General features: G+C 47.8%; 1 protein-coding gene across 8 annotated transcripts; it reads right to left on the bottom strand.

Annotated features, from left to right (window-relative positions):
• Nucleotides 1-9,658: 9,658 nt before the first annotated feature.
• Nucleotides 9,659-106,310, bottom strand: NWD1 (NACHT and WD repeat domain containing 1). 8 transcript variants are annotated; one of them, XM_008966082.5, is made up of 20 exons: nt 105,864-106,303; nt 104,557-104,779; nt 101,729-101,826; nt 91,376-91,492; nt 83,309-83,606; nt 77,649-78,921; nt 68,371-68,574; nt 65,616-65,775; nt 63,808-63,925; nt 62,511-62,669; nt 54,377-54,574; nt 48,177-48,299; nt 38,459-38,667; nt 36,037-36,309; nt 33,096-33,186; nt 29,757-29,911; nt 27,477-27,753; nt 19,500-20,050; nt 14,790-14,895; nt 9,659-12,592 (listed from the first exon to the last, which is right to left on the bottom strand). In XM_008966082.5, the coding sequence occupies exons 3-20, from the start codon at nt 101,738-101,740 to the stop codon at nt 12,291-12,293; spliced, it is 4,626 nt and encodes a 1,541-aa protein (XP_008964330.4). In that variant the 5' UTR covers nt 101,741-101,826; nt 104,557-104,779; nt 105,864-106,303; the 3' UTR covers nt 9,659-12,290. The 8 variants fall into 8 exon arrangements, with proteins under 8 accessions (XP_008964330.4, XP_034802481.1, XP_014198018.4 ...); XM_034946590.3 differs by lacking the exon at nt 68,371-68,574 and having other exon boundaries at nt 105,864-106,304; XM_014342532.4 differs by lacking the exon at nt 54,377-54,574.
• Nucleotides 106,311-109,023: the final 2,713 nt, after the last annotated feature.

Here is a 109,023-nt window from a genome sequence, read left to right as displayed (position 1 = left end):
ATTTCCTTTGCCAGAAGTACTGTCATGCCTCTTTGTTATTCAGAAAACACCTATACATCCTTCTAAATGCAGCCCAAATATCCCTTTCCCTCAGGAAGTGTTCCCAGTCCCCTTCTATATCTCCCCTCAGTCCCTTGTATTTCATATTTGTTTTGTGTCCGTCTCTAATACAAATCCCTGACAGTCTCTCAGTCAGCATTCATCAAATAAGTGAACGTTCAATTAATGACCAAGTGCTTTCTCTTTTTATAAGTGAAGAGGTGCAGGAAAGTTGAGAGTAAATTGGCATCGAGTGCATCATTTACCAGGCACCTTGCTAAGTGTCAGGAATAGAATGGTAAAAAGGAACGCAAATTTGGCCGTTAAGAGCTTTTAGTCTTTCAGGATAGACAGGAATCTAGTAATCACACAAATGTAAAGTTTCACATGTAACAAATACTTTAAAGAGAAGGTATACATGTAACAGTTCCTAAATTTCTGTTGCTATGGCTGTGTAACAAATGAGCCCTTGACAATCCCAGCACTTTGGGAGGCCAAGGTGGGGGCATGCATTGAGGACAGGAGTTTGAGACCAGCCCAGGCAACATAGCAAGATCCCATCTCTACAAAAACATTAAAAAGAAAGAAAAATGGAGAGAAAAAATAAAAACATTGTAAGGTCTGGGCTTTCTGTAAAAGAAAATAAAAAGCAGCTCAAGACTTAGAAGCTTCAAATGACAACAACATTCACGGGGCAAGTGGCTCACGGCTATAATCCCAACACTTTGGGAGGCAGAGGTGGGTGGATCACATGAGGCCAGGAGTTCAAGACCAGCCTGGACAAGATGGTGAAATCCCATCTCTACTAAAAATACAATAATTAGCCAGGTGTGGTGGCACACACCTGTAATCCCAGCTACTTGGGAGGTTGAGGCATGAGTATCGCTTGAACCCAGAAGGCGGAGGTTGCAATGAGCTGAGATTGCGCCACTGCACTCCAGCCTGGGGAACAGAGCAAGAGCAAGACGCTGTCTTGGAAAAAAAAAAAAAAGAAAGAAAAGAAGACATTCATTTTAGTCTTCAATCTGCAATTTGGGCAGGCTTGGGAGGAGTAACTCAACCTTGGCATCAGCTGGGTGGCTCAAAGTCTGGGGCTGGAATCACCTGAATGTTTGCTCACACATATATATGTCAGTTGCTACAGGCTACAGGCCGAGACCCTCGCTGGGGCTGTTGCTTGGAACACCTACATGTGGTCTCCTTGCAGCCTGAGCTTCTTCACAACTACCGTTCTAAGAACAAGTGAGCGTGAGAGCCAGGTGGGAATCATATCATCTTTTCTTTTTCTTCTTCCTCTTCCTCTTCTTCTTCCTCTTCTCCTTCTCCTTCTTGTTCTTCCGGAGATGGCAGGGGTTGGGGTGGGACTCAGGGTCTCAGGCTGGCCCAGGCTGGCCTCAAACTCCTGGACTCAAAGAATCCTCCCACGTCAATCTGTTGAGTAGCTGGGACTACAGGCATGCATCACTGCACCCAGCTCCCATATTACCTTTTCTCACCCAGACTCGGAAGTCACGCAGAATCATTTCCATTGCATTCTTTCCATAGAGGCTGTTACAAAGTTTTTCCTAAATTCAAGAGGAGGGCAAATGGCCAAGAGTATCATGTGGGACAGGAAATATGTTGTGGCTGTTTTTGGAAAATACCACCTGTTACCTAGGGAAACTTAACCCAGTCTTGCAGGAGATGAGGGAGGCTTCCCAGAGGAGGTGGCATTCTAGCTGAGATCTGAAGAATGCGTAGGCCTTCCTCATGAGAAAAATCACGAACAGCTGTGATTTTTGAGGTGGGAGACAGCATGGTACATTTCAAGAGTTTTTTTTTTTTTAAGACGAGTTTCCCAGGCTGCAGAGAGGGAGGGGAAGAAAGAGAGTACAAGATAATCCCGGAGCAGCCAGAGGAGCGGAACACACAGCACCTTATGCACTGAGTTCAGGCTTTAGCATTCACGCTGGTGGAAACCATCCAAGGGCTTTGAGCGGAGGAGCTGCAAGTTCAGGTTTGCATTTGAAAGTGATCACTCTGGCTGCTCTGCAGGAAAGTGATTGGAGCGGAGCCAGTGAGGGTGGAGGGAGGCTGTTTCATCATTTAGGCAAAGGACGATGGTGGCTTAGACCAGGATGGGAGCAGTGGAAGTAGAGAGCGGTGGGTGGAAGGGAGTGGTATTTAGAAAGTAAAGCATGGAAGATTTGTGGCTCCCAGCCAGGAAGAGCAGCGAAGGCAGACTGAACACTCTGTGGCCACCAGATGTCTGGACAGTCCGTTTCTTACCAAAGCCTCCCAGTGTTACAGGAAATGGGTCCCGATCCAGACCCCCCAGAGAGGGTTTTTGGATTTCACGCAAGAAAGAATTCAGGGAGAGTCTGTAAAGTGAAAGCAAGTTTATAAGGAAAATAAAGGAACAAAGAATGGCTACTCCACAGACAAAGCAGCCCCGAGGGCCGCTTATTCCCCATTTTTATGATTTATTTCTTGATGATATGCTAAACAAGGGGTGGATTATTCATGCCTCCTCCTTTTAGACCATAGAGGGTAACTTCCTGACGTTGCCATGGCATTTCTAAACTGTCTTGGCGCTGGTGGGAGTGTAGCAGTGAGGACCACCAGAGGTCATTTTGATTTGGGTAGATTTTGGCCGGCTTCTTTACTGCAACCTGTTTCATCAGCAGGGTCTTTATGACCCGTATGTTGTGCTGACCTCCTATCTCATCCTGTGACTAAGAATGCTTTAACCATCTGGGAATGCAGTGCAGTAGGTCTTAGTCTTATTTTACCCAGCCCCTATTCAAGTCGGGGTTCCTCTGGTTCAAACACCTCTGACACTGTTACGGGAAAGGGGTCCCAGTCCAGACCCCAAGAGAGGGTTCTTGGATCTCACGCAAGAAAGAATTCAGGGCCAGTCCATACAGTAAACTGAAAGTAAGTTTATTAGGAAAGTAAAGGACTAAAGAATGGCTACTCCATAGACAGAGCAGCCCCCAGGGCTGCTGGTTGCCCTTTTTTTTAGACAGAGTCTCGTTCTGTCGCCCAGGCTGGAGTGCAGTGGCGCTATCGTGGCTCACTGCAAGCTCCGCCTCCCAGGTTCATGCCATTCTCCTGCCTCAGCCTCCCGAGTAGCTGGGACTACAGGCGCCTGCCACCACACCCGGCTAATTTTTTTGTACTTTTAGTAGAGACGGGGTTTCACCATGTTAGCCAGGATGGTCTTGATCTCCTGACCTCATGATCCGCCCACCTTGGCCTCCCAAAATGCTGGGATTACAGGTGTGAGCCACAGCGCCTGGCCGCCCATTTTAATGGTTATTTCCTTTTGAGACGAAGTCTTACTCTGTCGCCCAGGCTAGAGTGCAGTGGCGCGATTGCAGCTCACTGCAACCTCTGCCTTCCAGGTTCAAGCGATTCTCCTACCTCAGCCTCCCAAGTAGCTGGGATTACAGGTGCGTGCCACCACGCCTGGCTAATTTTTGTATTTTTAGTATTAGAGATGGGGGTCTTATCATGTTGGCCAGGCTGGTCTCAAACTCCTGACCTCAAATGATCTATCCACCAAAGCCTCCCAAACTATTGGGATTACAGGCATGAGCCACCGCACCTGGCCAGTTATTTCTTGATGATACGCTAATCAAGGGGTGGATTATTTATGCCTCCCCTTTTTAGACCATATAGGGTAACTTCCTGATGTTGCCATGGCATTTGTAAACCGTCATGGCACCGGTAGGAGTACAGCAGTGAGGACAACCAGAGGCCACTCTCGTCTCCATCTTGGTTTTGGCTGGCTTCTTTACTGCAGGCTATTTTATCAGCAAGGTTTTGTTTGTTTGTTTGTTTTTGTTTGTTTGTTTGTTTTTGTTTGTTTTAGACGAAGTTTCACTCTTGTTATTCAGGCTGGAGTGCAATGGCGCAATCTTGGCTCACTGTAACCTCCACCTCCCAGTTCAAGCGATTCTCCTGCCTCAGCCTCCCGAATAGCTGGGATTACAGGTGCGCACCACCAGGCCCGGCTAATTTTGCATTTTTAGTAGAGACGAGGTTTCTCCATGTTGGTCAGGCTGGTTTCAAACTCCCGACCTCAGGTGATCCACCCACCTCAGCCTCCCAAAGTGCTGGGATTACAGGCGTGAGCCACCGTACCAGGCCAGTAAGGTCTTTATGACCCGTATCTTGTGCTGACCTCCTAACTCATCCTGTGACTTAGAATGACCTAACCATCTGGAAATGCAGCCCCGTAGGTCTCAGCCTTATTTTACCCAGCCCCTATTCAAGATGTTGTTGCTCTGGTTCAAATGCCTCTGACATCAGCAACCTATTAGTCATCGTCCTTGAGGGCCAACAGAGTTGTTCCACAGTGTGCCCCTCCCCACAGGGAGTGTGGCTTCTACTCAAATTTGTTTTCTCTCAAATGATCAGCAAAGGCCCTCTTTCATTTGGGGAAGAGGAAACTGTTACCGAAAAGGGGTCTTCATCCAGACCCCAAGAGAGAGTTCTTGGATCTCGTGCAAGAAAGAATTCTGGACAAGTCCATAAAGTGAAAGCAAGTTTAAGAAAGTAAAGGAGGCCAGGTGGCTCACGCCTGTAATCCCAGCACTTTGGGAGACGAAGGCAGACAGATCGCTTTTTCTCTACAAAAAACAAACAAACAAACAAAACAAAACAAAAAATTAGCCTGGCGTGGTGGTGCACGTCTGCAGTCCCAGCTACTTGGGAGGCTGAGGCAGGAGAATTGCTTGAGTCCAAGAAGTCAAGGCTGCAGTGAGCCATGGTCGTGTCACTGCTCTCCAGCCTGGGAAACAGAGCAAGATCCTGTCTCAAAAAAAAGAAAAAAGGCTAGGTGCAGTGGCTCATGCCTGTAATTCCAACACTTTGGGAGACCGAGGAAGGCAGATCACCTGAGTTCAGGAGTTCGAGACCAGCCTGGTCAAGATGGTGAAACCCTGTCTCAACTAAAAATACAAAAATTAGCTGGGCATGGTGGTGGACGCCTGTAATCCCAGCTACTCGGGAGGCTGAGGCAGGAGAATCACTTGAACCTGGGAGGCGGAGGTTGCAGTGAGCCGAGATCGCACCATTGCTCTCTAGCCTGGGTGACCAGAGCAAAACTGCATCTCAAAAAATAAAAATAAATTTTAAAAATGAAGAAAAAGAAAGTAAAGGAATAAAAGAATGGCTACTCCACAGGCAGAGCAGTGATATGGGCTGCTCGATTGCATATACTTACAGTTATTTCTTGATTATAGGTTAAACAAGGGATGGATTACTCATGAGTTTTCTGAGAAAAGGGGCGAAGATTTCCCAGAACTTAGGGGTCCCTACCCTTTTAGACCCTATAGGGTAACTTCTGGAAGTTGCCATGGCATTTGTAACTGTCATGGCGCTGGTGGGAGTGTCTCTTAGCATGCTAATGTATTATAATTAGTGTATAATGAGCAGTGAGGACAACCAGAGGTCACTTTCACGCCATGCTGATAAAACCCTGCATCCTGGCCAGGCACGGTGGCTCACGCCTGTAATCCCAGCCCTTTGGGAGGCCAAGGCGGGTGGATCACCTGAGGTCAGGAGTTCGAGGCCAGCCTGGCCAACATGGTGAAACCCCCATCTTTACTCAAAAAAAAAAAAAAAATTAGCCAGGCGTGGTGGCGGGTGCCTGTAATCCCAGCTACTCAGGAGGCTGAGGCAGGAGAATCGCTTGAACCCAGGAGGTGGAGGTTTCAGTGAGCCAAGACCATGCCACTGCACTCCAGCCTGGGTGACAAAGCAAGACTCTGTCTCAAAAACAACAACAACAACAACAACAACAACAACAAAAACCCTGCATGGGCCGGGCGCAGTGGCTCACGCCTGTAATCCCAGCACTTTGGGAGGCTGAGGCAGGTGGATCACCCGAGGTCAGGAGTTCGAGACCAGCCTGATAAATATGATGAAACTCCGTCTCTACTAAAAATACAAAAATTAGCCAGGCATGGTAGCATGTGCCTATAATACCAGCTACTCAGGAGGCTGAGACAGGGGAATCTCTTGAACCCAGGAGGCAGAGTTTGCAGTGAGCCAAGATCGCGCCATTCATTGCACTCTAGCCTGGGCAACAAGAGCGAAACTCTGTCTCAAACAAAAACAAAAACAAACAAACAAACAATGCCCCCTGACCCCCACCCCGCCCCAGCATCCTGTTTTATCAGCAGGGTCTTTGTGACCTGGGTCTTCTGTCCACCTCCTACCTCACCCTGTGGCTTAGAATGCCTAACCTCCTGGGAATGCAGCCCTGCAGGTCTCAGCCTCATTTTACCCAGCCCCTATTCTAGATGGAGTAAGCTTGTTTCAAATGCCTCTGACAAAACCACAAGCCAATTCCATCTGGGGCATGTGTATACATGTATGTGTGTGAACACGTGTATATTTATCATGAGGACAATAGTACAAAGACATCTTTTAATTTTATTTCCATTTATTTATTTTCTGAAACAGGTACTCGCTCTGTCGCCCAGGCTGGAGTGCAATGGTGCAATCACAGCTCACTGCAGCCTTGACCTCCTGAGTAGCCAGGACTACAGGTACGTGCCACCATGCCTGGCTAATTTTTTATTTTTATTTTTTTTACAGACAGGGTCTCACTAAGTTGCCTAGGCTGGATATTCTTATTTTTATCAAACATAAAAAGGTGCTACTGGGCCACGTGCAGTGGCTCAAACCTGTAATCCCAGCACTTTGGGAGGCAGGCGGATCACTTGAGGCCAGGAGTTTGAGAGCAGCCTGGGCAACACAGCAAGACCTCATCTCTAAAAAAATTTTTTTTTGTTTTTTGAGACAGAGTCTCGCTCTGTCACCAGGCTAGAGTGCAGTGGCATGATGTTGGCTCACAGCAACCTCTATCTCCTGGGTTCAACTGATTCTCCTGCCTCAGCCTCCTGAGTAGCTGAGACTACAGGTGCGCACCACCATGCCCAGCTAATTTTTTGCATTTTTAGTAGAGACAGGGTTTCACCATGTTGGCCAGGATGGTCTCTATCTCTTGACCTCGTGATCTGCCAGCCTGGGCCTCCCAAAGTGCTGGGATTACAGGTGTGAACCACTGCGCCTGGCCAAAAAAAAAATTTTTTTAAAGACAGTCTGAGTCTGAGTCTGAGTCTGAGTTTGAGGTCAGAGATGAAGCATCAGAGAAATACAATGCTGCTGGCCTTGAAGAAGGAAGCAGCTGTTTTGCAAACTGCCTATGGAGAGGGGCAGCTGAGGTCTCCACTCCTATAGCTTTGAAGGGCTTAATTCTGCCAAGAATCTGAAGGAGCTTGGATGAAGACCCTGAGGCTCTCAATGAGAGCCCAGTCCGGCTGACACCTTGTGAGATCCTGAACAAAGTATCCAGTCATGCCATGCCCAGACTCCTGACTTGCAGAAATTATAAGATAAGAAGTGGACGTTATTTTAAGCTTCTAACTTTGCAATAATTTACTAAGTAGTGATGGAGAATGGACACACCTATGAAGTATACTTGTCAAAAATGTCTATCCTGGGCCAGGTGCAGTGGCTCATGCCTGTCATCCCAGCACTTTGGGAGGCCGAGGTGGGCAGATCACTTGAGGCCAGCAGTTTCAGACCAGCCTGGCCAAAATGGCAAAACCCTGTCTCTACTAAAAATACAAAAATTAGCCTGGTGTGGTGGTGTACACCTGTAATTCCAGCTACTTGGGAGGCTGAGGCAGGAGAACGGCTTGAACCCGGGAGGTGGAGGTTGCAGTGAGCTGAGATCGCACCATTGCACTCCAGCCTGGGCAACAAGAGCAAAACTCCGTCTCAAAAAAAAAAAAATTGTCTCTCCTGTGGTAAGGAAGTGTCAATGCGAGTTCATCCATTGTAACAAATGCACCGCTCTGCGTTTGTTAGAGTGAGGGATGTTGATGGAGGAGGCTGTGCATGAGGGGGGCATGGGGTAGATGGGAAATCTCTGCACCTTCCACTTAATTTTGCTGTGAACCTAAAACTACTCTAAAAAAAGAAAGCCTATATAAAAGATGTTTACCCTAAATTTAATCAAGCTTTAAGACCAAGGGTAGGCATATATACATAAGTATATGTGTGTGTGTGTATGTATATATGTGCATATACACATATGTATATACATATGTATATGTGTATATATACATATATACATATGTATGTGTGCATATATACATATATACATATGTATGTGTGTATATACACACATATACATATGTATGTGTGTATATATACACATATATACATATATACATATATGTGTGTGTATATACATGTACATATGTGTGTGTATATATGTGCATGTATATATAGACACGTATATATTTGGTAAATATATATATATATTTTGGTAAAGGGCCAGATTAGAAATATTTCTGATGGCCAGGCGCCATGTAATCCCAGCACACTGGGGGGATCGCTTGAGCCCAAGAGTTGGAGACCAGCCTGGGCAATATAGTGAGACCCCCTCTCTACAATAAATTTAAAAATTAACCAGGTATGGTTGTGCACACCTGTAGTTTCAGCTACTTGGGAGGCTGAGGCAGGAGGATCACTTGAGCTCATAAGTTCAAGGCTGCAGTGACCCATGATCATACCACTGCACTCCAGCCTGGGCGACAGAGAGAGACCCTGTCTGAAAAATAAAAAAGATATTAACTAACAATTAGTAATTCTCACAGGTGTGTGTGCTTATATAGGAATATGACCTTCCTAAGACACTTGTCTGATGTATGTAGGGGTGAGGTGTCTTGATGTCCCCAGGGCCAGGAAGAGGGTGAGGTCAGTTCCTGTAAATGCAGGGTCAGATACCAATTTTATATAGAATGTTGATGTTTTGTTCATCATTCATTTTTAAATTCATTTTGATTTTTAAAAATATGATAATAGGCCACACACGGTGGCTCATGCCTGTAATCCCAGCACTTTGGGAGGCCAAGGGAGCACAGATCACTTGAGGTCAGGAGTTCAGGGCCAGCTTGGCCAACATGGCAAAACCTCGTCTTTACAAAAAATACAAAAATTAGCTGGGCGTGGTGGCCTGTAGTCCCAGCTACTCAGGAGGCTGAGTCAGGAGAATCGCTTGAATCCAGGAGTCAGAAGTGCAATGAGCCGAGGTCGCACCATTGCACTCTAGTCTGGCAACAGAGCAAGACCTTGACAAAAAAAAAAAAAAAAAAAAAAAAAAGATAACAAAATATTATTTGTCTTCCAAAAGAAAAGAAAACAAGAAAAAAAAGAGAGAGAAAACATTATTTGTCATGATTGCTGAGCTTTTTGGCATCCCTTAATTTTATTTTATTTTTTTCTGAGACATGGTCTCACTCTCTTGCCCAGGCTAGAGTGCAGTGGTGCGATCATAGCTAACTACAGCCTTGATCTCCTGGGCTCAAGTGATCCTCCCACCTTGGCCCCCTGAGTAGCTAGGACTGCAGGTGTGCACCACCATGCCCAGCTAATTAAAAAAAAATTTTTTTTTTTTTTGGAGAGACAGGGTCTCAAACTCCTGGGCTCAAGTGATCCTCCTGCCTTGGCCTTTCAAAGTGCTGGGATTACAAGCATTGACCAGCCAACTGTCAAACTTTCTTAGCAACCAAACTCTTTTTCAAATGAATAAACACTGCAAAAACTCCCAATATAAGCAATAATTTGTTGTAGCATTTTATTAGTAAAACGGTATTTCCAATGTTTAAATTAGGATTTATCTACAAAACAATCAGTTCTCACTGAGGCTGTGGAGATGGACACAGGCATTAAAAATCAGAATTTGTAGATGAAATCTTAATTGGTCTCAACATCTACTTTATTTCTGCATTGGGTAAGCCCTTGATTCACAGAGAAGCAGTGGCAAAGAGTAGCTAATTTTTTCAGGGCTCCCTTCACAATTTAATTGGGCTCTTCAGTTAAATCAGTTAAATGAAAATGGCAGAAGAATCCTAAATTATTAGGTTGATGCAAAATTAATTGTGGTTTTTGCCATTACTTTTTTTTTTTTTTTTTTTGGAGACAGAGTCTCTGTCACTCATGCTGGAGTGCAGTGGTGCGATCTCGGCTCACTGCAACCTCCGCCTCCTGGGTTCAAGCCATTCTCCTGCCTCAGCCTCCCAAGTAGCTGGAATTACAGGTGTACATCACCACACCAGGCTAATTTTTGTATTTTTAGTAGAGACAGGGTTTCACCATGTTGACCAGGCTGCTCTTGAACACCTGGCCTCAAGTGATCCACCCACCTCAGCCTCCCAAAGTGCTGGGATTACAGGCGTGAGCCACCGAGGCTTTTGCCATTATTATTATTATTATGAGATGGAGTCTTGCTCTGTCACCCAGGCTGGAGTGCAGTGGCACAATCTCAGCTCACTGCAACCTCCACCTCCCGGGTTCAAGTGATTCTCCTGACTCAGCCTCCTGAGTAACTGAGATTACAGGCACTCACCACCATGCCTGGCTGATTTTTGTATTTTTAGTAGAGAAGGGTTTCACCATGTTGTCCAGGCTGGTCTCAAACTCCTGACCTCAGGTGATCCACCTACCTCGGCCTTCCAAAGAGCTGGGACCACAGGTGTGAGCCACCATGCCCAGCCAGTTTTTGCCATTATTTTTAATATTTTTAATGGCAAAAACCACAGTTACTTTTTGCACCAACCTTAGTAATCTTCAACACCTTAGAAGCTGCTGCCCAATACATCCAAGCATACATCTTAAAATTACAGTTTAAAATATTTTTAAATGAAATTTGACACTAACATTTGCAGAACTACCAAAACCTGCCTTGGAAAACTGGTTTGGAAAATGGATGAATAAGACAGCAGTAGGGTCTTGTTCAGCTCAAAAGCCTCTGTTTCTAAGGTTGCTTTTATTGAGACTCTATCAGGAATTCCACGGAGGGGAGAAGGGATAGCCACCTTGAAGATTTAGACTCTCCTAGCATTAAAGTAAAAGCCTGAGAAGACTGAGAAGGGCTTTTAGAAGGCTGTGGGCAAAAAAGAAAGATCCACTTAAGTGGAATGAAAACAGTTTGACTGTTGAACTTGCACAAGGCAGATGGTTCAAAAGCAAAGCAGGGAGAGATCAGCAGGTCTTTCTACTTCCAAGAGCCTCCAGTTTTTAAGATTAAAAACCCACATCTTTATCCCAAAAGTTTGGAAGCCAAGGAATAGAGAGGGATGAACTATAACATGTTGATTGTTTTACTGCCAGTGTGAGTCCTGAAGTCAGCTCATTAACCAAAGACGCACATGCCAAATGCACTATAGATACAAATTCAACCAATCGCCAACTTTAAAAGTCAGAACATTTTTGCATAAAAGTCTGAATTTCTGGCTTTGCTTATTACAACTGGAAGCACTGACAGCAGTGGGCTGGTTTGGCCATGGTGAGTCTGGGCTACAGTCAGGCTGCTCATATCCACCCTAGACACAATCTCTGCCTTCCACATGTCCAGTCTCTGTCTCTCCCTGCTGCTCACCCAGGTGCATGGAAGTATCTAGATTAGTCACTAGCTCCTGTGAGCATTTGAGTGTGGTGCCTGTGGAAGAGATGGTTGTGCTCTGCAGACTGAAATTGTAGTGAGGTCTAACAGGAATGGGACAGAAGGCTCACTCTCAGAGCTCTTGCACCTTGGACTTGTGACCTGAATCAAATCATAACTACTTCTGCAAGGCTCAGTTTCCTCATCTGTAAAATAGATACAGAAACTCCTGCCCTCCCTAAAGTATGAGTTGTGATGAGGATCAGATGACAGCATCTACAGCTTTATAAACTGTGAAGTTCTGTGGTCCACATCAGTGATTTGCTGTATCTCACATTCATCCGTTCCCCCTTCATCTGGTACCAGAACTCCAGTTTGCATCTCAGGAATAATCTCTTCTATTCTCAGTCCCAGTGGTGGACATTGGATCATTCTAGCCGATTAGAGCTCTGCATTCTCCCAGATATAATAATTGGTTTAGGGCTAGGCGTATGGGCCAATTGGGACCAGTAGAGTTGAGGCTAAGACTGTTGGGAAAGGGAAGCTCTCTTTTCTATTGAAATTGGAGACAGCAGCATATTGGCCACCATGTTGCTAACCTGGGGGTGGCAAGTCTGAGAAAGAAAATGAAAAAGAGGAAAGAATAATGGAAAGATGAGACGAGACAAGGTCTGAAGCCGTAATCTGAAGCCATAGGTCCAGATATACACCAGCAAACGTATTCTTTTTGCTTTAACTAGATTAAATGGGGCTAACTCATTGGAGCCCCATACCCCCACAGGGTTGTTTTTTTTTTTTTTTTTTACACTATCAGGCAGACTTGTGAGCATTTGTTTGATTTGGTTTCATTTCCCTGGGCACTTTCTGACTCCAAGTCCTGGGGAGCTCCTGCAGCTGCAACTAGCTCCTCTCTCTGCCTGGATTTGACCATCCACACTGCCTTCTTGAAGTTCTTAAGAGGGTCCTGCGGTGAGGCTTTTGCTGAAAGGCACTGGAAACGCTCTCGGATCAGATAACCATGCCTGGTGGGGGCAATGAAGCCACTGGTGGTTGGGATGATTCTGTTTACCACAGCATGGACAAACTGGACCGTCAGCAGGGTGCCTGTAAGGGTGAAGAGAAGGACACAAATGAGAAAAATGGGGTGTAGAGGTCCAATCCTACACATTCCAGAGTTGGCTGCATGGAATAAAATTCCTGCTATGCCCTCTACTAATTTTGGCATGACATTTATTATGCCAAAGAGTCCCTCTTCCTTTATCTGCACAATGGGAATGATAACAGAACCTACACCTGCTCAGGGCGATTTTTAAGATTGAAAGGCATCATGCAGGTCATGTGCTTAGTGTAGGTTTTTGGCCCAGAGTGAGCTCAGTAAATATTATTGTTGAAGGAGGAGAAGGAAGAGAGGTTGTGAACTGGCCCAGGATGGGCTTTTAAGGCCACAATCCTCAACCTTCATCTTCTGAGCCATCTGTAACTTTATACCAGTTATATATATCTTTGCTACAGCATATTATACTACAATGTATAATAGTGTTACAGTTTACTATGTATCAGATTACAGTATATTCAACTACAATGTAGTAGGCTCCACCTGATATTTATTCAGCCACTTACTCGTTTTGTGACCTTGGGCAAGTCTCCTAACCTCTCTGATCCTCAGCTTCTTCATTGTCAAACAAGGATAGCAATGATACTTATCTTCTGCCAGTGTCATAAGGGTTCAAAGAGATAATACACAATGAGCGCCTTTTCTATAGGAGACAGTGTAAGAAAGTGACAAAGGCGTACTGAAATCAGGAAGGTCAGCCTCAAACCCAAGCCTACTAGTTACTCACTGTGTGACCTTAGGCAAGTCTGCCAGCCTCTCAGAGCCTCAGTTTTTGCTCTGTAAATGGGAATGAGTGTTGAGAGAGTTAAATGACTTAAGGACAGTACCCAGTATACAATAAATGTTAACTCATTTTTTTTGACAGGGTCTCACTCTGTTGCCCAGGCTGGAGTGCAGTGGTGCTATTATGGCTCACTGCAGCCTCAATCTCCCACACCTCGACCTCCCATGATCACTTTATTCTCCTGAGTAGCTGGGACTACAAGCATGTACCACCATGCCTGGATAATTTTTAATTTTTTTTTTTTTTTTTTTTGTAGAGACAGAGTCTCGCTATGTTGTCCAGACTAGTCTTGAACTCCTGGCCTCAAGCAATCCTCCTACATTGGCCTCCCAAAGTGCTGGGATTGCAAGCTTGAGCCACTGCACCCAGCCAATGTTAACTCTTGCTAAGACCTTAGCATAATACTGAACAGACCAAGAGACATGGTGTTTTCAAAGTGGTTGGTCTTAAAACAGGCTACTTCTGGCCAGGCATGGTGGCTCACATCTCTAATCCCAGCACTTTGGGAGGCCAAGGTGGGTGGATCACCCAAGGTCAGGAGTTCAAGACCAGCCTCGCCAACATGGTGAAACCCTACCTCTACTCAAAATACAAAAATTAGCTGAGTGTGGTGGTGGGTGCCTGTAATCCCAGCTACTTGGGAGGCTGAGGCAGGAGAATCACTTGAACCTGGGAGGCAGAGACTGCAGTGAGCTGAGATTGCACCACTGCACTCCAGCCTGGGTGACAGAGCTAGACTCCATCTCAAAAACAAAAAACAAAAAACAAAAACAGGCTGCTTCTAACATCTATAAGGCGGGGGCAAAGAATGAAATAAGACCCACATCCAAGAAGACACCATATATAAACTTTGCAATTCTAGGGAATAAACTATTAAATAGAATAGGCTGTGTCCTCTTATATTGATGAAGGAACCTTCACAAACACCTGGAAGACTGGGAACAGATTGAGAATTCTTGGGCTCCTCAGGGTTCTATGCTGGAATGTAGTGATGTAACCAGCCCCCCACTACTAGTGACTTGACCCTCTTCTCTTCTCACTCTTCTCAGCTCCATCTCACAACCAGCTCAGACACCCAAACTCCATCCATACCACCCCATGGCTACTCCTGAGCCCAGAAGTGCACACACCAGGAGCACAGTCTATCCTCGGAAGGATGGCTGTATGCAGGAAGCCTGTGCATGCCCTAATGAAAACTCAAGGGAGGGAGTTCTCGAACTCCAGAGCATGGGTCTAGAAGAGGGACTGTGGGCCCTTTGCCTTTGCCTGCAGACACCTTCCTAAAAGCTAAGGGATGCAGCTAGAGGTGGCCAGAGCAGGGCCCTCTAATGCCCAGGACCCAGGTCAGAGCCTTTTCTCTCCAGATCGAAGCTCAATCCTGCCCTAAAAGCAAAATGACTCACCATCCAGCACACTCCAAACAAGTATAGAGCGATCCTTTAAGCCCACGTACACGTACTTGTCATCCTTGGAGAAGCAAGCACATTGGACCCCTCTGCAGTAAGAACTCTGTTGAAAACAGACAATATGATCTCTCTTTTTCTTGGGTTTTTTGTTTGTTTGTTTCTTTGTTTGTTTTTGAGATGGAGTTTCACTCTTGTTGCCCAGGCTGGAGTGCAGTGGTGTGATCTCAGCTCACTGCAACCTCCACCTCCCAGGTTCAAGCAGTTCTCCTGCCTCAGCCTCCCAAGTAGCCAGGATTACAGGCATGAGCCACCATGCCTGGCTAATTTTTGTATTTTGAGTAGAGATGGGGTTTCACCATGTTGGCCAGGCTGGTCTCCAACTCCTCACCTCAGGTGATCCACTAGCCTTGGTCTCGCAAAGTGCTGGGATTACAGGTGTGAGCCCACATGCCCGACCCAGACAATATGATCTTGATTCCAAACTGAAAGACACCCAGGAAACCAGCCCCAAGGGACCAGGCCTTTTTTTTGTTTTTTTTTTTAACAGGTCTGACCCAGGCTGGAGTGCAGTGATGCCATCTCGGCTTGACTGCAACCTCCACCTCCTGGGTTCAAGCTATCCTCCTGCCTCAACCTCTCAAGTAGCAGGGATTACAAGTGTGTGCCACCACACCTGGCTAATTTTTGTATTTTTAGTAGAGACAGGGTTTCACCATATTGCCCAGGCTGGTGTTGAACTGACCTCAAGTGGTCTGCCTGCCTCGGCTTCCCAAAGTGCTGAGATTACAGGCATGAGCCACTATGCCTGTTTTTTGTTTTTGTTTTTGATGGAATCTCGCTCTGTTCCTGAGGCTGAGGTGCAGTAGCCTGATCTCGGCTCACTGCAACCTCCGTCTCCTAGGTTTAAGCGATTCCTCTGCCTCAGCCTTCCAGGTAGCTGGGACTACAGGCTCCTGCCACCATGCCCAACTAATTTTTGTACTTTCAGTAGAGATGGGGTTTCATCATGTTGGCCAGGCTGGTCCCAAACTCCTGACCTCAGAACCAGGCTTTGAAGCACCCCACAGGGGGATGGATCCAATGAAAACCTGGAGAGATGAGCAGCACAGATACTACCCCAACCCAGGCACACCTCCATAGAGATTGGATAGAAAGGTTTAGAGACATTTTGCATTGAAAGGAACAATTGTAGGACTCAATTTCTTTTTTCTTTTCTTTTCTTTTTTCTTTCTTTCTTTCTTTTTTTTTTTTTCTGAGACAGAGTCTCACTCTTGTTGCCCTGGCTGAAGTGCAATATCACGATCTTGGCTCAGTGCAACCTCCAGCTCCTGGGTTCAAGCGATTCTCTTGCCTCAACCTCCCAAGTAGCTGGGATTACAGGCATGCACCACCATGCCTGGCTAATTTTTGTATTTTTATGAGAGATGAGGTTTCACCATGTTGGTCAGGCTGGTCTCGAACTCCTGACCTCAAGTGATCCACCTGCCTCAGCCTCCCAAAGTGCTGGGATTACAGGCATGAGCCACTGTGCCTGGCCATAGGATTCAATTTCTTTTTTCAATGGGGATTCAATTTCTTAAATTACTTTGGTTATACGGATGTTAGCTATGATTGTATTTAATTAAAAGCTATGTGCTAATCTCACATGGAATCCTGGATTGGATTCTAGAATGGAAAAAAGGAATGAATTGAAAAGCTAGTAAGATTCCAATAAAGGCTGGATGTGATAGCTCACACCTGTAATCCCAGCACTTTGGGAAGCCAAGATGGGTGGGTGAAACCCTGTCTCTACAAAAAATTAAAAAATTAGCCAGGTGCAGTGGCACATGCCTGTAGTCTCAGCTACTTAGGAGGCTGAGGTGGAAGAATCACCTGAACCCAGGAGGCGGAGGCTACGGTGAACTATGATTGCACCACTGCACTACAGCCTGGCTCACAGAGTAAGACTCTGCCTCAAAAATAAATAAATAAATAAATAAATAAATAAATAAATAAATAACAAAAAATAAAAAATTCCCATAAGGTCGACAGTTTAATTAATAGTACTGTTCACATGTTAATTTCTTCATTTTTGTTTATTAGTTAGTTTTGCTCGAGAGACAGAATCTTGTATTGTAATCCAGGGTGGAGTGCAGTGGCGAGATCATAGCTCACTACAGCCTCGAACTCCAGGGCTCAATCGATCCTCCCGCCTCAGCCTCCTAACTAGCTGGGACTACAGGCACACGCCTCCACACCTGGCTAATTTTTTTTTCTAGAGATGGGATCTTGCTATGTTGCTGAGGCTGGTCTTGAAATCCTGAGCTCAAGCAATCCCCCTGCCTCGGCCTCCCAAAGTGCTGGGATTACAGGCGTGAGTTGCTGTGCCTAATCTAGACTTACAAGGCCTTCTTTTTCTTTCTTTCTTTTTTTTTTTTTTGAGACAGAGTCTCACTCTGTCGCCCAGGCTGGAGTGCAGTGGCGTATTCTCGGCTCACTGCAGCCTCTGCCTTCCAGGTTCCAGTGATTCTCCTGCCTCGGCCTCCCGGGTAGCCGGGATTACAGGCACATGCCACCATGCAGGGCTAATTTTTGTATTTTTAGTAGAGACAGGGTTTCACCATGTTGGCTAGGCTGGTCTCGAACCCCTAACCTCAGGTGATCCACCCGCCTCAGCCTCCCAAAGTGCTGGGATTACAGGTGTGAGCTATGGTGCCCAGCCTTACATGGCTTTCTTAAGCAGCAGCCCTTGCCATTTATTGAGCATCAAGGAAATGTCAGGAGTTCTCCTAGGAACAAGGGAAACTTCAGTGAGCAAAACACACACAAAAAAAATCCTTTTGCCCAGACAGAGCTCACTGTGTCTTCCCAACTACAAAGTGGCTCCAAGACATGGGATAGTGTCTCCCTGTGACCAGGCAGATAGAAAGGGGTGATAGAAAAGCAACCCTTGTGATAGAAAGTGGTCCTGGCAGAGGTTTTTCAGTAAGTATCAGTTGGATAAAGAAATAGCACGGAGCAGCCAGGCACGGTGGCTCACGACTGTAATCCCAGCACTTTGTGAGGCCGAGGTGGGCGGATCACGAGGTCAGGAGATTGAGACCATCCTGGCTAACACGGTGAAACCCCATCTCTACCAAAAAAATACAAAAAAATTAGCCAGGCGTGGTGGCGGGCACCTGTAGTCCCAGCTACTCGGGAGGCTGAGGCAGGAGAATGGCATAAACCCGGGAGGCAGAGCTTGTAGTGAGCCGAGATCGCACCACTGCACTCCAGCTTGGGCAACAGAGCGAGATTCCATCTCAAAAAAAGAAAAAAAGAAAAAGAAAAAAAAAAGAAATAGCACAGAGCCAGGATTAGGGTGAAGAGAGTGAAGCAGCACTAAGCCAGTGCAGGATTTGATCCAGTTTTTACCTATAATGTTGAGATTTTGTTCTTCATGGAATTTTGGTATTCATTTTAGATTTTTAAAAATATTGCATTAAAATATTACTTCTTGGCCAGGTGCAGTGGCTCAAACCTGTAATCCCAGCACTTTGGGAGGCCAAGGCGGGTCACTTGAGGCCAGGAGTTCAGCCTGGACAACATGGCAAAACCCCTTCTCTATTAAAAACACAAAAATTAGCTGGGCATGGTGGTGCTTGTCTGTAATCCCAGCTACTTGGGAGGCCGAGGCAGGAGAGTTGCTTGAACCCGGGAGGCTGCAGTGAGCTGAGATGGCGCCACTGCATTCCAGCCTGGGTGACAGCGCAAGACTCCATCTCAAAAAAAAAAATTATTTATCTTCATTGCTGAGTTTTTGTTTTTGTTTTCTTGAGACAGGCCTTGCTCTATCACCCAGGCTAGAGAGCAGTGGCATCCGGGCTCAATCAATCCTTCCGCCTCAGCCCTCCAAGTAGCTGGATCACAGGTGCACATCACCATGCCCAGCTAATTTTTGTATTTGTTTGTAGAGATAAGGTCTCCCTATGTTGCCCAGACTGGTCTCCAGCTCCTGGCCTCAAGTGATCCTCCTTCCTGGGCCTCCCAAAGTGCCGGGTGAGCCACTGCACCTGGCCTACCATTGCTGAGCTTTTTGGTACCCCTTTGAAGTTTGTAGCCAGGTCCGGTGGGTCATGCCTGAAATCCCAGTGCTTTGGGAGGCTGAGGCGGGAGGATCACTTGAGCCCAGGAGATTGAGGCTGCAATGAGCTATGATTGTGCCACTGTACTACAGCCTCGTGACAGTGGGGTCCCTGTCTCTTTAAAAAAACAATGAAAACAAAAAAAACTTTGCTTCTGAGACAAATGCCTCACTTTTCTTTTCTTTTCTTTTTTTTTTAAACAGAGTGTCTGTAGTCAGGCTGGAGTGCAGTGGCGTGATCTTGGCTCACTGCAACCTCTGCCTCCCAATTTCAAGCGATTCTCCTGCCTCAGCCCCCCAAGTAGCTGAGATTACAAGCATGCAACACCACGCCTGGCTAATTTTTGTATTTTTAGTAGAGAGGGGGTTTCACCATGTTGGCCAGGCTGGTCTCGAACTCCCGATCTCAGGTGATCCACCCACCTCAGCCTCCAAAAGTACTGGAATTACAGGCGTGAGCCACTGCGCCTGACCAAGTGCCTCATTTTCATCACCCCAGTCCCATTCTGGTCGATGGCCCATGGTGTGTGCTTAGTAAATGATGGCTATCTATCAGTTTTCCAATGCCTGGGTCTAGCATGAACATGGGGAGGTGGGCCACGCACCGTGTAGCTCATCTCGAATTTCCGCTTGCGTGCCTGCAGGTCCCAGAGACACAGCAGGGCATCCTCAGACCCGCTGACCACCAGCTGCTCCTTGTGGCTGACCTCCACACAGGCAACTCGGCTCCTGTGGGCCTCCAAGGGAAACGCTTTGGAATTTGCACACTCATAAAGAAAGAGGTCCCCATTGGTCATGCTGTAGACCACGCAGTAGTCCGTCAGAATGGCCACGCTGGAGAGGGTCTCGGGCAGCTGAGTATAAAAGGTGTACCTTGGCCCATCGATGACCGGGCAGGGGTCCCCAGGGGTGATGTCCAGCACCAGGACGATGTTGTCATAGGCGATGGCCAGGCGGTCCTCGCACTTGCTCAGGGACATGCAGTTGATTGCTTTCCGGGCCTCGGGAGGGGGAATGCATATCACGTCCTGCCTGGAATTCAGGGGGAACACAAGGACGACCCCCGACACGAGGCCCGTAAATAGGAGCTTGCGCTGCTCAGCAACCTCCAGACACCTGATCTCACTGGAGGTGTCCAGGGAATCTTGTTCCTCGCCTGCCAGGGAAGAAAAATGAGAATGACTTACACTGAGAGTGAATCACAGCAGCCCTGCTTCCCTGGTGGTTTTTTTTGTTTCGTTTTGTTTTTGAGATGGAGTCTCACTCTGTTGCCCAGGCTGTAGTGCAATAGCATGATCTCGGGTCACCGTAACCTCCGCCTCCTGGATTCAAGCAATCCTCCTGCCGCAGCCTCCCGAGTAGCTGGGATTACAAGTGTGTGCCACCACGCCCGGCTAATTTTGTATTTTCAGTAAAGGTGGGGTTTCTCCATGTTGGCCAGGCTGGTCTCTAACTCCCAACCTCAGGTGATCCACCCACCTTGGCCTCCCAAAGTGCTGGGATTACAGGCGTGAGCCACCACACCCGGCCTGGTGTTCATATTTTTTTTCTTTCTTTTTTTTTTTTTTTTTGAGACAGTATTCTGGAGTGCAGTGGCGAGACTGAAGCTCACTGCAGCCTCCAACTTTTGGACTCAAGTGATTCTCCTGCCTCAGCCTCCTGAGTAGCTGAGACTACAGGCGCCTGCCACTGTGCCCTACTAATTTTTTTATTTTTTGTTTTTTTTAGACAGAGTCTGGCTTCGTTGTCCAGGCTGGAGCGCAGTGGCACAATCTCGGCTCACTGTAACCTCTGCCTCCCAGATTCCAGCAATTCTCCCACCTCAGTCTCCCAGGTAGCTGGGACTAGAGGTGCGCACCATCACGCCCAGCTAATTTTTTTGTATTTTTAGTAGAGACGGGGTTTCGCTATATTGGCCAGGCTGGTCTTGAACTCCTGACCTCAAGTGATCCGCCCGCCTCGGCCTCCCAAAATGCTGGGATTACAGGCATGAGCCATCGCGCCCAGCCTATTTATGTATTTATTTATTAAGAGACGGAGTCTCGCTCTGTTGCCCGGGCTGGAGTGCAGTGGCACGAACATGGCTCACTGCAGCCTTAACCTCCCAGGCTCTAGTGATTTTCCCACCTCAGCCCCCCAAGTAACTGGGACTACAGGCTCGGGCCACCACGCCCAGCTAATTTTTGTAGAGATGGGATTTTACCATGTTGCCCAGGCTATTCTTGAACTCCAGGGCTCAAACGATCCTCCCACCTTTGCCTCCCAAAGTAGTGGGATTACAGGCATGAGCCACCATGAATTGTCCCATCTTGAAGCAAGGGGGCCAGACTTTTGTATTCCCACATCAGGCAGTCATTGACTGGGGCCATTTCAGGAGCGGTGGCCACATCCCCCTGCCATTTCCAGTTGAGAGGCTTCTTTCATCAGTGGGCAATTCCCAGGAGTAAAATGAAGGTGGAGGCACTGCTGGGTCTTCGAGAATTGGATAGTGAGGGATTTCTGAGTTTCTCACCAACAGTACTTGGCACAGTCCTGCTGGGAGGATAGAGGTATAGAAACTCCTGTTAATGGCAGGGCGTGGTGACTCACGTCTGTAATCCAAGCGCTTTGGGAGGCCGAGGTGGATGGATCACCTGAGGTCAGGAGTTTGAGACCAGCCTGGCCAACATGGCAAAACCCTGTCTCTACCAAAAATACAAAAATTAACCAGGCATGGTGGCAGGCACCTGTAATCCCAGCTACTTGGAAGGGAGGCTGAGGCAGGAGAATCGCTTGAACCCAGGAGGTGGAGGTTGCAGTGCGTCAAGATTACGCCACTGCACTCCAGCCCGGGCAACAGATGGAGACTCCCTCTCAAAAAAAAAAAAAAAAAAAAAAGAAAAAAAGAAAGAAAAAGAAAAAAGAAACTCCTTGTTAATGATGAAATAATAGGAGAAAGGAATCCTGATTTTCAAGCTGATTCTCAACTTCATTCAGTCGTTAATTTGGCAAACATTTTTAGAGTAACAGCCCACTAGGCAAAGCTCTGGGGGTTGGCAGGGAGCAAATCAAGTGAGGTTACAATTCTCGAGGTGCTTGTTTGCTGGTTGCAGGGTGAACCAGGGCCCAAGGAAATGGAGAGATGCCAGGTGCAGTGGCTCATGCCTGTAATCCCATCTATTCAGGAGGCTGAAGTGAGAGGATGGCTTGAGACCAGGAGTTCAAGACCAGTCTGGGCAAAAGAGTGAGACCCCTGCCTCTGCAAAAACATTAAAAAATTAACCAGGTATGGTGGTGTGCGCCTCTAATCCCAGCACTTTGGGAGGCTGAGGCAGGCAGATTGCTTGAGCCCAGGAGGTCAAGACCACCCTGGGCAACATAGAGAGACCTTATCTCTACAAAACACACAAAATTTGGCTGGGCGCAGTGGTGCACACCTGTAATCCTAGCACTTTGGGAGGCCGAGGCAGGTGGATCACTTGAGGTCAGGAGTTCGAGACTAGCCTGGCCAACACGGTGAAACCCCATCTCTACTAAAAATACAAAAATAAGCCAGGCATTGTGCTGTGCACCTGTAATCTCAGCTACTCGGGAGGCTGAGGCAGGAGAATTGCTTGAACCCGGGAGGCGGAGGTTGCAGTGAACTGAGATCACGCCACTGCACTCCAGCCTGGGTGACAGAGCGAGACTCCATCTCAAACAAAAGAACAACAACAAAAATAAAATAAAATAAAAATAAAAATAAATAAATATTTTTAAAAATTTTAAAGTCTCCAGGAGACAGGCATGGTGGTGCACCTGTGGTTCCAGCTACTCAGGAGGCTGAGGCAGGAAGATCGCTTGAGCCCAGGAGTTCGAGGCTGCACTGAGCCGTCATTGTACCTCTTCACTCCAGCCTAGACAGTAGAGTGAGCCCTGCCTCTTAAATAAGACAGAACAACAAAAAAAGAGGTCCCAGGGAGCTTCTTTGCCCCTTTCTACCATGTGAGGACAAAGAAAATCTGGCCATCCATGACCCAGAAAGAGGACACTCACCAGATACCAAATTTAAAAAAAAATTAATTTAACCCAAGACAACAAAGTTGCTGGCACCTTGATCTTGGACTCCCCAGCCTCCTCCAGAAATATGATAAACAAATTTCTATTCTTTCTTTAAATTAAAAAAAAAAACCAGAGAGACAGGGTCTCTGTTGCCCAGGCTGGAGTGCAGTGGCATTATCATAGCTCACTGCAGCCTTGAACTCCACAGCTCAAGCAATCCTCCTGCCTCAGACTCTGGAGTAACTAGGACTACAGGCATGTACCACCAAGCCTGATACCTTTTACATTTTTTTGTAGAGGTGGGGTCTCACTATGTTGCCCAGGCTGGTCTCAAACTTCTGGTCTCGAACTTCTGGCCTCAAGTGATCCTCTCTCCTCAGCCTCCCAAAGTGCTGGGATTACAGGCATGAGCCACCACACCTGGCCCCATTTGCTGTTCTTTCTAAGCCACCCAATCCATGGCATTCTGTTATAGTGGCCGGAATTGACTAAGACTGGTGCTGTACCTCTTCCAGGGCTCCCCATGGAATGATGCTGAGAGGGACTTTAGCTGAGCCTGCGTTCTTGCCCAACCCTTTCCTCCACCAGCCCCATTTTCTCATCCCCCTCTGGGGTTCTCCTGGAAACACCCCTCAATACATCACTTGTGCAAATATCCTCATCACAGACCCAGCTTCTAGGTAACCTGACTTAAAACAGGCCAAACAGAAACAACCAGATTGCCAACTACCTCATGCAGAAAATGTATAAAATGAAATCCTGTTTTTGACCAGCTACTTTCTTTTTTTTTTTTTTTTTTCAGGTGGTGGAGTCTCACTCTGTTGCCAAAGCTGGAGTGCAGTGGCATGGTCTTGGCTCACTGCAGCCTCCACCTCCCAGGTTCAAGCAATTATCCTGCCTCAGCCTCCCCAGTAGCTGGGATTACAGGCACACACCACCACGCCCAGATAATTTTTTTTTTTTTTTTTTTTTAGTAGAGTTGGGGTTTCGCCATGTTGGCCAGGCTGGTCTCCAACTCCTGACCTCAAATGATCCGCCCACCTCAGCCTCCCAAAGTTCTGGGATTACAGGTGTGAGCCACCACACCCGGCCATGACTAGCTACTTTCCACCTGATTGAAGTTATAGGCGTGTTATGGACTGAAGATTTGTGTCCCCCTGACAAATTCCTATGTTAAAATCATCACCCTCTATGGAATGGTATCAGGAGCTTGGGCCTGTCTTAGTTCATTGGTGTTGCTAATGAAAGCCTGTTTTTGACTAGCTACTTTCTACCTGATTGAAGTTATAGGAATGTTATGGACTGAAGATTTGTGTCCCCACCCCCCCACCAAATTCCTATGTCAAAATCCTCACTCCCCATAGGATGGTATTAGGAGCTGGGGCCTGTCTAAGTCTGTCGGTGTTGCTATGAAGGACTACCTGAGGCTGGGTAACTGAGATGGTTTGGCTGTGTCCCCACCCAAATCTCATTCTGAATTGCAATAATTCCCACAGGTCAAGGCCGAGGCCAGGTGGAGATAATTGAATCATGGAGGCAGTCTCCCCCATACTGTTCTTGTGGTAGCGAATAAGTCTCATGAGATCTGATGGTTTTGTAAAGGGCAATTCCCCTGCACACACTCTCTTGCCTGCCACCATGTAAGACGTGACTTTGCTCCTCATTTGCCTTCTGCCATGATTGTGAGGCCTTCCCAGCCATGTGCAAATGTGAGTCCATTAAACCTCTTTCCTTTACAAATTACCCAGTCTCAGGTATGTCTTTTTTTTTTTTTTTTTTTGAGACAGAGTCTGACTCTTGCCCAGGCTGGAGTGCAGTAGCAAGATCTTGGCTCACTGCAATTGCCACCTCCTGGGTTCAAGCGATTTCCGGCTAAGTTTTGGAATTTTAGTAGAGACAGGGTTTCACCATGTTGGCCAGGCTAGTCTTGAACACCTGACCTCAAATGATGCGCCTGCCTTGGCCTCCCAAAGTGCTGGGATTACAGGTGTGAGCCAGCATGCCCGGCCTCAGGTATGTCTTTATTAGCAGTGTGAGAACAGACTAATACAGTAATGCACAATTATGAATAAGAGGTTTATGTGGCTCATTGTTCTGCAGGCTGTACAGGAAGCATGGTGCCAGCCTCTGCTTCTGGTGAGGGCCCCAGGCTGCTGCTTCTTAATACAAAAGGTGAAGGGGGTTGGGGTGTGCAGAGGTCATAGGCCAGAGGAAGCAAGAGAGAGGGAAGTGCTAGCTTCCTTTTTTTTTTTTTTTTAATTGAGATAGGGTCTTGCTCTGTCACCTAGGCTGGAGTGCAGTGGTGCAATCACAGTTCACTGCAGCCTCAAATTCCTGGGCTCAAGCGATCATCCTGCCTCCATCTCTCAAGTAGCTGAGACTACAGGTGAATATCACCATGCCCAGCTAATTATTTTTATTTTTATTTATTTATTTATTTTTGAGACAGAGTCTTGCTCTGTCACCCAGGCTGGAGTGCAATGGTGCTCAATGCAACCTCTGCCTGCCGGGCTCAAGCGATTCTCCTGCCTCAGCCTCCTGAACAGCTGGGATTACAGGTGCCCGCCACCACGTCCGGCTAATTTTTGTATTTTTAGTAGAGATGGGGTTTCACCATGTTGGCCAGTCTAGTCTTGAGCTCCTGACCTCGTGATCCACCCACCTCAGCCTCCCAAAGTGCTGGGACTACAGGCGTGAGCCACCATGCCCGGCCATTATTTTTATTTTTATTGCGACAAGGTCCATGTTGCCCAGGCTGGTCTTGAACTCCCGGCCTCAAGCAATCTTCCTGTTTCTGCCTCCTGAGTAGCTGGGGTCAGGTTCTTTTTAACAACCTCGCGAGAACTAACAGAGTAAGAACTTACTCACCACCACAACTGCCTTGCCAGGAGAGGGCATTAATCTATCCACGAGGGATGTGTCCTTATGACTTAAACACCTCCCGTGAGGCCTCCCTCCAACACTGGGGATTAAATTTCTTTTTTTATTGTTGTTTTGTTTTCAAACAGGGTCTTGTTCTGTCGTCCAGGCTGGAGTGCAGTGGCACAATCTCAGCTCATTGCAACTTCTGCCTCCTGGGCTCAAGTGATCCTACCACCACAGCCTCCCAAGTAGCTTGGACTACAGACGTAAGCCACTACACCGAGCTAATTTTTGTCTTTTATGTAGAGATGTCTGGTCTCAAACTCCTGAGCTCAAGTGATCCACCCACCTCAGCCACCCAAAGTGCTGGGATCACAGGTGTGAGCCATCACGCCTGGCTTTTTTGTTTGTTTGTTTTTAGAGACAGGGTCTCACTCTGTCACCCAGGCTGGAGTGCAGTAGTGCGATCATGACTCACTGTAGCCTCAACTTCCCAGGCTCAAGCGATCCTCCCACCTTAGCCCCCAAAATAGCTAGAACAACAAGCACATGCCACCATATCCAGCTAATTTTTTTTTTTGAGACAGAGTTTTGCTCTTGTTGCCCAGGCTGGAGTGCAATGGCGTGATCTCGGCTCACTGCAACCTCCACCTCCCAGGTTCAAGCTATTCTTCTGCCTCAGCCTCCTGAGTAGCTGGGATTACAGGCATGCACCACCACGCCCAGCTAATTTTGTATTGCTTTAGTGGAGGTGGGGTTTTTCCATGCTGGTCAGGCTGGTCTCGAACTCCCGACCTCAAGTGATCTGCCTGCCTTGGCCTCCCAAAGTGCTGGTATTAGAGGTGTGACCCACCATGACTGGCCACATCCAGCTATTTTTTAAATTTTTAGTAGAAATGGCATCCTCTCATCTTGCCCAGGTGTTCTTGAACCCTAAGCTCAAACAATCCTACTGCCTCGGCCTCCCAGAGTGCTGTGATTATAGGTTTAAGCCACCATGGCCAGCCGGATATTAAATACCAACATCTGGTTTGTAGGGCCCAACCTCCAAACTGTAGCAGAGTGACAGGGAAGTGATTAGATCATGAATGTGGGGCGTTCCTGAATAGGATTAGTGCCCTTATAAGAAGAGACACAAGAGATTTCTCTCTCTCTCCGGGGACACATCAAGAAGATGGCCATCTGTGAACCAGGAAACGGGTCCTCACCAGACACGAGATCTGCTCGCACTTTGATCTGGAACTTCCCAGCCTCCAGAATGTTGAGGAATAATGTTTCTTGCTTATGCCACCCAGTCTATGGGGATACTTTATTTTATTTTATTTTTCTGGGACAGAGTCTCACTCTGCCGCCCAGGCCGGAGTGCAGAGGCAGGATCCCGGCTCACTGCAGTCTTCGCCTCCCAGGTTCAAACAATTCTCCTGCCTCAGCCTCACAAGTAGCTGGGGATACAGGCATGTGCCACCATGCCCGGCTAACTTTTGTATTTTTAGTAGAGACAGGGTTTTGCCATGTTGGCCAGGCTGGTCTTGAACTCCTGACCTCAGGTGATCCACCCGCCTAGGCCTCCCAAAGTCCTGGGATTACAGGCGTGAGCCATGGGGCCCAGCCTGTGGGGATGATTTGTTACAGCAACCTAAACTAAGACAGATGGCTCCAAGCCTTACCCACAAAAATGACCATACTTATACCTTACCAACCTTCTGCCAAGTCCCAAATAGTGACTTTGTTTTTGTCCCCAATTTTGGGGAAGTAGACGTAGCTTCCATTGTGGGACACTGCGGTGAGGCCGGTGCGGTCCAGAAATGGTGCAGGCACCTGGGACCTATGAGCATCGCTGAGATCCCAGACCTTGAAAGATGAGGACTGTGGGGAAGCAGATGCCACCAAAGCCCCGCCGCGGGCCAGCAGGCTCACGGGGGCCCCGACGCCTTCCAGGATGTCCAGAAGGGTCCCCTGTTCTGACAGACTCCACACCTGAGGAAGCAGAACAGGAGGGCAGATCTGACATCGTCTGTGGACAACTATAGTTCAGAAATACGCTTCAGCCCATTGGGCCAGGCGCGGTGGCTCACGCCTGTAATCCCAACACTTTGGGAGGCTGAGGCAGGTGGATCACCTGAGGTCGGGAGTTCGAGACCAGCCTGACCAACATGGAGAAACCCCATCTCTAATAAAAATACAAAAAATTAGCCAGGCATGGTGGTGCATGCCTGTAATCCCAGCTACTCAGGAGGCTGAGGCAGGAGAATCGCTTGAACCCGGGAGGTGGAGTTTGCAATGAGCCAAGATCATGCCATTGCACTCAAGCCTGGGCAACAAGAATGAAACTCCGTCTCAAAAAAAATAAAAATAAAAATAAAAATAAATAAATAGGCCAGGTGCAGTGGCTCACACCTGTAATCCCAGCACTTTGGAAGGCCGAGGCGCGTGGATCATGAGGTCAGGAGATCGAGACCATCCTGGCCAACATGGTGAAACCCCATCTCTACTAAAAATACAAAAATCAGCCAAGCATGGTGGTGCACACCTGTAATCCCAGTTACTCGGGAGGCTGAGGCAGGAGACTCGCTTGAACCCGGGAGGCAGAGATTGCAGTGAGCTGAGATTGCGCCACTGCACTTCAGCCTGGCAACAGAGTGAGACTCCGTCAAAATAAAAATAAAAATAAATAAATAAGAAAATAAGAAATACACTTCAGCCCATTCATAAACCTAAGGTGAATTTTCAGGCTGTAAGTTCAAGGGCCTTCACATCTTCCCATTCCTTTAACTTACTCAGGCTTGAACCCATCAGCTTCCAGAGCAGTTCCCAAAGTGTGTTCCAGGGAACTCCTGGAGGGTGCCCTGTAAACCTTTTTTAGAGGGTGCCCTGTAAACCTTTTTTAGAGGGTCTGGAAGCTCAAAACTTTTAATGTTTTTTTTTTAAATTATTTTATTCTAGCCAGACATGGTGGCTCACGCCTGTAATCCCAGCACTTTGGGAGGCCAAGGCGGCTGATCACCTGAGGTCAGGAGTTTGAGACCAGCCTGGCCAACATGGCGGAACCCCGTCTCTACTAAAAATACAAAAATTAACTAGGCATGGTGGTGGGTGCCTGAAATCCCAGCTACTTGCGAGGCTGAGGCAGGAGAATTGCTTGAACCCAGGAGGTCGAGGTTGCAGTGAGCTGAGATCATGCCACACTGCCCTCCAGCCTGGGCAACTGAGTGAGACTTGGTCTCAAAAAATAAAGAAAATTATTCTTATTTTTTTGGAGACAGGTTCTTGTTTTGTCACCCAGGCTGAAGTGCAGTGGCGTAATCACAGCTCACTGCAGCCTCTACCTCCCAGGCTCACGTGATCCTCCCACCTCAGATTCCTGAGTAGCTAGGACTACAGGCACATGCCATGACGCCCGGCTAATTTTTGTGTTTTTTTGTAGAGATTGGGTCTCGCTATGTTGCCCAGGCTGGTCTCGAACTCCTGGGCCCAAGTGATCCACCTGCCTTGGCCTTCCAAAGTTCTGGGATTACAGGCATGAGCCACTGTGCACAGTCTATTTATCAATTTCTTTAAAACTGGAAAAAATAGCTCATAAGAAGGAGGGGGAGAAAAAGAGAACTTCAAGAGGCCTGAGACTAAAACACTGAAGATCTGCTATTTCACCATCTACTTTTCTCTCCAGCTTGGACAACTTTGAACTTAAATTGAGAATTTTCCTCCCCCACAACCCTGCTCCACTCTGAAGGCACAAATCTGCCCCCAAGGTTTGAGGATCAGTTTGGGAATGCTACCTCCTTTGTTGAACATTTCAGTAATTCTCACCCAGGTCTGCCACTGGGGCGGAGGATACACCCCCATATCCTCCCAATGAACTCACCTATTTTGCCTGCACTCATTTTTGTGGGTGTCTGTATTTTACAGCCAAAAATCCCCAAAGAATCAGTGTCTGTTCCCGAGGTGGAGGTGAAGATGAAGGGTCCCAGATCTCCCCTCACCTGAATGAGCGCATCAAGGGACCCCGTGATGATCAGGTTGTTCTCAGTACCAAAAACAGCCGTCTCCACCATGTCTTCATGTTCCAGATCCATGGCCATGAATCGGCGAAAGCCCCTCGAGTCCGCCAAGAATATCCGCACCAATCTTCCAAAGCCTGAAACGGCAGGAACTGGGGTTACACCTCTCATGCCCAGAGGAGATTGAGGGTCATTCCTTCCAACAACAGAGGTGTTTTGGAGGCCGGATGTGGTGGTTCATGCCTGTAATCCCAGCACTTTGGGACGCCAAGGCGGGCAGATCACTCGAGGTCAGGAGTTCGAGATCAGCCTGGCCAACATGGTGAACCCCGATGTTTCATGTATTTTATTCTCTACTAAAAATACAAAAATTAGCCAGGTGTGGTGGCACATGCATGTAATCCCAGCTACTCAGGAGGCCGAGGCAGGAGAATTGCTTGAGCCCAGGAGGCAGAGACTGCAGTAAGCTGAGATTGCACCACTACACTCCAGCCTGGGCAACAGAGCCAGACTCTGTCTCAAAAAAAAAAAAAAAAAAAAAAAAGTTGTTTTGGAACCCCTGCTAGGTGCCAGGAGAAGGGATCCAGGACGGGGAAGGTGGATTCAGTCCTGTCCCCATCTGCACATAGCCCACAGCTGGTTGAGGGTGGGCCTGACTTCTGTAATCACTCATCTTTTTTTTTTTTTTTTTGAGATGGAGTCTCTCTCTGTCACTGAGGCTGGAGTGCAGTGGCATGATCTTGGCTCACTGCAACCTCTGCCTCCTGGGTTCAAACGATTCTCCTGCCTCAGCTTCCTGAGTAGCTGGGATTATAGGTGCTGACCACCATGCCTGGCTAAATTTTGTATTTTTTAGTAGATACCAGGTTTCACCATGTTGGCCAAGCTGGTCTCAAACTCCTGATCTCAAGTGATCCACCCACCTCGGACTTCCAATGTGCTGAGATTACAGGTGTGAGCCACCATACCCAGCCAGTAATCACTCATCTTAAGGAAACTTGTAAAGTTATTATAATGAAACTGTAAGTTCCTGGAGGGCAGGGACTGCCTATTTGGCTCATCATGGTATCTCAGAAACTAGCACAAAGCTGGGCACACAGCAGGCCTTTGATAACTATGATGGAAGGAAGGGAGGAAGGAGAGAGGAGAGTCAAGGAGGTAGAGAGGAAGAAAAAAAGTAAAGAGGAAGGGAGGAAGGAGAGAAATGAGAAGGGGAAGAAGGAAGGAAGAAGAGGAAAGAAAGTAAGAAGGGAGAAAGGAAGGGATAGTGGCAGGAGGCAGGCAAATGCCTAGGCAGATAGGAATGGGTCCCCGGTGAAACTGTACCTTTGAACCAAAAACAGCCTGGGCTGCTGGTTCCAAATGAAATCCACAACCCAGAGTGAGAACTCCTGTTCCTGTTTGCCCACCCTTTCCTGATTGATTCTTTCTGAATAAGACTTTTGTGGCAGTGGCATGATCTTGGCTCACTGCAATCTTCACCTCCTGGGTTTAAGCAATTCTCCCACCTCATCCTCCCGAGTAGCTGGGATTACAGGCGCCTGCCACCATGCCCAGTTAATTTTTGTATTTTTAGTAGAGACAGGGTTTCACCATGATCATCAGAAGTTCAGATCAGAAGTTCACTGATCTGAACTTCTGATCTCAGGTGATGGCCCACCTTGGCCTCCCAAAGTGCTGGAATTACAGGCGTGAGCCACTGCACCTGGCCTGAATAATGCTTTTTAACCAATTGAATGTTACGTTTTCCAATACTACCTACCACCTGCCCCTCCCCCATCCTGTGCCTATAAAAACGCCCAGACTCAGCCACACTGAGAGAGATGACCCAACCTTCACATCCCCTCTCCCCTGAGAGCTGTTTTGTTGCTCAATAAAATTCTCTGTCCTTATCACTTTTCAATTGTCAGCATGACCTCATTCTTCTTGGACACGGGACAAGAGCTTAGGACTCACTGGATGCAGGTACCCAGGAAGGCTGTGACACTGTGGCCCTCTGTCCTTGATGGCAGAGGGAAGCTGCTCCACGCAATAGAAGCAGTGGTGGGGCCAAGCCAGTCCCAGAGCTGCAGGCCAGAATGGGGAAAGGGGCTGACTGAGCTGCTAACATGCCACCATCCATTGGGTTGCAGATGGTGGAACTAAAAGAGCAAATTAGGCCAGGTGTGGTGGCTCATATTTGTAATTCCAGCACTTTGGGAGGCAGACGCAGGCAGATAACCTGAAGTCAGGAGTTCAAGGCCAGCCTGGCCAACATGATGAAACCCCATCTCTACTAAAAATACAAAAATTAGCGGGACGTGGTAGCAGGTGCCTGTAATCCCAGATACTTGGGAGACTGAGGCAGGAAAATCGCTTGAACCCGGGAGGTGGAGGTTGCAGTGAGCTGAGATCATACCACTGCACTACAGCCTATGCAATAGAGCGAGACTCGGTCTCAAAAAAAAAAAAAAAAAAAAGCTAATTAGCACACTGTAACACCCCCTCTGGGGCTTCAGGGCCGTGGACCCCTTGTGTTTCCTTTGGGGTGACACATGGCCTGGTCTGCCCATGGGCACTGCATGGAGCCTGGCCCTGTGTCAGTGCTTGAAGCAGCCAGCTGGACCCTACATTCACTTGCTCACATGCTCCCTCCTGCTAGGGGCTGAGTGCTCAGTCGTGGCAGTGGCCATGGGAGCCGCGGGCTGGGCCAAAAGCCAGGTGTGACCCCACAGGCTGAACAAATGGGGCGCCCCCTGCTCCCAGCTTGGCAAAGAGGCCAAGAAAAATCCTGCATCAAAAGGAAAGAAAGGGCTGGGCGCAATGGCTCACGCCTGTGTAATCCCAGCACTTTGGGAGGCTAAGGTGGGCAAATCACCTGAGGTCAGGAATTCGAGACCAGCCTGGCCAACATGGTGAAACTCCGTCTGTACTAAAAATACAAAAATTAGCTGGGTGTGGTGGTGTGTGCCTGTAATCCCAGCTATTCAGGAAGCTGACGTGGGAGGATCGTTTGAGCCCAGAAATTCAAGGCTGCAATGAATTCTGATTGAGCCACTCCACTCCAGCCTGGGTGACACAGCAAGACCCTATTTCAAAAAAAAAGAAAAATAATAGAAAAATAGTGTCTATGCTAGTTTATGTACCACAACTGCAGAGTTGAGTCTTTGCAACTGAGGATGTCTCGTCTGGACTGCAAAAAATATTTACTATGAGGCCATTTGGCAGAAAAAGTTGCTAACCTCTCGCCCTAGGACTTCTCTCTGTTCCCAAGCCCCACCCCCTTCTCCAACCTGATCCTGATTAGCTTCCTCACTACTCCAAATGAGAGCTAAACGCTACCTGCGGCGAGGAGGGACTCATCTTCAGAGACCACCAGGAACCTTACAGCATCTGGAAGCTTCTCCAGCAATCTGTCCCCTTTGGAGGAAACCTGTGCAGAACCAGGGATGCCTGTCAGGCACTTCCACGGGTTAAGGGTTACAAGTCTGGAATTTTTAAATTTTTTTATTTTTATTTTTTTTGTTTTTGAGATGGAGTCTCACTCTGTCTCCCAGGCAGGAGTGTGGTGGTATGATCTTGGCTCACTGCAACCTCCGCCTCCCGGGTTCAAGCAATTCCCCTGCCTCCGCCTCCCCAGTAGCTGGGACTACAGGCATGTGCCACCACGCCCGGCTAATTTTTGTATTTTTAGTAGAGATGGGGTTTCACCATGTGGGCCAAGCTGGTCTCAAACTCTTGATCTCAGGTGATCCGCCCACCTTGGCCTCCCAAAGTGCTGGGATTACAGGCGTGAGCCACCATGCCTAGCTGACTCCATCTCTTAATAAAAATTTTAGCTGGGCATGGTGGTACACCCCTGTGGTCCCAGCTACTCAGGAGGCTCAAGCAGGAGGATCACTTGTGCCCCTAGGAGTTGGAGGCTGCAGTGAGCTATGATTGTGCCACTGCATTGCAGCCAGGGTGACAGACTGAGACTCTGTCTCTAAAAAATTTTTTAAATTAAAAACATAAAAGTTGGCCAGGTGCGGCGGCTCATGCTTGTAATCCCAGCACTTTGGGAGACCGAAGTGGGTGGATCACTCGAGGTCAGGAGTTTGAGACCATCCTGGCCAACATGGTGAAACCCCATCTCTACTAAAAGTACAAAAATTAGCCGGGCGTGGTGGCACATGCCTGTAGTCCCAGCTACTGGGGAGGCGGAGGCAGGAGAATCGCTTGAAGCTGGGAGGTGGAGGTTTCAGTGAGCCGAGATTGCGCCACTGCATTCCAGTCTGGGCGACAGAGCAAGACTCAGTCTCAAAAAAAAAAAAAAAACCAAAAACCAAAAAACAAAAAAACAGTTAAAAAAAAAAAAAGGTAAAAAACAAATTCTGGCCAGGCACAGTGGGTCACGCCTGTAATCCCAGCACTTTGGAAGGCTGAATGAGCCCATAAGTTTGAAACCAGCCTAGGCAACATAGTGAGACCCCCACCTCTACAAAATAATAATAATAATAATTAGCCAGGCATGGGGGCATGTGCCTGTAGTCCCAGCTACTCAGGAGGCTGAGGCGAGAGGACGTCTTGAGCCCGGGAGGTCGAGGCTGCAGGGAGCCATGATCGTGCCACTGCACTCCCGCCTGAGAGATAAAGTAAGACCCTGTCTCAAAAAACAAAACAAAATATCTGCAAAGAGGCTTGAGAAAAAGAAAAACAACCCCAAGGATTTGGGAGTATCTTTCGTTGTTGTATTTGATACCTTGAGAACTCATGAAGACCACAGGTCATGAGGTTCAGAAATGTGGAGCTTTGGGATTTGGGATGATTCTTCTTCTTCTTCTTTTCTTTTCTTTTTTTTTTTTCTTTTTTAATTTTTTTGAGACAGGGCCTGGCTATGTCACTCAGGCTGGAGTGCAGTGGTGCAATCTTGGCTCACTGCAGCCTCCACCTCCTAAGCTCAAATGATCCTCCCACATCAGCCTCTCAAGTAGCTGGGAGTACAAGTATGCACCACCATGATTCCTTTCTTTTTTTTTTTTTTTTTTTTTGAGATGGAGTTTTGATCTGTCACCCAGGCTGGAGTGCAATGGCATGATCTCGGCTCACTGCAACCTCCACCTCCCGGGTTCAAGTGATTCTCCTGCCTCAGCCTCCCTAGTAGCAGGGATCACAGGCACCCACCACCACACCCGGCTAATTTTTGGGCTTTTGTTTTCGTTGCTGTTGTTTTTGGTTTTGTTTTGAGATGGAGTTTTGCTCTTAATGTCCAGGCTGGAGTGCAGTGGTGCAATCTTGGCTCACTGCATCCTCCACCTCCTAGGTTCAAGCAATTCTCCTGCCTCAGCCTCCCAAGTAGTTGGGATTACAGGTGCTCACCACCACGCCCGGCTAATTTTTTGTATGCTTTTTTAGTAGAGATGAGGTTTCTTCATGTTGGCCAGGCTGGTCTCGAACTCCCAACCTCAGGTGATCCACCTGCCCCGGCCTCCCAAAGTGCTGGCATTACAGGTGTGAGCCACCGTGCCTGGTCAATTTTTGTACTTTTAGTAAAGACAGGGTTTTGCCATGTTGGCCAGGCTGGTCTCGAACTCCTGACCTCAAATGATCCACCCCCCTCAGCCTCCCAAAGTGCTGGGATTACAGGAGTGAGACACAGCGCCCAGCCAGTCTATATGTTAATGTCCATGAAAGCAGCCGTCCACCAACCACCAACAGGGCAGGTGGATAGAGCCCAACTCCTAGTCCCTCTGTGGCGCAACTCTCAACCTCATTCCATACCATGTCTTAGAGATCCACTGAAGGACTGAGCTTCAACAATTGCCCACATTGGTCAGTCCCCAAGAGACACCAACAGATGTTTCCTGAACTGTGCTGAACTGCAAATCCCTACGATTAAGAAGCCAAGCGTGTGGCCGGGCATGGTGGATCATGCCTGTAATCCCAGTACTCTGGGAGGCCGAGGTGGGCAGATCATCTGAGGTTGGGAGTTTGAGACCAGCCTGACCAACATGGAGAAACCCTGTCTCTACTAAAAATACAAAATTAGCCAGGCGTGGTGGCACTTGCCTGTAATCCCAGCTACTCGGAAGGCTGAGGCAGTGAGAATCGCTTGAACCCGAGAGGCAGAGGTTGCAGTGAGCTGAGATTACACCATTGCACTCAAGCCTGGGCAACAAAAGTGAAACTTCATCTCCAAAACAAAACAAAGATACAAGGCAAGATTATTTTTCCCAACTTCTAGCACATCTGAGCACTTTCAAGCTGAGTTAATGTTCACATCATAGTCAGTAAAGGTGCTTACCAAAGAGATGGAGCCATTGCTAAACCCAGTAACAAGCTTTCCTTGCTTCTGGACTGAGACGGCACAGGTAGGTGTTTCTTCTTTGATGCTGGACATATGTTGCTTCCCCTGAAGTTTTCCCGTAGCTGAGCTCCACAGACTGACCACACCATCCCTGGACACTGCCAGCAGTGTGGCCTGGGAGGCCAGCACGGCCATGCACATCCAAGGATCAGAGGCATCTCCCAGGATATGGAATACCGGCTCTGCAGTTTCCAGATTCCAAGCATTGATCTAATAGAATAATGAAGAGGAAGCAGCATCTTGGCAGGAGACCTAGACTATAAGTTTCCCGGAGTCAAATGCAAGATGCCTTCTCTTGTATACTTTATGCATTTTCTTTTATTTTCTTTTGGAGACAGAGCCTTTCTTTTTCATCCAGGCTGGAGTGCAGTGGTGCAATCATGGCTCACTGCAGCATCGACCTCCTGGGCTCAAGCAATCCTCCTGCCTCAGCCTCCCAAGAAGCTGGGACCACAGACACGCACCACCATGCCTGGCTATTTTTAAATTTGTTTTTGTAAAGGCAGGGTCTGACTATGTTGCCCAGGCTGCTCCTGAGCTCCTGGGCTCAAACTATCCTCCCTGCTCAGCCTCTCAAAGTGCTGGGATTATGAGTGTGAGCCACTGCACCCGGCCTATGCATTTTATTTTTAACACTCCCAATTCAGAGAAAAAAAGGAGAGGTGGGCCAGGCCTCACATGTGATTTTAAATTCGTTAGCTACCTTACAAAAGGTACAAAGAAACAAGTGAAATCAATTTTAGTATTATATTTTATTCAACCTAATATGTCCAAGTGGTATCACTTCAACATGTAATCAATACAAAAATTATTATTGAGATAGTTTATATTATTTTTACTATACTAGGTCTTTGAATTTCAGCATGTTGGGACAGTCACATTTCAAATGTTTTTATTTATTTATTTATTTATTTTTTAATGTTACTTTCAGTTTTGGGATACATGTGCAGAACGTGCAGGTTTGTTACATAGGTATACATGTGCCATGGTGGTTTGCTGCAACTATCAACCCGTCATCTAGGTTTTAAGCCCCGCATGCATTAGGTATTTGTCCTAATGCTCTCCCTCCCCTTACCCCCTACCCCCCGAATTTCAAGTGTTTAATAGGTACATCTGGTTGGTGACTCCTATTTTGGGCAGCATGATTTATATGCACCGATATTACTGTCAACAACCACCAATTACTCATGTAACATAATAATAAATAGATATCAATTATTTGGTGCTTACAGTGTGCTAAGCACTATGCCAGGATATGTCTCATGATCTTATGAGGAAAAGGCAGCAATAAGACTCAGAATGGTGAATGACACGACCAAGGTCACTGAGTTCCCAAGAAACTCAACTGGTAGTTAAATAAAGATTTTTTTCCTCCTGGCATCAATTACTAAGCTATCACCCACGATGTTATTGTGTGTCTCCATTTATAAAACTATGAAACCACAGGGTTATGATTGATGTAATGGAATAACACAGTGGAATAGACATTGTTTTCAGAAGCCCACGGATCATTTAGAGAGACTATAAAACAGGCTGGGCATGACGGCTCAGGCCTGTAATCCCAGCACTTTGGGAGACCAGGGCAGGTGGATCACCTGAGGTCAAGAGTTTGAGACCAGCCTGGCCAACATGGTGAAACCCTGTCTCTACTAAAAATACAAAAATTAGCTGGGCGTGGTGGCGTGCGCCTGTAGTCCCAGCTATTCAGGAGCCTGAGGCAGGAGAATCACTTCAACCTGGGAGGTGGAGGTTGCAGTGAGCTGAGATTGTACCACTGTACTCCAGCCTGGGCGACAGAGCAGGACTCCATCTCAAAAAAAAAAAAAAAAAAAAAGAGAGAGAGGAGAGAGAGAGACTATAAAAGAAGTCTCAATGAATTTGAAAGGTTTTACGTCATCAAAATGGAATTTAATTAGAAAAAAATACAGAACAGGACCCTATCCAGAAATTCCTCAAATATCTGGAAACTAATAGTATACTTTTAAATAGCCCATGGATCAAAGAAAAAATCAAAAGTGAAATCTGAAAGTATTTTAAACTGAATGTAAATGAAAACACACGTCAAAATTTACAGGATGTAGGTAAAGCAGTACTTTGAGGGAAATTTGTAGCCCTAAAATGCTGATATTCAAAAAAGATGAAAGGTTTCAAATCTTGGGGTCAGAAATAATTATCAGGATTGTCTAATCCAACTATGAAGTCTGAAACCTCTTATAGCACCCTCTCAAGTGGTTGTGTACTACATTTACACCCCCACCCCATCACTGTATCAGGGAGCCCTCCTTATAGAAATGGCCTATTCTGTCTTTGAATGCTCTGGTCTCAGCTTTCCTTTACAAACAGGGCATATGTTTGTTACCTTTGAGCCAGATGCTGAATACACAACTTTGTGTGCCTCATCCACATGAAGGTTCCAGATCTGAGGTTCAGCGGGATTTTTTGAGCCTCCATCCCAAATGGTAAATTTCTCCTGGCCAGAGAGTAAGTTCCACAAGCGCAGCGTGTAATCCTTTGAAGCAGAGATGGCGAGGGTCCCTTTGGCAAATATTTTCACACACCTCACCTCTCCTGCAGCAGACCAGGGTAGGGGAGAGTATATTAGCTGGGAACATTTTGACCTTGCAACTATCAAAATGCTTGTCAGCTTGGAAATACCCTCATTTACCAAAGAAAAGATGGATGGAATTGAATTGTGAAAGTCATCAGAATAAAAATGGAGTCAATAACATTAAGAAAACCCTGGCAAACAGGCTATAAAGGAAGGCTATGGAGAAAGAGTTCTCACACTTGTATGCCTAATAACACAAAAAACTACAAAAATCACAACCTTGCACAAAGACTACTGCAACCTTACAGAAAAAATACATCTGCAAGGCAATCTGCCCAGCAACTTCCTGTCCAGCCACACCCTCATTATTGATTTTTGTAACCAAGGATAATTACTTCAAAACAATTATGTAACCCTCTTTTTTTTTTTTTTTTTGACGGACTCTCTCTGTCACCCAGGCTGGAATGCAGTGGCTCAATCTTGGTTCACTGCAACCTCTGCCTCCCAGGTTCAAGTGATTCTCGTGCCTCAGCCTCCCATGTAGCTGGGATTACAGGCACCAGCCGCCATGCCTTGCTAATTTTTTCTATTTTTAGTGGAGACGGATTTGACTATGTTGGCAAGGCTGGCCTTGAACTCCTGGCCTCAAGCGATCCACCCACCTGAGCCTCCCAAGTGCTGGGATTACAGGCATGAGCCACCATGCCTGGCCTTTTATTATTATTATTATTATTATTGTTATTATTATTATTATTTTGAGATGAAGTTTTGCTCTTGTTGCCCAGGCTGGAGTGCAGTGGTGTGACCCTGGCTTATTGCAACCTCCACTTCCCAGGTTCAAGCAATTCTCCTGCTTCAGCCTCTCGAGTAGCTGGGATTACAGGTGCCCACCACCACACTTGGCAAATTTTTTGTATTTTTGGTAGAGACACGGTTTCATCATGTTGGCCAGGCTGGTCTCGAACTCCTGACCTCAGGTGATCTACCCACCTCGGCCTCCCACAGTGCTGGGATTACAGGCGTGAGCCGCCGCGCCTGGCCTATGATGATGATGATGATTATTATTATTATTATTATTACTATTTTGAGATGGAGTCTTGCTCTGTCACCCAGGCTGGAGTTCAGTGGCATAATCTTGGCTCACTGCAACCTGTGTCTCATGGGTTCAAGCAATTCTCATGCCTCAGCTTCCTGAGTAGCTGGGATTACAGGCATGTGCCACCGCGCCTGGCTAATTTTTGTATTTTTAGTAGAGATGGGGTTTCACCACGTTGACCAGGCTGGTCTCAAGCTCCTGACCTCAGGTGATCCACCCGCCTCGGCCTTCCAAAGTGCTGGGATTACAGGCATGAGCCACTGTGCCCAGCCTCTTTTTTCTTTTGTTTTGTTTTGAGAGCCTCTGTCTGTTGATTAAATTGATAGAACCTGTCCAAATGGAAAATAATGAAATGTGGCAAAGCAAAATTCAGGGGGCCACAACTGGTTGGGAGTCAATCAGTTGCCCCAGATGTTGAATACTAAACAGATAATTGAGTTTTATAAAGATTCAGCATCTAAGAGTGTCTAAAATTAATAACCACGTAAAAAAGGGGCAACTTCTAGAAAAATTATAGGATTTCTCTCATCATTTTTATAATCTTGTAAAAAAATAATTAGCCAGGTGGGGTGGCATGCACCTGGGGTCCCAGCTACTCGGGAGGCTGAGGTGGGAGGATCATTTGAGCGCAGGAGGTTGAGGCTGGAGTGAGCTACGATCACTCCTCTGCACTCCAGCCTCAGCAACACAGCAAGACCTTGTCTCAAAATAAATAAATAAATATAATAATCTTAGAGAGCTATTTGCTAAGCAAAACGTACAATTTGGAAGGCATAAAGGGGAAAAATTGACCAACTGGATTATGTAGAAATGTAAAACTTCAGGAGGATAAACTGCAGTTGGAAGGCACATCATGAGACATGTGGAGGAAATATTTGCAACATATAACAGACAAATGGAGATTCTGCTTAATAAACAAGAAGTTCATCAGGCTGTGATTAGGTTATGAGGATGGCGCCCTGGGGAATGGGATTACTGTCCTTATAAAAGTAATCCCAGGCTGGGCAGGGTGGCTCGTGCCTGTAATCCCAGCACGTTGGGAGGCTGAGGCGGGCAGATCGCCTGAGCTCAGGAGTTCGAATCGAGACCAGCCTGGCCAACAAGGCAAAACCCTGTCTCTACTAAAAATACGAAAGTTAGCTGGGTGTGGTGGTGTGCGCCTGTAATCCCAGCTCCTCGGGAAGCTGAGGCAGGAAACTCGCTTGAACCTGGGAGGCAGAGGTTGCAGTGAGCTGAGACTGGACCACTACACTCCAGCCTGGGCAACAGAGTGAGACTCTGTCTCAAAAAAAAAAAAGTGTCCCCAACATAAAGATGGGAACAACAGATACTGGGGACTACTGGAATGGGGAAGGAGGAAGAGGGTCAAGGGCTAACAAAATTCCTCTTGGGTACCATGCTCACTACCTCAGTGATGGGGTCATTCGTACCCCAAATCTCAGCATCACTCAATATACCCATGTAGCAGACATGCACATGTACCCTGTGAAATTAATGGTGGAAATTATAAATGAAATAAAATACAATAACAGAACAAGGATCTGACTGGGCCAGGTGGCTCACACCTGTAATCCCAGCACTTTCGGGGGCCGAAGTGGGAGGGTCACTTGAGCCCAGGAGTCCGAGACAAGCCAGGCAACATAGCGAGACCCTGTCTCTAAAAAAAAAGTAAAAATAATAAAAATAGGCTGGCACAGTGGCTCACGCCTGTAAACCCAGCACTTTGGAAGGCCAAGGTGGGTGAATCAGTTGAGGTCAGGGGTTCGAGACTAGCCTGGCCAACATGGCAAAACCTTGTTTCTACTAAAAATACAAAAATTAGCTGGGTGTGGTGGCAGGCGCCTGTAATTTCAGCTACTTGGGAGGCTGAGGCAGGAAGATTGCTTGAACCTGGGAGGTGGAGGTTGCAGGGAGCCAAGATCATGCCATTGCACTCCAGACTGGGCGACAGAGTGAGACTCTATCTCAAAAACAAAAAAAATTTAAAAAAAGAGTCAATGGGCACAAAAGAATGTTTATGGAAAAACATTGATAAAAAATATATATATAGTATATATTTATATATTTATGTATATATTTGTTTTTGTATATATGTATATATCTATACTTTCATGTATGTATATATTTATGTTTTATACACACATATATATTATGTTTTACATACATAAAGCATAAATATATACATACACAAAAATATAGATTAAAATATGTATATATAAGTGTATATATAAGTTCAGAATATTTTCATAATCTCAAAAAACAGTCATCCTCTTTTTTCTTTATCATGTTTTTCTAATTTTGTTTGTTTATTTTATTTTATTTTATTTTATTTTATTTTTTTGAGACAGAGTCTCACTCTGTCTCCCAGGCTGGAGTGCAGTGACACAATCTCAGCTCACTGCAACCTCCCACTCCAGGATTCAAGCGATTCTCCTGCCTCAGCCTCCTGAGTAGCTGGGATTACAGACATGCACCACCATGCCCAACTAATTTTGTATGTTTAGTAGAGATGGGGTTTCACCATGTTGTCCAGGCTGGTCTCGAACTTCTGACCTCAAATGATGTGCCCGCCTCAACCTCCCAAACTGCTGGGATTACATGAGTGAGCCACCGTGCCTGGCCTATCACATTAATAATTTTAAAGCAAACAATCCAGTGGCATTTAGCCATTCACAGTGTTGTGCAACCATCACTCTATCTAGTTCCAGAACATTCGCAACCCCCCAGAAGGAGACCCTGTCCCCATCAGCAGTCACTCCCCACTCCCCTCCCCTAACCCCTGGCCACCACTAATCTGCCTCTTGTCTCTCCTGTCTCTGTGGATTAGTCTGTTCTGGACATTTCATATCCATGGGAGTCGCATGCCATGTGGCCCCTGGTGACTGCTGTTTTTGTTGTTGTTTTGTTGTTTGTTTTTTTGGAGACAAAGTCTCATTCTGTCATCGCCCAGGCTGGAGTGCAGTGGCGTGATCTTGGCTCACTGCAACCTCCGCCCCCCAGGTTCAAGCGATTCTCTTGCCTCAGCCTCCTGAGTAGCTGGGACTACAGGTGTGTGCCATCACACCTGGCTAATTTTTGTATTTTTAGCAGAGACAGGGGTTCACCATGTTGGCCAGGATGGTCTCGATCTCTTGACCTCGTGATCTGCCCACCTCGGGCCTCCCAAAGTGCTGGGATTACAGGCGTGAGCCACCGCGCCCAGCTGACTGCTCCTTTTTATTTGACATAATCTCTGGAGCTCCAGCCTCATGATTTCCTTGCTGTTCTGTAGACCCGCCAACCTCATTCCCCTCTCAGGGCCTTTGCACTTGCTACTCCCTGGCCTGGGAGGCTCTTTCCTCTCCCCTGCCCTTTCTTCACCCCTGCGGATACCAAAATCCACAGATGCTCCAGTGCCTTATATGAAATAGTGTCATATTTGCATATAGCCTATATATATCCTCCTGTATACTTTATTACTATTGTTACCATTATTATTTTTTTTAGAGATAGGGGTCTGGCTGTGTTACCCTAGCTGGAGCATAGTAATGCAATCACAGCCCACTGTAGCCTCGATCTCCCAAGCTCAAGTGATCCTCCTGCCTCAGCCTCAGCTTGGGACTACAGGTGCTCCCGTATATTTAATTTTTCTTTTTTTTTTTCTTTTTAAGACTGAGTCTCACTGTCACCAAGGCTGGAGTGCAGTGGCATGATCTCGGCTCACAGCAACCTCCACCTCCCAGGTTCAAGTGATCTTCCTGCCTCAGTCTCCCAAGTAGCTAGGACTGCAGGTGTGCACCACCACGCCCAGCTAATTTTTGTACTTTTAGTAGAGACGGGGTTTCGCCATGTTGGCCAGGCTGGTCTCGAACACCTGACCTCAGGTGATCCGCGGCCTCCCAAAGTGTTGGGATTACAGACATGACCCACTGTGCCCAGCCACTCCTGTATATTTTAAATCATCTCTAGGTTACTTACAATACCTAATATGGCATAGGTGCTATATAAATAGTTGTTATACTGCATTGTTTGGGGGACAATGACAATAAAGGTCTGTCCATGTTTAGTCCAGATGCAGTTAACTATTTTTTTCCCAAATATTTTCCTTTGTAAAAATTGTATTTATTTGTTTATTTAAGAGACAGGGTCTTAAAATTTATTTTTATTTATTTTTTATTTTATTATTTTATTTATTTATTATTTTATTATTTTTTATTTTTTGAGATGGTGTTTTGCTCTTTTTGCCCAGGCTGGAGTGCAGTGGCACGATCTCGGCTCACTGCAACCTCCACCTCCTGGGTTCAAGTGATTCTCCTGCCTCAGCCTCCCGAGTAGCTGGGATTACAGGTATATATCACCACGCCCGGCTAATTTTGTATTTTTAGTAGAGACAGGGTTTCATCATGTTAGCCAGGCTGGTCTCAAACTCCTGATCTCAGGTGATCCACCCACCTCGGCCTCCCAAAGTGCTGGGATTACAGGCATGAGCCACCATGCCCCACCTTTAAATTTATTTTTAAGAGACAGGTACAGTGGCTTATGCCTGTAATTCCAGCACTTCAGGAGGCTTAGGTGGGAGGATGGCTTGATGCCAGGAATTCAAGACCAGCCTGGGAAACACGGTGAGACCCAGTCTCTACAAAAACTGTTTTAAAAATTAGTTGGGCATGGTGGCATGCACCTGTGCTCCTAGCTCTTCAAGAGGCTGAGGTGGGAGGATTGCTTGAACCTGGGATGTCAAGATTGTAGTGAACTATGATTGCACCATTGTGCTCCAGCATGGATGACAGAGTGAGATCCTGAAAAAAAAAAAAGAAAGAAAAGAAAGAAAGAAAGAAAAAGAAAGAAAGAGAAAGAAAGAAAGGAAGGAAGAGAGAAAGAAAGGAAGAGAGAAAGAAAGAAAGGAGGGAGGGAGGAAGGAAGGGAGGAAGGGGAAGGGGGAAGGAAGGGAAGGAAGGAAAAGGAAGGAAGGAAGGAAAGGAAGGAAAGAAGGAAGGAAGGAAGGATGGAAAAAGAAAGAAAGAAGGAAAAGGAAAAGAAAGAAAGAAGAAGAAACACAGCCAACAACAACCAAAAGACAGGATCTCACTCTGTTGCCCAGGCTGAACTCAAACACCCGGGCTCAAGGCATCCTCCTCCTTGTAGCTGGGACTACAGGCACACACCACTGCATCCAGCTTTTCCAAATATTTTCAATCCACAGTTGGTTGAATCTATAGATGCAAAACCCACAGATATGGAGGGCCAATTAAACTTTTGATTTTTCAAAAGATTGTGTCATAATATTATGTATCTTGTCAATTGAGCCTTTTAGGGCATCCCTTTACATTTTTTAAAAATTTGAATATGTCATCTCTAATAGAAATTTGATTCAGCTCTTTAGACCTTCTCCACCCCCACCCATTTTTCTGTTTGTTTGGTTTTTTGGAAACAGGGTCTCACTCTGTCACCCAGGATGGAATACAGTGGTGCAAACATGGCTCACTGCAGCCTCCAACTCCTGGACTCAAGCAATCCTCTTGGTTCAGCCTCTCACGTAGCTGGGAGTGCAGGTGCACACCACCATGCCTGGCTAATTTAAAACACTTTTTTTTTTTTTTTTTTTTTTTTTTTAGAGGTGAGGTCTTGCTATGTTGCACAGGCTGGTCTTGAATTCTGGGCCCCAAGTGATCCTCCCATCTTCAAAGAGCTGGGATTACAGGTGTGAGTCCTGTTTTCTTAATTAAATAAAATGCCCAACCTGTTTTCTTAATTAGATAAAAGGGTTAGATTAGATTCTTTTTTTTTTTTTTTTTTTGAGACAGAGTCTCACTCTGTCACCCAGGCTGGAGTGCAGTGGGGCAATCTCGGCTCACTGCAAGCACCACCTCCTGGGTTGATGCCATTCTCCTGCCTCAGCCTCTCGAGTAGCTGGGACTACAGGCACCCACCATCACACCCAGCTAATTTTTTTTGTATTTTTAGTAGAGACAGGGTTTCACTGTGTTAGCCAGGATGGTCTCGATCTCCTGACCTTGTGATCCACCCGCCTAGGCCTCCCAAAGTGCTGAGATTACAGGCAGGAGCCACTGCACCTGGCCTAGATTAGATTCTTTCTAAAGCTAATTTTCTATGGCTTGATTCTGTTAAATGTATTTTTTAAACACATGGGATATTTTAACTTATTTATTCAACAAATAAGCATGGAGTATGTTGAATAAAACATAACCCTTGCCCTCAAACAATAGTAATAAGATCTCAGGTCAACAAATAAATGTAGTCTTGCTTTTTTTTTTTTTTTTTTTTGAGATAGGGTCTCGCTGTGTTGCACAGGCTAGAGTACAGTGGTGTAATCACAGCTCACTGTAGCCCCAATCTCCTGGGCTCAAGCGATTCTCATGCCCCAGCCTCCCAAGTAGCTGGGACTACAGGTGTGCACCACCATGCCTGGCTAATTTTTGCATTTTTTGTAGAGATGTGGGTTCACCATGTTGCCCAAGCTGGTCTCAAAATCCTGAGCTTAAATGATCTGCCTGCCTCAGCCTCCTAAAGTGCTGGGATAAGCCACCACGCCCAGCCAACTGGTCTTAGCCAATGTGGTCCTATGTATATCAAGCTGCAGGAGAGCACAAGGTAGCTAGTTATGAACTCTACTGTGGGAATCATCTCTCCCAAAGGGAGGACCCTTGAGATTAGTCTTCAAGAATGAGTAGTTTTCCATCCTAGTCCTGACCCTCGTCTATCTCTCTTCAGCATCTAGAACAGGACCTGGTACTCAGCAGGCACTCAACAATTGATTATAGAAATAAGCCATATCTGTTAAGGGACTACGTAGAAATAAACAACCTTACTTAGGATCTGAGGTCGACAAATGCAAAAAGGACCACAATTCTTTACCCTTACTGATCCACACCCTTGGCAATGTGACTTTGCAGCTCCTCCCATCAAAAAATGAAGCCTAGGCTGGGTGTAGTGGCTCACACCTGTAATCTCAGCACTTTGGGAGGACAAGGCGAGAGGATTGCTTGAGCTCAGGAGCTTGAGACCAGCCTGAGCAACATAGTGAGACCCTGTCTCTACCAAAAAATACAAAAATTAGCCAGGTGTGGTGGTGTGTGTCTGCAGTCCCAGCTACTCAAGAGGCTGAGATGGGAGGATTGCTTGAGCCCAGGAGGCTGAGAGTGCAGTGAACTGAGATTGTGCCACTGCACTCCAGCTTGGGCAACAGAGCAACACCCTGTCAGAATAAAAGAATGAAAAAAAGAAAAGGAAAAGAAAAAAGAAAAGAAAAGAGAAGAGAAAGGAAAGGAAAGGAAAGGAAAGAGAAAAGAAAAGAAGGCAGAAAGCCTATTTAGCATATTTCCCTACTGGACTGCTCTTGTGAATTCCTTTGATCAAGAGAATGTGAATGTGACCAGGTGCCAACTCCAAGTCCAGGCTTAAGAGATTCTGTGAGTGCCTACTTGTTTTCTTGAAACCCTGCCTTTGGCTGGGCACAGTGGCTCACGCCTGTAATCCCAGCACTTTGGGAGGACGAGGTGGGTGGATCACAAGGTCAGGAGATTGAGACCATCCTGGCTAACACGGTGAAACCCCGTCTCTACTAAAAAATATAAAAAATTAGCCGGGCATGGTGGCGGGCGCCTGTAGTCCCAGCTACTCGGGAGGCTGAGGCAGGAGAATGGCGTGAACCTGGGAGGCAGAGCTTACAGTGAGCCGAGATTGCACCACTGCACTCTAGCTTGGGCGACAGAGCAAGACTCCGTCTCAAAAAAAAAAAAAGAAACCCTGCCTTTGCTGGGGATGAGAGACCTGAAGGACGCTGAATGATGACAGACCACGTGGAGCAAAGTTGAGTTGCCTCATTTGAAAACATTCAGATTCAGCCAGCTCCTAGATAATCCACTGACTGACTGCAGATACATGAGCAAGCCCAGCTGAGAGCAGAAAACTGCCCAGCTGTGTCCAGCCTGCATTGCCAATGCACAAGAAGTGAGCTAAAGAAATAGCTTGTTTGTGGCTCAAATTTGTAATCCCAGCTACTTGGTAGGCTAAGGAGGGAGGATCACTTGAGCCCAAGAGTTTCAGACCAGCCTGGGCAACATAGCAAGACCCCATTTCTAAAAACATTAAAAAATTAGCTGGGTATAGTGGTATGTGCTTGTAGTCCCAGCTACTCAGGAGGCTGAGGCAGGAGGATCACTTGGCCCAGGAGTTTGAGGCTGCAGTGAGTTATAAACACACCACTGCACTCCAGCCTGGGCAATACAGTGAGATCCCATATTTAAAAAGAAAAAGAAATGGCTTGTTCGAAACTACTGTGTTTGGGGATGGTTCATTATGCAACTATAGCTAAGTGATGCAGGAACAAAGGCCAGGGTTTCAATACAGAGAAGTGAATCTGTGGGGAAGGGGCTCTGAGAACCGACTCTTCACTATGGAAGCTGACCACAAAGCCCACTTCCCAAGTCTCACCTGTGTGTCCAGTTAGCATGTGGATCACATGCTGCTCTTCCATGTCCCACACAGCCATGATGCCATCCTGGGTGCCAATCACCAGCAGCTTCTCCTCCACACCCCATGCCATGGCGGTGATGCCTGCAGCCACACAGAGGCAACAGCAATGATCTCAGTTCCTGTGTCCAAGTATTCAGCTATGGGGTCCTCTAATGAGCCCCCCACTTCACAGATAAAACAACTGAGGCACGGAGAGATTTGGTCCCTTGCCCAAAGCTGCACAGCAAGGATTAGATTCACAGACTCAGATGCACAGATTCACACTCTGGCCTGTGACATTCACTTCACTCTTAGGTAGGGAAGGGGACTGCATCACAGTGTGGTCATAAGTGTCTGTCTAGTCTAGCAGTGCTCACCCAGCGGACACATATCGGTTTCTGGAGACATCTTGAGGTGCCACAATGGGGACAAGGATACTCAAGGACACTACTGCCATCTGGTGGGTGCAGGCCAGGGATGCTGCTCAACACCCAGCAATGCATAACAACCCCATCCCAGAGAAAGATTCAGCCCCAGAAGTCAGCAATGCCATGGCTGAGAAACCCTGCCTTAGTTGAAGAAAACTCAGAAACAAAATCACATTGGCCATGGCCGGGCACGGTGGCTCATGCCACCCAGCACTTTGGGAGGCCGATAGTTTGGGAGGCCAAACTTTGGGGGGCCGAGGTGGGCGGATCACTTGAGGTCAGGAGTTCAAGACCAGCCTGTCCAACATGGAGAAACCCAGTCTCTACTAAAAATATAAAAATTAGCCAGGCATAGTGAAGCACACCTGTAATCCCAGCTACTCGGGAGGCTGAGGCCAGAGAATGACTTGAGCCCAGGAGGTGGAGGTTGCAGTGAGCTGAGATCACACCACAGCACTCCAACCTGGGTGAGAGAGGGAGACTCTGTCTCAACAACAACAACAGCAACAAAAAAAAAAAAAAAAAAAAAAAAGAAGAAGAAGAAGAAAGAAAAGAAAAGAAAGAAAGAAATTATATTGGCTGAGAATGAGGATTATGTTTTTGACATCTCTGAGTTCAATTGGTGTAGAAAAGCAAGGGCTGATGTCCTAAAGAAAAAAAATATATATTTGCCAATGAATTGGGCAAACACACCCCAAGGCTCTCTTCCTGGTGGAGTTTGATTAAAATATCACTGTAGAGAGAGAAGGGCCAAGATATATTGGAGAAAACGTGGGCCTAGACATTAAGAAACGGAACTTTCTGAATGTCCTGGAGTAAAGAAAGGAAGTCCTTTTCCTTCTCTGTGCCTCTCCCACATGTGTAAAATGGGTGGTGCTGAATCAGAGCCCGTCAAGCTCTGAGAATACAGAATTTTCTTTCCACCTCATCAGGACAGAGAGTGAGGAGATGGGATTTGTTTTCTTTTCCTTTCTTCTCCTCCCCTTCCCTCCCTTTCCCTTCCCTCCCCCTTCCTCCCCTTCCTTCCCTTTCCCTTTCCTCCCTTTCCCTTCCTTCCCCTCCCCTTTCTCTTTCCTTCCCCTTTCCTCTCCCCTCCCCTTCCCCCTCTTCCCTTCCCTTTCCCCTCCCCTTCCTTCCCCTCCCCTTCTCTCCCTCGTCCCTCCCCTCCCTTTCCTTTCCCTTTCCTCCCCTTTCCCTTTCCCTCCCCTGCCCTCCCCTCCCCTTCCCTTGCCTCCCCTTTCCCTTCCCCTTCCCTCCTCTTCCCTACCCTCTCATTCCCTCCCCTCTCCTTCCTTTCCCTCCCCTTCTCTTCCCTTCCCTTCCCTCCCCTTTCTCCTTCCCTCCTCTTTCCCTTGCTCTCCCCTTTCCCTTCCCCTTCCCTCCCCTTTCCCCTCCACTTCCCTCCCCTTTCCCCTCCCCTCCACTTTCCCCTCCCCTCCTTCCCCTCCCCTTCTCTCCCTCTTCACTCCCGTCCCTTTCTCATCCCTCCCCTCCCCTTTCCTCTCCTTTTCCTTCCCCTTCCCTCCTCTTCCCTCCCCTCCCATTCCCTCTCCTTTCCTTCCCTTCCTTCCCCTTTCCCTTCCCCTTTCCTCCCTTTCCCTCTCCTTCCCTCCCCTCCCTTCCCCTCCCTCCACTTCTCTCCTCTTTCCCCTCCCCTTCCCTTCCCTCCTCTTTCTCCTCCCCTTTCCTCCTCTTCTCTTCCCTTCCTTTCCCTCCCCTCCCCTTCCTTCCCCTTTCCTTTCCCCTTCCCTCCCCTTTCCCTTCCCCTTGCCTCCCCTTCCCTCCCCTCCCCTCCCCTTTCCCCTCCCCTCCCCTTCCCTCCCCTTTCCCCTCCCCTTCCCTCCCCTTCCCTTTCTTCCCCTTTCCCCTCCCCTTCCCTCCCCTTCCCTTTCTTCCCCTTTCCCCTTCCCTTCCCTCCCCTTTCCCCTCCCCTTCCCTCCCCTTTCCCCTCCCCTTCCCTCCCCTTTCCCCTCCCCTTCCCTCCCCTTTCCCCTCCCCTTCCCTGCCCTTCCCTTTCTTCCCCTTTCCCCTTCCCTTTCCTCTTCCCTCCCCTTTCCCTTCCCTCCAGTTCCTTCCCTCTTCCCTCTCCTTTCCCTCCCTTCCCCTCCCCACTCTCTTTCCCTTCCTTTTCTTCTTCTTTTTTTTTTTTTTTTCCAGATAGGGTCTCACTCTATCACCCAGGCTGGAGTGCAGTTCCACAATCACAGCTCACTGCAGCCTCGAACTCTTGGGCTCAAGCCATTCTCCCATCTTAGCCTCCTGAGTAGCTGAGACTATAGGCACATGCCACCATGACCAGCATTTTTTTTTTTTTTAACTTTTTGTAGAGACAGGGTCTCCTTATGTTGCCCAGGCTGGTCTTGAACATCTGGGCCCAAGAGATCCTCTTGCCTTGGCCTCCCAAAGAGCTGGGATTATAGGCAAAAATCACTGTGCTCAGCCCCTTTTACTTTTTTTCTTATGCACTCATTGTGTGACCTTGGAAATATTAACTCATACTTTTTTTTTTTTTTTTTTTTTGAGACGGAGTTTTACTCTTTCGCCCAGGCTGGAGTGCAGTGGCACGATATCCACTCACTGCAACCTCTGCCTTCCAGTTTCAAGCAATTCTCCTGCCTTAGCCTCCAGAGTAGCTGGGATTACAGGTGTCCGCTACAACACCTGGCTAATTTTTGTATTTTTAGTAGAGACAGGGTTTCACCATGTAGGCCAGGCTGGTCTTGAACTCCTGACCTCATGATCCACCTGCCTCAACCTCCCAAAGCGCTGGGATTATAGGCGTGAGCCACCATGCCTAGCCATACTTTTCATTTTAAAAATGAACAAACTGAAGCCCACATGGGTAAGAACTTTCTCAACTTTAACAGAACTAGAGGATGTACAATGGGGCACAGTGGACCTGAAACACAGAACATTTCCCTGCCCCAGAGATGAGAAAAATGTCACGCTAAGCTGTAACTTCCTATGTCTGTGCCATGACAGACATCATTAATCACAGCACTATGTGCGATTTGTGCCCCCATAGTCATTCTATCATCTCACCTTTAGTAATAAAACCCAAAAGCCCATAGGTTTTAGCTGAGTACATAGTTATCCGCACAAAGACCATATTTCCCTGGCTGAGCACAGTGGCTCACCCCTGTAATCCCAGCACTTTGGGAGGCCAAGGTAGGCGATCACCTGAGATCAGGAGTTTGAGACCAGCCTGGCCAACATGGTGAAACCCTGTCTCTACCAAAAATACAAAAATTAGCCAGGCATGGTGGCATGTGCCTGTAATCCCAGCTGCTTGGGAGGCTGAGGCAGGAAAATGGCTTGAATCCAGGAAGCAGAGGTGCAGTGAGCCGAGATTGCGCCGCTGCGCTCCAGCCTGGGCGACAAGAGCAAAACTCCATATAAAAAGTAAAAATAAAAATAAAAATATAAAAACATATTTCCCAGGCTTCCTTACAGTTGGAGATATCCAAGTTCTTGCCAATGAGACAGGAGTGGAAATATTTAGTTCTCCTTCCAGGTCGTGCCCTTAAAATGAAGAGGCCTGCCATCTGCTTCTCCTATTCCCCACTGGCTGGAATGCCATCTTGATGGTAGGAGTTGGAGCAGCTATATTGGGCCAATGAGGACAGCCCTACACTGAAAATGGCAGAGCAGCCAGATTGAAAGTGTATGGGTCCCAGACACCTAAAGACTCCCTTTTGCCTCTGCTTTTGCTTGAACTATTTCATAAGAGAGAATTAAACTCCTATCTTATTTAAGCCACTGATATTTTGGCCATTTTTTTTTACAACATCTGAGCCTATATTCTGACAAATACACACTCTTTCCCACTAAGCTAGCTTCAGTCTTAGAATCCTCAACACAGCATTCTAGTGGCTGCCCCTAAATCAACTCCTCCATGCATTGTACTTAGTGTCTCTTAGCATTTCTATTTTGAAAATAATGTGCCTGGGGAGTGCAGCTCTCACTGCCAGGTCATGTGGCACAGTGAGGAGCTCTGACATTTGAACCACAAGTGAACTCAGTGGTCTCACAATCAATGTGAGAGATTGTGGGTGGACAGATAGATGGGTGAATGGAGGCAAATGAGTGGGTAGACAGGTGGCTAGTTGGATGAGTGAGTGGGTGAATGGATGGGCAGGTAGATGGGTAGATGGAGGAATCAGTTTCTCGATGAAATTGAAGTGAGAAAGTTGATGAATGGCTAAGTGTGTGGATGGGTGGAGGCGTAAGTGAATGAATGGAAGATGATCAGATGAAGAAAATGGAAAGATAAGTGGGTAGAGGGGTGGATGACTGATGGGTGGATAGAAGAGAGGAAGGAAGGAAGAAAGAAAGGGTTGAAGGATGAATGAATGGATGAATGGATGGGTGAGTGGATGGATGGAAGGAAAGCTGTGTAGGTGGGTGAGTGGATGGAAGGGTGGGTGGATGGATGGATGAAAGGATGGGAAGGTGGTTTGATGAATGGATGGATGGATAGATTAATGAAAGGGTGAGTAAATGATTTGATGAATGGATGAATAATGGATGGGTGGATGGATGAATGGGGCTAGCTAAATGAAACAGTGGTAGGGTAGATGGATAGATGGATGGATGGGTGGATGGGTGGATGGATGGAACAGTGGAACAGTAGATGAATGAAAGAGTGGGAGGGTAGATGGACTTAGAGATGGGGGATAGATGGATGGAAAGGTAGCAGAGTGGGTAGATGGATGGGTGGATGTGTGGGAGGATGGATGGATGGATGGATGGATGGAGAGGAAAGTGTTTGATAAATGAATTGATGGATAAATGGAAGGGTGGGTAGATGATTGCATGAATGGACAAGTGATGTATGAATGGGTGGGTGGATGAGTGAATGGATGGATAGATGGATGGAAGGGTGGGAGGATAGATGGATGGGAGAGTGGGAAGGTGGATGGATGGATGGATGGGGCAGTAGATGGATGGAAGGGTGGCAGAGAAGATGGGTGGATGAATGGATGGGTGGGTGGGAGGACGGTGGATGGATGGATGGATAGATGAATGGAAGGGTGGGAGTGTAGATAGATGGATGAATGGATGGGAGGGTAATTGGATGGAAGAGTAGGAAGGTGAATTAATGGATGGATGGATGGATGGATAGATGGATGGATAGATGGATGGATGAATGGATGGGTGGGTGGGAGGGTGATGGATGGAGGGATAGATGAATGGAAGGGTGGGAGGTAGATAGAGAGATGAATGAATGGATGGGAGGGTAATTGGATGGAAGAGTAGGAAGGTGAATGAAAGGATGGATGCATAGATGGATGGATGAATGGAAGGAAGAAAAAAATGAATGACAAATGGATGGCAAAACCTAAATCCTCTCCTCTCCCTTACATTCTGGGATTCCAAGGGCTGCTTACAGTTCCTTCAGCTGCTCAGAGGACTGTCAGGCATCAGTTCCTAGCTTTCAGAATTACTAGCATGAGCTTGTAAATAGCTGAAACTGTCAGATGGGCACGAATCCCTTGGAGATGGGAAGCTTGGAGGCACCCCCTAGCATCGGGCTCATTAGAAGAATTTATATGAGACATCTACAGTCCCTTGAGGTGGGGCAGAGAGAGCTGATTCAGCATGAGACAGCAGGGGCAGGCTCTGATGGCAAGCTTGGGGCCTCCCAACTAGCACAGGGGAGTCCCAGAAGACAACCTCAAATACCTGGCCTTCACTGCCCCCAGGCAAGCAGGTGCCTGCTGGGATTTTTGCTATGCTGGGGAGACTCACCTTTGTGACAACCGCTGAGGGTTGCCCGGAGGGGTCCTCCCGGGGGCTGGAGGAATCCTCCGAGGGGCACCAGCACAGGGTGTGCACACAACCGGAACCAGCTCTGGGCCTGTTGGCATAGCTGTCCCACCAGTGCTGGATGTGAGGTGGTGAAGAAATGGAGTCTGGCCAGCAGTTCTGTGTACAGGAGGCTCCTCTCTGCAACAAAGGGATGTAGACTAAGTTGCCTGGATTGAGCCCCCTCTACCCTCCCTGCCAATTGAGTCTCTGCTCCCTGCAGGGGCTCCAGAACAAAAGAAGACACAATACCTCAGCTACTGGCCTCTGCTGTCCGCTCCTGTCTCCTTCTCTGCTCTCCAGACACACTTACCCTTGCTTCAGAGGCACCCAGCTGTTTCCAGTCTCCAGCCTTTGCCCAGGTTGCCTAGAATGCTTCCCTTTCCTTCCTCCCTCCCTTCTTCTCTCCCTCTCTCCCTTCCTTTCTTCCTTCCTCTTTTATCACACTCTGTTGTCCCGGCTGGAGTGCAGTGGCATGATCAAAGCTAACTGCAGCCTCAAACTTCTGGGCTCAAGCAATCCTCCCATCTCAGCCTCCCAAATACTAGGGACTACAGGCATGCACCACCACACTCAGCTAATTTATTTGTTTGTTTTATTTTATTTTATTTATTTATTTTTGAGATGGAGTTTTAGCCTGTCACCTAGGTTGGAGTGCAATGGTGCGATCTTGGCTCACTGCAACCTGCACCTCCCAGGTTCAAGCGATTCTCCTGCCTCAGCCTCCCTAATAGCTGGGACTACAGGTGCCCGCCACCACGCCCAACTAATTTTTGTGTGTCTAGTGGAAACGGGGTTTCACCATGTTGGCTGGGCTGACCTCAAGTGATCCACCTGCCTCGGCCTCCTAAAGTGCTGGGATTACAGGCATGAGCCACCGCGCCTGGCTATTTATTTTTTTAGAGACAGGGTCTTACTCTGTCACCCAGGCTGGAGTGCAGTGGCACGATCGCAGCTCACTGCAGCCTCAAACTCCTGGGCTCAAGCGATCTTCTGGCCACAGCCTCTACAGTAGCTGGGACTGCAGATGCACGTCACCGCGCCTCGTTAGTTTTTTATTTTTTGTAGAGACGGGGTCTCGTTATGTTGCCCAGGCTGGTCTCAAACTTCTGGGCTCAAGATATCCTCCTTCCTCGACCCCTCAAAGCTCTGGAATTATAGGCGTGAGCCACTGTGCTCAGACTCAACCTTTTCAATAAAAGTAGGATCAGAGGAGGGATATATTGGAAATCTTTGTACCTTTCACTCAATTTTGCTGTGAACCTAAAACCGTTCTATAAAAAAATGGGCTATTAAGAAAAATTAGCCGAGCATGGTGGCGCTTGGGCCTGTAATCCCAGCTACTCGGGAGGCTGAGACAGGAGAATCGCTGGAACCCAGGAGGCAGAAGTTGGGTGACAGAGCGAGGCTCCTTCTCAAAAAAAAAAAAAAAAAAAAAGGACTCGTGATCGCGTTGGATCATTTAGGATGTTATGTTGAATGGTCCCCATTTGCCAGCGTGCTTGGACGTACGGAGAGCACATGGTTGTCCAGCAGCGCCCTCTGGTGATAACATTTGTTCCTACACCTCCTCCTTGTGGTAGGGGAGCCACAGGTTGTCAATCAAGGGGCTTTGCAGGGAACTTGCTGAGAGATCTGGGCTTTTAAATCTTCCTTAAACTGGGAAGTCATGCCCAAGGCTGTTTTCCTGGGAAGTTGCTCCATCAAGGTTTACAACTCCTGGCGAGCGCCTCTCGCGTTATTTTTCTTTCCAGTTGCCTTAAATTCCAGTTGTTTGGTATGCTGTTCCATCTCCTTCTCTTTATTTATTTGTGTATTTTGAGACAGAGTCTTGCTCTGTCGTGCAAGTTGGAGTGCAGTGGCGTGATCTCGGCTCACCGCAACATCTGCCTCCCGGGTTCAAGCAATTTTTGTGCCTCGGCCTCCCAAGAAGCTGGGATTACAGGCATGCACCACCACACCCGGCTAATTTTTGTATTTTTAGTAGAGATGGGGTTTCACTGTCACCAAGGCTGGTCTCAAACTCCTGGCCTCAAGCAATCTGCCTGCCTCGGCTTCTCAAAGTATTGGGGTTACAGGCGTGAGCCACTGTGCCCAGCCATCTATCTATTTTTAACTAATTTTTTTTACAGAGATAGGATCTCGCTATGTTGCCCAGGATGGTCTTGAACTCCTGCCCTCTAGCAATCCTCCTGTCTGGGCCTCCCAAAGTGCTGGGATTAGAAGCGTGAACCCCCGCACTCGGCCCCATCTCCCTCTCTTAAAGGCTGAGACAAACATTAACTATATTTAGGTCCCCGTGGGAGCTGGGGCTATGGCAGATAATCAGTAGGGGTTGTGTGAATGCATAAGAAAGGCATAAATGGTTGCAGGCACCAGCATCTTCACATTGGGTGGAGTTCTGGACACATTTTAGTTCAATTGCACATTTTGCAGATGACAAAAATAGGGTTTCAGGGCAGAAATAGCTCATCCTAGGCTGTTCATGTCAACAGTGCTATCATATGACAGTAACAGGACCGTCGATGGCAACACGGGTGGAGGTTCTGTGTGAATTGATGCGTGTACTCTTCCCAGCAGCCCTAGGTGGGATGGTCACTCAGCATCCCTATTCTGCAGATGGGAAAACTGAGGGCTGTGGGGCAGGGGGAGGGATGGTAAAGGGTTTGCAAGGTCACACTGCCAAGAAGTGGCAGCGCCAAGATTTCAATCGACACAGTGGGGCTCAAAATTTGTGGTCTATGTGTGTATTGTCTGTTCTCATGCTGCTAATAAAGACATACCTGAAACTGGGTAATTTATAAAGGAAAGAGGTTTAATTGACCTACAGTTCTGCAGGGCTGGGGAGGCCTCAGGAAACTTACAATCACGGTGGAAGGGGAAGCAAACACGCCCTTCTTCACAAGGCGGGAGGAGAGAGAAGAATGAGAGCTGAGCAAAGGGGGAAGCCCCTTATTTAAAAAAGCCCCATCAGATCTCTTGAGAGCTTACTCAGTATCAGGAGAACAGCATGGAGGAAAACACCTCCATGATTCGATTATCTCCACCTGGTCCCTCCCTCAATGTGTGGGGATTATGGGAAATACAATTCAAGATGATAGTTGGGTGGGGACACAACCGAACCATATCAATGTGTTAAAGGTAAAAATTTGGCAGGGAGAAAACAGATGATGCCATTGGCCTTAATGGAGCTCAGAGTCTGATGTGGCAGACAGATGATGCAAAAGAAAACCATGAGAAATCATAATTAAAGGCAAAGACAAGCCAGGGGTGGTGGTGTGCACCTGTGGTCCCAGCTACTTGGGAGGCTGAGGTGAGAGGACCACTGGAGCCCAGGAGTTTGAAGGTGCTGTGAGCTATGATCATGCCATTGCACTCCAGCCTGGACAACAGGGCAAGACTTTGTCTCTAAAAAAAGAAAAAAGAAAAAAAAAAGAGCCAAGACAGATGGAAAACAGGGTGCAGTGATAGAAAATTCAGAGGCAAGGATTGGGGAGACATAGAGAAGTTAAGCTTCAGTGGTGGCCAGACAAGGCTTCTCTGAGGAATCGCATTTAGCTGAGCTCCAAAGTTGCCACAGAAGGGCTGGGGAGGCGAGTCCCAGCCCAGGGCCCCCGGCACGCAAGCTTGGATGTTTCCATCACAGTCTGGGGCAGTAAGGATGGAGACAAGCATCTCCCAGGAGAGTGAGTCATACACAGCCATGTAGGCTACACTACTGGAAAGGTCATTATTCCAAGGACAATGGGAGAACCATCTAGAAGATTCAATAGAGATACTTAGTGAGATTTGGGCTCTTTTTTTTTTTTTAATGGAATTTTGCTCTGTCGCCAAGGCTGGAGTGCAGTGGTGTGATCCAGGCTCACTGCAACCTCTGCCTGCTGGGTTCAAGCAATTCTCCTGCCTCAGCCTCCCGAGTAACTGGGATTACAGGTGTGTGCTACCGTGCCTGGCTAATTTTTGCATTTTTAGTAGAGGTGGGGTTTCACCCTGTTGGCCAGGCTGGTCTCAAACTCCTGACCTCAAGTGATCTGCCTGCCTCAGCCTCCCGAAGTGCTGGGATTATAGGCATGAGCCACCACACCTGGCCATCTGATGGTTTTATAAGGCAATTTCCCTAGCTTTTGTTCCCTGTCTCTTGAACTCCTGGCTTCAAGTGATCCACCTGCCTCAGCCTCCCAAAGTGCCGAGATAACAGGCTTGAGCCACCCTGGCCGTTTTGGGCTTTCAAGATTCTTCTGAGTGCTGTATGGAAAATAAACCAAAGGGTAAGAATGAATCCAAAGTAGGCAGACCTCCGAGGATGCTGTCTGGAGGAGAGACAGCAGCACTGGCCCTGGGCTGATGGCCAGGAGAATAAAGAGAAGCAGATAGTTCAAGGATGGTTTGCAGGGCCAGGATTAGAAGCTCTGCATAGGAATCACAGGCCACTGGTCATCCTTTTTAACATCCTGTTCACATCCATGGGGAAGCACTTTGGATACAGAGACTTAAGCATCTTGAATACTTCCCCTTCCTTTGTGAACTCACCTCACAATTTATTGCTCTTTGTTAACATGGTATTTAAGGCCCCAGGTCTAAACACTCTTTTGAGTTTTCACTTTTCTGTGAAACTTCTGTGCATGTAAAATTAAAATGTGTGAGCCCTTTCATGTGTTAAGCTGTCTTTTGTTAGTTTAATTCACAGGCCCCTATCACTGAACATAAAAGGGTAGAGAAAAAGATATTATTTATTGTCTCCCATAGTTTGATTGTAAAATGGTGTAGCTTTCGTGGAAAATGAAGTGGTCGTTCCTCAAAAAGTTAAACACAAAATTGCCATGTGATCTAGCGATTCCTTTTCACAATAGCCAAAAGGTAGAAACACACAAATGTCCACAGAACAGATGAATGGATAAACAAAATGTGGCATATTCATACAATGCAATATTATTAAGCCTTTAAAAGGAAGGAAATTCTTAGCCTTGAAAAGGAAGGAAATTCTTAGCCAGGCATGGTAGCTCAAGCCTGTAATCCCAGCACTTTGGGAGGCCAAGGTGGGCAGATCACATGAGGTCAGGAGTTCGAGACCAGCCTGGCTAACATAGCGAAACCCCATCTCTACTAAAAAATACAAAAATTAGCTGCGTGTGGTGGCACACGCCTGTAATCCCAGCTACTCTGGAGGCTGAGGCAGGACAATTGCTTGAGCAACCCAGGAGATGGAGGTTGCAGTGAGCTGAGATCGTGCCACTGCACTCCAGCCTGGGTGACAGAGCAAGACTCTGTCGTGCAAAAAAAGAAAAAAAAAAGGAAGGAAATTCTGACATATGCTACAATGTGGATGAAACTTGAGGACATTCTGCTCAGTAAGAGAAGTCAGAGAATAAAGGACAAATACTGTAAAATACCACTTATATGAAATACCTAAAGCAGTCAAATTTATAGAGACAGAAAACAGCATGGTGGTTGCCAGGGACTGGGGTGAAGGGAGAATGGGGAGAGATATGGGTTGGCTCTGTGTCCCTACCCAAATCTCATCTTGAATTGTAATCCCCATAATCCCCACATGTTGAGGGAGGGACCAGGTGGGAGGTGATTGGATCATGGGGGTGGTTCCCCCATGCTGTTCTCATGACAGTGAGTTTTCACAAGATCTGATGGTTTTTGGGTTTTATTGGAGACACAGTCTCACTCTGTCACCCAGGCTGGAGTGCATGGTGGGATTTCTGCTCACTGCAACCTCTGCCGCCCGTGTTCAAGCAATTTTCCCACCTCAGCCTCTCAAGTAGCTGGAACTACAGGCATGTGCCACCATGCCTGACAAATTTTTGTATTTTTAGTAGAGCTGGGGTTTCACCATGTTGGCCAGGCTGGTCTCAAACTCCTGACCTCAAGTGATCTGCCTGCCTCGGCCTCCCAAAGTGCTGGGATTATAGGCGTGAGCCACCACACCTGGCCGTCCGATGGTTTTATAAGGCAGTTGCTCCCTCTCTCTCGCCTGCTGCCATGCACAGGAGGCGGAGCTTGCAGTGAGCCGAGATCGCACCACTGCACTTCAGCCTGGGCAACAGAGCGAGACTCTGTCTCACCAAGAAAAAAAAAAAAAAGACGCACCTCTTTCCCTTCTGCCATGATTGTAAGTTTCCTGAAGCCTTCCCAGCCATGCGGAACTATGAGTCAATTAAACCTCTTTCCTTTGTAAATTACCCAGTCTTGGGTGTTTCTTTATAGCAGTGTGAAAACAGACTAGTACAGGGAATGAATGTTTCATGAAGACAGAGTTTCACTTTAGGAAGATTAACAAGTTCTGGAGATGAATGGTGGTGATAGCTGCACATTATTAATATATTTAATCACTGAACTGCACACATAAAAATGGTTAAGATGGGGGTCAGGCACAGTGGTTCATGCCTGTCATCCCAGCAGTTTGGGAGGCTGAGGCAGGAGGATTGCTTGAGTCCAGGAGTTCAAGACCTGCCTGTGAAACATGGCAAAATCCCGTCTCTACAAAATATACAAAAATTAGCCAGGCATGATGGTGCATGTCAGTAGTCTCAGCTACTCAGAAGGCTGAGGTAGGAGGATCTCTTGAGCCTGATAGGCGGAGGTTGCAGTGAGCTGAGATCATGCTACTGTACTCTAGCCTGGGTAATGAAGCGAGATCCTGTCTCAAAAAAAAAATGGTTAAGACATGTATTTTGCTATAATTAAAACAAAACCAAACAGAAAGAACATCCTCATGGCCAGAGCGTCTAAAGACTTGGAGAGATTCTTCAAGCTCTAGGGCAGGGAGTAGCAAATTGCAGTCTGAGGGCCAGACCCAGCCCAAGTCATCTGGGAGTTAGAAATAAGTTTTTTTTTTGGTTTGTTTGTTTTGAGACAGGGTCTCGCTCTGTCACCCAGGCTGGAATGCAGCGGAGCAATCACAGTTTACTGCAGCCTCGACCTCCCAGGCTCAATTGATCCTCCCACCTCACCTTCCCAAGTAGCTGGGACTACAGGTGTAAGCCATAATGCTCAGCCTGAGAATAATTTTTATAGCCATGTGTTTGCAATGGACCAGATAATAGTGAAAACCAACTCTGAACCCTAAGTTTTGTACTCAGTTATTATTATATTTTGAATTTCATCAATAAAAAATATGTGGGAACTTTGTTTTCTCTCTTATCATATATGTACCTACATAATTTCCTCGAGTTTTCTCGAAATAGTTCCTATCTGGTGCTTTCTTTTCTTTCTTTTTTTTTTTTTTTTTTTTTTTTTTTTTTTTTTTGAGACGGAGTCTCACTCTGTTGCCCAGGCTGGAGTGCAGTGGCGCGATCTCGGCTCACTGTAACCTCCGCCTCCCAGGTTCCAGCAACTCTCCTGCCTCAGCCTCCCGAGTAGCTGGGACTACAGGTGCCCACCACCACACCCTGCTAATTTTTGTATTTTTAGTAGAGACAGGGTTTCACCATATTGACCAGGCTGGTCTCAAACTTCTGACCTTGTGATCTGCCTGCCTCGGCTTCCCAAAGTGCTGGGATTACAGGTGTGAGCCACTGCGCCCAGTCCTACCTGGCACTTTCTAAAGAAAAGTCCAGGGTAACAGGATGGGCCCTGCTTTGGTAGTATTCAGTCCAAAGCTCTCCCAGGCTCAATTTAAAATTCTAGGCCAGGCGCCATGGCTCATGTCTATCTATAATCCTAGCACTCTGGGAGGCTGAGACAAGAAGATCCCTTGAGCCCAGGAGTTTGAGACTAGCCTGGGCAACACAGTGAGACCCTGTCTCTACGAAAAATAGAAAAATTAGCAAGGCACAGTGGTGCATACCTGTGGCTAGCTACTCAGGAGGCTGAGGTGGGAGGAGCATTTGAACCCACGAGTCTGAGGCTACAGTGAGCTACGATTGCACCACTGAACTCCAGCCTGGGTGACACAGCGATACCACATGTCAAAAAAAATTCTAGAAGCACTGCTGGGGAAAAATTCACATGTTTAGACAGGAAAGGTATGAGAGTTGATGAAAATCCAGCTCATGACTCAATGAGGAGAGCATGTTTCTAGAAGTCAGTGCCCGTCCTGGTCACTCCTATCCAGGCCATCTGGACTCACCCATGCCTCGGAGCTCCACAGCAGGGCGGCAGAGCTGGAGGGCTTCACGGACCAGGCCAACCTCAGGAGAGTCCAGGTGAGGGGCACACAGGTCAAAGTCATCCAGCAGGTCTTCAATGCCCCCAGAGATGCCCCGGCAGGAAATCCAGCTCATGCTGCCTGAGGGAGAGAAGGGGGGAGGATGTGGGAAGTGCCTACCTCCCTCCAGTTCATCCTGGGAGGTGGAGAATCATCTCTCCATTTCCTCCAGGGCATCTCAGGCTCAGCAGTAGTGACATTGGGGCAGGATCATTCTCTGTGGTAAGGGGCTGAACTATGCATTGTGGGATGTAAAGCAGCAACCCTGGCCTCCACCCACCAGATACCAGTAGCACTCCCACCCCAAGTGTGACAATCAAACATGTCTGCAGACATTGTCAAGTGTCCCCTGGGGGGGCAGAATCTCTTCTGGTTAAGAATCACAGGGATTGGTGAATGGATGGATAGATAGATAGATAGAGAGAGAGAGAGAGAGAGAGAGAGATAGAAAGAATGTTGGGTGGATTGGTGCATGGATGGACAAACAGAAAGATAGGTGGGTGGATGGATAGAATGATGGGTGGATGGATGGATGGATGACCAGAAAGGTAGATGAATGAATAGATAATGGACATATAATGGGTGCATGGATAGATAGATAGAATGATGGATGGATGGATGGATGGACAGACAGAAGGATGAGTGGATGGATGGATGGATGGATGGATGGATGGATGGATGGTTATAACCAGCTCATGGCTCAATAAGGAGATCATAGATGGATGGGTGGATAAATGGATAGTTAGATGGATAGATGGATGGATGAATGGATGGATGGATGGATGGATGGATGGATGGACAGAGAGAAGATGAGTGGATGGATGGATGGATGGATAGGTGGATGAACAGACTGACAAACAGACAGACAGACAGATAGGTTCTCTCATGATAAGGCAGGGGTTTTCACCCTATGCACTAACATTTGGAGCTAGATTATTTTCTGTGGTAGGGTGTCCTGTGCACTGTAGGGTATTGAGCAGCATTCCTGGCCTCCACCCACCAGATTCAAGTAGTGCCTTCTCCCCTAGCTGTGACAACCAAAACTATCTGCGGACACTGTAAGGCATCCCCTGGGTGTAGAATTGCCCCTTGTGAGAACCTCTGCCTTAGGAGGAATGAAGGATTTCCATGTTTGCCCTTCACCCTCCCCAGGCTCTAGAAGACTGGAGCGTGGTGCAGTCACCAGGCTCGGTCCTCTGAGATGGGGGGCAGCCCTTACCCAGAACCTCCTGTTTCAGCTCCTCCAGGCGGCCCGAGTGAAGCAGGTGATAGGGCAACTCCTTCAGCTTCCGCAGGTTTGCAACCGTGTGTGAGAACCACAGAGGCTGCGGGGCCACCTGGCAGAGGAGAAGGGAGACTGCAGCTTGGACACAAGCCCATTCATTCACTCCACGCACAAGCCCATTCATTCACCTCATGCTCCAGACAGTGCTGGAGTGGACGAGAATGCAATGGAAGACAGACATACCCCCATGTGCCCATTGGTCAGGGCTGGGGCAGAGACGACATTTGGGACTCAGAGAATCAAAGCCAGAGGTCATGGGACTTTCTGGGAGGAATAGGGAATGTTTCCTGAAGGCAGAGGCATTGGAACTGAGCCTCAGAATTAAGTGGGCATCTATGTGGCAAAATGTGTCAGAAAACAATGGCATTCCAGGGCAAGAGAAGAGCATGGGCAAAGGTCTGGAGGTGTGAAAGAGCAGGCTGAGTTTGGGAGGACTGAATTATACAAGTCAGGTTAGGGGATGCAGGTGGGAAATGAGAGTAGGGAGCTTGTAAGCAGCAGATCACGAAGGCACTGAATATCAGGCTGGGTAGGTCAGGCTTAAGACTGAGGGCACTGGGGAGCTATGGAAGGTTTTAGACAAGAGGCATAATCAGATTGGATGGTCAGAAGCATCCTTGGGAGGATGCACTAGGGCAAGAGACTGAGAGGCTAGGTGAATGAAAGGGGCTCAGACCATGTCCTGGAGAGGCAGGATGAAGCTGAGTCTGCAGGGACTCTGGGCACACAGGAAAGGATTTGTGAATGGGTCTCTGGGGGAGAAGAGAAGGGTCAGCACCAGGCTAGGTGTGGTAATCCCACCTGTAATTACACACCTGTAATCTCAGTGCTTTGGGAGGCCAAGGCAGATCACTTGAGATCAGGAGTTTGAGACCAGCCTGGCCAACATGGCAAAACCCCGTCTCTACTAAAAATACAAAAATTAGCCAGGTGCAGTGGCACACACCTGTAGTCCCAGCTACTAGGGAGGCTGAGTGGGAGAATCGCTTGAACCTGGGAGGCAGAGGCTGTAGTGACCTGAGATCATGCCAGTGCACTCCAGCCTGGGTGACAGAGCAAGACTCTGTCAGGAAGGAAGGAAGGAAGGAAGCGAGGGAGGGAAAAAGAAAAGTCAGCACCAAAAAAAGAATAGAGCCTGGACCTGCCTCCAGCCTCCCCAGTCCAGCAGGGGAGACAGAGAAAAAGAAACATCAAGCTATAACCAAAGAATTAAAAGTGTAATTTCCTAGTTGCAATCATTATACAACAGTTATATAAGATTTTAACATCAGGGAGAAGAGTCCACAATAACTCTGTACTTTGTTTGTTTGTTTGTTTTTGAGACAGAGTTTCTCTCTGTTGCCCAGGCAGGAGTTCAAGACCAGTATGGCCAACATGGTGAAAGCCCGTCTCTACTAAAAATACAAAAATTAGCCAGGCATGGTGGCGGGCGCCTGTAATCCCAGCTACTTGGGAGGCTGAGGCAGGAAAATTGCTTGAACCTGGGAGGCAGAGGTTGCAGTGAGCTGATATCACGCCATTGCTCTCCAGCCTGGGCGACAGAGCAAGACTCTGTCTCAAAAAAAAAAAAAAAAAAAAAAAAACGAGTCGGGGGGGCAGTAGAAGGGACATCTTGCCCTCTGTGAGGAAAGGAGAAGTAGGTCGGGAGGACATTTCGAGTGCAAAAAGGGGAAGGAAGGAGGTGAGCAACGCTGGGCAGGGTGGAGGTTGCAGGTGGGGAATGGGGGTCCCAGGTACCTCACCTTTCGGTCCAAGTTCAGTGGTTTCCCCACAAGTGGCAGAGTGATGAGCTTCTTGGTACCCTGGCTCCAGGTCCCTGAGAAGAAGTCGGCCAGGACGCCATGCCTCTTGGCTCTCTCGGATCCCGACAGGTAGCGCTCACGGACCACCTCGACCAGCTGTCTACAGAGAGGGTATACAGACTGATAGACCTGGGTGACCCATCAAGCTCAAAGGTGGCTGCCTGTCTTCCTGGAGGCAGTTCCCAAATCCCAAGCCATCCTAAACCATTCTGTTGACCACCTGTGCTATTTGATACATCACATCTATCTCTAAATTGGTCCATGTTTTTTTTCCTTACATCAATTTACTTTCCTTACATACATTTCAAAGAGGAACCTTTGAGCTCCTCCAAAATTTACACATAAAATAACTTACCACCTGACCCAGCAAATCCACTCCTGGGTATATACCGAGAAGAATTAAGAAACAGGTGTTCAGGCTGGGTGCAGTGGCTCATGCCTGTGATCCCAGCACTTTGGGAGGCTGAGGCCGGTGCATCACCTGAGGTCAGGAGTTCAAGACCAGCCTGGCCAACATGGTGAAACCCTGTCTGTACTTAAAAAAAGAATACAAAAATTAGCTGGGCATGGTGGTGTGCTCTTGGGAGGCTGAGGCAGGAGAATCACTCCTCCCAGGTGGAGGTTGCAGTGAGCTGAGGTGGTGCCACTGCACTCCAGCCTGGGCAACAGAGAGAGACTCCAAAAAGAAAAAAGGAAAAAAAGAGAAAGAGGGGAAGAGAGAAAGAAGGAAAGAAAGAAAGAAGAAAGAAAGAGAGAGAGAAAGAAAGGGAACAGGCGTTCAAACAAAACCTTACACATGCATGTTCACAACAGCAAAAACGTGGAAACAATGCAAGTGTCCATCCATAGACGAAGATAAACAAAACGTGGTCCATCCATACAATGAAATATTATGTAGCCATGAAAAGGAAGGAAGCACTGATCCCTGCTACAATGTGGATGAGCCCTGAGAACATGATGCTGAGTGAAAGAAGCCAGACACAAAAGGCCACATAGTGTGAGATTTCATCGATCTGAAATGCCCAGAACAGGCAAATCCACAGAGACAGGAAGCAGATGAGTGGCTGCCAGGGGTTAGGGAAGGGGAATGAGGAGTGACGGCTGATGGGGACAGGGTCTCCTTTTGGGGGGATGAAAACATTCTGGAACTAGACAGAGGTGAGGGGTGCAACATTATGAGTGTACTAAAATACACTTAATTGTCCACTTTAAAATGGTGAATTCTGACCGGGCACAGTGGCTCATGCCTGTAACCCCAGCACTTTGGGAGGCCAAGGCGGGCAGATCACCTGAGGTCAGGAGTTTGAGACCAGCCTGGCCAACATGGTGAAACCCGTCTCTACTAAAAATACAAAAATTAGCTGGGTGTGGCAGCTCATGCTTGTAAACCTAGCTACTCAGGAAGCTAAGGCAGGAGAATCACTGAAACCTGGGAGGCAGAGGTTGCAGTGAGCCAAGATTGTGCCGCTGCACTCTAGCCTGGGCAACAGAGCAAGACTCTGTCTCAAAAAATAATAAAATAATAAAATTAAATTAAATAAATAAAATAAAATGTGGTGAATTGGCCAGGCATGGTAGCTCACACCTGTAATCCCAGCACTTTGGGAGGCTGAGGTGGGTGTGTCTCTTGAGCCCAGGAGCTCGAGACCAGCCTGGGCAATGTGGTGAGACCCCGTCTCTATAAAAAAAATTTAAAAATTAGCCAGGCATGGTGGTGCATGCCTGTAGTTCCAGCTACTCCGGAGGCTGAGGTGGGAGGGTTGCTTGAGTCCAGGAGTTTGAGGCTGCAGTGAGCCATGATGACAACCACTGTACTCCAGCCTGGGCGAGACCCTGTCTCAAAATACAGAAAATAAAATAAAATAAAATAAATAAAATAAAATAAAATAAAATGGTGAATTTTATGTTTCATGAACTTCACCTAGTTTAGTTTAGTTTAGTCTAGTTTAGTTTAGTTTGAAACAGGATCTCACTCTGTCACCCAGACTGGAGTGCAGTGGTACAGTCACGGCTCAGTGTGGCCTCAAACTCCTGGGCTCAAGTGATCCTCCCACCTCAGCCTCCCAAGTAGCTGGGACCACAAGTGTGTACCATCACACCCAGCTAATTTTCTTTTTTTTTTTTTTTTTTTGGAAATGGAGTCTCGCTCTGTTGCCAGGCTGGAGTACAGTGGTGCGATCTTGGCTCACTGCCACTCTGCCTCCCAGGTTCAAGTGATTCTCCAGCCTCAGCCTCCCGAGCAGCTGGGATTACAGGCACATGCCACCGCGTCTGGCTAATTTTTGTATTTTTAATAGAGACAGGGTTTCACCATGTTGGTCAGACTGGTCTCAAACTCCTGACCTCAGGTGATCCGCCACATCAGCCTCCCAAAGTGCTAACACACCTAGCTAATTTTCTTATTTTTTTTGTAGAGATGGGGCCTCGCTACATTGCCCAGGCTGATCTCCAACTCCTGGCCTCCAGCAATCCTCCCGCCCTGGCCCCACAAAGTGCTGGGATTATAGGCATGAGCCACTGCTTCCAGCCTCAACTCAATTTTTAAAATAGGTGAATTGTGTCAGAGTTCTAACTGGACTTGATTCCCTGGGAATGGTGAGTGAAGGATCTGATACTGAGAAGACCCCCGGCCAGTGAGTCCTCATTCTTGGGGTCCCACCCAGACAGTGTCGCTGCCACTGCTGCCTGGACCTACCTATGGGCAATGGCCAGGAGGGTGAAGCCGTCCACGGGCCGCCGGGCCAAGTAGTATCCCAGATCCCGACGAAGCCGCACCCACAGCAGGGGCGGGAAGCGCAGCAGCTCCTTGCTGGGTGGGGTCCAGTCCCAGTACACATCCTGCAGGACCTCGTCATCCAAGGACAAAACATCCTTCAGCTCCGCCTCCGAGAGACCGTGTCTGAAGGGAGGACCAGTGGGGCTTTGAGGCACATCTCATGTCTTCTGCATTTGGAGGATGCAGAATCCAAGAGAGGGAGGGATACAGCCACCCGCGCGGTGTCCAGCACTTCACCTGGGATCAGCATTTGGACAGCGCCCACAAGGTACCAAGCACGGTTAGGGCAATACCCACCAAGGAAGACCTTTTCCGATTTTTTTTTTTTTTTTTTTTGAGACAGAGTTTCACTCTGTCGCCCAGGTTGGAGTGCAGTGGTGCAATCTCGGCTCACTGCAACCTCCGCCTCCCGGGTTCAAGCGATTCTCCTGCCTCAGTCTCCTGAGTAGCTGGGACTACAGGCGCCACCACGCCTGGCTAATTTTTGCATTTTTAGTAGAGACGGGGTTTCACCATGTTAGTCAAGCTGCTCCAACTCCTGACCTCGTGATCCACCTGCCTCGGTCTCCCAAAGTGCCAATCTTTTCCTCTGCATGCACACCTACAGAACCATAAATGGCCCGCTCCTCAACCTCAAAGGGGTCTGAGACAGACACTATAGGGAGGGAAGGAAGTGGTAACTCAAGGAAAATAATGCAGAAACCAACTGCACCCACCCCACTCCACCCTGGCCCACCAAGGCGTGTCTTTAAATTAGGATAATTGGGCTGGGCGTGGTGGCTCACACCTGTAATCCCTGAACTTTGGGAGGCTGAGGCAGGAGGACTGCTCGAGGCCAGAGCTCAAGACCAGCCTAGGCAACACAGGGAGACCCCATCTCTACAAAAAAATTTAAAAATTAGGTGGGCATAGGGGCGCACACCTGTAGTCCCTGCTACTCTAGAGGCTGAGGTGGGAGGATCACTTGAGCCCAGGAGGTTGAGGCTGCAGTGAGCTGTGATTACATCACTGCACTCCAGACTGGGCAAAAGAGTGAGACCCTGTCTCTAAAATAAATACATAAATACATGAACAAATAAATACAAATAAAGTTAAACTGGTTAAAAATTAATTAAATTCAAAATTCGGTTTCTTGGTTGCATGAACCATCTTTCAAAGTTTTAAATTCAGTTTCTGAGTTGTGTGAAGCGCCTTTCAAGTGTTCCATAGTTTTTGTGGCTTGTAGTTACCATATTGGTAATAATGTCATACCCAACACTGTACTCTTTGCAAACTTCTTTTTTTTTTTTTTTTTTTTTGAGACAGAGTCTCACTCTGTTGCCTAGGTTGGAGTTCAGTGGCGCCATCTCAGCTCACTGCAATCTCTGCCTCCCGGCTTCAAGCGATTCTCCTGCCTCAGCCTCCCATGTAGCTGAGACTACAGGTGTGCACCACCACGCCTGGCTAATTTTTGTATTTTTAGTAGAGATGGGGTTTCACTATGTTGGCCAGGCTGCTGTTCAACTCCTGATCTCAGGTGATCCGCCTGCCTCAGCCTCCCAAAGTGTTGGGATTAGGCGTGAGCCACTGCACCTGGCCTGCAAAATTCTATGATATGGTATCAGAGAGAGCCTAGGAGATGTGCCCCTGGTCATGGGTGAACCGCTAGGTTGAGAGCCTATCTTCATCCGTGAAGACATCCCCTAAGCAATGCGAACCCCAGAGCGGGCACCTCACTTGGCACTCCCAGAGGACCCGCCTAGCCTGAATTGCAAAACAGGGCTGTGCATGGTCATCAGGCTTGCGTTTGATCCTAGCTGGGAGACCTTGGTGAGGAATGTACCTTGTCTTTGCCTCAGTTTCCTCATCTGCCAAAAGCAAAACTGTTAAGGGCTAAGAAGAAAATGCACTAGTTCCTCTTTTTCTGAACTCTTATTCTGGCGAGTATGATCTCATTGGTCCTTCCAGTAGCCTTGGAGGATGGATGCTCTCCCAACCAGCCCCTCCATGCAGAGGAGGAAGTGAGGCTCCCAGAGGGCACAGGGCATGCTGAGTGCAGCGTTTCTTGGGCTCGCACGGTTGATGTTTGGGGTCAGATCATTTTTTAGGGTGGGGACCGTCCTGTGTGTTGTAGGGCAGCAGTCCCCAGTCTTTCTGGCACCAGGGACCGGTCTCTTGGAAGACAATTTTTTTCCCATGGACCAGGGTGGGGGTGATGGTTTTGGGATGATCAAGTGCATCACACTTGCACACTTTATTTCTATTATTATTACATTGCAATATATAACGAAATAATTCTACAACTCCCCATCATGTAGAATCAGTGGGAGCCCTGAGCTTGTTTTCCTGAAACTAGACAGTCCCATCTGGGGGTGATGGGAGACAGTGACAGGTCATCAGGCATTAGATTCTCATAAGGTTCAAGCAACCTAGATCCCTCATATGCGCAGTTCCCAACAAGGTTTGTGCTCTTATGAGAATCTAATGATGCTGCTGACCTGACAAGAGGGGGAGCTCAGGTGGTAATTGGAGTGATGAGGAGCAGCAAGAAGTGGCTGTAGATACAGATGAAGCTTCACTTGTTCGCCCACTGCTCACCTCCTGCTGTGCAGCCTGGTTCCTAACAGGCCACGGAGCAGTACCAGTACTGGGGGATGGGGACCCCTATTGTAGGATGTGTAGCAGCCTCCACCCAAGCCTCCACCCACTAGATGCTGGTAGCATGAAAAATAGACAGGCAGATGTATAGATAGGCATATAGATTATAGATAGACAGATTATATGGAGAGATAAATAAGAGATAGAGCAATAGATACAGAGATAGATAAACATAAAGATAAATAGATAGATGATAGATAAATAGATATAAATAGGCAGATAGACATATAGTTGACCCTTGAAGAACACAGGTTTGAACTGCATGAGTCCACTTATATGTGGATTTTCTTCCGCCTGTGCTGTCTCTGAGACAGCAAGACCAAGTCCCCTTCTCCTCCTCCCCTCTTCCTCCTCTTCCTCATCTTCCTCAATGTGAAGATGAAAAGGATGAAGACCTTTGTGATATCCACTTCCACTTCATGAATAGTACATGTATTTTTCTTCCTTATTATTTTCTATTTTTTTGAGACAGAGTCTTGCTCTGTCACCCAGGCTCAAGTGCAATGGCGTGATCTAGGCTCACTGCAACCTCCGCCTCCCAGGTTCAAGCAATTCTCGTACTCAGCCTCCCAAGTAGCTGGAATTAAAAGCATGAGCCACCGTGCCCAGCCCCCCTTTATGATTTTCTTACTATCATTTTCTTTTCTCTACCTTGTTTTGTTGTAGGAATACAGTCTGTAATACATAGAACATATGAAATACATGTTCGTCGACCATTTATGTTACTGGTAAGGCTTCTGGTCAACAGTAGGCTATTAGTATTTAAGTTTTAGGGGAGTCAAAAGTTATACATCAATTCTGAGGTACGTTGGGAGACAGTTGGTTCCCCTAACTCCCAGTCTGTTCAAGAGCCAACTGTATATACAGAGATAGATTATAGGCCAGGTATGGTGGCTCACGCCTGTAATCCCAGCACTTTGGGAGGCCAAGGTGGGAGGATCGCTTGAGCCCAGGAGTTTGAGAGCAGCCTGGGCAACATACTGAGACCCCATCTCTACTAAATAAATAAATAAATAAATAAATAAATAAGGCTGGATGTGGTGGCTCATTCCTGTAATCCTAGCACTTTGGGAGGCCAAGGTGGCAGATCATTTGAGGCCAGGAGTTCGAGACCAGCCTGGCCAATATGGCAAAACCCTGTCTCTACTAAAGATACAAAAATTAGCCAGGCATGGTGGTGCACGCCTGTAATCCCAGCTACTTGAGAGGCTGAGACATGAGAATCATTTGAACCTAGGAGGCGGAGGTTGCAGTGAGCTGAGATTGCACCACTGCATTCCAGGCTAAGCAACAGAGTGAGACTCTGTCTCAAAGAAAAAAAAGAAGAAATAAATAACTGGGTGTGGTGGCATGCACCTGTAGTCTCAGCTACTCAGAGGGGGCTGAGATGGGAGGATCGCTTGAGCCCAAGAAGTCAAGACTGCGGTGAGCTGTGATCGCTTCAGTGCACTCCAGTCTGGGTCAAGAGAGTGAGACCCTGTCCCCCCCATAAAAAGAGAGAGAGAGATATTAATGATAGACAGGATCGATATAGATGAGAAATAGAGAGATAGATATAGAGATTTATTGATTGATTATAAATGAATAGATGGATAGAAATAGAGATGATAGATAAATAGATCATTTAAATAGGTGGATAGATTAAAATGATGTATTTGTAGATGTGGGATAGATATAGAGTTAGATAGGTATAGACAGATGGTAGAGAGATACAAGGATAGATTACTAGAAGTGATAGAGATTGAGACTATACATATTTATCGATGGGACATAGAGAAATATATAGATATATAGAGATAGACATAGATAGATAGATATGACGGATGGGTGGATGAATGGATGGATGGATGGAAGATAGATGATGGATGCAGGGAAGATAGAGATGATGTGTGGATGGATGGATGGATGGATGATAGAGATGATAGGTGGGTGGATGGATGGATGGCTATAGAGATGATGGATGGAAGGAAGATAGAGATGATGGATGGATGAATGGATGGATGGATGGATGGATGCTAGAGATGATGGATGGATGGAAGATAGAGATGATGGAGATATATAGAGATAGATATAGATAGATATGACGGATGGGTGGATGAATGGATGGATGGATGGAAGATAGAGATGATGGATGCAGGGAAGATAGAGATGATGTGTGGATGGATGGATGGATGGATGGATGGTAGAGATGATAGGTGGGTGGATGGATGGATGGCTATAGAGATGATGGATGGAAGGAAGATAGAGATGATGGATGGATGGATGGATGGATGGATGGATGGATGGATGCTAGAGATGATGGATGGATGGAAGATAGAGATGATGGGTGGAAGGAAGAATAGAGTGGATGGATGGATGGATGGATGGAAGATAGAGATGATGGATAAAAGGAAGACAGATGATGGATGGAAGGATAGATGGACTTTAGAGAGAATGGGTGGAAGGATGGAAGATCGAGATGATGGATAGATGAATGGAAGATAGAGATGATGGATGGATGGATGGATGGAAAATAGAGATGATGGATGGGAGGAAGATAGAAATGATGGGCAGATAGACGGATGGATAGATGGATGGAAGATAGAGATGATGGGTGGATGGATGATAGAGATGATGGATGGAAGGAAGATAGAAACAATGGGTGGATGGATGGATGGAAGATAGACATGATGGGTGGATGGATGGATGGAATATAGAGATGATGGATAGATGGATGGAAGATGGAGATGATGGATGGACGGATAGATGGATTTAGAGAGAATGGACGGAAGGATGGAAGATCGAGATGATGGATAGATGATGGAAGATAGAGATGATGGATGGATGGATGAAAGGTCAAGATGATGCATAGATAGATGAATAGATGGATGGATGATAGAGATGATGGATGGAAGGAAGATCGAGATGATGGGTGGATGGATGGATGGATGGATGGATAGATGGATGGATGGATGGATAGATGGAAGATAGAGATGATGGATAAAAGGAAGATAGAGATGATGGATGGAAGGATAGATGGAATTTACAGAGAATGGATGGAAGGATGGAGGATTGAGATGATGGATAGATGGATGGAAGATAGAGACAATGGATGGATGAAAGGTCGAGATGATGAATGGATGGATGGATGGATGGATGGATGGATGATAGAGATGATGGAGGGAGGGAGGGAGGGATTGATGGATGGATGAATGGATAGGGCCTCTCAGGCTAAGGCAAGGTTTCTTACTCTCTGCACTATCAACATCTGGGGCTGGATCATTCTCTAAAGTAGGACAATCCTTTGCACTGTAGGGTGTTAAACAGCATCCCTGGACTCCACTCAGCAAAGACACCAGGAGCACCACCCTGCTCAGTCATGACAACCAAAAATGCTTCCAGACACACTGTCTAGTGTCCCCTGTGGGGGGATGGGGGGGCGTGGAGAACTATCCTGAGGTGACGACCTCTAGCCTAGAAGGATCTCAGGTCTGCTCCAAGAGCAAAGCTCTCACCATCCTGCCACATGGATCTGATGTGTAAGCATAACATATTTTCATGGAACTGGAGCAACCAAAATCATCCACCTTATCATCATGCTTTATAAACCACTTCCCCTGCCACTCCTGTGAGAGATCTGGCTTTACTAATTGGACCAGATATGGGACCAAGTAGGCCATTTGATTTCTGTCTCCCTGTACTTTGGAATTAGGACCCAAAGAAAAAGTCAGTAAGATGGCACCTGGTCACAGAAATATGGGCTCCTGATGCCAACTGTGGCTCAAGGCAAGCTGAAGTTCCAGAGAGGCCGAAGGAAGAGTCTACAAGAGGAGTTGATGTGCAGAGAGGACCCCAGAGGGAGAAGGAAGGAGAAGCTGCTCTGATTTTTATGACAGTTTCCATGACAACTCACTTCCTCCAAGTCAACTTCAACAGAATGGCCCAATGGGCCACCCCTCTATTCTGGAACATGCCCCAGTTGTTATTTGCACTGTTTTTGGAGACAGGGTCTTGCTCTGTTGCCCAGACTGGAGTGCAGTGGCACGATCACAGCTCACTGCAGCCATGACCTCCTGGCTCAACGAATCCTCCTGCCTCAGCCTCCCGAGTAGCTGGGACTACAGGTGTGAGCCACCACGCCCAGCTAATATTTTTACTTTTCACTGAGGCAGGGGCTCTCACTTTGTTGCCCAGGCTGGTCTTGAACTCCTGGGCTCAAGTAATTCTCCCACCTTGGCCTCCCAAAGTGCTGGGATTACGGGTGTGAGCCACCACACCACGCTGTATTTATACTCTTATAGAGTGTAAGCCAGTCGGGAAATCTGGGATATATCCCCTGGAGTCAGCTATAAGACTGACCTGAATTTCCCTAACTCTTCATTGGAAGGAAGCCCAGTGGTACAATTATGGCTTACTGCAGTCTTCAACTCCTGTGCTCAAGTGATCCTCCCATCTCAACCTCCTGAGTAGCTAGGTCTATAGGCATGCACCACCATGCTCAGCTAATTAAAAAAAATTATTGTACAGACAGGGGCCTCACTCTGTTGTCTAGGCTGGTCTCAAACTCCTGAATTCAAGTGATCCTCCCACCTCAGCCTCCCAAAACTCTGGCATTACAGGAGTGAGCTACTGCACCCAGCATATTCTCTTATTTCCTACACTAGTATGAATGTGTTTCTATTTCTGGCAAAGAAACAAGCAGAAAGACCTCCTCGTTGGGGTGACCACCACCCTCTAGATGAATTTGTGGTAACCGACAAAGGTCTGAAATGGCACAGGCTGAGAAAAAAAAAATCCCCCTAAAACTGAGAAGAGGCAAAACTATGTCGTCCAGCATTTTGGATGATGGTTTTGAGTGTTTGCTGTTGGCCAGTTGCAGTAAAGGCAAAGTTTTGTTCCTTGGTGTCTCTGCCAATTGGCAGAAGACAAACTCAGAGGAGGGAGTGTGGCTGCCTGGGTGCTTCTGATTAACCCCTTCCTCTCTGCTGCTTGTTATTTTTGCTTTTGCTTCCTTCCTTCCTTCCCTCCTTCCTTTCACTTTTTCTTCTTCTTCTTCCCTTCTCCTTTTCTTTCCTTCCTTTCTTCTTTCCTCTTTCCTTCTTTCCCTTTTTCTCTCTTTCTCTTTCTTTCTTTCCTTTATCTCTTCTTTCCTTCTTTTTTTTTTCTTTCTTACTATCTTCCTTCCTTCCTTCCTTCCTTCCTTCTCTTTCTCTTTCTTTTTGAGATGGAGTCTTCCTTTGTCACCCAGGCTGGAGCACAGTGGCACTATCTCAGCTCACTGCAACCTCCGCCTCCCGGGTTCAAGTGATTCTCCTGCCTCAGCCTCCCAAGCAGCTGGGACTACAGGTGACCGCCACCATGCCGGGCTAATTTTTGTATTCTTAGTTGAGATGAGGTTTCACCATGTTGACCAGACTGGTCTCAAACTCCTGACTTCAAGTGATCCATCTGCCTTGGAGCCACCACGCCAGGCCTCTTTCCTTCCTTCCTTCCTTCCTTCCTTCCTTCCTTCCTTCCTTCCTTCCTTCCTTCCTTCCTTCCTCTTTCTTTCTCTCTCCTTCCTTCCTTCCTTTCCTTCTTTCACTCTTCCTTTCTGTCTCCTTCCTTCCTGTCTGCCTTTCTTCCCTCTTTCTTTCTTTTTCTTGCTATATCCAAAAAGCAATATATGCCTGTTACTTTTGACTCCTCATCCATACCTGGCTGGCATCTCTGAGCAATGGCCCCAGACTATCATGACCCAAGTTTATTGCAATTTTTTTTTTTTTTTTGAGATCGAGTTTTGCTCTTGTTGCCCAGGCTGGAGTGCAATGGCATGATCTCGGCTCACGGCAACCTCCACCTCCCGGATTCAAGTGATTCTCCTACCTCAGCCTCCCAAGTAGCTGGGATTACAGGCACGCACCACCACGCCTGGCTAATTTTTTGTATTTTTAGTGGAGACAGAGTTTCTCCATGTTTTGTCAGGCTGGTCTCCAACTCCCAACCTTGGGTGATCCGCCCGCCTCGGCCTCCCAAAGTGCTGGAATTACAGGTGTGAGCCACCGCGCCTGGCCTAGTTTATTGCAATTTATAGCTCCGAGACTTTTACTAGGCTAAGCAACCATGTAGGCAGTCCTTTCTTTCTTTTACATGTGTGTATTTATTTTCCCAGCTTTTGAGGTATAGTTGACAAACAAAAACTGTATTTAGCTGGGCACAGTGGTGCATGCCTGTAGTCCCAGCTACCCTACTCAGCAGGCTGAGATGGGAGGATCACTTGAGCCTGGGAGTTGGAGACTGCAGTGAGCTATGATCATGCCACTGCACTCCAGCCTGGGTGACAGAGCCAGACCCCTATCTCTAAAAATAAAAATAAAAATAAAAAAAGTATATTTTGCTGGGCACAGTGGTGCACGCCCGTAGTCCCAGCTACTCAGCAGGTGAGGCGTGAGGATCACTTGAGCCTGGGAGTTGGAGACCGCAGTGAGCTATGATCACACCACTGCACTCCAGCCTGGGTGACACAGCCAGACCTCCATCTCTAAAAATAAAAAAAAAAAACATAAATAAATAAATAAGAGTTTCAAAACACAGAGACTTACCGGGAAGACACAATGTAGCCCAGCACGTGGGCCACGAGGAGCTGCCCGTGTGTCTGCTCCAGGCGGGTGCAGAGTTGGTGCGTGGCTTCCTCTGCGGTGGTGGCCAGCGGGACAGGCACGGTGAAAGAGGCCCATTTCCGGGCTTCCTCAAACGCCAGCCTCAGCCGCCCTGGGTTCCCACACTCTGGGAGGCTGGCCCAGAGCAAATCTGTGTGCACCGGGCTCAGCGTCCTCCTTGCAGCCGCCAGCAGGAGTTGGATCATCTGCTGGCCTTGGTTTCCGGAAAGGGGCTTCACCTCCCAGTAGGCCTCCGGGTCCAGGAGCACCCGCTGCAAGGTGTCCAAAACCCCCAGTGCCCCCGAGCAAGCTGAGAGGATGAGGTGCACCCTCGGGGGGCAGTTGAGAGGCAGCCAGGGAACCCTCCGAGCATGGCGGACAGAGTCCAGGTCATCCATAGCATCCAGCAGGAGCACGAGAGACTCGAAGTTTCTGCAAGAGACAGTGTGGAGGAGGGTATGGAAAAACTGGACCACCCTGGTGTGGGCGTCCAGAACCTGGGCAGGGGGCAAGGGCAGCCCATAGGCCAGGCACACCTGGAAGCAGATGCTCTTCAGCAGGCCACGGGCATCTGAGCTCATTTGTGATGTCCCCAGCAGCCGCAGGACGGTCACTGTCTTGTGGCCCAGCAGCCTTGGCATCTGCTCAGCCAGCTTGCACATCAGGGCTGTCTTTCCGATGCCTGGGGGCCCAAAGAGTACCAGGGGGGTGTGCTGCTTGCTGTCATCGTGCCTGAGCTGCTGCCCAAGCCGGGCCAGGAGTTCCTGGCGTCCACAGAAGGTCTGAATGACCTCCGAGCTCTGCCAAAGGTGGTGACGGATCTCTTGGTAGAGCCACGCCAACTCCTGTCCGGCCGTATCCAGCTCAAGGAGGCGTGTGAGGACCTGGTGATTGGCCCTCACCACAAACTGCTCACCCAGCTCCTTCAGGTAGCGGGCGTGAGTCTTGTTCTTGGGGTTCACCAAGTCGCGGCTCCACGGCAGGCAGTGGGTCTTGAGGACCCCGGGGTGCATGTCAGTGATGTGACTTTTGAGGCTGCTGAGAAGGTTCTGGGCATCAGTGTCCAGGCAGCCATCCACGAGCCGGTCCACCATCCTAAGGGCGCAGTCTTCAAGGATGTGTTTGTGGAGGTCTTGGATCTCTCGAAGGAAGACGGTGGCTCCCTGTTCCCGGTCCTCTGAGCTCAGCAGGCTCCGCTCTATCTCCCACTCAATGACTGCCAAAGTGGGGAAGGTGGGAAGGAAGTGTGGTCATTATTGGGTCAGCAGCTGACCTAAATGGGGTTGCTGGGAGACCTGTCGTTGGGGGATGTGCATTGGTTCTCAAGATTAACGTGCACCAGAGTCCGACCTGGGGGGCTCGAAAAGACCCACATGGCTGAACCCCACCTCCAGAAGTGATTCAGAAGATCTGAGTGGGGCCCCAGAGTTTGCATTTGCAACAAGCCAAGGCTTGCTGGTCCAGGGACTGCACCCAGAGTTACACTAATTAAGCCATTACTCTTATTCTTCTTATTATTATTATTGAGACAGGGTCTCACTCTGTCACCCAGGCTGGAGTGGAGTGGCACGATCTTAGCTCACTGCAACCTCCGCCTCCTAGGCTCAAGCGATCCTTCCACCTCAGCCTCCCAAGTAGCTGGGATTACAGGCATGCACTAGCACACCTGGCTAATTTTTGTATTTTTTGTAGAGATGGGGTCTTACTATGTTGCCCAAGCTGGTCTCCAACTACTGAGCTCAAGCAATTCAACCTCGGCCTCCCAAAGTGCTGGGATTACAGGCGTGAGCCACTGCGCCCGGCCCGATTTAGCCATTATTAATCAAAGACCCCTCAGGGTAGGCAACACAGAGGTCCCACGTGAGGAGCAGTCACTCTGTAAAACAATGCTGTCATCCTCAATAAGTGAAACATGGAGTTACTATCGCGCCCAGCAATTCCACTCCCAGGTATCTGCTGAAAATACCTGAAAACAGAGACTCCAGCAAATATTAATACACCCTAGCTTGTAACAGCACCATTCACAATAGCCAAAAGACAGAAACAATCCAAACATCCATCAACGGGCTGGACATGGGGTCTCACGCCTGTAATCCCAGCACTTTGGGAGGCCAAGGTGGGCAGATCGCCTGAGGTCAGGAGTTCGAGACCAGCCTGGCCAACATGGTGAAATCTCGTCACTACTAAAAATACAAAAATTAGCCCAGCGTGATGCCGCACGCCTGTAATCCCAACTACTCAAGAGGCTAAGACAGGAGAATCCCTTGAACCCGGGAGGCAAAGGTTGCAGTGAGCCAAGATCATGTCACTGCACTTCAGCCTGTGCAACAGAGCGAGACTCCGTCTCAAAAACAAAACAAATCAAAACAAACATCCATCAACAGATGAATGGATAAACAAAATATGGTCCTTCCACACAATGGGATACTATTCGGCCATTGAAATGGATGAAGTACTCACAGGTGTTAAAATGTGGATGAACCTCAAAAACATGATGCCAAGTGAGAGAAGCCAGACACAAAAGGCCATGTAGTGTGAGATTCCATTGACATGAAATGTCCAGAATAGGCAAATTAATAGAGACAGAAAGCAGATTGATGGTTGCCTGCGCTGGGAGAGGGGAGATGGGGAGTGTTTAATGGGTAGAGCTGCTTTTGAGGTGATGAAAATGTCTTGGAGGGCCAGGTGTAGTTCATGCCTGTAATCTCAGCACTTTGGGAGGCAGAGGCTGGACGATCGCTTGAGCTCAGGAGTTCGAGACCAGCCTGGGCAAAACGGCAAAACCCCGTCTCTACAAAAAATAAGTTAGCCACCTGTGATGGCGTGTGACTGCGGTCCCAGCTACTGGGAAGGCTGAGGTGGGAGGATTGCTTGAGCCCAGGAGCTGGAGGCCACACTGAGCCGTGATCGTGCCACTGCACTCCAGCCTGGGCAACAGAGTAAGACCTTGTCTCAAAAAAAATTAAATAAATAAATAAATAAATAAATAAATAAATGAAAAGAAAATGTCAGCCGGGCGCAGGTGCTCATACCTGTAATCCCAGCACTTTGGGAGGCCAAGGCGGGCCGATCAGGAGGTCAGGAGTTCGAGACCAGCCTGAGCAACATGGGGAAACCCCGTCTCTACTAAAAATACAAAAATTAGCCAGGCGAGGTGGCACATGCCTGTAATCCCAGCAACTTAGGAGGCTGAGGCAGGAGAATTGCTTGAACCTGGGAAGCAGAGGTTGGAGTGAGCCGAGATCGCACCACTACACTCCAGCCTGGACAATAGAGCAAGACTCCATCTCAAAAAAAAAAAAAAAGAAAGAAAAAGAAAATATCTTGGAACTAGACAGAGGTGGAAGTTACATGACACAGTGTTGGCCATTGAAGAACATGGGCTTGAACTACACAGGTCAAGTTTCTTCTGCCTCTGCCACCCCTGAGACAGCAAGACCAACCCCTCCTCTTCCTACTCAAGGTGAAGATGATGAGGATGAAGACCTTTGTGACTGATGATCCACTTATGTTTAATCAACAGCAAACATATTTTCTCTTCCTTGTGATTTTTGTAATAACATTTTCTTTTCTCTAGCTTACTTGATTGTAAGAAAACAGGATATGATAGATAGAACATGCAAAATATGTGTTCATCGACTGTTTTTTTTTTTTTTTAGACAGAGTCTTGCTCTGCTGCCAGGCTGGAGTGCAGTGGTGCGATCTCAGCTCACCACAACCGCTGCCTCCCGGGTTCAAGTGATTCTCCTGCCTCAGCCTCCCGAGTAGCTGGGACTACAGGTGTGCACCACCATGCCCAGCTAATTTTTGTAATTTTAGTAGAGACGGAGTTTCACTATTTTGGCCAGGCTGGTCTTGAACTCCTGACCTCGTGATCCATCTGCCTCAGCCTTCCAAAGTGCTGGGATTACAGGCATGAGCCACCGCACCCGGCCAACTGTTTATGTTGTTTCTTTGTTTGTTTGTTTGATACGGGGTCTCACTCTGTCACCCAGACTGAAGTACAGTGGTACAATCTTGGTTCACTGCAACCTCCGCCTCCTAGGCTGACGCAATCCTCCCACCTCACCCTCCTGAGTAGCTGGGACTACAGGTGTGCACCACCACACCCAACTAATTTTAATTTTTTTTTTTAAATAAAGGTGAGGTTTTGCCATGTTGCCCAGACTGGTCTCCAACTCGGGGCTCAAGTAATCCACCCACCTCAGACTCCCAAAGTGCTGGGATTACAGGCATGAGCCACCACACCTGGTCAACAATTTATGTGATTGGTAGGCTATTAGTAGTTACGTTTTGGGGGAGTCAAAAGTTATACACAGATTTTCGACTGTGCAAGGAGTTAGAGTCCCTAAACACTATGTTGTTCAAGGGTAGACTGTATTTAATTTAATTAATTTATTTATTTATTTAGAGACAGGGTCTCACTCTGTCACCCATGCTGGAGTGCAGTGGCAAGATCATAGCTCAATGCAGCCTCCAACTCCCGGGCTCCAGCGATCCTCTCATCTCAGCCTCCTGAGTAGCTGGGGCTACAGGCATGCACCACTATACCTAGCTAATTTTGTTTTTGTTTTTGTTTTTTGAGACAGGTCTCTCTCTGTAACCCCGGCTGGAGTGCAGTGGCATGATCTTGGCTTACCACAGCCTCTGCCTCCTGGGCTCAAGCAATCCTCCTGCCTCAGCCTCCTGAGTGGCTGGGACTACAGGCAGGCACTACCACATTTGGCAAATTTTTAAAAGTTTTTTTTTTTTTTTTGTAGAGATGAGGTGTCACTATATTGCCCAGGCTGGTCTCGAACTCCTGAACTCAAGTGATTCTCCTGCCTCGGCCTTCCAAAATGCTGGGATTACAGGTAGGCACTACTGGGCTCAGCCTGTCAGATTTTAGTAATACAAATCCTGCATCCTAGGAACCCCTCCGTCCCAGGCAAACTGGCATGGTAGTCGCCCTGCATTGCTCCCCCTGATATGGTTTGGCTGTGTCCTCACCCAAATCTCATCTTGAATTGTAGCTCCCATAATTCACACGTGCTGTGGGAGGGACCTGGTGGGAGATAATTGAATCATGGGGGGTAGTTTCCCCCATACTGTTCGCATGGTAGTGAATAAGTCTCACAAGATCTGATGGTTTTATAAGGAATTTCCCCTTTCGCTTGGCTCTCACTCTGTCTTACCTGCCACCATGTAAGATGTGCCTCTTTGCTTCTCCTTTGCCTTCAGCCATGATTGTGAGGCCTCCCCAGCCATGTGGAATTGTGAGTCCATTAAACCTCTTTCCTTTGTAAATTACCCAGCCTCAAGTATGCCTTTATTAGCGGCATGAGAACAGACTAATACGCCCCCTGTGCCAGGAACCTCCCTGGGAGACAAGAAGAAAGAGCCAGCGAGGAGAGGAAGATCCTGAGACCAAGATTGATCAGGAACATGGCTGAACTATCTTGGATCAGTAAAACAGCCTTTCTCAGAGCCGAGGGACCAGAGGTTGACTGGTTTGGCATTTGCAAGAAATGCAGACTGTTGCATTTTTGCCAACAGGGGATGGATATTCTGAACACGTGGTCAGTTTCTTGTGGGTCTCCAGAGGGGAGTCCCTGCGGCCTCACCTGACCGGTGGTAGCGCTGCCACTGCTCCTGGGTGATGAGCCCCAGCCTCCGGGCCTCCTGGACTCCAGAGCGTAGGACAGAAGTTAAGGTGGCCTCCTCTGGTTCACAGGCCTCCCCAGTACCTGGTGCCTGCAGGACGTAGGTGGGAGGAACCGCATTCTCGTCCCTCTGGAAGTATCGTGCCACCAGCTCCAGGTCACTTGGCCTGGCAGTCAGATGGTCCCTCAATACCTCCCACTCCTTCTCATCGATCCGCGAGGGAACCAGACAGGGGCCGTACTGATCACCGATGAGGGCCTGGCAGAGAGGAAGTCACAGATTCAAATCTCACTTTTTTTCTTCAGACAAGGTCTTGCTCTGTCGCCCAGGCTGGAGTGCGGTGGTGCAACCATGGCTCACTGCAGCCTCGACCTCCTGGGTTTAAGCGATCCTCCCACTTGGACCACAATCACATGCCACCATACCCAGCTAATTTTAAAGTTTTTATTTTCAGTACAGACAGGGTCTCACTACATTACCCAGGCTGGTATTGAACTCCTGTACTCAAGGGATCCTCTCATCTCAGTCTCACAAAGTGCTGGGATTACAGTCGTGAGCCACTGTCCCCAGCCACAATTTACTATTCTTTGTCCAATTCAATATATAAGTAAATGACTCTAGCTGCTTTTGTGGGTCCTTATTTCCTTATGAGGGTTCTTATGCCATGTAAAACACTTGTATTAATAAATGTATATCGGCCAGGCACGGTGGCTCACACCTGTAATCCCAGCACTTTGGGAGGCCAAGGCGGGTGGATTACCTGAGGTCAGGAGTTCAAGACTGGCCTGGCCAACATAGTGAAACCCCATATCTACTAAAAATATAAAAATTAGCTGGGCGTAGTGGTAGGTGCCTGTAATCCCAGCTACTTGGGAGGCTGAGGCAGGAGAATTGCTTGAACCCGGGAGAGGGAGGTTTCAGTGAACCGACATGGTGCCACCGCAGTCCAGCCTGGGTGACAGAGTAAGACTCCGTCTCAAAATAAATAAATAAATAAACAAACAAAACAAATAAATAAATATGTATGGTTTCTTTTCCTGTTAATCAATTTTATGTCAATTCAATTCTTCAATCCAACCAGCACTCTGAGAAGATGGAGGTGAAGTTGACCGCCCTTATAGCCTGGAGCCACCAGAAGTCACGAGGGTCAATAAAGAATTGTCCCCTAGGCTAGGCATGGTGGCTCACGCCTGTAATCCCAACACTTTGGGAGGCCAAGGCAGGAGGATCTCTTGAGCCCAGGACTTAGAGACTAGCTGGGCAACATAGTGAGACCCCATATCTATAAAAATTAAAAATTATCAGGGTGTGGGGGTGTGCATCTGTAGTCTCAGGTACTCAGGAGGCTGAGGCTGGAGGACCGCTTGAGCTCAGGAGTTCGAGGCTGCAGTGAGCTGTGATCGCACCACTGCACTCCAGCCTGGGGGACAGAGTGAGACCCTGTCTCTAAAAAAACAAATAATGGGGCCAGGCAAGGTGGCTCACGCCTGTAATCTCAACACTTTGGAAGGCTGAGGTGGGCAGATCATTTGAGGTCAAGAGGAGTTCGAGACCAGTCTGGCCAACATGGTGAAACCCCTACTAAAAATACAAAAATTAGCCAGGCATGGTGGCGTGCAGGTGTAATCCCAGCTACTAGGGAGGCTGAGGCAGGAGACTTGCTTGAAGCCGGGAGGCGAAGGTTGCAGTGAGCCAAGATCGCACCACTACACTCCAGCCTGGGCGACAGAGCAAGACTCTGTCTCAAATAAAATAATAATAATAATAATAATAATAATAATAATAGGCAACATAGTGAGACCCTGTCTCTACAAAAAAATTTTTTTAAAATAGCCAGGCATGGTGGCACATGCCTGTAGTCCCAGCTGCTCGGGAGCCTGAGGCAAGAGAATCGCTTGAACCCTGGAGGTGGAGGTTGTGGTGAGCCGAGATTGCACCATTGCACTCCAGCCTGGGCAACAAGAGCGAAACTCCGTCTCAAAATATATATACGATTTATCTCGATAATTAAGATTTAAATTAAATCTTGTGGTGGTTCTCCATTCTAGTTCTGGTCCTTCCAGGGAGAATCAGAGGTGAAGCAGGGCTAAGAGGACCCTAAGTCCAGCTCTCCCCTTTTATTATCATGGAAACAGGGGCCTGGGGATGGAACAGAATTAGTCCAAGGTCACAGGATGGCTTAAGGGCTGACCACGGAGAAAGGGAGAGATCAGAACTCAGTATGAAAGCGCCACATTCTGAGCACAGTCAGCCCACAGATATTTATTTATTTATTATTTATTTTATTTTTTTGAGATGGAATCTCCCTCTGTCGCCCAGGCTGGAGTGCAGTGGCACAATCTCAGATCACTGCAACCTCTGCCTCCTGAGTTCAAGTGATTCTCCGGCCTCAGCCTCCTGAGTAGCTGGGATTACAGGCGTGAGCCACCACGCCTGGCTAATTTTTATATTTTTAGTAGAGACAGGGTTTCGCCATGTTGGCCAGGCTGGTCTCGAATTCTTGATCTCAGGTGATCCGCCTGCTTCAGCCTCCCAAAGTGTTGGGATTACAGGCATGAGCCACTGCGCCTGGCCTATTTACTTTTTTTGAGACACAGTTTCACTCTGTCACCCAGGCTGGAGTGCAGTGGTACAATCTCAGCTCACTGCAACCTCTACCTCCCCAGTAGCTGAGACTACAGGCGCCCACCACCACACCCGGCTAATTTTTGTATTTTTAGTAGAGACTGGGTTTCACCATGTTGGCCAGACTGGTCTCAAACTCCTGACCTCAAATAATCTGCCCACCTCAGCCTCCCAACGTTCTGGGATTACAGGCAGGAGCCACCAGGCCCAGCCAACCTTGGAGTCTTAGCCAAAGAGGCAGGCATCAATCTGAGAATCAGACCAAGGTCAAATGGCAGCTGTTAGAGCGCTAGGAAGAAAGGGTAAAACATGGGTCGTACGTAGCCTGGGGAGTCAGGGAAATTCACCTGAGCTGCAGAATAAGACATGAAAAGAGCCAGGCATGGTAGCTCATGCCTGTAATCCCAGCACTTTGGGAGGCCGAGGCAGGTGGATCACCTGAGGTCAGGAGTTCGAGACCAGCCTGGCCAACATAGCGAAACCCTATATCTATTAAAAATATAAAAATAATTAGCCAGGCATGGTGGTAGGTGCCTGTAATCCCAGCTACTTGGGAGGCTGAGGAAGGAGAATTGCTTGAACCCAGGAGAGGGAGGTTTCAGTGAACCGACATGGTGCCACTGCACTCCAGCCTGGGCAACAGAGTAAGACTGTCTCAAAAAAAAAAAAAACACAAACACACAAAAACAAAACAAAACAAAAAAACCAAAAACATGAAAAGGAGTTTATTAGGCAGAGTATCTTGCAGGCAGGGGGAGCAGCATGTGCAAAGGCCCTGTGGCAGGAAGAAGCATGGCTGCTGTAGGAAGGGCACAGCGACTAAGGCACTGGCAAGAAGAGGGACAGCGAAGGGGGATAAGGCTGTCCCCTCCCCTTTTCTTTTCTTGAGTCAGAGTTTCACTCTTGTTACCTAGCTGGAGTGCAATAGTGCAATCTTGGCTCACTGCAACCTCTGCCTCCCAGATTCAAGTGATTCTCCTGCCTCAGACTCCCAAGTAGCTGGGATTATAGGCACCCACGACCACAGCTGGCTAATTTTTTGTATTTTTAGTAGAGACAGGGTTTCGCCATGTTGGCCAGGCTGGTCTTGAATTCCTGACCTCAAGTGATCCGCCTGCCTCGGCCTCTCAAAGTGCTTGGATTACAGGCGTAAGCCACCGCACCTGGTCCCCCTGCACAAGATTCTGTAGGGCATGGGAGGCCATAAAATTTTGGTCTTAATGCCAGAACCACACTCGGAGTAGGTGCAAACCGGAATCCAAAAGAGTTAATCTGGGCCAGTGTGGTGGCTCACACCTGTAATCCCAGCACTTTGGGAGAATAGGGTGGGCAGATCACTTGAGCTTAGGAGTTAGCCTGGGTAACGGAGCAACTCCATCTCAAAAAAAAAAAAAAAAAAAAAATAGAAGTCCGGGCGCAGTGGCTCACGCCTGTAATCCCAGCACTTTTGGAGGCCGAGGTGGGTGGATCACCTGAGGTCAGGAGTTCAAGAGCAGCCTGGCCAACATGGCGAAACCCCGTCTCTACTAAAAATATAAAAAAATTAGCCAGGTGTGGTAGTGGGCACCTGTAATCCCAGCTACTCAGGAGGCTGAGGCAGGAGAATTGCTTGAACCCAGGAGATGGAGGTTGCAGTGAGCCAACATGGTCCCACTGCACCCCAGCCTGGGTGACAGAGTGAGACTCCATCTCAAAATAATAATAATAATAATTTCTTTTCTATTCTTTTTTCTTCTTTTTTTCTTAAGAGACAGACTTTTCCTCTGGCACCCAGGCCAGAGTGCCACGGTACAATCATAGTTCACTGCCACCTCAGACTTCTGGGCTCAAGGGATTTTCCCATCTCAGCCTCCGGAGCAGCTAGGACTACAAGCATGAGCCACCACCCCAGCTAACTGTTCTTTTTTTTTTTTAGAGATGGGGCCTTGCTATGTTGCCCAGGCTGGTCTTGAACTCCTGGGATCACACGATCCTCCGGCTTTAGCCTCTCAAAGCGCTGGGATTACAAGTGTGATCCACGGTGGCCAGCCTCATCTCTTTATAACTAGTCAGTTTCAGGGATTCTGTTATAAGCAACAGAAAATAGACTAAGACACAAGCCAACCACAGACCAGAGGTTATACGAAGGAAACAGGTGGTAAAAAACAAAACAAAACAAACTGCTCCAATCTGTGGGATCAGAGCAAGGGAAATAGGAACAGTTCCCACCAGGAACAACTCTCAGAGCTCTGGAGACACTGGGGCTGCTGATAGCCCAAGAGACAGGAGCCTCTCTGAAAGGAAGTGCCATGGGGAGCTGTCCCCGGCCTCGGTGCTGCCTAATGACTTATTTACCAGAGAGACACCTCTCCAAGGGCCTCCAGCACATCTCTGATTTTTGTGGAAGGCGCCCCCACAAATCAGAGTCATGGAGCAGAATGATGCTGTGGCTCTTGGGCAGTAGAGGGGTGATGCCTGGTTCAAGATGGAAGCAGGAAGGAAGTCCAGCTCAGCTGTCCATAGGGCCTTTCTGGAAGGTCCCATGGCCGGTTGGTCAGGCCCCAGAGAAGCTCAGAGATCACCCCTAGGTTCTCTGTGCAATCAGAAAGCTGCACTGTGCTTTTGGCTGCCTGCAATTTGGGTTGCAAAATCAGATTCCTCCTGGAGTTCTTTGTCTCCCTTCTTTTCCCTTTCTTCCTTAAGAAGACAAATTTTTTTTTTTTTTTTTTTTTTTTTTTTGGTAGAGATAGGGTCTCACTATGTTACTCAAGCTGGTCTTGAACTCCTGGGCTCAAGTGATCCTCTCACCTCAGCCTCCTGAAGTGCGGGATTACAGGCATGAGCCACCATGGTCAGCCTCTCTCTCCTTTTTTTTTTTTCTTGGAAACTCATTAAAATGATCATTGGGCTCCTTTGAAAAATTCAACTTAGGAGACTGGAAATTTAGGAGATTTACAACACAATGTAGAGTTTTCCAAACATTAGGATATATTTTAAAGCAGTAATAAATAAAACAGAGTGGCACCAAATTACAATAGAAGTATAGATCAAAAGAATAACTGTAATCCCAGCTACCCAGGAGGCTAAGGCTGGAGGATTGCTTCAGTCCGGGAGTTCAAAACCAGCCTGGGCAACATAGCAAGACCTTGTCTCAAAAAAAAAAGGAGTGAAATATATATATATATATAATATTATATATAAAATATATATAATGTATATATTATATATAACATAGTATATGTGATGTATATATAATATATAATGTATACATTATATATAATATATAATGTATACATTATATATTATACACATAATAATATATGTTATATATAATATATATTATATATTATATATAAATATATTATATATTATATATTATTATATTATATATTATATATATTATTATAATATATAATATATTATTATATTATATATTATATATATTATTATAATATATATTATATATATATGTTTTGCCCATTATTCCTGGCTCATAATTCCCAAAGCCCTTGTTACAGTCTTTCGTTATAATGTTGGGACACTTTAGGTCTCAGAAGCAGATCTCAGAAAATAGAATATCTCTCTGGCCCTCACCTTCTCCTTTTTTTTTTTTTTTTTTTTGACAGAGTCTCCATCTGTTGCCCAGTCTGGAATGCAGTGGCACAATCTTGGCTCACTCCAGCCTCTGCCTCCCAGTTTCAAATGATTATCCTGCCTCAGCTTCCCAAGTAGCTGGGATTACAGGCGTGTGCCACCACGTCTGGCTAATTTGTGTATTTTTAGTAGAGATGGGGTTTCACCATGTTGCCCAGGCTGCTCTCAAACTCCTGACCTCAAATTGTCCACCTGCCTCAGCCTCCCAAAATGCAGAGATTACAGGAGTGAGCCACCGTACCTGGCCATGGTACTTTTCTTTACTTTTTCCCTCTTTACTGTCCAGGACAGGGATCAGCACATTTCTCCTGGAAAAAGTCAGACAGTCAATATTTTTGGCTTTACAGACCAGATGGTCTCTGTCAGAACGACTAAACTCTGCCATTAAAGCTTGAAAGCAGGGTTAAACAATGTGTAAACAAGTGGACATGGCTGTGTGCCAATAAAGCTTTACTTACAAAGACAGGCAGCAGGCCACACTTGCCTTTCAGGCTATAGCTTGTTGGCCTCTGCTCTAGAATTTCTTTTCTTTTCTTTTCTTTTTTTTTTCGAGATGGAGTCTTGCTCTGTCGCCCAGGCTGGAGTACAGTGGCATGATCTCGGCTCACTGCAACCTCTGCCTCCCAGGTTCAAGCAATTCTCCTGCCTCAGCCTCCCAAGTAGCTGGGATTACAGGCACGTGCCACCATGCCCAGCTAATTTTTTAGTAGATATGGGACTTCACTATGTTGGCCAGGCTGGTCTCAAACTCCTGACTTCATGATCCACCCACATTGGCCTCCCAAAGTGCTGGGATTACAGGTGTGAGCCACCACGCCCGGCCCCCTGCTCTAGAATTTCTAAGGAAAATGTGATCATTCTTGGATGTATCTGGAACTCGATGTAATAAATTAGGACTCAGGCCAGCCTGGGCAACATAGCAAGACTCATCTCAAAAAAAAAAAAAAAAAAAAACTTAAAACTAGACCAGGTGCATTCGCTTATCCCTGTAATTCCAGAACTTTGGGAGGCCAAGGTGGGAGGATCACTTGGGCCTGGAAGTTCGAGACCAGCCTGGGCAACATAGTGAGACCCCATCTTTCCAAAAAAATACTAGCCAACTGTGGCGGCACACACCTGTAGTCCCAGCTACTTGGGAGAACAAGGCAGGAAGATCACAAGCCCAGGAGTTCAAGGCTGTAGTGAGACATGATCTTGCCACTGCACTCTAGCCTGGGCTTTTTTGAGACCCTGTCTCAAAAAAGAAAAAGAAAAAAGACTCAGGAATATCATTCAATTTTAATAGCCAAAACCATTAATTGTGGACTGGAGATTGATTTTTTGATAGAAGGGGTGCAATTGGAAGAGAGAGGGGAGAAGTCCCCACGACCTGAAACCAGTGGGCACATGGAGGAAAAAAAATATCCCAAGACTCTGTGGGTTTCCACCTTTTCCATGGCTTTCCAGGATCCCAAAGTTCTATAGACATAAAGTGGAGGGGGTGGGGAAGGTGGGAGAAAGTCCAGATCAAATTCCAAGATTCCTTCTGGCTTCAACATTCTACTCTCCAAGCCACCTGCTGCTTCCATTTGACTGCTAATGTTTGGATCCCATTCAGCTCTGCAGAAAGAGTTCTGTGATTGATTAGTAATGTCTGCCACAGGCAGGCCATAGGGATAAGGTATGAAAGCAGAAACGGTACCTACTTCCCTCTGCTGATCAGTTTGTCTAGAAAGCAGGGGCATATCCTGGAGGAGTAAGAGCTAACCCATTCCTCCCAAGACACTCACAACAAAAGCTGGCCCTATGGATGTTTTCCAACACCGGTCAACCTCCTCCAAGCAGAGTTCTGTGGTCAAGTGGTCAGTGGCTTCAATGTTCCGAATACCCCACCTCAGATCAACGACCTGGGAAATAGAAACACAAGTTTGTCAGAGAGGTGGCATGACAGGTGATTTGTTTTTTCAATCCCTTTTGACAAAGCAGAAAGTTTCTTTCAAAAATTTTTGACAGCCTCTTCCTGTAGGGGGATGTCTGGATTAAAAGAACTTGAACCAAATTCATAACCTCGGTATAATCATGAGAAAAATAACAGACAGACCCAGACTGGAGGGAAGGGCATTCTTCAAGATGCCCTGCCAGTCAAAGCCAAGCATGGTGGCAGGCACCTGTAGTCCCAGCTACTCGGGAGGCTGAGGTAGGAGGATCAATTGAGCCCACAAGGCAGAGGTTGCAGTGAGCTCTTATTGTACTACTGCACGCCAGCCTGGACAACAGAGCCAGGCTCTGTCAAAAGAAAGAAAGAGAGAGGAAGGAAGGAAGGAAGGAAGGAAGGAAGGAAGGAAGGAAGGAAAGAAAGAAGGAAAGAAGGAAAGAAAAAGACTGCCAAGGTCATGAGAAATAAGGTGACTGAGAAATTGACACAGACCAGAGGAGACTAGGGCAATAAGACAACGAAATGCAATGGGGTACCCTGGATGGGGTTCTTCACCAGAAAAGACTTAGATAGAAGAGCTGGCAACATTTGAATAAAGTCAGGAGGTTAACAGTCATGTACCAATGTTGATTTATCTTTTTTTTTTTTTTGAGATGGAGTCTTGCTATGTCGCCCAGGCTAGAGTGCAGTGGCGCAATCTTGTCTCACTGGAAAATCCCTTCCTTCCTTCCTTCCTTCCTTCCTCCCTTCCTTCCTTCCTTCTTTCCTTCCTTCCTTCCTTCCTTCCAGTGGCATGATCTTGGCTCATTGTAAATTTTGCCTACTGGATTCAAGCGATTCTTATGCCTCAGTCTCCTGAGTAGCTGGAACTACAGGTGCACACCACCATGCCTGGTTAATTTTTTGTATTTTTAGTAGAGATAAGGTTTCACCATATTGGCCAGGCTGGTCTCGAACTCTTGACCTCAGGTGATCCACCCACCTCGGCTTCCCAAAATGCTGGGATTACAGGCGTGAGCCACTGCCCCCAGACTGATTTCTTTCTTTCTTTTTTTTTTTTTTTTTTTTTTTGGTCGGGGGGACAGAGTCTTGCTCTGTCACCCAGGCTGGAGCTTAGTGGTGCACTCTCAGCTCACCGCAACCTCCGCTTCCCGAGTTCAAGCAATTCTCCTGCCTCAGCCTCCCGAGTAGCTGGGAGTACAGGCGTGCACCACCACACCTGGCTAATTTTTTTGTATCTTTATTAGAGATAAAGTTTTGCTATGTTGGCCAGGCTGGCCTCAAACTCCTGATCTCAAGTGATCTGTCTGCCTCAGCCTCCCAAAATGTTAGGATTACAGGTGCGAGCTACTGCACCTGTCCTCAAAGTTCATTTCATAGTTGTAACAACATAGTTGGTTGTACTGTGGTTAGGTAAAACATTAGGAGACACAGAGTGTGGGGTGTATGGGAACTCCATGAGTTTCCTGTAAGCCTAAATTCCAAATTCAGAAGTTTATTTATAAACATTTAGTTGGGCACGGTGGCATGTGCCTATAATCCCAGCTACTCTGGAGGCTGAAGCATGAGGATTGCTTGAGCCCAGGAGTTCAAGACCAGGTTGGGCAATGAAGCAAGACCTCATCTCTAAAAAAATAAAAATTAAGAAATAGAAAAGTAAGTTAATTAAAATAAAAAAATTAGAACAGAGGCAGGGCAAAGTGGCTTACCCCTATAATCCCAGCACTATGGGAGGCTGAGGGAGGAGGATCTCTTGAGGCCAGGAGTTTGAGACCAGCCTGAACAATATAGGGAGACATTGTGTCTACAATAAATAAATAGCCAGGTGTAGTGGTGTGTGCCTGTAGTCTCAGATACTTGAGAGGCTGAGACAGGAGGCTCACCTGAGCCCAGAAAGCTGCAGTGAGCTGTGATTGCACCCCTGCACTCCAGCCTGGGTGACAGAGCGACACCCTGTTGCAAGAAAAACAGAAAAAGAAAAAAGAAAAAAAAAAGAAAGAAAATCTTTTTTTTTTTTTTTTTTTTTTTTTGAGATGGAGTCTTGCTCTGTCACCCAGGCTGGAGTGCAGTGGCGTAATCTTGGCTCACTGCAAGCTCCGCCTCCCAGGTTCACGCCATTCTCCTGCCTCAGCCTCTGGAGTAGCTGGGACTACAGGTGCCTGCCACCATGCCCGGCTAATTTTTTGCATTTTTTAGTAGAGATGGGGTTTCACCGTGTTAGCCAGGATGGTCTCAATCTCCTGACCTCGTGATCTGCTTGTCTCGGACTCCCAGAGTGCTGGGATTACAGGCGTGAGCCACCTCGCCCTGCCAGAAAAGCTTTTTTAAAAAAGGAACTTGGCCATTTTCAAACTGTTGCTTTGAAAGCAAGGACGTGTCCACACTTGTTCACAAAGCTTTCCTTGCAAAGGAGGGTGTTTAATTTGGCCAGCACTGGACGTACCAAGGTCTCCTTGGCAACCGCACGCTTGCGGTTCATTTGTGCCTGCTCGCCATGGGGAGGCTGGGCAGAACGGCTCAGTTCAAGTAGGCAAAGCTGACCCTGCGGAAGGCTGGGGTGACAGGGAGACAAAGACAATTCGGAACAGTCCCTGCCTCCCTGAATTCTTTAGCACCGAGAGAAAGACACATAGATTCTTAAGACAAGCGGTGAGAGGCCAGCAGTACTCAATGTGACTGGAGGAAGAAAGGGGGAGGAACAATGAGTTAGAGGAGCAGGAAAGGAAAAGGGGTCAGGAGCCAGCCTCCGGAAGGAGCTTGTGCCTCTGGAGGGACCACCGTCTCCCGATGTGCGTGTGGAGGATGTTGACAGCATCCGCGTCAGAGCACCGGCATGGGCATTAAACAGAAAAGCTTGACCATTTCATCAGCTCTCAGTGCTGATGCTTCCATAGTGCCTTTGACATTGAACTATGTCTCATGATCAATGGTGGGCAGAGTGGAATTTCCAGCACTGCTTCTTTCTTAGTAATAAATATACAAACCATAACGATCATGCATCTTTTTCCTTTTCTTTTCTTTTTTACCCAAAGATCCACTTGATTTTTTTTTTTTTTTTTTTGAGACAGAATCTCATTCTGTTGCCTAGGCTGGAGTGCAGTGGCATTATCTCGGCTCACTGCAACCACCACCTCCCAGGTTCAAGCAATTCTCCTGCCCCAGCCTCCCGAGTAGCTGGGATTACAGGTGCTTGTCACCACACCCGGGTAATTTTTGTATTTTTAGTAGAGAGGGGGTTTCATCATGTTGGCCAGGCTGGTCTCGAACTCCTGGCCTCAGGTGATCTACCCGCCTTGGCCTCCCAAAGTGCTGGGATTACAGGCATGAGCCACTTCGCCCGGCCCAGATTTTTTTTTTTTTTAAAGACAGCATCCCAATCTAGCACCCAGGCTAGAGTGCAGTGGCTCCATCACAGCTCACTGCAGCCTCAAACTCCTGGGTTCAAGTGATCCTCCCACATCAGCCTCCCCAGTAGCTGGGACTACAGGTGGGCGTCACCACACCCAGCTCATTTTTTTAATTTTATAGAGACGGGATCTTGTTATATTACCCAGACTGGTATCAAACTCCTGGCCTCCAGCAATCCTCCTGACTTGGCCTCCCAAAGCACTGGGAATACAGGTGTTAGCTACTGTGCCCAGCCTCATCTTTTAACCAAATGGGACTTTGGTGCAATGAATCATTCTCATAAGTAGCAAGGAGGCAGGCCTCAAGTTAAGCTGAGACTCCAAAGATGTTCATCAGTTTCCACAGGGAAATGTGCAGGCAGAAACATCCCCGGTTAGCCAGGGATAGCGCTGCATGTCTGTAGTTTCAGCTCCTCAGAAGGCTGAGACAGGAGGATCCCTTGAGCCCAGAAGGTCAAGGTTGCAGTGAGCTGTGAGATCACACCACTGCACTTTTTCTTTTTCTTTTTTTTTTTTTTTTTTTTTTTTTGAGATGAAGTCTTGCTCTGTCATCCACTGGACCTCATCTGAAAAAAAAAAAAAAAAAAATTCCCTAGCCAGGGATTGGTACAAGGAGACACCATTAGGGGCTCCTACTGTTTTGGGACTGTGCCAAACAGGTACACCATCAGCGTTCTAGAAAAAGGCATGTCCAACCTCCATGCCCATCCCCCAAATCGCAACGCCCTCTTATACTCCTCCTGAAGTCCAGTACAAAGAGGGCCAGGAAGCTCTGAAGGCAAGACAAAAACAGCAGCAACAACAACAGACAGTTAAATGACATGTCCAAGGTCACACTGCAAGGGACACAGCGATGAATCTATGTTCAAAAGCATTCACTCCTACTCACTTTTCTACACCACCTGCCATGCTAACCAAGCATGGTGCACATGGCTGTAACCCCTCCATCTGCCTTTTTTTTTTTTTTTGAGACAGAGTCTCACTCTGTCACCCAGGCTGGAGTACAGTGGCGTGATCTCAGCTCACTGCAACCTCTGCCTCCTGGGTTCAAGCAATTCCCCTGCCTCAGCCTCCCAAGTAGCTGGGATTACAGGCGTGCACCACCACACCTGGCTAATTTTTTGTGTTTTAGTAGAGATGGGGTTTCATCATGTTGGCCAGGATGGTTTCGATCTCCTGACCTTGTGATCTGCCCACCTCGGCCTCCCAAAGTGCTGGGATCACAGGCGTGAGCCACTGCGCCCGGCCCATAAATAGTTTTAAAAAGTACTTGCAGTTTGTGAAGAGTGCTATTGAAAACACACGGGTGGGCTGGGCTAGAGAATAACAGGGACAAATCTTTCTTTCTTTTCCTTCTTTCCTTCCTTCCTTCCTTCCTTCTCTCTCTCTTTCTTTTCTTTTCTCTTTTTTTAGTTTTTGAGACAGAGTCTCGCTCTGTTGCCCAGGTTTGAATGCAGTGGCACAATCTCGGCTCACTGCAACCTCCGCCTACCAGATTCAAGGGATTCTCCTGCCTCAGCCTCCTGAGTAGCTGGGATTACAGGCGCACACCACCACACTGGGCTAATTTTTGTATTTTTAGTAGAGACGGGGTTTCACCATATTGGCCACGCTGGTCTCAAACTCCTCACCTCAGGTGCCTCGGCCCCCTAAAGTGCCGGGATTACAGGTGTGAGCCACTGCACCCAGCCTATTTTTTTTTTTTTTTTTACTTTTTGTAAAGATGGGGCCTCGCCATGTTGCTCAGGCTGGTCTTGAACTCCTGAGCTCAAGCAATCTGCCCACTTCAGAGGGACAAATCTACTTTACATCGAGGGGCAGAGAAGGGCTCCCTGAAGACGGGGTGTTTGCACTGAGACCCAAAGGATCAGAATAAGAAGGAGAAGAGGGAACCATGAGAATGATAGTCCTGATATGGGCCCCAGGGCCTTGTGGGTTCCCGGATCTATGGATTCTGGTGTGGATATGACAGGTAGACAAGGGAGTGACCACATGAGATAAGGTTGGGAGGTGAGCAGGGTCCGGTCACACAGGGCCATGCAGCTGTGGCAAGGTTCTGGCAGTTTTTAAGCCTGACACACAGTACATTGGTCATAAATATTAGTTGTAACATCATATGCCACTCACAGCAACTCTATCAAGTTGGGTTCTCAGTCTGGCTTCTCGAGGAGGAAACAGAGGGTCCAGGAGGCTCCCACATGAGTCACTACCTGAGCTGCATTCACATCATAGAGGTTTCCCAATTCTCCCACCTCGGCCTCCCAATGTGCTGGGATTGCAGGTGTGAACCACCACACCTGGCCCACAAGCTGCAATTACTTTTTTTTTTTTTTTTTGAGATGGAGTCATGCTCTGTTGCCCAGGCTGGAGTGCAGTGGCACGATCTTGGCTCGCTGCAAGCTCCGCCTCCCAGGTTCACGCCATTCTCTTGCCTCAGCCTCCCGAGCAGCTGGGGCTACAGGCGCCCGCCACCACGCCTAGCTAATTTTTTGTATTTTTAGTAGAGACAGGGTTTCACTGTGTTAGCCAGGATGGTCTCAATCTCCTGACCTCGTGATTCGCCCGCCTTGGCCTCCCAAAGTGCTGGGATTACAGGTGTGAGCCACTGCACCTGGCCTGCAGTTACTTAATTTATGTGTCCATTCCCCAAGCCAGGATGTAATTTCTATGAGAGCACATATACATGGAGTGGTGTGGCCAGGCATGGTGGCTCACGCCTGTAATCCCAGCACTTTGGGAGGCTGAGTGGGGCAGATGACCTGAGGTCAGGAGTTTGACACCAGCCTGGTCAGCATGGTGAAACCCCATCTCTACTAAAAATACAAAAATTAGTCAGACATGGTGGCAGGTGGCTGTAATCTCAGCTGCTCGGGAGGCTGAGGCAGGAGAATCCCTTGAACCTGGGAGACAGAGGTAATAGTGAGTCCAGATCGCACCACTGCACTCCAGCCTGGGCGACAGAGTGAGACTCCATCTCAGAAAAAAAAAAAAAAAAAAAAGAGCAGTGACCCAGCAAATGTTCCATAATACTCTGTTCTCCAAAACAAATTTTTTTTAAATCCGATTTGTATTTTCTGCCAATTTCTGTGGTTTAAATGCTCCACCCTGGTTAATATCAAGTTGCCAACTGACTTCACTGAATGTGGAGTTAGGCAGTGCTGTGTAGCTGCATGCTATTATCTAATCTCTCCTTTTTGAGTTTTTGGTTTATTTTGTTTTTTGAGACAGAGTCTTGCTCTGTTGCTCAGGCTGGAGTGCTATGGCGCGATCTTGGCTCACTGCAACCTCTGCCTCCCAGGTTCAAGGGATTCTCCTGCCTCAGCCTCTCGAGTAGCTGGGATTACAGGCACCCACCACTACGCCCAGCTAATTTTTTGTATTTTTAGTAGAGACAGGGTTTCGCCATGTTGCCCAGGTTGGTCTTCAACTCTTGACCTCAAGTGATCCACCCACCTTAGCCTCCCAAAGTGCTGGGATTACAGGCGTGAAACACAGTAGTTGGTTCACGTCTAGGTCTCTTAAAGGACTCCATGAGCTGTGCCCATTGCCCTGACACCGCCTGAGCGTGCCAACCTGCCTCTGAGCCCCCATCCATACCCTGCACCTTACCTGAGACTGTGGAACTGATGAAGATGGTCACACCGCTGGGTGGAGGTGCTGGGAGGGGGCCGGCTTCACCCTGCAGAAGCCGCCGGCGGGTACTCGGGCTGAGGGGGCCCACGCTCATTGCTGCCCACCCACCAAGATGACCCTTCCCCTGGAAAGGGCGTGGGGCTCAGAGACCTCACGCCAGCAGCCAGGCAGCCTTCCTGGTAGGCCAGCTGGGCAGGGCCATCAGGAACGGGGAGCCAGTTTCACCTTCCGAGGCTCCCCCAGTGACCTGCAGCCCCCACCACCTCCAGCGCCTCTGGGGAGCTGAACCAGCTCCTCTCCACTGCTTTCCTTGGTCTGCAAGCACTCATGGAGGGATATTAGACAGTGGCCTCCCTGCCAAGACCTCTGGATGTTGGCTTCTCTAGGCATGGGAGTCCTCTTCCCAGCTCCTCGTCCTCAGAGCGCAGTAGTCACCATAGCAACTATGGTTTCCCAGTGCTGGGCATTGGGGCCCGGGGACCAGCCAACCTCTCGAACACCTGGGTCCCCTGGGGCCTACCCGTGTAAGTTGAGCCTGAGCCCAGGTGTGCAGAGGAGAGGCTGGGAGCCATGCCCAGCCCCACAGCCCAGACAAGAAAGACAAACGCTTGACGAAAGTCCCACCCCATTCTGCCCTTCCCACCCCCTCCCACGAGGCAAAGTCCTTCCACGTCCAGGCACCGCACATACTATTTCAACCAGCAGTTCTCACTTGGGGACCATTCAGCCCCCAGGGGACACTTGCAATGTCTGGAGACCTTTCCAGTTGCCACGACTAGAGGATGCTACTGGCATCACGTGGGTGGAGACCAGGGATGCTGCTCAACATCTAACAATGCCCAGGAAGCCCCTACAAAGAATGATCCATCCCCAGTTGTCAGCAGTGTTGAAAAACTGAGAAACCAGTTTTAGGCCAGGTGCAGTGGCTCACACCTATAATCCCAGCACTTTGGGAGGCCGAGGTGGGTGGATCACTTGAGGTTAGGAGTTCAAACCAGCCTGGCCAACATGGTGAAACCCTGTCTCTATGAAAAATACAAAAATTAGCCAGGCGTGTTGGCGCAGGCCTGTAATCCCAGCTACTTGGGAGGCTGAGGCAGGAGAATCGCTTGAACTCAGGAGGTGGAGGTTGCAGTGAACTAAGATCACACCACTGCACTCCAGCCTGGTGACACAGCAAGACACCATCTCAAAAGAAAAAAGAAAAAAAGAAAGAAAACAGTTTTAAATCAATTCTAGTAGCTGAGCACAATGGCTTGTTCCAGTAATCCCAGCTATTCAAGAGGCCAGGGCAGGAGGATCTCTTGAGCCAGCAGTTCAAGACCAGCCAGGGCAACACAGTGAGCCCTCATCTCTGCAAAAAAAAGTTTTTTAAAAATAGAGCCATGGGCCAGGAGCTGTGGCTCACGCCTGTAATCCCAGCACTTTGGGAGGCCGAGGTGGGCAGATCACCTGAGGTCAAGAGTTCGAGACCAGCCTGACCAACATGGAGAAACCCTGTCTCTTCTAAAAATACAAAATTAGCCGGGTTTGGTGGTGCATGCCTGTAATCCTAGCTACTCCGGAGGCTGAGGCAGGAGAATCACTTGAACCTGGGAGGCAGAGGTTGCAGTGAGCCAAGATCGTGCCACTGCACTCCAGCCTGGGCAATAAGAATGAAACTCTGTCTAAAAAAAAAACAAAAAAAAAACAAACAAACAAAAACAATGTAGCTATGGCATGGTGGTGCCTGCCTGTTGTCCCAGATACTTGGGAGGCTGAGATGGGAGGATTGCATGAGCCCAAGAGTTCAAGGCTGCTGTGAGCTACAATCACGTGCCTGTAATCCCACCACTTTGGGAGGCCAAGATAGATGGATCACTTGAGGTCATGAGTTCAAGACCAGCCTGGCCAACATGGTGAAACCCCATCTCTACTAAAAATACAGAAATAAGCCAGGCATGGTCGTGAGCCCCTGTAGTCCCAGCTACTCGGGAGGCTGAGGCGGGAGCATCGCTTGAACCTGGGAGGCGGAGGTTGAAGTGAGCCAAAATCATGCCACTGCATTCCAGCCTGAGTGACAGAGGGAGACTCCATCTCAAAAATAAATAAATAAATAAATGAGCAATAAAATTAAATAAATAAATAAACTCTAGCTAGTTATCTTTGCCTGCAGGAGGTTTGTTGTTAGGTGATACAGAGTCTTGCTCTGCCACCCAGGCTGGAGTGCAGTGGTGTGATCATAGCTCACTGTAGCCTCGATCTCCTGGGCTCAAGTGATCCTCCCATCTCAGCCTCCCAAGTAGCTGGGACTACAGGTGTGCACCATCATGTCTGGTTAATTTAAAAAAAAAAAAATTGTGTAGAGTCTGGGCCCAGTGGATCATGCCTATAATCCCAGCACTTTGGGAGTCCAAGACAGGCGAATCATTTGAGCCTAGGAGTCTAGGATCAGCCTGGCCAACCTTGCTTCTACTAAAAATACAAAAATTAGCTGGCCATGGTGGTGCACGCCTGTAGTCCCAGCTATTCGAGAGGCTGAGGCATGGGAATTGCTTGAACCTGGGAGGCAGAGAGGTTGCAGTGAGCCAAGATCATACCACTGCACTCCAGCCTGGGCGACAGAGTGAGACCCCGTCTCAAAAAATAAAAAAATAAAATAAAATAAAAATTTTTGGCTAGGCATAGTGGCTCACGCCTGTAATCCCAGCACTTTGGGAGGCCGAGGTCAGGAGTTCCAGACCAGCCTGGCCAACATGGTGAAACCCCATCTCTACTAAAAATACAAAAAATTAGCTGGGTATGGTGTCACATGCCTGTAGTCCCAGCTACTTGGGAGGCTGAGGCAGGAGAATTACTCGAACCTGGGAGGCAGAGGTTGCATGAGCCAAGATAGCACCATTACACTCCAGCCTGGGCAATAGAAGCAAAACTTCGTCTCAAAAAAATATTTTTTTTTTGTAGAAATGGGGTCTCACTGGGTTGAGTTCAAGGCTGGAACTTGGCAGGCTCCTGCCAACAAGTGATCCTCCCACCTGAGCCTCCCAAAGTGCTGATATTACAGGTGTAAGGCCCCACGCCCAGCCATGATCTGACATTATTGAAAATGCCCTGGCAACCTGAATCCTGCCCAACCTCTTCACAACAGTAGCAAACCACCGCTGGAGGCAGAGAGAACACGCGTATACCTTGGCATCCATGAGCCTGGTTTGAATGCCGGCTCCTCCATCGCCCTCCTGGAGGACTTAAGCAAGTGGCCTCCCTCCCAGGGCATCAGCCGCATGGTCTGTGAAATGAAAATAAGAGCCATTCAGGGCGCTTGTCTCTGCAGCAATATATGAGGTAGCGCAATGTGTTAGCAGATCAAAATTAATGCCGAAAATATCCACCTTGAACAAAACATCAGCAAGGCGGTTGGGAGATAGGTCTATAAAATGCCCAGCATTAGTGAGCTCTCAACAAAACAGTGATATTGATTCTACTGGGTCAACTGTATTTTCAAACCTTTGTGTCTTTGCTCTTACTATCCTCTCTGCCTTGACTTCCCTTCCCTGCCTTGTCCACCCGGGACAGACTCTGCCATTGAGGGATTCCCCAAGAGCACCCTCAAGCTCCATGATTCCTTAGGACTCAGAGAATTTAAAAATGTTGTCATAGCCCAGGCGAGATGGCTCACGCCTGTAATCCCAGGACTTTGGGAGGCCAAGGCAGGCCGATCACTTGAGGTTAGGAGTCAGAGACCAGCGCGGCCAACATGGTGAAACCCCGTCTCTACTAAAAATACAAAAATTAGCTGGGCATGACGGTGCACGTCTGTAATCCCAGCTACGTGGGGGGCTCAGACACGAGAATCGCTTGAACCAAGGAGGTGGAGGTTGCAGTGAGCTGAGATCACACCACACCCAGCCTTGGCAACAGAGGGAAAGTCCATCTCAAAACAAAACAAAACAAAACAAAACAGAAAAAGCTGTAAAATAGGTACTCATAGGTTATGATGAATGGATATAAATTAAAATCAGCCAAGGGGCCAGGCACAGCGGCTCATGCCTGTAATCTCGGCACTTTGAGAGGCTGAGGTGGGGATTGCTTGAGCCCAGGAGTTCAAGACCAGCCTGGGCAACACAGGGAGACGGTGTCTCTACAGAATAAAGAAATTATCCAGGGCCAGACATGGTGGCTCACACCTGTAATCACAGCACTTTGGGAGTCCAAGGGTTCAAGACCAGCCTGGGCAACATGGTGAAACCCCATTTCTACAAAAAATTTAAAAATTAGCCAGATGTGGTGGTGCACACCTGTAGTCCCAGCTATTCACAAGGCTGAGGTGAGAGGACCACTTGAGCCTGGGAGGCAGAAGTTGCAGTGAGCCAAGATCGCAACACTGTACCCCAGCCTGGGCAACAGAGCGAGACCCTATCTCAACAACAGCAAAAAAATCAGCTGGACATGGTGATTCGTGTCTGTGGTCCTAGCTACTTGGGAGGCTGAGATGGGAGAATCACTTGAGCGCAGGAGGTTGAGGCTGCAGTGAGCCACCACTGGGCAACAGAGAGAGACTCTGCCTCAAAAAATAAAATAAGATCAGGCACAGGAAGAGGCATCCAAGGCAGGGTCCAGAAGAGACCAGGTATGAGATTTCAGTCGTCCCCTCCCAGTGAAGTTGTATGGCCAGCACTTAAATCTCCCAGCAGTGATGTGTGACAACATGAACAGTTTGCCACCAACTAGGAAAGCTCTCCTGAGCCTTGGTGTCCGGGGTTTTTATTGGGAGTTGGTCACGTAGACATGATTGACCACCAGCATAGCAGACCTTAATCCCCAGCCCCTCCAGAGGTCAACCAATATCACGTGACTTAAAGCTCCCTCTCTAAGTCATGTTGTTAGTATCTAGTGTGAGCCAAGGCTCTCCAGGTAAACAAAGACACCCTTATCCCATTCCAAGGGCTTAGAGGTCACTTCCCAGGAGCAGGTCAAGAGCTACAGCTTTAATGTGTGGGGTATGGACAACTCAGGCCTGCTGAGTTAATTCTTTTTTAAGAGTGAGGGTCGGCCAGGCACAGTGGCTCACATCTGTAATCCCAGCACTTTGGGAGGCCAAGGTGGGCAGATCGCCTGAGGTCAGGAGTTTGAGACCAGCCTGGCCAACATGGAGAAACCCCGCCTCTACTAAAAATACAAAATTAGCCGGGCGTGATGTTTCATGCCTGTAATCCCAGCTACTCAGGGAGGCTGAGGCAGGAGAATTGTTTGAACCCAGGAAACGGACATTGCAGTGAGCTGAGATCGCACCATTGCACTCCATCCTGGGTGACAGAGCAAGACCGTCTCAAAAAAAAAAAAGTCAAGTCTTGCTCTGTCGCCCAGGCTGGAGTGCAGTGGTACTATTGTGGCTCACTGCAGCCTCCATCTCCTGTCCTCAAGTGATCCTCCTACCTCAGCCTCCTGGGTAGCTGGGACTAACAGGAACACACCACCATGCCTAGCTAGTTTTTTAGTTGTTGTTGTTGTTGTTGTTTTTCAAGAGACAGGGTCTCACTCCATTGCCCAGATTAGAGTGCAGTGACATGATCATAGCTCACTGCAGCCTTCAACTCCTGGACTCAAACCATCCTCCTGCCTTGGCCTCTCAAGTAGCTGGAACTATAGGCATGTGCCACCATGCTAGGCTTAAGTTTTTTATTTTTTGTAGGGACGGGAGTCTCACTATGTTGCTCAGGCTGTTCTTGAACTCTTGGCCTCAAGCCATCCTCCTGCCTCAGCCTCCCAAAGCGCTGGGATTAGAGGCATGAGCCACCACGGGCAGCCAGAGTTAATTATTTTCTCAGCAGTAAAGGCCCAGTAAATAGAGTAGAGCGTCACCATTCGACAGATGAGAAAACTGCAGCTTAGAGTGAGAACTTTCTCACCAGCTAGAAGGGCAGAGTCAGGGAGCGAGTGCGGGTCAGACCCCCTCTCCTCCAGGGACCCCGCCCCCATAAACCCAGCCCGGCCCCCCAGCCACCTTCCCACAACTCACCCGGATACCACAGTTTAGCTGCAGCCTGCTGATCTCACGGAGGCCCCAGTTCTGGGTCCCAGCATCTCTCCAGACCTCTCTAAGCACCTCCTCCCCAATCTTCTGACCTTGAATTTGCCTCCACCACAATTTCTGTTCCTTCTCTCGTTTTCCTGGGTCCCAGCAGGCTCCTTGGACCCGAATTCACTTCAGCGCCTGGCCACGGTCCCTCGGTTACTGCCTCCTGATGATCGTAGGAGGATCAGAGTCTTTGACCTTGCCTTTCACCTCTAGGCTTTTTCCTAGTCTCTCTCCCAGACTTCCTCCATCTCAGTATGACAAACATTTGAGGCCAGATCATCCTCTGTGGTGGCAATTGTCCCATGCATTTTAGGATGTCACAAAGCATTTCCGGCCCCCACCCACTAGATTTCAACAGCACACCCCCACCACCACCACCAAAGTCGTCACAATTAAAAAGTATCCCTAGGCTGGGTGCCGTGGCTCACGCCTCTAATCCCAGCACTTTGAGAGGCCAAAACAGGCAGATTGCTTGAGGCCAGGAGTTCGAGACCAGCCTGGCCAACATGGCGAAACCCCATCTCTACTAAAAATACAAAAATTAGCTGGCGTGGTGGCATGTACCTGTAATCCCAGCTACTCGGAAGCCTGAGGCAGGAGAATCGCTTGAACCCGGGAAGCAGAGGTTGCAATGAGCCGAGATCGTGCCACTGCGCTCCAGCCCGGGCAACAGAGCAAGACTCCGTCTCAAAAAGAAAAAGCGGTGGCTCACGCCTGTAATCCCAGCACTTTGGGAAGCCGAGGAGGGCGGATCACAAGGTCAGGAGACCGAGACCATCCTGGCTAACGAGGTGAAACCCCATCTCTACTAAAAATACAAAAAATTAGCCGGGCGTGTGGCGGACACCTGTAGTCCCAGCTACTCAGGAGGCTGAGGCAGGAGAATGGTGTGAACCTGGGAGGCAGAGCTTGCAGTAACTGAGATCGCGCCACTGCACTCCAGCCTAGTGACAGAGCGAGACTCCGTCTCAAAAAAAAAGTCTCCCTAGACATTGCAATGTCCCCTAGGGGGCAGAATTCCCCTTACTTGAGAACCCCTAGTCTAATGCATTTAGCTTATTTCAACCTCAGGGCCTTTGCACATCCTGTACTTTAGTGCTCTATGCTGCATCTGTTCATGTTGTTCACATTTTAGCTTCAATGCTACCTCCTCCTGAGAGGCTGTCTCTGACCATCCCATTGCGTAGTGACCCCTTAAGTCACTCCCAATGCCATCACCTTATTTTAATTTTCTGCACGGTACTCACCAACAGCTGATATGTTTCTACGTGTTATTGTTTGTCTGTCCCACGAGAAAGTGAATTCCATGAGCCCAAGGATCTTGTCTGGTAAGGCTGGCGTGCCTGGCACATAGTAGGTGCTCAGTAAATTATCATCACAACAGCTTCCTCCACAACTGTTTCTCTTTCTGGACTTCTGTTTGTTGCTGAAGAAGACAGCTGAGCAGGACTGGGCTTCCCCAGTAAGGACAGAGGCCCTTTGCAGTGTCAGCGTTCTGGCTGTCCTGGGGGCTCCGGCCTCTCTTTAGCCCTTGCTGGTAGTTGAACGACCAATTTAGACTCCTCTGGGGAAATAGGTTAGAGAGGACAGTTTCCTGGCCTCGGCGCCACCCGGAAGACAAGCCCTTGGCTATCCTAGTAACTTTCGTCTTAGGTATTTTATGGGTCTCTCCTTGCCCAATTCTCCCAGCAACTGGGATAATGAAAGCGATTGTTTGCACTAGGGCACCAGCTTAGCCGGGCATTCAGCCCAGACTTAGTGGTTAACTATTGTGTGCCAGGCTGATACGGCTCCTCGTAAAAGATGCCATTTGCTGACAGTCTAGGAGGTGCAGTTGGTTGGCATTTGGCATTAGCAGTCCACATTATTACCCCAAGAGACGGACATTATGATCCTGTTTCACAGATGAAGAAAACAAGATGCAGAAAGGTGAAGTCCCTTGCCTGTGACGCTTCACTACTCTGCACTTGAATTTTCTCACTAACTTCCTGTGTTGGTGAGACAATGAAAAGCATTTATATAGAGAGTGAGACTAACACTACACCTACATCACAGGAAGGGCCCGTGAGATGTTAGCCATGATTAATTACCATTAAAACTCCAAGACCGGGCACGGTGGCTCATGCCTGTAATCCCAGCACTTTGGGAGGCCGAGGCAGGTGGATCACCTGAGGTCAGGCATTCAAGACCAGACTGGCCAATATGGTGAGACCCCTATCTCTACTAAAAATAGAAAAATTAGCTGGGCGTGGTGACGCATGCCTGTAATCCCAGCTACTTGGGAGGCTGAGGCACAAGAATTGTTTGAACCTGGGAGTCGGAGGTTGCAATGAGCCGAGATCCTGCCACTGCACTCCAGCCTGGGCGACAGAGCAAGACTTTGTCTCAAAAACTCACAAATCACCCAGGCATGGTGGCTCACGCCAGTAATCCCAGCACTTTGGGAGGCCAAGGCAGGCAGATCACGAGGTCAGGAGATCAAGACCATCCTGGCTAACACGGTGAAACCCCGTCTCTACAAAAAAAACAAAACAAAACAAAACAAAAAATTAGCTGGGCGTGGTGGTTTGCACCTGTAGTCCCAGCTACTCAGGAAGCTGAGGCAGGAGAATGGCATGAACCCGGGAGGTGGAGCTTGCAGTGAGCCGAGATCGCGCCACTGCACTCCAGCCTGGGTGACAGAGCGAGACTTTGTCTCAAAAACTCACAAGTCACCCGGGCATGGTGGCTCACGCCAGTAATCCCAGCACTTTGGGAGGCCAAGGCAGGCAGATCACGAGGTCAGGAGATCAAGACCATCCTGGCTAACACGGTGAAACCCCGTCTCTACAAAAAAAACAAAACAAAACAAAACAAAAAATTAGCTGGGCGTGGTGGTTTGCACCTGTAGTCCCAGCTACTCAGGAAGCTGAGGCAGGAGAATGGCATGAACCCGGGAGGTGGAGCTTGCAGTGAGCCGAGATCGCGCCACTGCACTCCAGCCTGGGTGACAGAGCGAGACTTTGTCTCAAAAACTCACAAGTCACCCGGGCATGGTGGCTCACGCCAGTAATCCCAGCACTTTGGGAGGCCAAGGCAGGCAGATCACGAGGTCAGGAGATCAAGACCATCCTGGCTAACATGGTGAAACCCTGTCTCTACAAAAAAAACAAAAAACAAAAAACAAAAAATTAGCTGGGCGTGGTGGTTTGCACCTGTAGTCCCAGCTACTCAGGAAGCTGAGGCAGGAGAATGGCATGAACCCGGGAGGTGGAGCTTGCAGTGAGCCGAGATTGCGCCACTGCACTCCAGCCTGGGCGACAGAGCAAGCCTCCATCTCAAAGAAAAAGTAATAATAATAGTGTTACTATATTTTCAGGGATAGAAGTTTCAGATACTTGGTCAGGCGCGGTGGCTCATGCCTGTAATCCCAGCACTTTGGGAGGCCGAGGTGGGCAAATCACCTGAGGTCAGGAATTTGAGACCAGCTTGGCCAATATGGCGAGACCCCATCTCTACTAAAAACAAAAATTAGCCAGGCATGGTGGCAGGTGCCTGTAATCCCAGCTACTTGGGAGGCTGAGGCAGGAGGATCACTTAAACCTGGGAGGCAGAGGTTGCAGTGAGCAGAGATTACGCCATTGCACTCCAGCCTGGACGACAGAGCCACACTACACTCCATCTCACAAAAAAAAAAAAAAAAAAGAAGAAGTTTCAGGTGCTGCCAGGCACAGTGGCATGCTCCTGTAGTCCCAGCTACTGGGGAAGCCAAGGTGGGAGGATCACTCAAGGCCAGGAGTTCAAGACCAGCCTGGGCAACACAGTGAGACCCTCATCTCTACAACAACGACAATAACAAAAAATTAGCTGGGCGTGGTGGTGTGTGCCTGTAGTCCCAACTACTCAGGAGGTTGAGGTGGGAGGATTACTTGAGCCCAGAAAGTCAAGGCTGCAGTGAGATATGATTGCCTCACTGCACTCTAGCCTGGGCAACAGAGCAAAACCCTGTCTCTTTAAAAAAAAAAAAAAAGAAAAGAAGTTTTAGGGGCTGAAATTTTAGGAAACATACTGTCTCCAATACTCCAAGCAATCTGGGGGCTTCAATTTACTATCCCAGTTCATTGATGATGAAAACAGGCTTCCAGACCAACGTGATGAAACCCCGTCTCTACTAAAAATACAAAAATTAGCTGGGCGTGGTGGTGAGCACCTGTAATCCCAGCTACTTGAGAGGCTGAGGCAGGAGAATCGCATGAACCCGGAAGGCGGAGGTTGCAGTGAGCCGAGATCACGCCATTGCACTCCAGCCTGGGTGACAAAGTGAGACTGCGTTTAAAAAAAAAAGAAGAAAGAAAATAGGCTTCAAAGAAGTTAAACAATTTCCCAAGTTTCCTTGGCAAGGAAGTGAGCTAACAGCCAAATTCGGAT

Source organism: Pan paniscus, chromosome 20 (genome assembly GCF_029289425.2).
Source record: "Pan paniscus chromosome 20, NHGRI_mPanPan1-v2.0_pri, whole genome shotgun sequence".
NCBI classification, from domain to species: Eukaryota; Metazoa; Chordata; class Mammalia; order Primates; family Hominidae; genus Pan; species Pan paniscus.
The sequence above is the reverse complement of the archived record's forward strand: the minus strand, read 5'-3'. Positions and strand labels throughout refer to the sequence as shown.

What these genes read in the sequence shown, in the direction of transcription:
- NWD1 (XM_008966082.5), bottom strand. An exon ending in CCATAGGGCCAGCTTTTGTT is followed by an intron (nt 83,607 to 91,375) that starts GTGAGTGTCTTG and finishes CCTCTCTGCCAG; the next exon opens with GCCCTCATCGGTGATCAGTA. An exon ending in GCAATGGCTCCATCTCTTTG is followed by an intron (nt 33,187 to 36,036) that starts GTAAGCACCTTT and finishes GGTTCTGCACAG; the next exon opens with GTTTCCTCCAAAGGGGACAG.